We start from the raw sequence: 123,318 nt of genomic DNA, 5'->3' as shown, positions 1-123,318 counted from the left end.
TTTTAATGTCGCTCCTTTCTTTCAGTTAAAAAAACTTGTTTTTTTTTATTTAATTTCTGAACGTTTTTGAATCAATGCATGTTTTGATTTTGGCTCTCCGCAGAGGAATAATTAAAACGAAATTTGCATTTTTTTTTTTTTTTATCTCATAATTTTGATCGAATGATTTTGAGAAAAAAAGAGCGGGGGAGGAAGCCTAGTTGCCCTCCGATTTTTTGGTTAATTAAAAAGGCAACTAGAACTTTTAATTTTTTACGAATATTTTTATTAGTAAGAGATTTACGTAACTTATAAATTAGCTTACGTAAAGAACTTTTGTATTCTCATATTTTTATTACATATATAAGTTCGCCCCCTTGTCAGATCCTCGCTCTTTATACTAAAGCTTAAATTTTGTCCCAATTCATTAAGAATGACCCCAGAATCACAAAAGCCGTAGAATAAATAGTTGAAATTACTAAAAATACTTTAACGTAAAGAGCGAGGTATTAGGAGGAGGTGAGCCCCTCAAATGGGTAATAATTTCTGTTTGTTTTAAGTTTTAATGCTGTTCCTGACTTCCAGCTGAAAGTACTTTTTCATATTTATTTTTTCATTGTGTTTTTAAATAATGCTAGTAAATCCTGCGCTCCCTTCATGGAGATTTTCATCCCCCATGACAAATTATCGATGGAAAGTTCCCCCAGCATATCCCCCTCTTCTCAACCCCTCCCCCAACCAAAAAAATCCTCCTGAAAACGCCTGTACACTTCCCAATAACCATTACTATATGTAAGCATTGGTCAAAGTTTGTAACTTGTTGCCCCTCCCATGGGGACTGTGGGGGAGTAAGTCGTCCCTAAAGACATAGTTATAAGGTTTTTCGACTACGCTGAATAAAATGGCTATCTCAGAATTTTGATCCGTTGACTTTGGTAAAATAATTAGCGTGGGAGGGGGCCTAGGTGCCGTCCAATTTTTTTGGTCACTTAAAAAGGGCACTAGAACTTTTCATTTCCGTTAGAATGAGCCCTCTTGCAACATTCTAGGACAGCTGGGTCAATACGATCACCCCTGGGAAAAAGAAAAAAAAAACAAAAAAACAAATAAACACGCATCCGTGATCTGCCTTCTGGCAAAAAATACAAAATTCCACATTTTTGTAGCATGGGAGAGGAGTGTACGCTTCCCTTTTGGCCTCAGGCAGCTTGGCATTGCATTGAGTTGCTAGTAACAGCATGAATATGTTGGAGGGACAAAATTAATATTCAATATAAGGGGAGGGGGGTTGAAACACCCTCTCACCATTTTCAATTGATGCTACTTCTCCCAAGAAATCTTGTGCTCACTCAACAAAAGATAAGAAATTATGCACCTCGATTGTGGGAACACGAAAGGCGTTATGTGACGCATCAGTCAAAAATGAGTTATATGTCCATTCTAACAAAATCATACACCCCGATCGATTGGTTTAGCCAGACCGTACATATCCCCTTTTGTTCTCGAGATATTCTTAATTTTATATTCTCTCAAAACAAATTATAACCAAATTTCGACAGTTTTGCAGAGCAAAAAGCTTTAAGTGAACGACTCTCCCACAGCAAGAAAGCTTGTCACGAAATGTTGACCATGACATGGTCAGAAAGCCATGATTGGAGTCTGAGAAAGATATGGAGGCATATTTCCAAGAGTTTTTTTCTTTCTCCTGAACATTTTTAAAATTTCACTTAACGCCTTTCGCATTTCCACAGCCGACCTGCTGTGCTTCCACCATCTAGTATGTTCATTTTATAAGAAAAAAACGTTATTTATTAATTTTATGAAAAGAAATCGAAGTTTGTTCATTGATTAGTTTATTATTACTAAAAAAAACCGGTGACTTCCATCACCTATAAGGTAGAAAAATCAATTTTTTTTCGTTCTTTTCGTCAATTGTGCTGGAATAAAGCCCTGTTGGATGCAAAACAACATTAACAAAATAAATTGAAGCTTGGTGTGCTTCCATTAGACCAGGAAATAAATAGCGGTTATTGCACTCATGTCCCTTTTTTTGAACACGAGATACGTTTTTAAATGCCCTTCCCTGACATCATCCCGGAGGGTGTATACAGTTTCGGACAGAACTTGTGTTGTTTGTCTCCATTGTTTGTTCTTCGGTATTCAAGGGTTCTTACATTCTCTGTTTCGATGACAAATTTTAGCTTAGACTAATCGCTAACATAATCACTAGAAAATCAAAAAAGAAGAATCAAAGCAAATATCCTCTGATCAATGCACAAGATATTAGCATCGTATAGATACGGTCATAATATTTTCTGGAAACAAGTACCAATGCATATGACACAATGATCTTTCAATATTCTTTCTTCTCTTTATTTCATGAGTAAGCGTCTCTTAAAACTCCCTCAGTGCTTTTCTGTGGCATCAATAAGAAATTCAGGGACAGTTCATGTTAAGCATCAAGGTATATCTTCCTAGCTTCTACTAATGCAAATCAGTCTTGAAATTCTATAGAAAATGTAAATCGTGGGTACAAAACATAAAAAATTGGTAAGCTCAAATCAAACGAATACACATTTACTTTTGAAGTAATACTTCTGCTAAAAAGTTTACAAAAACATTATTGATTCTTGTTGGCCAGACTTTAACGTCGTTCACCAGATTCTATGGCTGCAATTCCCTTGGATTTCGATCAAACCTTGGGAAAGCTCGAATTTTGTTATTTATGCTAAGAAGTTTAGGAGTATCATTTGAAAACAACCAGACCAGGTGTTTGGAAGTTATCTGGATTACATAACAGCAATGCAACATTTTGGTGTTCCTGGGACGCTCCTGACTACATGTCATGTCACACTGTCATGGCATTTGTTTTGCCAAGCTGAGTTTACATCCCACCCTCTTAGACTTGAACCCCTTGACTGAATGGTTCATTACCTTGTTTCTGTCTAATTTAATTCACAAGATATATTGGTTTTCGATTATCAAATCTTTTTGTGAGTTGCAGGAACAATTGAAAATTGTTTTTTTAAATATCAAAGTTTGTTTTCCTGCAGGTAGATTAACAGTCGTAGGAACTAAGATGCTTTAATTTGCTAAACTCATTTTAAATCAGCGTCAATAATATAGCACCTTTAAAGTCACCACAGGAAATAAGCAGAAGGGCTGGAGGTGCTTTCTCTTCCTTCCTTTTTGTGGCTTCTATGCGGCAACAACCTTCTCAATAAATTAGTTCTCCATTATCTCTTACAGCAGTGCGACGATATTGCTTTTGGAATTTATTACGATCTTGAATACAAGTTCACTACCCTGCTCTGCCAGTCTTATCAGCGCATCTTATCAACTGCATCTGATTTTCCACTTATACGACCCGAGAAGATAAGCTCAGAATACCTTCTGAATTTTCTCCATTCTGATTTGAGATTAGGGCTTGACCAATTGATTGATGAGGCTGGTGTGCTATCGATGCTGATTTTCTGCTTTCGACACCATACAATAAACTCTTCGTTTGGCTAGTGATAAGTCAGTTATTAGGTAAACATATTAGACCCAAGCACATGGAACATAAAAATAAACATAAACAAAACTTCTTGAATAAAAATAATAATCATTCCATTTCAGGTTGACTGCTGCTCTTAATGAAAAAAAAAAAAAAACACAAACTGCTATAACACCTTGACTAATGTGCAAATTAGAATTCAGCTGACAAATCCACTGGGTAATAATGAGTTCCAGTTCCTATTTAATCCCACAGAGCAGAGCCATCTCAAAATCTTACTCCAGATACAGCGAATATTTGCTTCCTTTTTACAGCGAAAAAAGTGGTTAAGATCTTACGATAGAAACGGGCAAGGTTTAATTTTAGTCAACGGAAATTCGTTAGCAGAGAATAGCACAAGGACCATTTGCCTAAAAAGAGTGGCGTTGGTACCTCATTAATAAGTTTTATGTCTTATTCTTCTGAATGTGCCAAAAACCTTTAAAATTATTTCTCATCTTTTCTTCAATATTCTTCAATTGTTTCTCGGATATCCAATGCTTTGGACTTATTTCGATTCATTTGTTCCTAAGTTGACTTAAATAATAACAGTCACCATCTTCTTTGGAAATGGGGGTAAAGAAAATAATTTCTGGTGGCATATCAAAATTACATTGCATTTAACATTCGAACTCATTCAGCTAGTAGAAAACCTTAGGTGAATGTCCTATCGAAGCATGGTATACCAGATAAGGTCGTAAAACAATAAGTACTACGTGTCAGAATAGTATTGTTGCGGTTGAGATAGGATGCGCGGTAAGTAGTTGGCTTGACGTGGAACAAGGAGTCAATTAGGGTAAGTTTTCGGTTTATATGGATCGTGTGGAGGAATTTTGTCCTCAGCAATGTGCCCTATTTAAAAATAATATACTAGCAAAAATGAATATTATGCTAGAAGCCACGCAGAATAATAGTTAAAAAATATGGCTCTGAATCCTGGGCACCGAATAGTTGAGGAAATTATTCTAAAACTTTTCCAGAGAAAACGTCTAAGGCTATTTTTAAGGTACTCGCTTCATAAATATTGTTTATAAAACAATGACAGTAACAATAATAAATAGATCCTCCTCGGCCATTTATGGCGCATAGGACATCAATAGATTCTCCGTGAGAATTTATTTAGCCAGAGGGTATCTTTCCCGTCGACCCTGCAGCAACTGGGATAAACCCCAGGTCCCGCATTGTCAAGCAGAGCTAAATCCAATGCTCTACCACAGGTCATCCAACAAAGAGCTGAAAGGAAAATGTGAGCCATTCCCAGTATTTAGGGCAAATATAACAGACAGTTAAAGGAGGTTACATCACGTTCTAAGGGTGACAGGTTACCAAATATTCTACTTATGCCAATCCAATTTCGGTGAACAAAAATCGGAATATCCTAGAACATGCAGCTGTTTGCCTTAGGTAGCTAGACGCTTTGGTGAGTTGTCAGTAGTAGCAGCTGAGTTGAATTTCACTTACATTTTTCAGGGAATAAATGAATTCTTAGTTCCATTTAAATTCGCCAAAAAACCTATAAGGAACAATGATAAACAAGTTCTTGGTGAGACTGAATTATCTAAAAAACAGATATAAAGGCAAGAAAACGACATAATTTATATTAGGATTCCTTCACCAAATCTTGCTGAAAAAAAAAGAAAGAAGAGGCGACTTGTTCAATTTATCAGAGAACGCACACGCCTATGACAAAAGTTTTTTGCCGATTGCTTGAATTAGTTTAGAGGTTTGCCTTCTGCATTCACTTTATGCTTCTATATAAAAAAAAAGGCTTTTTAGGAGCAAAGCAAGGAAAAATGAATTGTATTTCTTTAAACTTTATCAACACATTCAATCACTTCAAAGACTTACGCCACACGAATTCGTAAGAACAACATTGCGTTATTACCTATACAATTAAATAAAATAACATAAGAATTTAAGAAAGCTAGGCCGTCCAAAACCCCCCTAAAATATTCGCATTTCTCGGAATTTCGAGTTATAGGATCACGAATTACACTCTATTGATTGGTGACTGGTCTATTGATTGGATTGACCAAAGAAACCACTAGGCCTCTAGATGCACAAATCACTAGAAGTCAGACATTTGAATTATTTTAATAATCAAATAACTATAATAACTGTTATAATAATTACTTTTTGGTTCAAAAAAAAAAAAAAATAAAAAAATTCAACAGCGTCTGGTTTTTATTTAAAAGCAAGTTTATCGCCTATAGTGATGTATTTCCCCTCAAATTACTTCTAATCATCTTTCCAACATTTTTTTTTGTTCCTTATTCCAACTATTACCGAATTCCGAGTGTTGGCCAGAGCTTTTTAGGTTCCAAAGTCGAACAGTTTCCATTCAACGACAATAATCACTAATAATTACTTAAATGTGCTTTTAATAGTTTTGACGGTTGAAATGAAGTTGCCAATACTAATATGGTGCAGTAGTAGCATTTTCAGAACTTCGTAATTTCCAAATATAAGTAATTAACTCAACGACTGTCTTTTTCTGACACAAAATGGTTTACACAAAACAGATGCAGCAAAAACACAGAGCCGTTCGTATAAAACCAGTCAGTTATTTTCACTAAACATAAAAAAAAAAAAAGTTAAAACGCCAAAAAATGAACAATAACTTGAAATTTGCTACCCAAGTCAGGTGTGACTTATGCGTTAAAAACAAAATACCTTTCATAAATGTTTTTTTTTTTATCATAGTCCTAAGATTTTTTTTTAAACTTTAACTTTTCAACTTTTTTAAATTTTAACTTTTTTCACATCTTGAATTAGTACTTTAAACAACAGCCAGTGTAACTAAAGTACAATTCGTGAATTTCCAAGGAAAAATTTGTTAATATGACATAAAGCACAAAAATGCACAAATGTATGCAGAAACACAGCTAAGTAAAGCCAGACATTAAATGAAAACCTGTTCATCCTTCTTGCTTGATTTCATCTACAGTTAAAGACGCCCCCGCCAAGCTTTTTCTGTGCTAACATTGCACAGGAGGGTGAGCCTTTTTGTTGTTTTTTTTCTAAAGTTGTTTTTATATGCGGCCCACTTTGGTTTTCCTGTTCAGAATAGAACACAAACCGGAATTATTGTTCTAGCCCTCCCCCTAAAAACAACTTTAAAACCTACTGAAAACTTCAATTCAGTACTAAGTGTATTATGATTCTGGACAACCAAGCTAGCTATAAAGAATTGAACAACGGTTTTTATCGACAAAACGAAGTACAAAATCACGTTGAAATAGAGAATAATGACGTTTATATACCAATCTAAAATCGAACTTTGAAAATTCTTAAGTACTACCAAGAACAAGTATAAAAAAGCAAAAGAAAAAGACACTATTTAAAATAAAAAAGAAATTAAGCCTATTCATAACGCTTCTTCGCCAAATACACTCGATATAGTGAACTGGGGCCAGAAAACCCCTGAAAGTTAGGTAAGGACTAGAATTTATCTCTAAATATACACTAAATTCATCACTGACCACATAGATTTTATTCACAGTGGTAGTCAGAGAAAAACCGACTATTCAAGACAGTAGTAGCCACAATTTTACAGCAATAGTAAAGGCTTGATCACTGTAGTTTATTAATACTGCAGGATAATGTGGCAACACTGAACACAAATCACTAATATGGCAACGTCAGAGATCTGCCACTATCAATGCCCTCTGTAAGAGTTTAACATCCTTGTTACCGTCTATCTTGATAAAGAAGGTAGGAAATAAGAGCCTGAGGTAGGTCCAGCTCCTGAATACGATCTAATCGTTGCTTCCCTACATTTTGGCGAATGACACGACGACACAAGTCCATCAGTGGTAATGGTTCAGCTACAAATATAAAACATAAGTAATTAGTATACTGGTTGGTAGCTTCTGAATTTTTTAATTTCCATGTAAAAAAAAGTAAGTTTATAGGCACCCCTCCAAAAAAAACCAGTCATCTAGAACTTTTGCTTATTCTCAAACTCGTCAAAGCACTAAAAATCCCCCCGACTCCCCCAAAGATATTGGATCTGGTCCGGTTATGTCACGTTGGTTATCACGTTTCTCGAACTTGCGCTTATTCTTCCCATCAAGTTTCATCCTGATCTCTCCACTCTAAGCGTTTTCCGAGAATTCCGTTTCCCCATCCACCCCCCAATGTCCTATCCGAATTGAAAATGGAGCATCTGAGACATGAAATCTTTCTATATATCAAGTTTCATTAAGATCAGATCACCCATTCGTGAGATGAACATAGCTCAATTTTCACGATTTCCGCTCCCTCCAGCCCCCCCCCAATATGGTCGAATCGGGGGAACGACTGTTATAAAGTCAATTTGTGCAGGTCCCTGACACGCCAACCAATTTTCATCGTCTTACCACGTCCAGAAGAACAGAACTCGCCAAAGCACCGGAAATCCCCCCTCCCCGAAAGGGATCGGATCCAGTCCGGTTATGTCAATCACGTATCTAGGACTTGTGCTTATTCTTCCCACTAAGTTTCATCCCGATCTCTCCGCTCTAAGGGTTTTCCAAGATTTTCGGGTTTCCCCCTCCAACTCTCCCCAATGTCACCGGATCCAGTTGGGATTTAAAATGAGAGCTCTGAGACTCAAGGTCCTTCAAAATATCTCAAATTTCATTAAGACCCGATCACCCATGCGCAAGTTAAAAATATCTAATTTTTTCTAATTTTTCCGGTTCAACCGTCCTTCTACTCTAGTTTCAGATCTTCTTCATGTAAAAACTGTGGTACTCCGGGATTTGAACCCAAGACCTCTTGCAACCTAAGCGAGAATCATACCACTAGACCAGCAAGCCACACTTAAAAACAACAATCATCTAGCTTATCGGCAAACAAAGTTCTTCTCAACTATCTCGTTCGCTTGCTCTCCCCCTGCCGATGATCGAATCGGAGAAGCGCCTATTTCTAATTTAATCTGGTCTTGTCCCTGATACACCTGCCAACTCTCATTGTCTGGAAGTGCCCGAACCAGCAAAACCGGGACCGGCAGACCGACGGACAGAAATTGCGAACGCTATATGTTACTTGGTAAATACTAAGTGCCATAAAATAAAATCAAATAGATGAGAAAACGAGGATTTTAGTCAGCCAGTGGCAAAATATGAAGACGAAGAACAAGCAAATATTTCAGCAAGGATCTCAGCCAAGTCGTCCTCAGTGCTCAAAAGGAAAAACAACAACAAGAGGAGAATATATTTGAGTATCTATTCTGCTCTTGTTAGGTTCACTTCGAAAGGTTAGATTTTTTTATTTATTTATTTTTACGAGTACTGAGGACGACTTGGCAGAGGTCCTTGTCGAAACATTTGCTTGTTCTTCGTCTTCACATTTTGCCACTGGCTGAAAAAATCCTCATTTTCTAATCTATTCGATTTTATTTTTCATTTATTATATCCTTTCCTTTCTTGGTTTCATACGTCATGTATAGCCAGTGTGGTCCTAGAACGTATTAAGTACAAGGTATGGTACGACCTTCCGTTCTGAGGCGGATATAAAAATTATAATAATCATTATTAACAATTACATGCAAACAATTTTAGTCTGACCTGGCTCACAAAGAAAATATTACCAAAATGTCAAAATGGTTTCATGGACTATACTGGGCGAAGGACAACTGATTTTTTTCTTTGTTAAAGTCATGTCTCAGTTGTCCCAACGATTTTTTCTCTCAATTTTTGCACGGAAAAGGATGGGTACTTTTTTGCCTGTGTGGATAAGCTATTTAATTGCCGATTGGATTGCAAAATTAAAATTTGGATTTCATTGATAATCTAATCACAAAAATTTTATATTTATTGATAATCAGGGTAATTCAGATTATCAAATCGACGAGCATGATTCAACTCGTAAGAACTCCATTCGTGGAAGAGGAGAAAATAAAATATTAAATATCAGATGAAAAAAAAGAGAAGCAAAATTAAACAAGAAAATAAGATCGAAACTTTTTCGACATTAGAACAGCCTTCTATCGTACACAAGTTAGCTTCATATACCAACTTTTACCGGCCTATTAGCATAAAAGTCTTGTTTAAGCGCCTTCACAACAATACTATGGACCTGTACCAAGATTCATTGCATTTTAATCTCGGAAATATCAATTTACGAGAAACTGGATAACTGGGAAAAAAAAATATAAGAAGAACAATTGAACAAACTTACGATCGAGGCCTCCGATATATCGCATTGTGATTTCACAGTGTCCCCAAACAGCGGAGACGACTGGATACAACTTCTTCCCTTTGAGACCACGGAAAGCCACCCCTAAATATTGACCATCCACAACAAAAGACATGGTACCTTCATCCATATCAAGTACAACTGAAAATAAAAGCTTCACATTGTATATAGCGCCAAAAATATTCTTTAGTCCGATTTAAAAACGTAACATAAATATATAAGCAATGTAGAGAAAAGCAACATACTAACACGGAGAAAAATACAGCGCAACCGACAGGATTTCCAGGTCCATATACACCTAGGGATCCTAGCCTCCCTACACAAGTGTTTTCAAACAGTTCGTGGTAACGAACTGTAGTAAGGAGCGACCCGGCTCAATAGTAACAGAAACCCTAAAAAATGGAAACTTGATACCAATAGTTAAATCAAAAGAATCGCATTTTAATGCTGATTTTAAATATATAAGCTTCATCAAATTTAGTTTTACCCATCAAAAGTTAAGAGCCTGAGAAAATTTGCCTCATTTTAGAAAATAGGGAGAAACACCCTTTAAAAGTAATAGAATCTTAACGAAAATCACACCATCAGATTCAACGTGTCAGAGAACACAACACTAGAAGTTTCAATGTCCTATCTACAAAATGTGGAATTTTGTAAAAAAAATTTTTGGCCACAAGACAGATCACGGAAGCGTGTTTATTTGTTTTTTCCCCCAAGAGTGATCGTATCGACCCAGTGGTCCTAAAATGTCGAGAGAGGGACGTATCAGAGAACACAACACTAGAAGTTTCAATCTCCTATCTACAAAAACGTGGAATTTTGTAATTTTTTTTTGCCACAAGACATCACGAAAGCGTGTTTATTTGTTTTTTTCCCCCAAGAGTGACCGTATCGACCCAGTGGTCCTATAATGTCGAGAGAGGGCTCATTCTGATGGAAATTAAAAGTTCTAGTGCCCCTTTTAAGCGACCAAAAGAATTGGAGGGCACCTAGGCCCCCTCCCACAATAATTTTTTCCCAAAGTCACCGAATCAAAATTCTGAGATAGCCATTTTATTAAGCATAGTCAAAAAACCTAATAACTATGTCTTTGGGGACGACTTAATCCCCCACAGTTCCTATGGGAGGGGCTGCAAGTTACAAACTTTGACCTGTGTTTACATATAGTAATGGTTATTGAGAACTGCATAGACGTTTTCAGGGAGGATTTTTTCGTTGATGGGGAGGGGGGTTGAAGGGAGGAGGTTCTGTGGGGGAAAATTTCAATGGAGGAATTTGTCATGGGGGCGAAGAGAATTCCCATGCAGAGGGCGCAGGATTTTCTAGCATTTTTAAAATAATGAAAAATAAACACAAATTATTATGCACATGTGGGATTCATCTCCTCCAAATACCTTGCTCTTTACACTAAAGTATTTTTAGTAACTTCAAATATTCATTCTACGGCCTTTGTGATTCAAGGGTCATTCTTAAGGAATTGGGACAAAATCTAAGCTTTAGGGTAAAGAGCGAGGTATTGACGAGGGGGTGAACCATCTCATATACGTAGTAAAAACATACGAATATAGAAGTTCGTTACGCAAGTTAATTCGTGAGTTACTTTACAAGTAAAAACGTTAGTAAAAAATTAAAGTCGTAGTTGCCTTTTTAAGTAACGAAAAAAATTGGAGGATAACTAGGCCTCCACCCCGCTCTTTTGTTCTCAAAATCTTCCGACTAAAACTATGAGGAATCCATTTAACCAAAATCAAAACAGGCATTAATTCAAAAACTTTCCGAAATTAAATAAAAAAAAAAACAAGTTTTTTTTAACTGAAAGTAAGGAGCGACATTAAAACTTAAAACAAACAGAAATTATTACGCATGTGAGGGTTTCACCTCCTCCTAATACCTTGCTCTTTACGCTAAATTGTTTTTAGTAATTTCAACTATTTATTTTACGGCCTTTGTGCTTCAGGGGCCATTCCTAAGGAATTGGGACAAAATTTAAGCTTTAGTGAAAAATACGAGGTTGACGAGGGGGCGAACCCCATATACGTAGTAAAAACATACGAATATAGAAGTTCGTTACGTAAGTTAATTTGTAAGTTACGTATATTTTTACCAATAAAAACGTTCGTTAATATTAAAAGTTCTAGTTGCCTTTTTAAGTAACCAAAAAATTGGAGGGTAATAAGGCCTCATCCCACGCTCCCTTTTTCGTAAAATTGTTCGATCAAAACTATGAGAAAGCCGTTTAGCCAAAAAAATAAATCGATTTACAAATTTTGTTTGAATTATTGATGTGCGGAGAACCAAAATCAAAACATACATTAGTTCAAAAACTTAAATACTGAATCAGAAATTAAATACTGTTTTAAAAAGTAGAGTTGAGAAAGAGTCAAACTTTAGTGTAAAGAGCGGGGCGTTGAGGAGGGAACAGCCCCTTTCACATACGCAGTAATTTCTGTCACTCCCTTTATATATACCTGTACAGATATAGGGACCTTTGGGAAGATGAAAAGAGGGAGGCTTTTGCATAGATTGGGATGAAGGAAAAGCGTGCAGATGTTTGTTGACCTAAGATGGCTAGGTGCATTTTGGCGCCTTGGAAACTTCTAAAAAGTCTAATTCCCTCGCTGATATGTGCTAAGAAACTGAAAGGAAAATACTTTCCCACTAAAAGTATCAGGGTAATACTAACTTCTAGAAAATCCTGGTGAAAAGAACAAATACGTATAAAATTGAGGATTTTTTTTTGTCCTAAAAAGGTGCTCTTTGAATGTATCATTCCTGGTTGGTATCTAATAAGAAAATGACAGAAAAATATGTTCCAAATATGTTCCCTACGAAGTATATTACCTTATAGCATCTTTAAAATACCTTCATAAAAACACCACGCCAAACAAATAACGGGAATATCCTTAATACTGCTGAACTCAAATTTGGTCCCATCTGATAGCAAACGCCGAAAGTAGAGGTCAAACCATCTTTTTTCAGTTAATGAGTCAAAGTATAATTAAAATAAATCACGTCTTACGAAATTCAGCAATTAAAGAACACGTTTTCACAATGCTAGCAAACAAAGCTTTTTTTTGTATCAGACCCAAAAAAAAACCAGAAGAGTCAAGGCTTTCAACCCAACCGCAATGTCAAGTGCAAAGTAATGCATGAAACCAGTCCGTTAATTCAAGTCAGGCGTGTAACTCATCTCTTCATGATAATGACCAAGCAATAGCTTTGGCTATACCATTTTACTACCATATCTATTTTTATCACTAGATATCTGTAACTGACTTGCTTGAGGCATTGCTTATGAGGAATATGACTGACAAAACGAGCAAATACATTTCTTTCCTGAATTTGGGAAAAATAAAGAATAGGTTGTTTTGGTTCCAGGTTAAACGACATTTAGTTGTTCAGACAATACAAAAACATTAGTTTGAAAATGAATGAACTCATAAAGCTACTTTTTTAGTTTGCAGCGAACATATAAAGTGATATTTCCGTTTAACCTACAATGCTATATTTTATTTTTACAATGCTGTATTATTTATATATATATATATATATATATATATATATATATATATATATATATATATATATATATATATATATATATATATATATAGAAGGCTGTATCCAGGGGGATACAGCCTTCGCAACCCGAACCCCCCCCCCCCCCCCCCAAAAAAAAAAAACGCTTCTACTTCTTATTACAATAAAAGAAATCTTGCCTCCTAATACTGCTATATCGCCTCATCCATGCAATACCGGGGTAGATTCGAAAATTAAGGTTTTATGGAGAAGAAGAAGAAAAAAAAAAACCAAAAAAAACAAAACAACACACAAACAAGCAAAACAGCTTTGACATTATTTTTCGCGAGGTCATACTACTTATGGTTATCGTCACAATTCTCTGCTAATCTAACTTGTGTGTCGAAAAGCCAGGCAGGGTGTGACTAGTTTTGATAATGATAGACCGGGTTGCCAAGCTACAATATTGCGAACAATATAAGAAAAATTTTGAGGTTAGGCTTTGGGCCCTTATCTTGAAACGCTGCTGTTTCAGTTTAGGTTTGAACAAAGCAGTAGTATGGATTTTCGGTTATTTCTTGTCAGTAGAATACTACTGGCCTTTTTCTCCGCTGGTTTTTAGCACTTTATTGACTAGTTAAAAGTTAGAAAGGGTTAACCACCTTCTTATGGTTAATTCAGACCAACTCAAAAAAAAGTCCAAAGGTTTTTTAAACCTTAATGATTTTAAAATCATTACCTTTTTTTCGTTTCAAGAAGTCCTAACTTCTTCAAGAAGAAAAGTCAACAGAACTTTTAAACATTTGGAGTTTGCCTGAAGTTCCTAAATTAATGATTTCGGCGGTTTTAATTTTATTAGATATAAAAAAAAATCTGGTGAATATTTAGATCTAATAAAATCTCAAAGCCGAAAATTATTTTTTTATAATTGAAAAATAATTATAAAACCTGTTTCGGGTTTGCATTCTAGATTGCTACACTTGACACTGTTGTTGCGGGGTATCAAAAAATAGAGCAAAAAATATTCTCTTCAACAATCAGAAACTTGTTTCAATAATATCTACTTGTTGGCTGCAGTCCCTTCAAATACTTTACAAATTTGTGTTCCGAAGTCAAAAATTCCCCTCAAAAAACTAGATGCAGCTGTAATCAGAGCGGGTGAGAATGCATAAATTAGACCAAGGAACTAACCATTCGCATTGTTCTTGAGCGATTCAGTGAAGTATTAGTTAGTTGTGACCGGTTTAAACAGAGTCCGGATAATAAGTATCGTGTAGACACCAAACTGCCGGTTAATAAATACATATATAAAAATTCTACTGTATAAATAATTACAAGAAGAATTGCTAAGGATAACCTGTTCCTAATCTTAATTTTGAGTGAGAAACCCCTTAAGTTCAACCTTCTCATATTTATCTAGTTGAAGTGACGAAGAAAACTGACAACTTTGTTTTTAACCAAGTTGCCGCCCCTGAAAAAGATTTGACTAGGGAGTAAAATACTTGGACTTCGGCTAGGCCTTAATACTAATAATTGACTCTGCCTATGGGTCGCAATCACCAGAAGCGTCGAAAGTGGTCTCCTATGAACTGCGCTTCCCTAGGAAAGGTCTTTTATTAATTAGTTAATGAAGTCCAATCAAATGTATACAAAAGTATAAAAATGAAATTTAGAAGAAATATATACGCATTAAATAAACAAATAATAAGATAATTAGGCTTTCCCGACAAAACAGACAATTAGGTTCGAAGTTACTGCGAGAGGGGTTGTGAAGTGACTGACGTTCTTACCAAGCTTACTTTTTAGGGGAGGGGTGTCATGACCGTGAAAACCATGGCATAAACAATTATTCTATGGTTTATCATTATGTTCTATTATAGCAGCCATTTTGATTCCAAGCGTTTATCATTGCAGTGTGAAGATGGCACTGTTTAACAAGTAAGGAGAACAGTTTGAACCCCAAACTTTTCGTCCGACATGTAAAAAATACAAAAATAGATACAAAAATTGGCTGTTGAGTTTTTAAAGATTTTTATTTTTTTGCCTCCCCCCCCCCCCGAACAAAAACATGAATATGGCATTGTCCAAAACCCATGATCTTGGTTTTTCTTTACAGAAACCCATATATGCTTCTTCTAATAGCGGCAACTGATCTCATCGGGCAGTGAAGTACGCTAAATGAATAAAATATTTAGGATGCGTTTCAAGCGAACTTTAATGATGATTATCATTCAAAGCCAGTGTTAAATAATTTTTGTAAAATTGCCAATGATCTAATTAAGTTTAATTGGAGTGACATTGATTTAAAAAATATTGATCGTAAATAGAATAGGCCTAGATAAATAAATGAATAGACAAAACTGGAATTCTGAAAAGAATCGGACTTATTTTCATCTTGTTGTTAAAATATTAATTTCCGTATACTTGACGTAATACCTTAAATTAGGTATTTTTTTCAAGACCACATAGCCTTTCTATGACGGACAAATAAAAGTTAAAATGGAGATAAGTCCATTTATTAGACAGTGAAAACAGATACTAAAGTCTACATGGTTCGATCATATTTGTTTGTACTTAATTTACGCAGCAAGTAGGTCTTTATCTTTTCCCTAATTGCCTTGCTTTGGTAGCTCATCCCTTATACAATTTAATTTTTTCTACTGACGAACATAGGAATTGCAAATTTTGAATTATTTGCCTAATTATTATTTGATGTTCTCTACCTTTTTTTCTGTTCTTTTAGAGCTTTTTACTTTTTTCTTGAATGGCAAGAAGCAAAAGTCAAAGCATATTAACACATTTTGACTGCAATGTCACTATAATTTACCCCTCCCCCCATAATGTGCAAATATATAGCCAAAATTCCACCCGTGCACCCGAAAACTGAATTAACTGTGACGAACCAAGAAACAGAAAAACACATATATAACATGGACTATATATTTGCACATTACGGGGATTGGGGGTAAATTATAGAGGAATCACCGTCAAAATATGCGAGCTACAACTATCCTGCATATTATGAAGTAACAATTGTTTTCTTAACATGTTTCCATCTCAACAGCCCCAATTCTAGGCTTACACCACAGTCAATTTGAATTAACGAGAGAATGAGGTTAAAAGAGTTAAAAATAATTCTTTTTTCTGAAATTCGTAATAGTATAGGTCAAACGAGCCTGACAAAGCACATTAATTGGAAAAAAAGCTACGCTCAGCTTGCTCCTTCTTGAACTTAGCTAACTGAAGAAACTTTAATTAATAAAAGGAAACGATTCAGCGTTAAAATCTGACTTAGAGAATGTATATAAATCAAAATCAGATAGAAGAAATAGGGAAGAGATAGAGGAAAGAAAAATTGAGAATTAGACAGGGCCGCATCCAGAATTTTTGTTCAGAGGGGGGGATTTCAGGTTTTTTATATTTTATTTTTTGAACGCATATAAAATTTATTTACGTGCATTTTTGTTACGTTTTAACAGTTGGAAATACGTTTCGAGGGGGAGGGGGTCTAAACCATCCCCCCTGGATACGGCCTTGGCGGTAAATATCGTCTTACCTAGGAATTTGTCTGGCACGACAAATGTTTCGTCATTTTTCAACGATGCTGGATATGTAACACCGCCATTATTGTTTCTATTATCATGAAATAGTTTATTTCGTCCGAGATCCCAGCCCCATGAATGTTCGTTGCTACCAATCAAGCTCTGAAAAATATAATCAAATATTATTACAGTACCGATTTCAAATAACGATCATATACGTAAAGGCTAACAATTAAATAAATCCGAATAGCCAAAAAATTGTGCATAAGATCTAAATCTAAAATTGTTTCAGTTACTGAAAAGAAGAAGAAAAACTAGGGTCCATCCTTCAATATTTGTCTTGCAACTTTTCAATTTGGAAGATCTTCAGCAAAAGAATAGGGTTGAAATTCCACCCACTTTTAGAAGATGAAAACTAAGGAAGGCCACTTTTATTAGCCACAAGATTCCCTTGCTTTCTCCCATTTACCTAAGTCAGGGATAACTACGCCTAGAACCAGAAAAATTCCAAAACCGAAAGCATAAAATACATTCATATGCATTGAACTAGAAAGACGACTACCTTTTTACACTCTTGGGAGCATTCCACAATACCAGCAAGAGGCAAGTACCCACGAATTAGTTTTGGGAGGAGAATGGATGACATATATTCGAAATAACTCAATAAATAGATTAATTGTATGGAAACTATTATGAATTGTAGGGTAAATTGTACAAATGATGACATTTTGAAGGTGGTACAAGCGCGAAGGTCTATCCAGCTTACTTTCTGGAACAACGAAGTGTAAGGCCCTGTGAAATCAACCCTGTATAACCAAATATACAACTTTTATGTCAGATTGGCTGAATTGCAAAACTGCTTCAGCCTCAGCCATTCATAGAATGAATTGCCATCTGTTGTATTCAATCCCAGAAATGCATCTGCGCAGAACAAGGGAAAAAAAATCAATTGCACATTCTCAATGACTATATCTTATCACGAACTTAAGTTCGTGGGCAAATCACTAAAAATGAAAGTTCCCCCACTTTTAGTTGGAAATACGGACCTGTTAAGAAAAAAACCTTCTAACCAATTTTCCTTTATAGCCCAGGAATTTTCCTAGTTAATTCTCCCACCTCTCTCAGGATAGAACACCCTTGGCAAGAAAGGGATTTCTTGAATGTCAATATATTGATCCGAGCATTTGCCCTGCACTAGTGGTTTAGAAATATTCCCTAACAGGAAAGTTTCCATGGAGGAACGAAAATCGATTCTTCCCAATTCCCTTTCTCCCCTTCTATTTTCTTTGACCTTTTTTCTTTATAAATCAGATGCAATCGCCAGCGAATATAGCACACAAAACTAGAAACGTGAAAGGTTTGAAGTTAAACTAGGGTGACTATCTACCAAAAAGTAATTTATATGTAAAAAACATATTTCCATATTGTTTAATGAAATGGAAAAGAGAAGGTAGCGATCACACAAAAATTAACCAGTCAAAGTATATATATATATATATATATATATATAAACGCCACATTGCTTGCTTTAACACATCAAATAAGGTTAACGATTTTTCTCCATATTGTCTGGGATAGCATTATGCTATAACACTTCAAATAAGGTTAATAATTTTTTCCATATTGTCTGGGAAGCCTCGTTATGCTTTAACACTTACCAACAAGGTTAACGATTTTTTCCATTTTGTTTGGGAAGCCGCGTTATGCTTTAACAACGCAAATAAGGTTAAAGATTTTTTTCCATATTCTTCTTGAAGCCACGTTATACTTTAACACTGCAAATAAGGTTAAATGTTTTTTCCATATTCTTCGGGAAGCCGGGCTATGCTTCAACACTTCAAATAAGGTTAACAATTTTTTCCATATTGCTTGGGAAGCCGCGTTATGCTTCAACACTTCAAATAAGGTTAACAAATTTTTCCATTTTGTTTGGGAAGCCGCGTTATGCTTTAACACTTCATATAAGGTTAACGATTTTGTTCATGTTTTTTGAGAAGCCACGCCATGTTTTAACACTTCAAATTCCGTTGATTTTTAGGGGGGAGGGAATATAACTATTTGTTGGTGGAATGTAGCAAAATTGTCGTTTTATATTACTCAAGGAACATATTACGCTGCGGTTTTCTTTTTAAACTGGTCTTTCGACAGGCTCTAGTACTAGTAATTAATAATTACACAAGTCATAAAATGTCAAAATTTATATTTAGCATGCGTGTAGATAAGAAAGAGCAACGTGAAAGACCAATAGTCTTAATTAATAACAATTTGGAGGGTGGGGCAAAATTTTGGGGAGGGAACTTGTCGCTTTCCGATTTTTTTTTCATGAAAATATACGACATTTTCAACGAAAATTGCCCCCTCTCTCAATAATTTTTTATAGTCTAAAGGGAGGAAGCCAAAAAATATCGAGGGCACGCCCCCCCCCCCCCCCGAATTAAAATCAACAAATCTGTGAAAGAGACGATAATTTAATTCGTCTTGATTGAGTTAAATGATAGAACTTCAAAAACTTTTATTTTGGAAATACGGTTTTCTTTTTAAACAGGTCTTTCAATAGGCTCTACTACTAGTAATTAATAATTACACAAGTAATAAAATGTCACAATTTATATTTACCTGAAGATATTTGCTAAGAAAGATATTCTGAAAGATCAATGGCCTCAACTACATACAATTTGGAGGGTGTGGCAGAATATTGGGGGGGGGGGGGGAGGTTGTCGCTTTCCGACTTTTTTCCAAGAAGATATTTTTCAAGATTTTTTTCTGAAGATAATTGCTATGGAAAGATATTCAGAAATAGCAATGACCTCAATCACTGAGAACTTGGAGGGGGGGGATGTGGGGGGAACTTGTCGCTTTCCGATTTTTTTCATGAAAATATAAGAAAAAATTTATCGAAAATTACCCCCTCCCCCATAATTTCTTAAAATCTAAAGGGAGAAAGCAAAAAAATCTCGGGGGTATCCCCCCAATTAAATCGACGTAACTATGAAAGAAACGATTTTTTAGTTCGTCTCGACTGATTTTTTTTGAAACTTTTAGTATCTTTCTTTTCTAAACATAACAATGATGTTGGGCTTAAAAAATCATAAAAACTTTGGACTTGCACTCATGATGACATTCTCAAAGCTTTTGACTGATAAACTTAGGATCAAGTAAATTGCAGGTAAGTGATCACTTCATGGTGATGATGTAAAAGTAAGTAATATGCCGCAGAAAACAGCAGATTTATACTGATTACAAACTATGGATTTACATAAGAAATATATATAAGAGCCAGAATTCGGCCATGAGAGTTGTTCGAGATGCAAGAATCATGCATCCAGGGCATGACTGCAAAAATCTTCTGGACAAAGTAATATGCAATAGCTTCTGTGTGTTCCAAAAACAATGGTTGTATATTTCATTCGTTCCAAGGATACGCCTTGATAAAGTAAGCAAATCATGCTTTGCTTTATAGACACCCAAAACATGTTTATCAACTTCTCATACCTTAGTTGTTTTTCAGACCGGCCGTTGCATAATAAGTCATGTTCAGTTTTTTAAGTCTAAATAATAAGCTCTTCCATTAGTCGTAACCAAGGTTGCCACTACAAGGGGTAAATTACTAGAACACGAGTTTTTATTCCAAAAGGAAAAATTTAGGTAAATATTGGCTTGGAAGTCAAATGCATTTTATGTATATTAGAACCAATTTTATTACAAAACGAAACATTTTTTTGCAATTTATCAACATTTTTGAGAGAGAGAATCTAATATTTTGGGAAAAAAAGAAAAAAAATGCTAAATATCCTGAGAAACAAATAAAATAAAAGCAAACGGATAATTAAATCTACGGAACTTGCGTTAGACTTATAAATCCTTAATCAATAAATTTAAGTTTACAAAGAAATGTCACAAATCAATTTTTGAAAAACCCTAGCAAAGATATATTAAGTAATTGAGAACCAGATCTGCTAAGGATAAAAATAAAATCACCCCGTTATTGACAGACTTTTCATCAATGAAATAAAACGCAAGCAATCTATGTTTTTGCGCGAAACGGTTATTTCTAACAGTATTTATTTAAGTTTTTTGCATAGATTGCGAAAGGCATAATATGGGATCAGATGACGATTTTTGTTCTAAATGGTTCTTTATTTTAAATCTTCTTGTTCTACACAACTCCTGACTGAAAAAACGTACTTGATATCCAACTGAATGAAGGGGTGCTTCTGAGGTGGCAACACCGACCACAGCATGAGTTCCTCGTTGTCGTGTTGACCAATGAATTTCCCAGACATGAAGGCCTCTTGTGTAGCCATAGCGACCACGAATGCAGTCCGTACTTTGAGCAACTGGATGTCGGTGGAAAGTTAATTTGTCGTCTTCCTGAAAAGTAAATTCCCATATTAATTACATGGGAAATGTATCTATAGCAACTATATAACAAGTTAAATAGACCGGTGGTTCCATTTTGGAATTTTGGATTATTTTTCGTTATAATATCTAAAAAAAAAAATCAAATGATATGGTTGTAGACATATTAGTAAATACGGGTCAGTCCTTATGAGGAATCACAGAATTATCCAGCAGAGGGGGATCTAAAATACAAAACAGTGGACCGCAAGCAAAATTTTTGAGGTTTCCCTTGGGGAGGGGATGCATCTTCTTCCTGTATTTAGCTACAGTAAAAATAGAATAATCCACGTTAGAAAGGGGGAGATGATATATTATTGTGTAGGTAATATCAAGTGAAATAGTTGTAACAGTTGTAGATAGATCTAAACATTATCAGGTATTAAGAGGATTTTTGAGGAGAGAGGATCTAAAATATGAAAAAAAATTATTTCAAGTCCGTTATTTTTGATTTTTTCTTTGAGAGGGGGCGATCTCCTCCCTTCATTTATTTAAATAAGAAAAAACAACCCACTCTCGGAAGTCTCTCTGCAGAATTATGAGAAAAAAGTCAAATACACAAAAAATTGCATTTTTTTTTACCTCAATCATAAGCACTAGTTGTATCATATGAATTGTCCAGTTATGAATTGCACTGTAAATACAACTACCATTACTAAATCGTCAAATCTTTTACCGAAATACTGGAAAAAACCCTCCTTCATTTCACCCTTGGAAGCTTCTCCTTAGTACCACCTCCCAGGAAATCCCAGGAAGTAATTTATTATCCCACCTTCACCTGAACTACACAGCCTTTCTCTCATACTCTTATGGACAACATAGAAGAATTGTTATAGGGTTATCGTCTTGGTCCATCCAAGAGATACCCAAGTAACTCAACCTGCTCTTTCATGACACAAGTACTGAGGCTGCTGATAATACGCTAATAACGATAACAATATATTGCGAATGGAATTCAATTATTTACTCAATATTCTCACTTGAATTTTATAGACTGGTGTGCATTATACTATTACCAATAAGTCATGTCTTTATTTCTGCCATCTATTTTTTTTTTACCTGTAGTATACCCAAACCGAAAAGAAGAACCTAATAACAGGTAGACTTAATTTATTTCAAAAAAGTGATGCACACTGAAATCAGCCCGCAAGTTCAGAACAAAGAAAATAAAACCCAGAAAAAATCAGCATATGAAAGTCAACTCAGGAAAATTCATGGAGACAACTTTCCAGGAGAGATTGTTGGGCCCTTATAGGGGAATTTTTTTTGATGCTTGGTTGAGAATAAAGACACTCCGAACGATGTCAAAGACGCTGAACATAATGACGACGGAAACAGTGGTGACCATGATGATTACAAAATCAAAATGATCACCAGAATGAGGAAATCATGGACGACGGCCATCCCAACGATGACAGACGGCGGTTATATTTACGGACAACGACGGGCATCATGCCTGTTTTCGATGTCATCATCATCGCAGTAACTAGCGTCGTAGTTCATGTCTTAAACATTACTGAGGCCACCATCAGCATTATTTGCCATCATTTACCGTTGCACTTACACTTTTAATGCATACCCCCTTACGCTATCTCCATCCTTCTGATCTTTCTTTCATTGACCTATCATGATGAGTTGTCACCATAGTAACGTGTTTACGCCATGCAATCCCCATGACCAATTGTAGCCATAATTACCCACAAAAGAAAAATATTGTTACTGCAAAGCTATATAAGAATCAAACTAGCGTATTTAACTTTATTTCCGGGTTTTACTTGAGGTTATTTCGATAAAAAGAAGACATTGGAAAAATCCAGCTTGAGAAAAACCATAGAAAAGATCTGCATAGTTGCCCAATTTAATTTAATATAGAAAAAAAATTCAAAAATGATCCTTGAAATTCAAAAGGTCCAAAAATGGAATAAGGAGCATAACAAATATTAAAATTTTATAAGGATGTTCAGATAGCTTATGGATAGGAGTTCTACCTTAAACTGAATTTACCAGCTAAATATCCCACTTAGTGGATGCAGCTCAGGCTAATTGCTACCCAATTAGCGCACGATTTGAAAGGTTCTCAAAAGAAACAAGTCGCAAAGAAGACAAGTATACTTGCCCGCTTTGCAAAGATGAGGAGGATGATTTGGTGCATTGCTTGAGCCGGTGACAGGGGCTCTCTACCATAAGGAAAGATACATCCGGAAAAATTGAGTTGATACTTCCACATGTCCATAGTATATAGCCACATTCTATCTGTAGAATAGCGAGGTACCCGGAAACTATGTTCATTAATAGAAAAATCCTAGTTTATTAAGTAAATGTAGAATTTTCTTGGTGTTTTTGTTTTGATAGGAATTTGGAAGAGTAGAGACCGTTGATGTACGTTTATCTTATTTGCGCTTTTTTGTGTACATGACCGTATTTTTGGTTGAAAATACACTTAATTTTTACTTATAAACAGTCTAACCCACCACTGCGCAAGTGTTTGCTCTATCAAGGCTGTCTTCCTTAGGTGGGGGATTCAAAAAAGGAACACAAAAGAATACTGAAATATGTGCCAAAGCCCTTATTTTTTAATAATTCGCTTTGTCAGTAAGGTAAATCTTTATTTATACAACTAGTTACAGCAACTTCAACTTTTATTTCTTAACAATCACAAACAATAAAATAAATAAACGATACTCTCGCATAACTTTTTGCAGAGTAAAAGGCCAAAAATTGGATGGGAGAAGCAATCTCAGCAAAATATATGAGGATTTCCCTAGCAAATTTCATAGTATATTCCTACCAAACACACCAATGTCATGCAGTTTCAGGGGGTGGGAATAGAGTCAACCCCAGAATACTGACAAGCGAAGAGAGAAACAGAAAAACCTTAAAAAATAATACAAATTTGCAACCAGAAAATAATCCGTCAAAGAAATCCTTGTCACTAATTAAAAAAACAAAAAAAAAGTTTTTTTTAACTGAAAGTAAGGAGCGACATTAAAACTTAATTAAAACAAACAGAAATTACTCCGTATATGAAAGGGGCTTTTCCTCCTCAACGCCCCGCTCTTTACTCTAAAGTTTGACTCTTTCTCTGAACTCTACTATTTAAAACAGTAAAAACCTTCAGCGTAAAAAAAACTTCTGGCAAAAAATGCGAAATTCCACATTTTTGTAGATAGGAGCCTTGAAACTTTTACACAGGGTTCTCTGATACGCTAAATCTAATGGTGTGATTTTCATTAAAATTGTATTACTTTTAGGGGGTGTTTCCCCCTATTTTCTAAAATAAGGCAATTTTTTCAGGCTCGTAACTTTTGATGGGTAAGATCGTCCCACTTAGCCCCCCCCCCCCCTCTCAACGTAAAAAAGTCCCCCTGAAAACGTCTGTACACTACCTAATAACCATTACTATATTTAAAGAATAGTCAAAGTGTGTGACTTGAAGCCCCTCCCCCAGGCTCGTGACTTTTGATAGGTAAGACTAAACTTGATGAAACTTATATATTTAAAATCAGCATTAAAATGCAATTCTTTTGATGTAACTATTGATATAAAAATCTGAAAAGTTTCAGACTGTGAATTCTTTAAAAGAACCTGCAGCTTTCACAAGCCTTTTTTTTAGTACATTTATGTTTACTCAAATGTGTACTGATTATGTATTAGTCAATTATGTATACTCAAAATAGAGTCCCAGCCTCCTCTAGAAGAATGACAACTTAGTGCCTATGATCTGTAGCCTTAGCTCTGTGCCATAATAGGCACTAAGGATATCAGTTTCAGAAAATTTCCTGGCTTTGTCCAATATACATAAAATAGAAGAACGGATGGAAACATTAGTTACCTCATGACAGCTCCCCCGTCAAGGATTGTTATTTTAAGACGTGTGCATGTGTAGAAATTGGAGACCAGAAGACCTGCTATTTTTCATATCTTACAGAAAACCTTCAGATCAAGCTGATAAAACACTAAGAACGTTTTTCTTTACTGGAATAGAAATAAGCAGAAAAAGGCACTTAAAGCCAGAGCTTATCAAAACAAATATCACGACATCTCCCCTGCGAAAAGTCTATTTTCTACAAAGTTCCGGCATGCAAATGGATTGTATAACTGTTCCTTATGGATATTTCCAGACAACCAAAGATTGCGAGAAACACGCGTGCGAACAAAATTCCCAGACGCTTCCGCTAGTTATGCTCAAGGTGTGTATGTGTGTTTATTTTGTTGCAGGAAACGGCACATATGTTAATAAATGTGCTCTATTCGAATTTGGAAACTATTTTCTAACTTCTTTTCTAGCTTTATTTGGAGAACAATCACAAAAAGAGGAGTCACATGACCCATGGGTAGGTTATAGGAGATACATGAAAAAAACCTCAGGGTTAAATAAAAATCAAACTTTCCGTGTTTTAAAATCAATAAACGTAAAATTGTCTCCGTCATGAGGTTGAACATTTCTATCTGTAATTGGGATATTAAAAACATCCATATAAACGAAAATAATGGACATGGGGACTTCACTATCTTCATAGAATGTACATGGAATAACCGTCATGGCAACAACTTGTCTCCCTCAGTGGTGCAGCGTAGGAATCATTGGTGCATGGGGGGGGGGTTGAACCTCCTCCCGGATTTCGAAAAATACTCTATGTTCATTAAAAAAATCATGTACCCCCAATATTTTGTGAATTTACACCACTCCCAAAGACCTATCAATATTCAGACTAACCAGGCAAGCGGTTCTTAAATAAAACTTCACCTCCTTTACTGCAGATTTATTACCAGGTTAGGCTACTCAACACCCACTCATGTATTCAAAAATTATATCTATGTCTTACCAATTTAGACCTATCACAAACTTTTCACATAAGTAGGAATTTTTTCTACTAGTAACTATGAAACACTGATGTCAAAGTCGGTTCAACATGTAGTAGAAGGAGCATGTCACCAGCAACACGAATTACGACTGAAAAAAGGCAGACTAACCTCGAGAATGAATTTTGAGAGGAACTAGATGAAACTCCAATTATACTTGACAAAACGAAAACATAAAATATGCTTATTTTATGAAAGTATAGTATGTTCTGTGGTGTAAACTAATTAGTATATCCTACAACTATAAATATAAATGTGTATTACAAAACCAGTGCATTTGGTCACAATCTTTTAGTAAGCTGCAATTTAGATTTATTCAAAATTTATCAATGGGAATGCTAAAAAAAATTTCACTACATGCACTCCTGGTTATAGTATTGGTCCCGTTTTCTGGGCTGCACAAGCAATTATTTTTTATTTTAATGCTGAAGGCTTTTAACAACCTCTTACGTGTCCATGGCGGTATATAAACGGTAAAATGTTACTACGTTACATGTATGAAAGTGTAAAACCAGCGGGCACTTATGAAGGATCTTTTTTTTGGGGGGGGGGGGTCAATGAACAAATTTTCTAAATTATTTTATAACTTATTTTTAGAGAATTTAGGTATTTATGTTTAACAATTTCCTATATTTGTGATTTGTTTTCAAACTAATCTTTATTAGTGTTGTATGATAAAGCTTTTGGTGATAATGTTTTACCTTGACAAATATATTTAATGATCTATCATCTGGATTCCAACTATGTTTAATTTGTACTTCTTTTGAAACAGGGGGCATATCCAAAAGCATATCTAATCGTGAAGGTCTCACAAGGTCTTGACCTAGTTCACGAGGCAGAGTTGATTTGAGGTTGGAGCCACCTTCGCGACTAATTGAACGAACACCGCCTGAAAAATAAAAACAGCAATGAACGGTAAAGAATTAACATAAAACAATGATGAAATAAAATCATAGTTATGAAAATACACATACGATAAGAAATTTGGGCTAATATAAATTGTGGTTATTCATTTTCCTAAAAAGTTCAATAAGAACAGAAATTTAAAGCCCAAAAAATAAGTTTTCGAAACAAATGCAACAAAAACTAAATGAAAACCAATAAGGACAGACGAAAAGGGTTTTATGCTTCTTAAGAGAGCGCTTTGCATAGAATTAGTCAAAATTATATAAAGTTCAAATTCACGGGATATGTTTAGAAGACAAGCAGAGCCGTTCAAAAGGGAGGTAACCAGAGCCACTGCCCCATGCACCACGGCTGGGGCGTGGCACGCCTGTAGTGTTGCCCACTTTGATTTGGCTTTTTCCTTATATTTGAGTCGGGAGGGGGCTCTGTAATTAATTTATATCCAATCAACACAAATGTTAGGATGGCTCTGAAGACAAAACGAGAGAATCAATGGATTAAAGGTACTTGTTAAGTACAGCAACCACAACCAAGAAGTGAAGTTAGGTTAATCCTAATGAAATATACCAAATATGATGAAAATATAACAGTTTAGTAACAAAATTATGGAAAATACAACAGAGAATTTGGAAAGCAGGCCGCCCAGGACGCATTATATTAAATACCAAACCTAACTAATCTATATATTAAATATTCAATTAAAATATACCTAAATAGTAGTTTATTTCGCACAGGCTAAGCAGATTATCTCCGAGTACACACAAAGAAACCAATAGAGAAACCGCTTTTAAACAGATCAAACTTCTTGAGTGTGGTGGCTGTACTTAACAAGTACCGGATTAGATTATCCCTATGAAACTTCTGATAAGGTTGGAAAACTACATGATCACATCATATATTTCATTTTTATGTTCCAGATTTATATTGCATATGGTGTATCGTAAAGAATTTTCCCTTAATCACAAGTTTTTTCGCAACCGATTTTCATCATACCTTTAAACAATGTGGTGTCGATTGTCTACTTGACGGGATTATACACAAGCAAAACATATCGTACAGACTAGTATCACATTTAAATACTAAATAATTCTAATTACATGAATTATGATAAAGCAGTCAGGCGACAAGATCAAGCATGTCTACACCAGCCTAATATCTATTTTCCGTTTACAACAGCTGGAAACAAGTCATTCAAACAAGAACCATGGCCAAAATTTCGAGCCTGCCAAATTTTATTTTGGAACCTTTAAGACGTACACTGAAAATTAGATCAAAGTGTTCCAGATAACTTTCGCTTGGAGGGTAATTCCATGTGCCTCCTAAGTGGATGGTGTTTTCCTTCTCCTCCCGATTAATCTTTAGCATCAAAGTCATGAATTACTTTAATCATGTATTATCGACACTGTGCACCATTCATTTCCATCTTATGCAGTATAAAGTTATTTATTTTTTGTTTAAATCACATGACTAGAATAACAGATGCAAAAAAAGCGAGGCAAAAGGGTGAAAAAAGTACCGTTGAAATGACTTACACAAAAGGAGAAATATGGCAAAGGTAAACTGACAATTACTGAAAATGTATTTGAAAGACAGATCATTGACCCAAAATCAACAGATACAGGATAAAAATACATACAGAAACATTCAAGGTTTCAGTATTTAATATCAGCTTGCAGAATTTGGAAGCTGTAGGCTGCACAAAGTCCAGGATCCTTTGGCCGAACTTCGAGTGAATAATTACCCAGTTTTCAAAAATGACCCTATATATTTTCTTAATCCGTATGATCAGGGTTACCACCCCTGGCAATTTATCACTATTAACACTGATCTTTTATATTGCATAAAGTAAAATATCGCTAATCAGCACAAAATCACTAGATTATTGAAGAAAATCACTAAATCAACCACAAAATCACTAAAAGCTTGTGATTTGTTTTTTCACTGGCTAGCAACCCTGAGTTTGATGACTCCACTCACACATTTGCATTCATATACATATCATATTTGCACTTTATTAATAAGCATGATGGATTCTCCCCTGGAAATTCTACTTGAGATTGGGGACGAGATCGAAGTAAGTATAAAAACAGGCAAATTAAACGAAAAAAAAACAAAGGAAATTGTGAGATTGAAGAGGGTTATGGGCATTCAGATCCTACTTTTCTCATTATTATTCAATCAATAAGTTCAGTTTCGATAAGGAAAATAAGGGAATTACCAATAAGGAAATATATTTCTAGCTGATTTTTTCCCCTTAAAAGATTCGGTTTCGACTTGTTATCGGTGTGTATATTTCTAGCTGATTTTTTCCCCTTAAAAGATTCGGTTTCGACTTGTTATCGGTGTGTACAGGCTTACATCAAACACAAAAATAAAGTTAAAAAAAAAATAATTCGTCAGTTAGGCATAGAAACCAAATACCTCTATTCGTCATAAATGCAAGCAAAAAGCAACTGTCTTTTCTACCCTAGAAAAACTCGTAAGTAGCATCCAACAATAATAAATTTAGCAAAAACTGGTCATACAACTTGTCTAACCTAATCATCAGACGTCTATATTTATTCTGAACAATCTACGGGTATCAGATTAGCTTGGGATCTGAAACCATCTTTTAAACTTGTTTGAATTATGGCTCGAACTTATCATGGGTCATCGCAGGCCTTTGTCCTATTAAAGGGGTCACTGATTTCTGGCACATGGTGCAAACGACTTAGCACCTCCAAGGAATTCAGTTTTAACATTACTCTTACAAGGAAACATATTTTCGGTTCTTACAGGCCTTCTAGTTCACCTGAAGCAATACTGAGCGTATGGAGTATGGATAGCTTATAAGAGTGGAAACTGGCGGTAGTGTCGACAAAAAGTATCAATGTCAACTGGAAAAAATTGCTAAGCGTCGCCGAATGCTAAATAGCGTTGATGTTTTTTTTTCTGTCGATACTAGCGCCCTAGCGAAGACAATTTATATGGAATAAAACATCCATCGTAGAATAAAAACGATGGAGAAGAAAAATAAGTGATCCCATATACTTAAAAAGGAAATGAAACTGATACATAATTCAAAGGCTGATTGTTTGACTTAGAGAAAAAAAAATACTTGGAGCCAAGATCACAGAGAATTGGTTAACTCCGAGAGCGATTTAATACCAACTCGGCAGACATTTGATATCGGAATATAAATCAGCGTTAATTAGAACTAAAGGTGCATTATCACGGGCAGAAATTCTTTTAACATATCTGAATGAAAGGCATATTTAAAACGAACGGGCTATTCAACCTTGCTATGCTTTGCATCTCAAGGGTGTCTACCTTAAATGCAAGTTTGGGTCCGATCAGCAGATGTTTTCGTTCAATACCTTTGACTGAGTGTCAAGAACATTAAAATCTTTCGCTTACAGTAAAATTCTTTTGTTTTGCTTGCATATTTTTGTATCTCAACAAAGCATCGTTAAATGTTGTAACATTTTTTTTGTACTAGGACTATCCGTGACAAAGGATGATTAGCAAGCAGTACAACTCAATTCTTGGAGCTATCCTTTCTCTTTCATTTAAAAAATGAAAAATAAATCAAACTCTGAATGAAACAACAACAGTATCGCAACTCACAGGGACAAGGGTCTCTGTGTCCTTGTGCTTTCCAGAAAGAAAAAAAAAAAATCCTAAAAACAGGAAGTTTCCAGACAAAAGACGGCATCAAGCAAGGCCGTATCCAGGAGGGGGAGGAGTTAGGGAATCCGACCCCCCAAAAAAAGTTTGTTCAATTCGTAAAAACGTAACAACATGTATAAAAAACAAATTTTTTATACATGTTTTTTGGTAAACTCCCCCGAAAAACCCTCCTCCCCTCCCCCAAAAAAACCTGAATAGGAGCATGACTGTAGACAAAGTACATACAGTAGGCTACTACAGTATATGAAATGAAAGTTCCACTTCATAACCAATATGGAATAAAGGTATCAAAAGTAAGGTAGAGGTCAACCAGTGTTGCCAGAGTTACAAAAAGGGTGTTTGAACCATTTTCGCCAGTATGACTACACTGTCTTATATAATGCACAGAGGAAGTAGGATTGAAGGATGGATTCTAGGCGTTTACAGTTGCGCTAGTTAAATCTCGGTATTAATAAACTGTCATTGTGAATGGGCCTTTACACCATTACTCCAGATATGACCAAAAGGTGAGTTGTTCCAACATTTTAGAAAGATGGTTCCACTACATTTTACTTAGAGGGAGACCTTTATGTACTTTGAAGTCTGAAAATATATTCGAATATAATGAAAGCGTCCCATTCATAAAATTTGGAATCTACAAAAAACCACACAAAAAACAGCATTAAAGCATTCGCCTTCGTGTAGCCTAGAAGGAAGAAAAAGACAAAACCATGGCCAATTTAAGGAGAAAATAAAAAGATTTTGGAATCCCATGGATGTGGATAGGGTCTTTGGTGTCACAATAATGTTTCTTCCATGATTTCTCTTTATATACTAATTCTCTGTGACAAAATGTTAATCATTTATGATGTTTATAATCATGATAAATAGGTACTTATGTATTATACCGCAAACACTCAAGTGCTTCATTTAAGCAGAACCTAAGTAGAACTGGTTTTTATGACCATGTATGAAATTCATTTAGTTTGTGACCTGTATTGATAGAGAAGTGTGCAATATGGATGTTAAAATGAAAATTTGGGATTTGCCAAAGATTGAAAAAGAGGCAATTAGATTTTTCCAGGACAAGAGAGCGAAGCCCAAAACAAAAAGGGCGTCAATGGACACAACATGACTCATACTCTTTCGGGTATAAAGAAACTCTTTCGAGTTTTACTTTACAGTTTTGTTAATAAAGTATTATGTTTTCATCATATATTGCGATATTTTATTAGGATATTCAACTGTTAGGATATTTGATATTTCTAATTAAATGAAACACTTAAGCGTTGGTGGTATAATACACAAGTACCGAAAACTGACATGTAATAGGATATTTTTCACCGTCTGGGTTTGGATTTGGCACGACACTTCTAAAATGTTAACATAAAAAAACAACAACAAGTGATTAATTTTTTATCTCATAATTACTGATAAACCGTTTGAATAGATATAATTCCTAATCTTACACAAAGTAAGAGAAATAATGTCGAATGCTCATTTTGGACTTGGCACACTTGAAATATAAAGATTTGATAAAATAACAGTCGACACTCAATTTCTATCTTATTTAGTTTTATCATAGTTCAAATGTCGTGCCTCAGATTTATATCATATCATGTAATAATTTTAACAGCATTATAACATTATTGAAAATCGTATTTGCGAATGTTTACCAATTCTCAGACGGGGAGGGGGCTTGCTGATTGAAAATAGCTCAAAAGCTCCTGTGCAAAAATATGGGATGGCTTTGGATGTATTTCCTCGGGTGAGTTTTTCTTTACTTTTTATTTCAATTATGAATGCGCCTATAGTCGAGACTAGTAAAGAGTTGTCTCAGCCTTTTTACACTTACCTCCAAGTTTTCACATCTTTTGTTTTAATTTGTCTACATTGACACCCCTTGATTAGGTCTTTTCTTTCGGCTTCTTAGAAAATATACATTTCAGACAATGCACCCATAAGCAGGGGCGAATCTCCAGCATCTTTATTGGGGGGAGGGGCAAGAGGGGTCCATATTCAGATAATCAAGGGGTATGGGATACATCATATTTTTTCTCCACGTTATAGGGGAGCAGCCCCCCCCAACGATGTCCCTGGCTATAAATTACACAAATTTTCATTGAGTCATTCTCAAGCTGTCAATACACAGCTCCTTTCACCTTTAGCAGATTCCCAACCAATCCCTAGGGCCCTCATCTCGAAAGGGGTGTAAAACTGTACTCTGTTTGAGGCGTTCAACTTCACAAGACTTTGTCCATCATATCCCATTCAGAACTAAACGACTCTCCCAGCTCGTTTCTCCAACCCCTAACAAAGCCCCCCTCCACAGGATAGTTAATGATATCAATACAGGCTGTTACTAAATACCAAAATACTTGAATTTCAAGTAAATCTGTGACTTATACAATGATATAATTCCAGAGCATTTCACCTCAGAGTAACTACTCCTTTTCTCCTATGTTCATTAGCCAACAACTCCAAACTAGTTCCTCAAACCCTAGTTGCCAAGTTAAACCCCCTATGACCAAACATCAATTAGACTCTGCATCGGCACCCACCAAACTATGGATGGCTCTGAATATAATTATATACGCTGATGGTATATTATCCTGACATTTTACAAATTCCAGCTAAACCAAGGGAACAGGGTCGGGGACATAAAATTACCCTTATATGTCATTTTGAGCTACTTCAAAATCATCTGCCATCACTTCCAGGTAGTTGGTGTTTCTAATTTAGCTTATGCCCTTCGAGGCAAGAATAAAACGCTTTATCACCTTCTGCTAAACTGGCAATGCGAAATGTCTTCAACAAGCAAGTTGCACTTTTAAATCAGACTTTTTTTTTATTACTGCAATGCAAGCACTTTCCAGTTCAACAGTAATATGGGAAATGTTTAATCTTGAACACAGACTATATATATCACTCAATGACAATATTTGGTTACAACGTTGTTATGCCCAAAACAAGTCCTTCCACATTTCTGCAGCTTTACAAGAGAATAAAAATGATTTTTTTTTCCAGTTTTTCGTAAAAACAAAATTTCTTCTGGGACTTACACACACACAAAACAAGAAGCCTCCTAGAGACACGCAGTTTTTTGTCTAAATCAAGGTACATCTCCCTTACCTCATACGGATATAACCCTCTGCAAATAATACTATTGAGCAAAGACCCATCAAAAACATATTTCTACTTTCTGAAAAAGATACAATACACATTTTTTCTTATTGGATGAGATGATGTCAATACGACAAAACATTAGCAATGATATGGTTATAGTTAATGAAAAAAAAAGAACACTTACTAGATACTTTTTGGCCCATTGTCATGCCTCTATAACGCCTCCTCTTCTCTCTTAATTCGACGCCACTCCTTTGTCGGCATTGAGAGCGAACCGTGTTTTCACTTGCAGGAGCTACACTAGATGGCAACGTTTTTGCCAGTCTTGGATATGAAGTCCTATTAGGCGGGCTAGAAGTTTCTCCCTGAGGTTCGTCTCTATACGACCGAGACCTTGTCCCCCGTTCAGAACTTGTTTTATCACTATAACAACTCAGTTCACTCCCATAATTTGTTTCGCTTTGACGAGTATTCCGTACTGGTGGCAACCAATGCAATGCACTGTTTCGTGTCTTGTACCTGTAAAATATTCTGAAGGTTAAAACTGGTTTTTCTTTCTTTATCCCAACGTGGTGACAAAATGCTGTTCTTTCGCAATTCACCAATATTTTTTTAGAATCTTCTGGCAGAATCAACCCTAAGATTGACCCTTAACATGATAGCATTACGTGTCCTTCTTGCATTATTCCTCTGGCGATGCTTACAGTTCAGTGATGGCCTTCTTTTTTTATTGCTTGCAAAATTACAATGCAAACCTTCAAAAGCTAGATTCTCATAATCACTGTACTGAGTCCAAACTCTGTAGCAAAATCTCAGACATGACTTACTGCCACTATTTAAATAGCAGTTATTAACTATAATACCTTTGTGAAGAAAATAAAAACATAACATGTGTGTCAATCGTTATGCAATAAAACAGACAACCGCACCAGTTTGGTATTTATGTATTTTATTTTGGGTCCACAAATTGACATATTTCTAGAGGAAACAAGTCGCATGTGTTCAATGGTATCTGTTTATCCAGGGATATACCAGCCCTTAGTAAACTAGGTATAGTCGAATAAAATCAAAATTTTCACCAGAGAACAATTCATTTAAAACTCTAGCTACACATATGGTCAGTAAATACACAATACACTAATAAAACTAATAAGTTAAAAAGATAGGGAGAAAAAAGTCATAGGTTTAACCTTCCAAGCATGTAAACTCAAAACAGACAATCCTGTCACTAGATCTACAAGACATTTGAACATTTGAAGGATAGGTAAATTACGTCACAAGATATTCTGTAATAATTGCGATTAACTCGTCTAATAAAATTGTTGATTCTCGCCCTAATTAAATGCCAACCTGATATTCCAAGCAATGAGTTTTCCACTATCTGTCAAAAGCATAGACAACTGTACTCCATTGATCCTTCATCGTAATGCAATGGGCACTCTTTCATAGTTTTTCCATATTGAATTACCCCCCCCCCAACTCTTTGTCTTGATGTACCAAGTAGTCGTGGGACTTTCAGTGTCAGAGCATGGATCAGTAAATGGAGAAAAATAGCTTTAATTCGAAATAACAAAACATAGCCACTTTGTACTAGGTTATTCTTAAGGTTTGTTAGAAAATATGACTGAAAAAAAAGGTAGGTAAAGGACACGGCACTAGACCCTTCAAGTCTTAACCGGCGGTTTTGACCCCTGTTTCAAGACCTTTCGACCAGGAGTTGCAATGAGGGAGAGGGAGCAACCATCCTGTGGCAATTCTTCCCTAGATTTCTCCATGTAGCCATTTAGAGCTGAATTGACTCTGGCTGAGCTTTAATTCCCCCCACTGACCCCGTCCCAAATCAAATAACCGGCCACACAAGGAATCGAACCCCCGCCCTTCGGACAGAGAATTCCAAATCCAGCGCGCCAGCTACTCGGTTAGGACGAAAAATGTAACTTGTAAAATGAAAGAAACATTTTCTTTTTTCCACATTTCCAAAAATCTACTCTCAGATTGATGCTCAAATGCAGCCACAAGATGTCCCTAATGATACTATACACTGTTCAGATGATCGAACTTGACAATTTGTTTTTTTTTTACCAGTTGGAAATCATACCTAGCAATAATGATAGGTTCAACGAACGTGTCACGGAACAGTAACAGGACTAAATCCTTGAAATTGTTCCAAATACAATTGCACTTAATTTCCAGTAAAAGAATCTAGAACACAGTTTACGGCTGGAATTGGAATAGGAAATGTAGTATTCCGAGCAGACTACGTATACCCACGTATACGCATACAATTAGGATAAGAGGTAAAACGCAATAATTCAAAGGAAGTAAAAATTTAATGGGAAGGAGTGGAGTGAAACCAAGAAGAGTGAAGCCTGTGTTGCCTAAAAGAGAAACCTTTACAAAAGGATGTACAGTTCAAATGAGCCACAAGGAAAATGTTTTGAGCCTCATACCTTAACTCAATCCGGATTTATAAGATTTGAAAGATTTGGACATCTTTTTCTCAAATTTAGGGAAAACAAAACTTTGATATGGCTTAAAATCTTCTGAGTATTGGGGACTGTATTTTCAGAAACTAAAGCCAATGCACAAGAAACTAAAAAACCAAAATTAAGGTTAAAGATTGTTTGTCAAAATTTAGAGAAATTTCATCTAGGCCTTGCATTTTTTAAGCCCTAGAAATAAGTCAAGGGTAGACATAGTAGCTTGACAACACCTTCCCATGTATATTTTAGGCCCCGGGTGCATTTCTGGAAGTTTACTTCACCTAATTCAGCTATTTTTAAAGATAACGGGAAACCCCCAACTCAACTAGAACTTCACCAAGTATTTTGAATTTCATAACTTTGCTAAATCCTGATTAATAAAGTTTTACAAAGCTTGGAAAACTGTCTTGAATTCAAAAACCCTAAATGGTTTAAATTTTGCTCAAATAATTGTAAATATATTTTTAAAACCTAGAATCAAAGAAAAGGTAAATGTTTACTTTCGTTCTGTTCTAAGTGCTCTAAAATGCGTATTCTGCATATAGCAAGATTCTGATGATCGCATATTGTTTCTTTGTCATTATTAGAGAAGCGCACTCATTTTCTAAGCTTCTAAAATCCCCCTCCAACGATACTGAAAATGCGTAAAGTGGGCTTGCTTAAAGATAATAATTACCTATTGAGCGAAGCGTATTAGTCCATGAGCCCCATGGGCAGCCGGGCAAGGTCTGTATTCTATATTTATTCAACAAACAGTGATATAAAAAAAAACGACATTTATTAAATAAATATAGAATACAGACCTCGCCCGGCTGCCCGTCAGGCTCATGGACTAATACACTTCACTCTATAGGTAATGTTACCTGTAAGCAAGCCCACTTCACGAATTTTTAGTTTGCCCCATGGAGGAGGAGGGTCAACCTGAAATGGATGCGCTTCTCTAATAATGATAAAGAAACAATACGCGATCATCAGAATCTTCCTATATGCAGTAATGCGCACTAGAAAACTTGGAACAAAAGTAAACATTTACCAAAGAAAATATTCTTCAACAAAAATTAACGGAAAACATATTTTTCCCAAAGTTAAGACTCCTGCCTCCCATGCAATAGGAGAGGAGCAGAGATAGAAGCTTGAAAACACCTTTTTGGGGCGCAATATAAGGTCTGGGTCAATTTCTGAAAAATATCATTCATTAAAGATCTAGAATTGGGTTTCTTCAGGAGGAGACATGCTAGAATTAAAAGATGCACATTTTTTAGATTGTTAATGTTATGCTTATTTTGACGGTTTGCTTTGTATTTTAGGTAATTCATCCCCATTCCCCCTCTAAAGTCTCACATAGCCCTAAAAGCCAAAAAAAAAAAATCAAAAAAAGAAAAAAAATCAAAAAAATCTTGCTTTATAATATACAAGCATCAATAAACCATATTTCCTTGGGTGTAAATGCATGAGTAGTCCAATACATAAGGAAAAATATTAAGAAAACAATTCTTACTTCATAATATGCAATATAGTCCTAGTTAACATATTTTCCAGAGGAAGAACAATTATCTTCACTTCTTTTTCCTTCATACATTTACATCTTTCTTATTTTCCCCATTTGTATCTGTTTTTGAATAAGTTTTCATTAATTATTAAATTATTTTTTTCTACACAGTCTAAGGCTATATGAGGCTGTTAGAGATGGGCTGAGATGAATTCTCAAAAACTGAACCAAACCATTAAAATAAACCTTAAATAAGCAAACTAAAAATGTGTCTCTTTCTGTTCAAGCACGTCTTTTTCTGAAGAGGTCCAATTCAAGACTTTTACCTATCGTTCTCCTAACCTAACTCAACAACTTTCCACTAGGTGTATAGCCAAATTCTGTGCCCTCATCATGAACTAGAAATTTTGCCTCAAACAGTAATTTTTGCGGTAAAATTCTAGTTAATTGACTTCTTGCGATCTTGGAAAGGGGTTACGTTAGGAAGATGAAACTTTCAGGGTACAGGCTAAAGTATGTCCCGGGAAGGTATTTTAAAGTACCCACCTCCACTCATTCTCCCTCTAGAGAGCCCTGAAATTTGATGACCTTTAGAAATATGTGGGTTATAAAAGTGAAACCTTGCAAAATAGATCTTCTGCTTAAATGAAGTACAACAAAATTATTTTCAGCTTCAGAACTTTGCTCAATTCCAATTCATAAGGTTTTAAAGATATGCAAATACATTTCCTAAATTTTGAAATAAAACATTGATATGGCTAAAAATTCTACTCAAATAACAGGAATTGCATTTTCAGAACTAAAGACAGAGAAAAAGCAACTAGTAACTGAAAATTAAGGTAAAATGTTGTTTTGTCAAAATTTCAATAGGTATAGACCTGTCATGTAGGCAAATTCCAGGGACCTCTAGAGGGAGGAGTGGAGGTGGGTACTTTAAAATACCTTCCCGGCATATATTTTAGCCTGTAGACCTATCTCCAAAAGCTTTATTTTCCTAACCTAACCCCTTTCCGAGATAGCAAGAAGTCACTTAACTAGAATTTTACTGGGGCCCCATATTCCTTTATTTAGCTTCCTTTTTTTCAAATCATCAAATTGATCTTCAGCTTTTCCAAAAGTCTTGCCGCGAAAATTTGGATTTTTCATAGATCTTTCATTTTAAAACGATTTCAATTACGACTTACTTGTCTTAAAATTAAATTTGAATAAATTAAACTGCTAAAACTATCGAAAATGACAAGATCCAACAACCCTCTTAAGGACCCCCTGGCCAATTTACCAACACAATATACCTGATTCACTCACTTTAATATTAAGGCCATCAGTTGCCTAAAGGCTGGAGCATTTTACTTTATATATTAAAAGAGGTAAGAAACACAAACCTATTAGATTCAGCTAGCTCTTTACACATTTTCACAACCGAGTCACTTTTTTTCTTCCTATTCCTACACTTCTTCACAATATTTTTATTTCCAGCTTTGGTTCTCATTTTCAACTCACACCCTTCCTTCATACGACTGGCTTTTGTTCAATACAAAAACAGGCCTCTTCTCTTCAGCCGTGTAAGGTTCGTCTAGTCTCCCCGCTTAACTTCCACCCCTCCAGGCGTACGTCAGAAACAGCTGGGCACATAAGCACCCATAATCATTAATGAAAAATACGGTTCACTACATAAATACTCGAATAGAGCTCGCAAAGCTACTGATTACTACAGGCAGTATTCAAATATCCTGCAGTACTTTTGTAGCTAGGCAACTACAAAAATGGAGTAAAAAGGTGGACTCACCGGTGATGATTCAAATGCCTGCAGTTACAATGAAGATTTAGTAAACTCAAAAACGTTTCATTAAATTGCTAGGTGAAACATACCATTCAATTCGCCAATAACATATAATAACCAATGCTACCCAAAGCCATTCCTAGGGTTGGTGGCACCCGGGGAAAATTAATTACAGCACCCTCTCTCACGACTCAAATAAAGCAAAAAAGCCGAATCAAAATGGGCAACCCCACAGTCATGATCCCCAGGGCAGTTGCTCCGCCCCCTTTTGAATGGCTTTTATGTCATCGCAACTGCATACCCCCCCCCATCTAATGCATTGATACAGTTTTAGACTATATGCAAAACCTTACCGATTTCGCTGGTTAACATTATTTTTTCTAGATGGTCGAGAAAATTATCTCAAGTTATTTTCTCCATCGACAGTTGGCTCGTAATACCAAAAAGTGCCGATTTGAAAAAAAAAACCCTATTAAAACGTGAGCCCTGGGCTATATCAAGACACTGGGAAGAGGGCCAGGACGTAATTACAACAGTTGCGATTGGTGTACGGGGACAGAACGTTGAATGGCGAATCAAACGGTACATAAATCTTTCAGCAAGCAAATCGATCAAACAATTCGACGAACTTACCAATAGATTTCTGATGTTATTTATCACATATTTGAACATTCAAGACTGTACTTTTTCGAATTTAGGAGAATATCGGCTAAACTTTCCTTATTCAAACAACTCTTAGTGAAAAGTAACATAGGAAACTCCAAGAGTCAATCATAATATATTAAGCATACTTAATATATTAAGCGTACAGAGTTAAAAATAAGAGGGAAAAAGATAGAGGGATTATAGTAGTCCTATCCGACGAAACTTATTCCGAGGGGGCATTAGTTAAAAAAAAACCCCACACAAATAGCAAAAATATTTGTATGGATACTTAGTATGAAAAAATTACTGAAAACCACATCAAAGCTTCGGGGAAAGCAGAGGCTCGACCCCCCTCCCTATATACATACCTAGCACAGCTATTCCTCAGATTTTTGGTTTGTGAGACTAGGCCAGTTTGCAGGACTTTATTTCAGGGAGGGTTATGAACGACAAAATTCATGTAAATTACTGCATATGAAAATTATCAGATATTCTGGAATGAATCGTGAACATTGTGACAATTTGAAGAGAATTTGCAACATAGGCTTCGTGGTCGGTAAAATCCAACGTGATAAATCTAGTATTTGAAATTAGCTGGTTTAGCATCGACAGCAGCGTCTTATTGGCAATTAGTGTCTTTGACCCTCCCCTTTCTACTAAATAGTGAACTCTTACCAACTTTTTGGGGGCCACTAGATGAAATGAAATTGAATAATAACAAAAGCGCCATTTTTTTTTCTGTAGGTAGATAGGCACACAAACGAGATTTTACTGGTGGAAAATACAAGGGGGGCCTTATCACAGCTAAAGGACTTATTACTAAGATTACTAAAGGGCCAAGTCAGGAGGCAATACGCAGACACGGACAAATTGTGGGAAATGTATAGGAAATGTTTTGGTTAATCATAAAAACTACGAGATTTTTGAGGGTACAGAGGCCTCTATTTCTGCTTTCGTGTTCCTAAGATAACAGAAGTCCAGAATTTAGTCTTTATAAATGCAAAAAAAGAGAGAAACAAAAAAAAGTAGGATAAAGGAATACAGGAAGATCATTATCAACATGAACCAGTTCTTACTAATCCGGTCAATTTATCATTTAGCACTTCAGCATATAACACTAAAATACTAGGTTATGCATACAATTGAAAACGTTATCTATGACTTAATGAGATATGGGAGATACAACAATTGCATGAGACACCAAAAAGAAAAATTTGCAGTTACTTGATAAGAGCGTGATTATGGGACTGTGTACAACTACTTTTATCACAGACAGCAAAATGTTTTCATTCCATACAGGAACAAATTCTCTGGGGTTATTAAATTAGCCAAAATAAAGATGTTAGAAGCAGAAAATTAGTAACACTCAGAAGAAAGAAGAGGAGAGGTTTTGGTTCGAGCCGACCAAGGTAAAAAGGTACATGAAAAATACGCTTCCCGGCTCTGCAATGGTTATAACACCTTAAAATACCATTTCCATAGATGACCCGGGGGCGGGGAGGTAATTCACACAAAAATAGATAGCATTATAGAAAATGATGGCAACAAACTCCAAAATTGTACGACTACATTAAGAATAGGCCCAGAGATTCCCCTACGGATTTGTCTATGCAAATGGATTCGTGTTTTCTCTATGGAGTTCAACTCTTTAATGGGGACATTAGGAAGTTTTTGTAAAGGCTTAAACTTGAATAGCCCGAATTTCATTTGTTATAACATTAAACTGTAAACATTTTTTTAATAGATTAATAATAAAAAAAAACTTTTCCACAAAACAATTTTTTCAAAGAAAAGTAAAGAGCTCCATTAAGCCAAGAATGAACAAAAATAAAGTCAAATAATCTACCAACCGTAAAACTACCAAAAATACCTATCAATAAATAAATGAAACTCAAAACGAACAGAAATTACAAATAAATAGCCAAGTCAAACTCAAAATGAGCAAAAATTAACTTGAGTAGAGCTGATAACCCCCATACCTTCTCAAGACCAGAACATAATTTGCGTTTTACTGAAAAACAAAACAACAACAACAAAAGCAAATGACCGTGGATTGTCAGTTTAATAGATATATACTGACATTTATTCCTTAAAAGTATTTTTTTATTTATGAAAGTAAGAAAAGTGAAAACGTTTCAAACATATTTTGTTTTCAGTATTAACAGTAGTAACAGCAGCAGTATTAATAGCAGTTAAGTTTTGCCTTTTTGTCAAATAAACATCCAACTCATGATTCCCAGACGTTTAATCTTGATACGATAAGAGTTTCCAAAAATAATGGTAATATCCTATATGTAAGCAATGAACGAATAGCCGAACTTACAGGCCTTAACCTGAAGACTCTTGAAATTTCTCTTAAAATTTTGACTGGATGTGTTTTGGGGAATGATACGATTGTGGGGAGGCTGGTTGTCCTCCTTTCACTTTTGACCCTTAAAAAGGGGACTAGATCCTCTGACTTCCAGTCGAATGAGCCCATTCCGACCCGAAATTTATACGACCATCCGTTCCATAAGAATCTTATATCCAAGGGGCATAACTTACAACCCTTGCACCTGGGCTCTGGAAGGTTGTTTAACTTGAAGACATTATTATATATACTCTTTGGACTATTGTGAACAAAATGACTATTTCCAAATTTTGATCGGATGCGCTTGGGGATAGCAGGTTGTCAGAGAGGGGGGTGGGTTGGTAACCCTATACAAATTCTGACTCTTAAAAAGGAACTAGGACTATATATTTCCAATGAAATGAACTTCCTCTAAAATCCAAAAAACAACACCTTCTGTAAAAAGCTTATAAGCCCCCTGGGCATAATTTCAACACTGACCCTCAGACTCTGGGGGGTTGTGTCGACCCATAAGCCTTGCTAAGTGATCTTTGGACTGCTTTTGAACAAATGAATGTCTAAAAATTTCAGTAATATAGTACATCAAAAAAAAAATATATATATTTCTTAATATAATAGCTTAATAGCTATAATAGCTGCAATATATAATTACCAGTTATTAATCTTATTTTAGAAGAAATTTATTTTGTCGTGTGTTTTTTAACAAAAATATCTGTTTTGCGTTCACTTTCCTATTGAAGAATCAAATGCCATTCTAATCCTTTCATCCTACGACATTAAACGACAAAATACGTTTAAAATGTTTGACCTTTTTAAACTTTAATGAATCAAAAGTGTTAAAACTTTAAGGAATATATATCAGTATATGTGTATTAAACTGGCATTCCAAAGCCATTTTTTTTCAGTAAAGTGCGAATTATGTTCTGCTCTTGAGAAGGCATGGGAGTTGTCAAAAACATATTTTCCAGACCTTTCAACTATGCTCAACAAGATTGCTATCTCACAATTCTGATTAGATGTGTTTTGGGAATTGATGAGGGTGGGGGAGGAAGGGGCGCTTGTTGCCCTCCGGTCACTTTTGACTGTTAAAAAGGGCACTGACTCTCAATTTTCAATCAAATGAGCCTTTTTCGAAGTTTCTACGACAACAAATGGCCATCTATCAGATACATTTCGGGAAAATACGAGGTGTGTAGGGTGGGGAGGGGTATCCACCCTTCGATCACTAGAACTTCTGATTACCAATCCAATGAGCCCCCTCCGAAGTTTATAGGATCACCCTTTCTTTTTAAACCTTATAGGTCCCAAGGGCATAAGTTAAAACCTTTGCCCTCAGCGCTGGGAGGGGGTTATTATCCTCAAAGACATGATTTCCGAACCTTTCAATTACATTGAACAAAATGGCTATCTCAAAATTTTGACTGGATGTGTTTAGGGGAATGGTGGGCGTGGGAGTAGGGGTTGGATGCGCTCCAACCACTTTCGGCTATTAAAAAGGGCACTAGCCCTTTCGATTTCTGATCGAATGAGCTCTTTTCGAAGTTTCTAAAACAACAACTGGTCACTTCAAAATTTCTATCAGATGCATTTCGGGAAAATAGGAGATGTGGGGGGTATCTACCCTCCAATCACCCTGAATCTTAAAAAGGGCACTAGAAATTCTGATTATCAATCCGATGAGGCACCTCCGAAATTTATATGATCACCCTTTCTATATATACCTTATATACCCCCAGGGTATAACTTACAACCCTTGCCCTGAGGACTCTGGGGGGTTGTCATCCTTAAAGACATAATTTCCAGACCTTTCATTTACGTTGAACAAAATACATATCTGAAAATTTTGATTGGATGTATTTGTGAAAATGGTGGGCGTGGGAGGGGGGTTAGTTGCCCTCCAATCACATTCGCCTATTAAAAAAGGGCCTAGCCTTAAAAATTGCAATCGAATGAGCCTTTTTTTGAAGTTTCTACGACAACAACTGGTCATCTCAAATTTCTATCAGATGCACTTCGGGAAAATAAGAGGAGGGGGGGGGGTATCCACCCTCCCGTCGCCCTGAATTTCAAAAAAAAGGAACTAAAACCTCTGATTAGCAATCCAATGAGCCCGCTCAGAAGTTTAGACAATCACCCTTTCTATATAAGCCTTATATGCTCCCATGGTATAACTTACAACCCTTGCCCTGAGGGTTGTAGGGGGTTTGTCATCCTCAAATACATAATTCCCGGATCTTTCAACTACGTTGAATAAAATGGCTATCTCAAAATTTTGATTGGATGTGTTTGGGGAAGCGGCGGGCGTGTGAAGGGGTGAGTTGCCCTAATCACTTTCAACTATTAAAAAAGGCATTAACCCTTTCCATTTCTATTCAAATGAGTCCTTTTCAAAGTTTCTACGACAACCCCTTCGATACGAAGGGCCCTGGTTTAAGAAAAAAAAAAGAACTTTGTGCCTACATCATTGTTTACTTGCAACACTATTGCGCTGCCTATGATACCTCGGTCGCTAGAGGAAATTCCTCATAAAGTGAACAGGTCAGTTTTTTCTAAATTTTCAACATTTCACCTATATAACTGCCTATGTCGGTAAGCGACGGCTGATCATTAGTCAACAATCTTGCGATGTTATACACCAGATATCTGAAGTCCGAATCCAAGCAAGTGTTTTTCATTATACCATCGGTAGACTTTTTATCAAAATAAAATGAATTTCATAATGCGTGTTTTGGCAGCACCGGATCGAATAGGTGCGGGGTCCAATAGGATTTTTTTTTTGCGTGGCCCTCTATTTATTATATTTCAATAAAATTCAAATTAATTTGATAATACATTTCAATACACTTGAGACGAGGTTCTACGGGTATCAGTTTCCTATGTTATAAAGTATATATTATATAATAATAAACATACTAAGAAATCTCATCCAGCAATGCGAACTTAAAATAAATATTTTTATTTATTTGAATAATTCATAGTTTATTAATTATCGTCAAAAGGAATTTGCTATGAATTTCATTTTTTGTTCATTTTCATGGTATCGCGGGGCCCTTTCAAATGCGGGACCCTACAAGGCCTCATCGCTCGACTCGCCCTTTATTCGGCCTTGTGTTTTGTTAAGTTCAATCTATTTTATCATGGCTGAGGGATAGAGTTTAAAGTTACAGCAACCTTTTTTGAAGGGGGAGGGTGGGGGAGTAAAGGGACCTCCAATTCTACGGCGAGGCAGAGTCAAACTATTATTCCTCCTCACAAAAAAATTATACACCACGCTTTCTTCCTTTTATTCCTCTCATCTGACGGGCTCCGCTGCTGAGTTTACTCATGATTCATCAGTAAAAAGAGTCAGCATAAAGAAGGGGAGAAAGCATAATCTAGCACGTGCGCTGGGGACAATATCGATCAAATCCCGAAGTTCGTCTATCCACCCCTGAAAAAGAAACCTATCAAGGAATCGGCACCTATCACAGCTTCAACATGGGGGAGATTCAAGAGTGTTGATTCTATCTAAATACTATACGGTACCAGATGAACAGTAAGGGGTCTGCGAATCAGCGTTAAGGTCACTTGAAACATTCTGACCTTGAAGATGCTTTTCTGAACAACTAGATGAATAGTTGCCGTATTTTCCGTAATTTACGGTTGTTGGCTAAATATAATACAATTGTTCATGCAAAATCAATATTAGTTTCATCCACCATTATTCTTTATCGTTTTGGAGGGAATTTCTCAGTCGTGGGAGGTTTTATCCACCAAAGCAGGTATGGGACCTACACCTTCCCTGAATTTAGATAATATATATCACGTTTACTTTTTATTAAGCATAATGGTTATTGAAAAGAAATCTCTTTCGTTGAGCCCTCTCCCGCCCAGAAATGAGTTGGAACCTTCCATGAAGTGGAATCCTAGCACACAGAGACAACATAATCCTCAGATGTATCACCTATTCAAAGTTTTCGGCTGTGCAACTGGTGCACGCTGAAATTTATCACAAAGAAAGAATTTAGGATGGTGTCGTCTGGATATTCCAAACAAAAATTCAATAAAAAAAAAGACAAACAGTATAATTTCAAGGGTCTTGAATACTGTTTCATGGAAGTTTTTGTTAAGGCAGAGTTGATAAGTATCCAACCATTCTACGAAAACAAACTTTGAACGAGACTCCCTCAATACATGAGTATTGAGAACTTTTTCAATTTTAATTTGCTCTAGACTTTTTCTTTATTTGTTTTATCGCTATATATAAAAAAAGAAAAAAAATGCTCATCAACCACAACTTTTTATTTTAACATTCATAAATAATTAAATAAATAAACATAACTTTCGCACATAAGAAAATTTCTGGGTTTGCGATCGTGCAAAAGTTCAGTTAACTACAGACTTATTAGATTATCAAATTATAAAGACATTGCTCATGGAAAAAAATTAACTGACTGGCTCTAAGAGAAGTTTTAGTGTTTTATATGAGTATTCCAAACAAAATAAAAACTAGGGATACATAATAATCCACAGGACTGTATCTATAATTTTTATTGTGAAAATAACAAAAAAAAATGTCAAGGATGGGAATAAAGATACTGACCCCACTCCCAGTATACGGCCCTGTCTACCACACTCGTTTACGTAAGGTGCATAAGTATTTAAACTTGTTACTCTTTGGTATATTATTTTTAACTGACCACTGACAATTTTACATGATTCAGCTCCGTAAAATGAAGTTTTTATGTGGTAATATGAAGCCTCATTGGTAGAATGCTTTTGAGTGTCTTCACACCCAGGGACACAAATACGGACATTAACGCAAAACGGCAGAAAAACAGACTTGGCTCACTAGCCAGGTCACTAGCCAAATTTTTACATTAAGGGGAAAAAATGGTTATATTTCCAAAATAACAAACTTTAGTCGAAAACTATGAACAGCGATTTTTACACTAAATTTTCGTTGGCAAAATCAATTAAGGATATTCAACACACAAAAAGTGTCAAAGGCATAAGGTAAATTTTTTTTCAGAAGACCACCCCCCCCCCCTCCTACGACAATAAACGCATTTCGTGCAGATTTAATCAAATTTAAGTTTCAGAAATCCAAATTCGATGATAGAAGATTTTCTGAAAAAAGGAGAATTCAGGCATGCAGGCAGTACTTAAGATTTTTTCAGTGGGGGGCAAATCTGAAAAAAAAAATCACAAATTACAGAAAAATACTTGTAGGAATTTAGGAAGGTATGAAGGCAACTATTCCAAAATTTTGTAGGAAAATCAACGAATTTTTCAAAAGTTACAGTGTCACCTGAGATAAGATATAAATAATATATAATTGGTTTTCGAACTTTCTTCTTCTTTCAGTCTACGCTAAATGAAAACGATAGAATTTTCTTGCAAGTAAATATTTAGCAAGGGGTCACCCACTTTTCTCCTGGTCTACATCTCGGAGCGACACGTGTACTGCACAGTTTCGCAACGCATTGCAAAGCCCCCGTAAAAATTTATAAATTTGTACCAAGCTTGAAACACTGTCACCAGTCCGCACCTGGTGAACATGAATTCTGAAAGTGGGCGACCCCTCCATACTTAGAATTAACAGCCGTAAAATCAGCTTTGATAGGTTATATTTCTCTCGGTTTCTCTTCATGAATTATATCTCATATTGGTTAAAACGATACAATTCTAGCAATAACGGCACCAAAAACGCTTTGGATACCTCAAGGGTGGAACCTGATATAAATAATACAGGGTCGTTCATAAGCTTCGACATATTTCAAAAACCTAAACATAAACGTAGAGAATTTAAATTTGTTTAATTTCTTCTCTCTGTGATATTTCTTTCGTTCCGTCTTACGTTCGTAGTCACAAACTGTTTGATTTACGTAAGGTCTTACGAATGGTTACTAAGCCTCGCGGAATCCAGCGTGAAGGGGAGAATACTACGTCAAAATGCAATGTAAAGGGTTCTTAATGGATCTGCCAAACGACACCGTTAAACCTTTCACACTAGCATAACCTAACTATTTGCGTTAAGTAACGTAATCTCAAGGAAAGAATTTTGTGTGTAAGATAGGCACTTCTATTTTGACTAGCTCTACGTAGAATTTTACGTTACGCAAGTCCACGTTATATTATGGAAAAGTCAACGTAGTGGCGACAAATGGAATTAATAATTTAGAAAATATATATACTTTTCCTAGAAAGCCTTTCACGCTTGGTCAGAGCTTCTATCGTAGTTCCGCCTAGTGTGAAAGCTTACACGTCACGCAACGTTTTTTTTTTTTTTTTTTTTTTTTTTTTTTTTTTTTTTTTTTTTTTTTTTTTTTTTTTTTTTTTTTTTTTTTTTTTTTTTTGGCGTGATTCGGCTCTTTTGAATACGAGGAGACTCCAACGATTTAGCCGAAATTCATGAATCTAAAAAATAATCGAACGTTGGGTATCATTCAGTGAGAAACTCCATTAAGGTCCAAGCTTAGATTCTCTAATTTAATCCAAAAGTTAATCAAAGCCAAGAAATCCTTGTCATTCACTATATTCATCTCTTTTGTTTCTCAAAAATTCTGCAGTAGCCATTCGTGAAAGATTTAACAACTCATTAGCATATTTATGTCCCGAAAACAGCTGTCGAACCAATATCAATACTAATATCCAAAACAACATCCGAACGGAAGATAGCATGTCTGCTATTAAGAAACCTTATTTAGGATTTTACCTTTTCTAAACGTTAATCTGACGACATATCATCAGGCAATATGCATCCTTAAAACCTGAAGACTTACGACATACCCTCAATCAGGAAAGAGAGAAAACATAAAAGATACAATTTATGTCACTACTTTCACTGCTGTCGTATTTTAGAATCAAAATTTTAAACAGAACATGTTAAAATCGAGTAATTATAGGAGTATTATACCAATAACCAAGATTTTCGCTGGAGAGGGGATCAAGTCAATTCACGGGGAAAGGCTAAATTATGGAAAACGTTAGTTTTGGGTCTATTTTGACAAATAACCAAAAAGTGTGTTAATTAATACAAGCGAAGATCAAAATCAGAAAACCTCTTGGGGTTCGACCAAAGCCGTATCCAGAGGGAAAGGGTGTCGGTTTTCACCCCCCCCCCAAAAAAAAAATATGTATGCCTCGTAAAGAAGTAGCGAAAACAGCCTATATATAAGTAAATTTTTGATACGTTTTGTAATTTTTCTTCTATGTAACCATTCCCCCCTAAAAAAAAAACTGGGTATACCCTTGGTGTGACCTATAATGGCTCATAACCAAAATACAATAGTTTTCTAAGTAAGATGTACTTCATAAACAGACACACACGTATAAGTTTATTTCAGGGGAGTGGGGGAACATTTTGGACTTTTCAGTTATAGAGCGTAGGGTTTAATACAAACAAATGCAAAAACTGGCAAATATGATACATAGTGTAAAATATCAGGACACTCAAAAAAATAATGATATTTTGGGGAGGGGACTGAATGTCTGTTCCACGAACTGCAAGAGAGGAAACTATGACTTTAAACTTGGCGTAATTAGCATTACAATGGAGAAAACTACTAGCGCCATAACCAGCACAGTGTTATCCAGCAAAACTTGAAAACTTTAGAAAAGCTTATTCTTATTATCAAAGCTTGGATTTCAATTAAAGGCCTTAATTTATTTCATTTTAACCTGAAAATTCACTAAATAGGGTAGATTATTTTGCTTTTAAAAATTCTTACTGGTTATACATGCTTAAGACTAAGTTAGTGCTCAGAACTTAGGCTAGCGCTTAACACATGAAAACAAATATATCAATAAAACTCTTTTGGCCAAATCAGCCCTTTTATTTTTAGCCGAAAATAAAGAAAAGTGAAAAAGGTGATCTTCGGTAACTCCCACCCCTTTCTCCTAGAAACGGACTCGGGGTTCAACTTCGAAAACATTCAATTTGTTTACTAATTGGATTTTTAATTTTGATTTTCCCAACTTATCTCAAGCTCATACAATGACTGAAGAAAATCATGGGCAGAAGCAGATACAAATTGATCATAACTGGTTGTAAAAAAGAAAGAAAATAAATAAAGATAAAATGTTTCTAAATAAAGAAGTGGTTTAGAAGCTTAACCAAGAGAACATATGCAAGTCCATTCTGAGTGCAATGACAACCAGTCATTGACAACCATATACCACAACCATATTTTAGCAATCTGATAAAAAAAAATATCGCCTCAAGTCTACTATTTTATTGCCAAGTAATTCACACACTGCAGAAAGCCAATGCCATGGTCAGTATTTTGATTACCATTTAGAGTATCTGGTAAAAAAAATCGAACGTCAGCAGGGCGATCGAATAAAGAGACAGATTTTTATGTTGATTTAGGATTGAAGGTCCATTAGGCCATTCAGAAGCCAAATTAACTAAGTCCATGTTTTATATTTTCATTAATTCTTTATTTTTAAACATTCATAAGATATTCTCTAAATAACAACAAATCATTTAAAAAAGACATCTTGACCATCGAATACTAAATAATTTTTACAGGAATTAATTATACTAGATTCATATGAACGTCTTGGGTTAGGGTATCAGGGTTTTTTCAAGAAAGTTTTTCAGGAGATTTTCATGTCAAAAAATACATTTTGAGGCACTGATTTCTCATTTTTCTGAGAGAGGTCTTCCAGAACAATTGGGAACATCCCCGCTTGTGCACAAAAAAACAAACAATACCTGAGTAAAATCAAAATATACGGACACACGAGCAAACACAAAGAAATACGGGATATTTTTCTACATTATAATGCATATCAAATTTTTGTCGACAACTTTCAATCTCATTTTCTTGAAAAAAGTTTTAACGATTTGTTGTCCAGCCTTCAAATAAAAGCCAATTAATCAAAAGCTAATTCCCCAATTAATTAAGTTCCTAGCAATCAAATAAAAGGTAATTGCATACTAATTAATTGGGAGAAGAGAATAAATTCGGTAGGTAGAAGATCAACCCTTTTGAAAAGAGACCACAACTCTAAACAACAGTCAAAATAGTAATTCCAATGAGAAACATTGAAATATACAAAGACTTATTCTGGAAGCAAACTTCCTGATATTATTAAAGAAAACAAATAGAATAGAAAAATCAAGTTCTTTTCAAATGACAGTAAGGAGCAAGGCAAAAACTTAAGCCGAACAGAGACCCTCCTATATGTGATTTTTGACTTCTTATCTAAACACTACGAGAAGGAATGCTCTAACACGGCAGCAATTTTGTAAATTTCAGGGCTCATTGCTGTAAAGGGAAAAATAAAAGGTCTTCCTGTTTTTCATTTGTTTTAACCAGTAATATTTTTAGATTGAATAATTTGAAAGGTAATCGCAAAAAAACGATCGCAAAAATAAATCAGGAAAGCAAAGGGCTATGGGGGCGGTAGTCCCTTCTTATATATGGTATAATTTATGGTCTTTTCAAGTTTTAACGTCACTTTTTACTCTTATATTCCACTAAAAACAAAGAGATAAGGAAGTTTTGAATGCCCTGGAAACAATGCCTGATCAAAAGCTTTTAAAATAAAGCTCAAACAGATCGAAAGAGTGAATTTGTTAGCCAACATGTAAATCAAATCTTCAAAATTTGACACTACGCTCTATCATAGTATTAATCCCATTAGTTTTGTAGCAGCAGAGCGACTCATTTGAACCACTCATATGCTCATTTTCAGATTTTACACATTGAAAAAAAAAAAAAAAATCATTTATTGATGATCTGGATAAAACTATTAAAGTAGACAATGAACGTTTCTTTCTGTGTCAAAGTGTACACCTGCCGAAGCTCATCACAACAAAAAACACAAATAGAAATTTTTTGATCAATATTCTAGTGAGAATAGCCAAAAGTTAATCAAAGCCAAGAAATCCTTGTCATTCACTATATTGATCTCTTTTGTTTCTCAAAAATTCTGCAGTAGCCATTCGTGAAAGATTTAACAACTCATTAGCATATTTATGTCCCGAAAACAGCTGTCGAACCAATATCAATACTAATATCCAAAACAACATCCGAACGGAAGATAGCATGTCTGCTATTAAGAAACCTTATTTAAGATTTTACCTTTTCTAAACGTTAATCTGACGACATATCATCAGGCAATATGCATCCTTAAAACCTGAAGACTTACGACATACCCTCAATCAGGAAAGAGAGAAAACATAAAAGATACAATTTATGTCACTACTTTCACTGCTGTCGTATTTTAGAATCAAAATTTTAAACAGAACATGTTAAAATCGAGTAATTATAGGAGTATTATACCAATAACCAAGATTTTCGCTGGAGAGGGGATCAAGTCAATTCACGGGGAAAGGCTAAATTATGGAAAACGTTAGTTTTGGGTCTATTTTGACAAATAACCAAAAAGTGTGTTAATTAATACAAGCGAAGATCAAAATCAGAAAACCTCTTGGGGTTCGACCAAAGCCGTATCCAGAGGGAAAGGGTGTCGGTTTTCACCCCCCCCCCAAAAAAAAAAAATGTATGCCCCGTAAAGAAGTAGCGAAAATAGCCTATATATAAGTAAATTTTTGATACGTTTTGTAATTTTTCTTCTATGTAACCATTCCTCCCTTAAAAAAAAAAACTGGGTATACCCTTGGTGTGACCTATAATGGCTCATAACCAAAATACAATAGTTTTCTAAGTAAGATGTACTTCATAAACAGACACACACGTATAAGTTTATTTCAGGGGAGTGGGGGAACATTTTGGACTTTTCAGTTATAGAGCGTAGGGTTTAATACAAACAAATGCAAAAACTGGCAAATATGATACATAGTGTAAAATATCAGGACACTCAAAAAAATAATGATATTTTGGGGAGGGGACTGAATGTCTGTTCCACGAACTGCAAGAGAGGAAACTATGACTTTAAACTTGGCGTAATTAGCATTACAATGGAGAAAACTACTAGCGCCATAACCAGCACAGTGTTATCCAGCAAAACTTGAAAACTTTAGAAAAGCTTATCCTTATTATCAAAGCTTGGATTTCAATTAAAGGCCTTAATTTATTTCATTTTAACCTGAAAATTCACTAAATAGGGTAGATTATTTTGCTTTAAAAAATTCTTACTGGTTATACATGCTTAAGACTAAGTTAGTGCTCAGAACTTAGGCTAGCGCTTAACACATGAAAACAAATATATCAATAAAACTCTTTTGGCCAAATCAGCCCTTTTATTTTTAGCCGAAAATAAAGAAAAGTGAAAAAGGTGATCTTCGGTAACTCCCACCCCTTTCTCCTAGAAACGGACTCGGGGTTCAACTTCGAAAACATTCAATTTGTTTACTAATTGGATTTTTAATTTTGATTTTCCCAACTTATCTCAAGCTCATACAATGACTGAAGAAAATCATGGACAGAAGCAGATACAAATTGATCATAACTGGTTGTAAAAAAGAAAGAAAATAAATAAAGATAAAATGTTTCTAAATAAAGAAGTGGTTTAGAAGCTTAACCAAGAGAACATATGCAAGTCCATTCTGAGTGCAATGACAACCAGTCATTGACAACCATATACCACAACCATATTTTAGCAATCTGATAAAAAAAAATATCGCCTCAAGTCTACTATTTTATTGCCAAGTAATTCACACACTGCAGAAAGCCAATGCCATGGTCAGTATTTTGATTACCATTTAGAGTATCTGGTAAAAAAAATCGAACGTCAGCAGGGCGATCGAATAAAGAGACAGATTTTTATGTTGATTTAGGATTGAAGGTCCATTAGGCCATTCAGAAGCCAAATTAACTAAGTCCATGTTTTATATTTTCATTAATTCTTTATTTTTAAACATTCATAAGATATTCTCTAAATAACAACAAATCATTTAAAAAAGACATCTTGACCATCGAATACTAAATAATTTTTACAGGAATTAATTATACTAGATTCATATGAACGTCTTGGGTTAGGGTATCAGGGTTTTTTCAAGAAAGTTTTTCAGGAGATTTTCATGTCAAAAAATACATTTTGAGGCACTGATTTCTCATTTTTCTGAGAGAGGTCTTCCAGAACAATTGGGAACATCCCCGCTTGTGCACAAAAAAACAAACAATACCTGAGTAAAATCAAAATATACGGACACACGAGCAAACACAAAGAAATACGGGATATTTTTCTACATTATAATGCATATCAAATTTTTGTCGACAACTTTCAATCTCATTTTCTTGAAAAAAGTTTTAACGATTTGTTGTCCAGCCTTCAAATAAAAGCCAATTAATCAAAAGCTAATTCCCCAATTAATTAAGTTCCTAGCAATCAAATAAAAGGTAATTGCATACTAATTAATTGGGAGAAGAGAATAAATTCGGTAGGTAGAAGATCAACCCTTTTGAAAAGAGACCACAACTCTAAACAACAGTCAAAATAGTAATTCCAATGAGAAACATTGAAATATACAAAGACTTATTCTGGAAGCAAACTTCCTGATATTATTAAAGAAAACAAATAGAATAGAAAAATCAAGTTCTTTTCAAATGACAGTAAGGAGCAAGGCAAAAACTTAAGCCGAACAGAGACCCTCCTATATGTGATTTTTGACTTCTTATCTAAACACTACGAGAAGGAATGCTCTAACACGGCAGCAATTTTGTAAATTTCAGGGCTCATTGCTGTAAAGGGAAAAATAAAAGGTCTTCCTGTTTTTCATTTGTTTTAACCAGTAATATTTTTAGATTGAATAATTTGAAAGGTAATCGCAAAAAAACGATCGCAAAAATAAATCAGGAAAGCAAAGGGCTATGGGGGCGGTAGTCCCTTCTTATATATGGTATAATTTATGGTCTTTTCAAGTTTTAACGTCACTTTTTACTCTTATATTCCACTAAAAACAAAGAGATAAGGAAGTTTTGAATGCCCTGGAAACAATGCCTGATCAAAAGCTTTTAAAATAAAGCTCAAACAGATCGAAAGAGTGAATTTGTTAGCCAACATGTAAATCAAATCTTCAAAATTTGACACTACGCTCTATCATAGTATTAATCCCATTAGTTTTGTAGCAGCAGAGCGACTCATTTGAACCACTCATATGCTCATTTTCAGATTTTACACATTGAAAAAAAAAAAAAAAATCATTTATTGATGATCTGGATAAAACTATTAAAGTAGACAATGAACGTTTCTTTCTGTGTCAAAGTGTACACCTGCCGAAGCTCATCACAACAAAAAACACAAATAGAAATTTTTTGATCAATATTCTAGTGAGAATAGGATAAAATAAAATATGAAATTCCCAGTCGATGATACGGTTCAAATTAATTGTCCTGGCAATATCTTTGAAAACGGGAGCTACTTGTAATCTACTGACTTCTCTGAGGTGTGGCAAATCTTAGGGATAGGTCTGTGACCTGTGGTCTACGTGATAGCAAAAACGAGATAAATTTTGGAAGGATCTTATAACTATGGACTTACATCATGACTAGGGTTTACAGGTTATTGACAACTTACTAAAAATATGAGGTCCGATACCACGTTAGCAGATACCACAGTACGTTCATTCATCAATGGCCTTTTAGTAGCCAGTATTGATTTTTTACTTCTTATGTCAGTGAATCCTTTGCCTTCTTCATTCATCTGCTTTATAGAACAATCATTTTCTACTTCATCAGTTCCAGGAATAACTGAAAACTTGCAAGATTTGCAAGTGCTGTCACACTCGTCGGTAGTTCCGTAGATTTAGCGCGAAATTTATCCCAAACTTTTGAAACGCTTTCATTGACACATGCATCTGTATCCTCCTTCATTGGGCCTTCTATTATTCCCTTGTCCTTCGTTGTCAGCCTTTGGATCCGTGGGTCGACATACATTCTTTCTTTTTCAAATGTATCCTATTTCTCCTCTTGCAATTCCTCAGATTCTGCTGACTCAACAATCTGCTGGCTCACTGCTCTTCAAATAATGATTTGAAGAATCGAGCCCATTATGAATGCACTTAGTTTTTAAATAGTCTCCATAATTATTCGAACGTTTGAATAAAACTTTTCTAGCAAATTGCGATTTTTCACTTATATTCGCAAGAAATCTTCATGATTGCCGCACTGCCCTCATATTCATCACTGAAAATGGTGCCATACTATCTCCACTACTAAAATGGTCATATATTGCATACGTCTCTAGCTCAAAATAGTTTGGGAGTCATTGATTAAGAAATAGAAAAACTCATTTTGGATTGCATCTATGTATCTTTTTCTACAATTTTCTTCATATAAACATTTCTTTTTATCTTAATATATAATGCCGTAAAACATAAAAATATAGGGTACATTAACAGTTATTACGTCGCAACGGCTGGAGGACTCAGCTGGAGAGCTTCATGCAGTGGAGTAAGGGTGTAGTTTTCTTTTTATTCATTGGTATCTTGGTTTTGCCTCCGTCTTCAGCTTTAGTTTCTTCTGCAGCCACCTCCTCCTCCTTCTTTATTTTAGCAGCTGCAGTATCTACAGCAGCTCCAACGACCTCCTTCACAGTAGAAGGTCCAACGATTTCCTTTGAGTGTTTCTCAAACTCCTGCTTACTAGCTATTTCTTCTTCATCTTTTTTCATCTTCTTTTTATCCTTGCTTTTATTTGCTTGATTCTGTTTTTTGTGACAAATAGTATTTTATTTTAACATTATATTTTTTTAATTACAAAAGGCACAACACTCCCTTTAAAATGAGCCCTTAAATAACCCTCTCTGATGTTCCTAGGTCCCGCCAGCAGTGGAGAAAAAAAGAAAAAAGAGGACGCATCAGTGCTATCCATGCAAAAAAAAAGAAGAAGATTTGGTTGTCCAAGTCAGGGGACTGCCAGTCTACTACATATGGTGGTTGGCCATTGCGATTTTAATGGTGCAGGCTACTTTTTGTTTCGATCCGAGGCTATTTTTGGGGGGCTTCAGGCTATTTTTTGAAATTTCTACGAATTTGTTACAGAAATAAATTTTATAATTAAGGCTAATTCAGATAATAGTTATCTTAAACTACAAGTGACAATTTTGTCTCACTAACCAGTTTTTTCCTTTTTAACGTGTTTCTTAATTTTTGATTACTAAGGCCCGTGGTTCGTTCTTTACTAGGTTGCAGCTACCACTGCCACCATGATTGAATAAACGTACTTTTTTTTTATATTCAATCTTAATATCAAAACCAAAATTGTATCTTCCACTTGAATTTTCTTCTTTGTTTCTTAAGTGAATTCCACCAATTTGGCTTCTGAACGGGATAGTTATTCCAACCAGCCAAAATAAATATTTTACACTTTGCATAAGATAAATCTGAGATATAGTCTACAAGTCAAACAACCTCCCACATCCTAATTTGTGCTTTTTATTCATTTCTGGAGGTTTCACAAACGTAGCTTAATAGCCTCGTGCGTAAGTAAATAGCATTTTTGATTTCTGCCAAGAATTCAAATTTAGAAGTAAAAAAAAAAAAAAGCCAACATAACTTGAAATAGTCTTGAATACTATTTGGTAGAAATACTATTTGGTGGAAAATTTAAGAGCAAGTTGAACAATAAGAAGCCGGATTTTTTCTTGAGAGCATTAGTTTTATATTAAATTCTGACAGAGATGAGAAGTAAAATCATTAAGAGATTTATACTTAAATTGTCTTAAAATGAGAAAATCAAAAACTTGAATATAATTTCTCGAGTGATTCAGCAATCCAGTCAGATGTCGCCTCCTGGACAGACAATAAGAATCGAGCCAAAGTTCACCCCAGCGAATAAAGACGTCGACAAAAGATCTCATAGAAACCCGAAATTCAATCCCCAATGGGTAGGTATGCCAGACACAATAAATAGAACAACACAGGGGGTCACCTCCCCCGCAACATGCACGCGCACGCAACGTCACACGTCTCCTAACAATACACCATGACTGATAATTGCACTAAGCTGGTTATCCACAATCTAAAGAAATTTTTTGCCGAAAACCAGTGAATCGTGAATGTACTCTTGACAGAGAGTTTTTCAATAAGTCAGACAAAGAAACTGGATCATTATCTCGTCAAAAGAAGAAGCAACGCTGATGACAGGAGGCGAAAGTTCCAATTTGAATACAATAGCTGTTATCGATTTAAACAGATGGGGGAGTCTTTTTTTATGATAGGGCAACCTTACCAGAAGACCTGTCCATATGATAAGGATTGAAATTTTGACTATTATAGAAGTAAGTCAATATTTATCTAAATCAGCCTTTCAATTGGATGAGTCTTTCAATTTCAATGAATTTAAATAAGATAGACATAGAAAAAAGACTTGAAAAGGTCCAAATTATAGCTAAGAATTCGGTGATTTGAAAAGATCGCTAAAAATATGTTCGGCTCGAGTTTGAAGTATCTCCAATACACCCGTACAATCCAGAACACACTCGAGAAGTGAAGCTAGGTCAATCATAATGAAATATACCAAAACATACTGAAAATATAATACGTTAGTTTATATAATAATATAATTTGGCAATGTATTTGCACATTTGGGTGTGCGTGTGTGGGGGGGGGGGGGGTAAAGTAACCTAACATAATGTAACCTTACCCCCCCCCTCCTAATGTGCAAATATATAGCCCAAATTATACAAGTCCAACGCATTCTGTCACCCGTCATTTGTCTTTGTCGCTATGGTACGGGAGTATTGTGTCTACTATAACATTGCAAAATAAACTACGATATTTCTTGCGATGGGTGGATAACTAAGCCATCTACTTTGTACACCTATCATCCCAAAGTTGATGTTATGAATTACAAAAAGACAAAACGTGGACCAAAATTTCGACAGTGGCATCTGTAAAGAATTCTAATGAGAGCTAAAGTTATTAGCAACACCACACTCAAGTTCTTATTGCCAACAATACTGTTAGCGTAGGGTATATGGAAAATACAGAAAAAAATGGGCGAGGTTGCATATTTAAGATCTTAGTGGGGGGCCAGACCAGGGGCGTAATTTTCTGCGGGGCATGGGGCAACTCCTCCCCTCAGAGCCTATTTCCCCCAGCTTAAATTTAGCGTCTTCAAAAATCTTGTCAAAACTAAGGTAGGCCTACATAATTCAAGCCTCCATAGAGACAGATGAGTTTTCTTAGTATACCTTTGCCTTTATGGTACTATAAGGCTCATTTTTCATTGTCGTCTTCTCTTGACACGAACAAATCTTGCCGAACTTCGCCCCCTCCCCCTAGGACTTGGATAAAATTACGCGACTGGACCAGACTTAAAGATCCCGATGTACGTATCTAGTTCTTTAGGCCCAAACATGGTCCACAAAAAATTTAACTTGGCTGTCAAATCAAATCCTATCAGGCTACAAACAGACAGGGCAAAATGAAGCCAAACCAGGTCAACTGTCAGGGGAAGTTTAGATTTTCTAAGCGTAAGAAGTATATAATCTAATCTTTTAAACAGTTTTAAGCAACATTCTGTAACAAAAATAGCCTGGGAATCATGGATGTAATGTTTCAATCCTGGGCATGGGAGGTTATAGAAAGGATCCCCCAACAGTGATCAGAGGAATTCCTATAGGGATACTGAAATATCTGGTTAAAATGTCCTTTTGGCTTTTGGTACTCGTGTCTTATAACCACCACGCTCAAGTTCTACCGAGAAGTGAAGTTTGGTTAATGCTAACGAAATAAAACAAAATATGATGAAAATAATACTTTATCAACAAAATTGAGAAAACTGCAACAAAGAATTACGGAAGGGGGTCGCCTAGACCGCATTGTATTAAATACGTAACCTAAACTAACCTGACATAACCTAACCGAAATGCCAACGAAATATTTTATTAAAATTTAGCTAGAATTAGTGTTGGGTGATACGGAATATCGATATCGATATATCACACGATATCGAAACGTAAACATCGACATCGAAAACGACAATATTTCGGCTTTTTTGGTAGTTACGGGTGAACATTAACCAGAAAAGTTCCAACAGAGAAAATTGTTTCGTAAGTAGTCGAGAAGAATAATAATGTATTCAATCCATTGACTCATCAATGGGATAATCAGCATGTACAGCTGTATCAAGAAGTTGACATAGCCTGTTAGCAAACTATGTTTGCTGAGGACTCCCAAATGTTGCTGAGAACCTCCGAAAAGCTTGGCTAGATTAAATACCTTCTAGGCATTGTTCAGATCACACTCGTCATGATCGCCACATACTTCAATTCGCGTTTCAAGAAATTATATATTACCCCTGACGATCTCATCCGAGTTGTGAATAAAACAGCAAGAGACATGGATTTGGCCTTACTGAAATTTGTATCAACAGATGCAAGTCCCAGGACAGACCCTGCGATTCAGCCGCTACAGAATCAAGCCAGTTTCTGGGGATTACATGACGAAGTTTCATTAGTCAATGCAAGGCAAGCTTCGTCAACAGCAGCATCTGTCACGGTTTTCCAGATTTTCAGTAGGGAGTGTTTAGTTCCAAGAAAAACTGATCCATTCAAGTCATGGAAGTCTTATAATATGGGTCTCAGAAATATCTAGATAAATTTGTCATAAAATTAATGTCTTAATGTCCATGTCAGCCACCAATGCCCTTTCAGAGAGCAGATTCCAAGCCTGATCAGTTAATCACATAGTTCATGGCAACAAAGTGTAAGTAAGGAGCAGCTCGGCCGAATATCAGCCGAAACTCTAAAGCACGGAATTTTAATAACGATAGGTACATCAAGTGAATTGGCTTTTACGCCGACTCCAGATATTTAATATTCATCAAGTCTCATGTACCCATCATAAGCCGTGGAAGTCTGAGTGAATTTGTATAGCTTTTGAGAAATGGCGAAAACGCCCCTAAAAAGTTTAAGAATCTTAGTAAAAATCGCACCGCCAGATTCTGCATATCAGAGAGCCTAACTGTAAGGGTTTCTAGCTTCCATCTGAAAAAAATTAAAAATTTCGTAATTTTTGCCAGAAGAAAGATCACGTACGCGTGCCTTATTTATTATTATTTTTTGTCAGGGTGATAAGATCGAAGCAATGGTCATATAAGATCGGGAGATGGCTTTCTCGAACAAAAAATACAGTTTTAGTTCTCCATTTTGGGACTAAAACGGTTGGGGGGGGGGGCAGATAGATCCCCCCTATGCCCTCATTTCCCAAATTCATCCGATCAAAATTTTGAGACAACCAAATTGATAAGCATAGTTGAAAAGTCAAGTAATCATGCTTTCGGGGATGACACGGCCCTGAAAGTCCCAGGGGAAAAGGTTAGAAGTTATGATATATATCTAGAGTCTACATTTAGTATTTGTTTTTGGGAAGTAATCAGACAATTTTTGGTAAGGTGAATTTTCTGCAGTGGGGATTTTTCCAAGAGGAGATGTTTCCAAGGGTAGGAAAGTTTCCGGGATGAACTTTCAAAGAAAAATCCTACACGGGGGAATTTGCCAATACTAAATTCTTTTTTTGACTTACTTCTCTTTTCCAATTTAATTTTTGCATGTTGAGATATATCGGGAAAATTTTCAGGAGTTGAAACTGTCTGGGGGATTTTTCACGGGAAAGATTCTCTATGGAGGGAATTTTACGTTGGAAAAACATTCCACTGAGACATTGGGAGGGGGAGGGAATGTCCAGGAAACATTTTCCACGGAGGGAGGTTTTCCGGCATGATTTGAAAAACAACTAGAGATCAAAAGAAAAACAAGTCTTTTTTTCAAACGAAAGTTGACTCAAAAGAATTTTCCAGGCGGAATTGTCCGGAAGAAGTTTTCTGGGAGGAATTTTCAGCAGGGATGGAATTGTCTGGAGGAAGGGGGATCTTGCTCGGGAAGAGCTTACCAAGGAGGAATTTCCTTGGGGGGATTTTCTATTGAGAGAAACGGCGGGTTTTCCGGCGTTATTTGAAAAACAATTAACTAAAAAAAAATAAGTTTTTCAACTAAAAGCAAAGAGCAACATCCAAATTTAAAACGACACGAAATTGTCTCGTGTATTATGCGTGGGTCCCTCTCCTCAATGCCTTGTTTTTAACACTAATTGCACCTTTTTTCACAATTATTTAAGAACAACTCCTGAAACAAAAGAGCCGTTTAATTAGGAGTGAGATTTTTAAAATACTGATTTTGCTGATTTTTGGCTGATTTTGTGTAGCCAAAAATAGCAAATATGTTATTTCTTTATCCTGAGCTCGAGTAATTCCAAATCAGGGTTATTGTAATATCTACTTATATAATGATTTTTTTTATATTTAATCACAGTTTGGAAAACATTGCGCAAAATACTCTTTAACTACAATTTTTGCTGTTGAATTTTGGCAAAACCTAAAGTTAATCTGAATAAAAGAAAACTGATCAGAAATATCGAAATCGATATATCGGTTATCGAATACCGAAAGTAAGAAATATCAATCGTTTAATCAAACTATCGCACAACACTAGCTACAATGTAGTTTCCCACCGAGCTGAAGTTATCATTGTCTGGTATAAAGACCACGAAAACCGGTTATTGTCTCATGTTCGCGATACTAGATCTTGAGTGTGGGCTATAAGACAAAAGTACCGTCCTGTCTTTGGTTTTCTCCCATCCTTCATCATTAAAATAAATTTGGATATTCACCGCCCTAAAAATTTGACTCTTGCGACATACTAGAGCCAATTCATAGAAAACCTGACTAATCTTACTTCAACTAGAAAGAAAAACAATAGTATCAATTCCACTGGTTCTATTATGTCGCTACAGGCAATCAACCTCCTTTATTTTCCTTTACCCAGAGAGCTGCAGAAGACCTAGGTAACTAGGAGTTACTCTTATCGATTTCCATTAACTTCTGGAAGCGTTCCATTTATTATTTTGTTCTATGAAAAGTCAGCGTGAAATACGAAGTCAAAAGGAATATTTGTACCAGAAAAAAAGAACAAAAGAATTAGACAGGAAATCAAATAAAAGAGGAATCACGCAGCATGCACTAAAAGCCGGAATATAATATTAGCTTTTTCGGATAAGTTTCTATACAAAAATCTACATTTTTTACTCAATTAAGTATTATTTTTATGTTTTATACCAGAATAAACATTTCTTGTTTGTTGAATACGAGTAAAGAGCGAGGTTAAAACTTTATACCCTTACCCCAACGAAAGCGGGACAGTAGCCCCCCCTCCGGAAGCCACAAACTGTAACGTTTAGCAGCCTGCTGACCCTTCTAAGTACAAGATTGACGTTTTATACTAAAATAAACATCTTACAGTCAAAATACAAGAAATGAGAAACGTTAAAACTTTTTACAATTACTCTGAACGAATGTTCGTACAGTTACTCTGACTTTTATTTACATAATAAACCAAAATATAAGTATCACTACGCCTTAGATAACTTCGAAGACCACACTGCCTTTCCATGACTGTTTGAACAGTCACACTGCCTATTTTGAACTGTTTTACTTTCATCACTACACCAAGGAAAAATTTATATATTGCTATCACATAGCGATTATAGCCTATACATAAACATTCCTAAAGACATCCTAAACTGATAATAATAATAATAATAAATAAGAAAAATAGAAAAAAAAATCCTACATAAATATTCTTAGAAGCATCCAAGATTAATTAAAATAACAATAAAAAAGAAAAAAAGACAATCACCTTCTCTCAAACACCCCTAGGGTAACAACCACCACTCTAATCGTAATGTTCAAGGGGACGTTGGCACTTAACTGAAAACAATCCTTTTCGACGTTTCTAAACGATAAAGTATTCATATTTTCCAATTCAGTATTTGTTGTACTGTAGTAAGTTTTCAGTAAAGCCCAAGTAAACCCACTGACCGTTACGGCTTGAGGGTTTTAACGTCGTCTTCTGGTAGATATTTTTATCAACTCTATATATTTTTTGTCAATTTTTACCAATCACTAGGAATAGCGATAAATCAATAGGGCTGCCTTTTCTGAGTGTTGCTCCAAAGACAATGTAAAAAAAAATATATTAAAGACAATCAGCCGAATTCATAAATAATAAATTAGGCCTAAACAAAGCATGAATTCAGCTTAAACACCAAAATCATCATCGACCAAGGGTATAGACTACCCCTATGCGACAAATACGGGTACTAGATTATTCAGCTTCCTGTAAACAGATATCCTAGCCTAAAACGACGGAAATGAAAGCGGAACAGAGAAGCAGCTTGGTGACAGTTATGTGAGATGAATTACAAATACCACAAAACAAGGAATTATTTTTTAGGGGTGGCTAACTCAGCTATGAATGTTACACTATCAGTACCCCTAGATGAAATCGTCCAAATTATTCCCATGATGACAATGAACTAAAGTGCGAGTTATCTACTGGCATTTCATTTTTAAATTTACAAATAGAACCATATCAGAGAAGCCACTACGACTGATCTTGACTTTACTAACTGTTAATGATATAAAACTAAACCGCAATAATAGACATACAGTCTATTTATTTTATCTTCAGTGAAATAATAAGCAGAGAGGAAGAATCTTTACTGTTTTCCTGAAATAGAAAATAAAAACGTACAAACTAAAGCTAAAAGTTGAGAAATTATTTATCCAAACGTTTAAAGAAGAAAATAATTGAACTTTATTCTTTAATAACGCAAGGTCAGTCCAGGATTTAAAATAAACTTATTTGGTTCTGGTCAATCTAATGCAATCTGGCTTTTTGAAAAAAAGAAAGAAATTGGTTTCATGTAAAACACCATAGAAATGCTACATTCGTGGCAGAAGGGAGCCTTTGCACCCGGAGTCCCTGAAGATCTTAGGATTTTACACTTTTCCCATAGTTTCCTATATTTTTCACAGGATTCGCATCGACACATACATGCGAGTAGGAGGGCTTCGATTCCTTGTTTTCAAATTCAATTAGAGAAATAATTACTTAGACCCATTAACAATGAGATTTAACAAATGTCAAGATTTATCAAAAGCCAATTTGAACCAATCAGATTTCTCTAGAAATTTCCAGGTTGAATCAAAATTTTATCAAGAATTCGTATTGGCTTAAGTTAGCACTAGTTAAATCTCAGTATAACCAAAGTTTCATTGCGAATAGGGCATTGGTAGGACGCCATTATGCAAGTTATCATAAAAATCAGGATATTTTCTAAAAATACTTCGCAAGAATTCGCAAGCTCTCAAAGCCAGTCAAAATCCAAATTTAGCCATAGAATTTTTTTATTTTTATTTTCAAGTACAACCGACGCTTTTCCCACGCTTTCTTAACTTTAAGTTTGATCATCATGAATATTACGCATTCGATCATCGTATGTACAGAACATTATTAGTCAACAATTGTAGTTGCTTCAGCTTTGAAAAATCATAAAACATAACCAAGGCTAAATAGAGTTAAGGCCAGGGTCGACTGAGAGTGAGAGTGCCAGACAAAAAAGCGAAAAAGACGAATTTATACTCGAATAAGCAATGCACCCTAAGGCTTCCTATTTTTATGCCTATTATTGTTAGTGTTGCTAATTATTCAATGTTTTAGTGTTAATTTCGGTAAATTTTGAAAAACATGCCTTTGACAATAAACTGTTAATTGATTAGGACGTCAAGAGAGGAAAAATAGCACCTTTGTTAGCAGAATGAAAGAGCCAAAGTCGACCCAACACATGAATGCAAATTTAAAATAAAACTGGAAATAGAGTTGCATGTAACTAAAATGAAGAAATAAACACGGAAAATGGCAATTTCGTCCGTATAATCAATGCAAAAAGAAAAAAAGGTACAGACAAGGTGAAAAGGAAAAAAGCATAAAATGGATAAATAGTCAAATAAAGTAAAAGCCACTTGTGAAATACAAATATAAAATCCCGCACATTATGCACAAAGGCAGTTTATTTATTAAAATTTTATATATGTCCTGTAGTGATCTAACGGGTCTTTACCTTCTAATCGCATGTGCCGAGGCATATTCATATGCATCATAGAGGGTATGAGAGGCTGTTGGCAATGTATGTCAACAGTTAGCAAAAGTGCTGCCCTCTCGCCACTTTGACTCTTAAAAAGAGAATCAGAGCTTTCAATTTCGAGTCAAACGAGCCTCCTCCAAACCTTTCAAACCTCCGTACCTTCCATAAATTCTTGTATTTCCTCGAGGCGTAACTTACAGCACTTGACCCCTAGCTCTGGGAGGTGTTATACCTGAAAGCAATGTTACATGATTTTTGGACTATTTTGAACATAATGGCTATCGCAAAATTCGTTTGAATCCATTTGGGGAAAAGAAGGCGTGGGGGGTCTAGTTGCCTTCCGATCAGTTTGACTATTAAAAAAAACGAACTAGAAATTTCAATTTAGAATTAAATAAGCATCCTTCAAAGTTTATGCGACCACTCCTTTCATGAAAACCTTGTATGCTCCGAGACCTAACTTACAATACTTGCCCTCAGGCTCTGGGAATTTTGCCGACTCAGGAGATTTTCTTATCTGATCTTCGGACTAATTTGAACAAAAAAAAGGTACTCACATATTATACCAAACACACTCGAGAAGTTAAGTCAGGTTAATCACAATGAAATATACCAAAAAATGACAATACTTTAGAAACAAAATCATGGAAACTAATACCTAATATACCCTAACAAAATACTTTTAATATGAAATATTTAATTAAAATATACATACATCGTAGCTTTTCCAATGACCCTAAGCCTAACCTAACCAAAATACCAACTGTATATATTAAATATTTACTTAAAATATTACATCTTAGTTTTCCATGAGCCTAAGCTAATTGTCTCTAAATACAGACAGATAAAATCGGTTTTTATCACATCTAAGAAAGCAAACTTCTCGAGTGTGTTTGGTAAATTACGTGAGTAGTAAAGTTCCCAAAATAACTATCTCAAAATTTTGATCGAATACATTTGAAGAAAAGAGGGCGTGCGGGAGAGGGGGTGGGGTTAGTTGACCTCCGATCACTTTTGTATCTTAAAAAGAGTACTAGAACTTCGGATTTCCAGTCGAAAGGGTCATTCTCTGAAGTTTATACGACGACACCGTCCATATGGAGTGCCCCCGGAAAAAATAATGACAATAAATAATCAAATATTGAAGCCGTATGGCTTTTACTGTAGGCAACTCTATAGCGTTGTCTCTGATCTCTATAACACATATTCAAATAATCACAAATATCACATATTCAGCGTTTTTCTCACAGTTACTTCGTTATGCAAGGATTTGTAGTAATTATATTGATTTTAAAAATAGATGTAAAATCTTAAGCCAAAAATTGATATCAAGAGGTTTTTCTGCAAATAAATTAACTTGGCAATTTAAAAAATTTAGTTTTCATTATAACGAACTTTTAAATAAATATCAAAAGAATTATCTAGAAATACTTAAAGAAATTTTCAACTAATTTCGGAGGTTCGAGAAATATTGTCGCAGCGCCATTTATTTTGAATTGTGTTTCTAATTGAGCGGATTTTCTTAAAAATTAGCCACATGGCAAAGATGAATTCTATAATTGTTTAGTTCATTCAGGTTTTTTGCAATGTGTTAATATTTGTGATTTGGTAAAATTTATAATATTTAGTTTACCTATTGTTGCTAAAGGGAGGGATATATTAACAGGATAAGCTTGTTTTGGTTTTACTTGGTTGTTTTACATTTCCTGTTTTTTTTTCTTTCATAGGCATATATTTTGGGGGTGATACCTGACGCGGGGATGCCATGGATATTCTGTGGTAGCCACAACACTGCGCTGGGTAGAGAATTTAGAGTGGCGAAACCCTATATAGGCCAGTGTATTCTCCTGATGAGCCCTTATGTTGGGTGTTGCCTCTGAATTATTTGTCTATATTATTTTTTCTATTGTTTGGTAAATGACGACTTATACTTATTGACGACATGACTGCCTGTCCATGGATTATTCTTTATGGTTGATTGTGTGTGGCTATGCTGTTTGACCTATGTGATTGTATGGATGAGTAGGGTTAAGGCCTCATTCAAGTGCTGGTCTATATTAGTCACTAATTTAGGAAAACAGTCTTCCTTTTCTCCTTCTGTCTCTTTTTTTTTTTTTGTGTGTTTGTGCTGTTGCATTGGTGATTTGTCTTTTCATGATATACAAAACTTCGAACTGTTAATTGTTTAGGGTTTCAAAGAAGATACTTCTAATTAATTCTTTTCAACCTGAACCAAGACAAATCTTTCTAAAGGGCATTGTTTGCTATACCTCTGATAATAAGGTTTACTGGTTTCATGGGACAAACAAAACCAAGAAGACGGTCATAAAGGGTTCTCTTAAATGGTTTTAATGTACATGTGATAACAATGGCTGCTCTTTTGCACGTAGGTAAGTGAAATGACGACACATTACTTGGAATATACTGTCTCTATCAATAGGCTAGGACAGGCTAAATTATCCAAAGGATACAAAGGTACAGAAGTATGTATAAGTGTAAAAATGAGCCAAGTCCAGTAGAACCTCCTGTCAAGACAAGGGACAAGTACATTCGCATGCAGATTTTACGGGGCTGGAATCACAAATTTGAGAAAACAGCAAAAAAAGGCGTGGCTTTTAACAATTAAAAAAAACAACAACACAAATCCGACTTTTAGGGCCGGGATCACCCTCTCAAAATACGGGTCTTGTGAAGCACGCCTAATCCAAATGCATTTCTTTCATCTACAAAATTGAAATGCATCTTCTTTTTTCCAGGGATGTAACTAGTTCGTGATTCCAAGATTGACCTTGGCTATAGAAAAAAAATGCATAATGTACAAACATCAACTCAAGGCAATTAAACTGAAATATATCAATGCATATCCCAAATCCGATATCCAGTGAACTGGGTACGATTTGTATGCCAAATTTTGAACATACACATTTTAAAATTGAGTTTTAATACGAAATTTAGAGACTAAATCAAGACGCACCTAAATAGGAGCACTAAAGCACAAGATCCTTCTAAATATCAAATTTCATTAAGATCTGATTACCCGTTCGTAAGTTACAAATACCTCATTTTTTATAATTTTTTCGAATTACCCCCTCCCCAAGTCCCCCAAAGAGAGCGGATCCGTTCCGGGTATGTCAATCACGTATCCGGGACTTGTGCTTATCCTTCCCACCAAGTTTCATCCTGATCCCTCTACTCTAAGTATATCCCAAGATTTTAGGTTTTCTTGAAAAGGTGACCTGAATAAAGCAGACCAAGATAATATGACGTTTTTTGTGTGATTTGAGAATGTTCGAAGAGCAAAATTTTTGTTGTACTCCATTTTGTTTTTAATTTGACGAGTTCATTACTTTCTTCAAACTCAGATTGTATATTTTGTTATCAAAAAAGCATAATCCCTTCGCAGTTTATTTGCTTCAAGCCGTCCTAGCCGGGTCGGTTAGCATGGTAGACTTGAAATCCTTTGTCAGAGCGGACAAGGGTTCGAGTCCTGGTGTCACAAGTTATTTAGTTTGGAACGAGGGTCGGTGACGTGAGTATTTAAACTCAGCCAGAGTCGATCCAGCTCTAAATGGGTACTTTAAGAAATCCGTGGAAGGTAAACAGGAAGAGTTTTCGAAAATAGAGGATGGCTGGCCCAAATCCCGCATTGTAATTCATGGCTGAAAGGCCATGAAGCGGATATCAGCATCTCCGGTAGAGACTGTAAAGTCCAGTGCTTTCTTTTTTTTTTAGCCGTCAAAGTAGCAGCTCTTACCCCAATTTCCTTTATTAATAGGGTATTAACTTGCTTTTCATCATCTGTCTCCTAAAATCATTTTGTCGCAAAATTATACGTTGCAATAATATCCACAAATGTCCCAGTATCCATTATTTGAAAGAATAATATTAACATGTTTTTCATCTTTCTCCTAACTTTCCTAGAGATGGATTTTAGAAGATGCACTTTTATAAAGCAGAACCATCTTGTTTTCAGTACAAAAGTGGCAACAGTGTCAATGTCAAATTCGACAAAGAATTACGTACGCTTTTTGATTAATTCATTCTCGAAATTAAGATCCAATTCTGGAAACTTATTAATTTGAAAAAACAGTTTTTTTTAGAGAAGTAAAGAGCGAAGTTGAAACTTAAAACGAACAAAAATTATTGCTTCACAGTCTATCTAACATATATCAATAAAACTAGTACAAATAAACCATCTAATTATATTTCCCTATGTTTTCGGACTGGAAGATGCGACTGAAGACGTTAAAGTTGTTGTCCAGACAAAACAAGTTTAGAATGAGTCCAGTTGATGACTTTGAAGCCAAGGGAGGATCTTTTACAATTTTGCGAGAGCTGATTGAAGGTATACTTATTTTATAAGGTTTAATAATGTTTATATCACTTTAGTATTTTTATTCACAGGTATAAAATAACAAGTCATTTTTTTTTAGAGAAAAGGGATATACATTTTTCAAAAATGACAATAACAAATCATTTATCTATGAACTAAGGGAGACTAAGAAACTAATAATGACCACTTCCGTTAAAAGTGTACCTTACCATCCACACAATTGATTTCACATGGAGCATGACAATTATTTGCCTAAGTAAAATAAGTTTGCCGAAAATACACGATTTTCCCTTTTTGCCTTATTCTATTCTACCACTTTACATATTTTGAACAAAACCAAAGTAGAGAGATAGGGATTAGTCTCATTTAAAGGTGTTTTTATCTTTGATTAATCTGTCGTTGTTTTTATTCTTGTAACTTGTCATTTTGCGCTTATGTATATACCCCATTTTGTAGTTTGGTCTGTTTGCTTCCTTTTTTCCATTATATATAGTAGCAGTTGTAATTGGAAGTAGTTGCAATCGCCAGTAGCTGAAAGTAGAAGCGGCTGCAAGTTGCCACAGTTGCAAGTAGTCATAGTCGTAAGTGCTCAAAGTTGCAGTGGCAGCAGTAGTAGTGGCTCTAATAATTTCAAGTTAATACCCTTGCTGTCCCTAAGATATTGCAGATACAACCTTTCGATAACCTGAATGCAAAAAGTTTCTTTTGATTTTGTCCGACATCCTCTCATTGTTCCCTGAAGTTTAACCTTAATAGTCCTAAGTTTTTTAGAGACATACGCACAAGAGTAAATATTGGTCCTTCCTCAAAGATAAATCCTATTATGCAAACAACGGGCAAATTGCATAATTCTGAAATTAATAGCAAGTAGAAATAGTCGTTATCACAGTTAAAAATAGTTTTAGTCACAGTAGCAAGTAGTCTTAGTCGCATGTAGTCGTAGTCGAAGTCGTAGTCGAAGTCGTAAGTAGTAAAAACTGCAAATAGTCGCAGTCAGAAGTAGTTGTAGTCGGAAGTAGTCACAGTCACAAGTAGTTGCAGTCGCAGTGACGGGTAGTTGCCGGAGGCATAATATTTATACCTTTTGACTATTTTGGCCAAAATTTCTTTTAAAAATTTCGATCAGTTTTAAGGGGGGTTAACCAAAAATGGCAAGAGGAATGTTACCCCTTGATCACTTTTCAATATCTTCTTCAGCTTCCCTGAAAGTTTCATCTAAAGACCCTCAGAAGTTCTTTAGATATTTCTGATGCATCATTTTGACAATCAGCATGCAAATAGAGTTTGGTTTTGTTCAACACGTCTCTGAACATTTTTTAAAAGTTCCATCTTAAACCCCTAAGCCTTTTCGGAGACCCTGGGATGGATTATATGTGCATTCGATTCCCAACAACAAACCCTACAAGTGCACAGTGGCATCTTTCCTAATTTACATCCCGTGTCTCAGCGGCTCTGGGGGGTCGTGTCAACCGCGGACCAGTAGACTATTTTGACCAAAATGGTCATCTCGAAATCCTGATCAGATACCATTTGGAAGAGCAGCCAAAAAGGGCATGGGAGGGGGAATGATTGCCCTTCGATCATTTTTTATGGCACTTGTTATTTACCAAATGACATATAGCGATCGCAATTTCTGTCTCTCTGTCTATCGGTCCAGTTTTGCTAGTTCGGGTTCTTCCAGAGAAGCTAAGACGATAAAAGTTGGCAGGTGTATCAGGGACCAGACCAGATTAAATTAGAAATAGTCGCTTCCCTCATTCGACCATCTGGGGGGGGGGGAGTAGAAGGACGATTAATTCGGAAAAATCAGAAAAAATTAGATATTTTTAACTTACGAACAGTTGATCAAATCCTAATGAATTTTATATTTAGAAGGACCTCGTGTCTTAAAGCTCATTTAAAATCCCGACCGGACCCGGTAACATTGGTGGGTGTTGGAGGGGGAAACATCGTGAAAAATGAGGTATGTTTATCTCGCGAATGGGTGATCGGATCTTGAAGAAACTTGATATACAGAAAGATGTCATATCTCAGATGCTCCATTTTCAATTAGGATCGGATCCGGGGAAATTAGAGCGTGGAGGGGGGAAACAGAAATCTTAGAAACCGGAGTACCGAGTCTAATTTTAGGTTCTGATCTCGTCACAAGTGCCATATCAGCTCTTGTTACTATTGAAAGACACTAGACCTTTTAATTTTTGGTTAGAATAGATCTCCTTCAAAGTTTCTACGACCACTCCTTCCATATGAAGTGGCTTCAGGGGGAAAATATGCCTTATACATTGAAGCCTTATACCTCCTTATGGCTCTTTACTATAAACAACGTTCTAGTGTTGCCTTTGATTGGTCTTACTGTAGAAAAAGGGGGCATGTTTAATTTCTTGTCTGATTACCTTGAAGTATTCAGAGATATTTATCTGAACCAAAAGGATCCTATATTTTGTTTGAGGGGATTAGAGTGTTAGGAGGCAAGAAAATGGAACGCATACTTTTTGTCAGATCAGTACGAAACTTCGAGGCGTAAGTTCTTGAGTCAAGTGGAACCAAATCTACAAAAAGAATTGTTTGGGGTTACTGACCTGCCTTAAATAGGGGCACAAGAAAGGCCATTAAGTTTTTTCGGATCGACCTCAAAATTGTATATTAAGTCTTTAGGCTAAAAGAACCCCAATGTAGAAGGAAATTATAAAAAACTTGATTCCCCGAAAAATGGGGCCTGACAAAGGACCAGAAACTCTTATTCTAAATCGTATGAAGCTGTAACTATTAATTCCCGGGCTAAGGGGGCACTTATTTACGAAAATCATTTTAGTTCGGGAAAGTGGGCCACCAAATTACATTGTAGACGATGTTTTGATTTATTTGACACTATTCGACATTTTGAATTATTGAAGCTGAAAGCTGGAAGATGAAAGTAGGTTATTTACTACTATTATAAAAGAGTAATATATGGTAATATTTGTCATCAATGCTTAAATTATGGTTAATTACACAATTGTAAAAAAAAACAAAATCAAAAACAAATGACCGTAGATTGTCAGTTTAATTGACATATACTGATATTTATTCCTTAAAAGTTTTGATAATTTTTAATCTATGAAAATAAAAAAAGTGAAAACATTTCAAATGTATTTTGTTTTCAGTAAAGCGCAAATTGTGTTGTTGTCTTGAGAAGGCATGGGGGTTATCAGCCCTACTCATACTGATTTTTCGCTTGTTTTAAATTTGACTTAGCTATTTAAGGTAATTTCTGTTCGTTTTGAGTTTCATTTATTAATTGATAGTGATTTGTGGTAGTTTTACGCTTAGAACATTCATTGACTTTATTTTAGGTCATTCTTGCCTTAATGGAGCTCTTTACTTTTCTTCGTAAAATTTGTTTTATGGAAAAGTTTTTTAAATTAATTTTTGTTCGTTTTTTATTGACATAGTCATTTTCCTTTAAAAAATAATATTTTATATCTTTTCATTTTTTCTATAAGAATTCATAGTATGGGTTGCTATTTGTATGTTGGAGAAACTTTTTCAACAAATGTTAATCCTGACACAAACAGTTTTTTTAATCTAATTGTATATAGATTCTGAAGTCAACCTGAAAAATAAAACTTAATATAACTCCCAAAAGATTCTATCTATGCTCTTTGACAACTTGGATACACTTGCAATTTTTTAAAATTTATTAAATTGTAAGAGCAGAAGCAGTAATAGCAGTATCCCCAAAAGTTTCAACTTATTACCTTATAAATAACGCTTATAAATGACGTAGATACGTGATTGACGTAACCGGACTGGATCCGTTCTACTATGCTAAACAAAATGACTGTCTCAAAATTTTGACTGGATATGTTTGGAAAATGAAGGTACTTGAGAGAAAGGCTGCTTGCCCTCTAATATTTTGTTACTCTTGTTTACTCATAAAAATGGCACCAGAACTTTTAATTTTGAATTGAATTAGCTCCTTTAAAAGTTTCAATGACCTTTCTAGCCATTAAAGAGTGATGTTATGATCCTATGGTATTGCTTATATGCCGTTTTGAAAACCTGCATACCTACAGTTTTTTACTTTAATTTGAACTCCTAAATGTTCCCTAAAAGTTTCATCTTAATACCCTTAGCATCATTAGTTACATTAACTGTAGTGGTAGTATTAAAAGTATACACATAGTGCCTTCTGGCTAGTTCAAAATCCCTCACAACTTACCTTAAAGGTCTAAACTAATAATATAAGCTGTTCTTCAGATATTGCTTTGTCACCTTTTTGAACATCCGCCTGAATATTCCTTAAAAGCTTCACCTTAATACTCTTAGCTTGTGCAGTAGTGATAGTTGTAGCAGCATTAGTAGCAGTACAAGCATAGCACCTTGGTTTCTTCAACATTCCCTTCAACACACGCTGAAAGTTTCAGCTTAATACATACCATCGACCATTCCTGAAGCATTTCTGATGCGTCCGCTTGACAACCTGTGTGGGTTGTTTCGATTTAGTTCCATACAGCTTCTATATATCCCAAATTTATCGCCTTAATGTCTTTAGTTTTAATAGCAGTAGTAGTAGCTGTAGGATTAACTGTAGTACTCTAAGCTTTAGTGGCAGTAGCAGTAATAGAGGTAGTAATAATAGTAACAGTAATAATAGTGTGAGTAGAAGCAAAAGCATTAGGATGCAAATATTTTTATTTTGGTTAGTTCAACATCCCTCACAACAAGCCCTGTTAATTTCAACTTCACAGAGCTTCAAGCCCTGTTCCTAAGATACTGCTGTTACACCCTGTTGACTACCTGCATACAGAGGACCTGTTCTGATTCAGTTCATCTTCATCGAGTGCATGATTCAGTCTTTGACCTATATGGATCAAAACTAGTTTATATTGTTTGGCCAATTTCACAGAGGATTATTGTTTGGATATTTATTTCATTGCGCAACTATTGAAACTGTGTACAATGCTGTATAGCGCTGTGAACAATTTGCTTTGGATAATTGAATATTTTGGATAAATGAAATTATGTACGCAACTATTGAAATTCTGTACAATACTGTATAGAGCTGTGAACAATTTGCTTTGGATAATGGGATAATATCATCAAAAATTGGCGTGTTTTAATCCACTCAGATATTCTCGTGAGGCTCAGCCCTCACTTAAAGGTAAGTCTTCTGCTGTTTATTTTTATTCTGATATTTATTCCTTAAAGTCTGAATATTTCTTTGTTTATTAAAGTGAAAAATGTGAAAACATTTAAAATGTATTTTGTTTTCAGTAAAACAAATTATGTTCTGGTCTTGAGAAGGCATGGAAGTTGTCGGCCCTACTCAGGTTTATTTTTGCTCGTTTTGGGTTCGAATCGATTATTTATTGTAATTTCTGTTCGTTTTGAGCTTAATTTATTTATTGATGGTGATTTGTGGTAGTTTTACGCTTGGAAAATTATTTGAATTTATTTATGCTCATTTTTCGCTTAATGAGGCCCTTTACTATTCTTTGACAGACATATTTTATGGAAAAAGTTTTTTTTCATTTAATTTCTGTTCATTTTTTATGACACTTGGTATTAACCAAGTGACATATAGCGATCGCAAATTCTGTTTCTGTCGGTCTGTCCCGGTTTTGCTACTTTAGATACTTCCAGGTAAGCTAAGACGATGAAATTTGGCAGCCGTATCAGGGACCGAAAAAGATTAAATTAGAAATAGTCATTTTCCCGATTTGACCACCTGGGGAGGAGCAGGGGCCGGTTAATTCGGAAAAAAATAGAAAAAAACGAAGTATTTTTAACTTACGACCGGGTAATGGGATCTTAATGAAATTTGATATTTACAAGGAACTCATGTCTCAGATTTCTTATTTCAAATCACGACCAGAACTGTTGACATTGGGGGGAGTTGGAGGGGGAAACCTGAAATCTTGGAAAACGCTTATAAATGACGTAGATACGTGATTGACGTAACCGGACTGGATCCGCTCTCTTTGGTGGAGTTAGGTGGTGGGGTTCAGTGCTTTGGCGAGTTTGGTACTTCTGGACGTGCTAGGACGATGAAAATTGGTAGGCGTGCCAGGGAGCTGCACAAATTAACTACATAAAGTCGTTTTCCCTGATATGACCATCTGGGGGGCTGAAGAGAGACGGAAAATTAGAAAAATTAGAAAAATTGAGGTATTTTTAACTTAGAGTGGGTGATCGGATCTTAATGAATTTTGATATTTAGAAGTACCTCGTCACTCAGAGCTCTTATTTTAAATCTCGACGGGCATTAAGCCTCTGATTTTCATTTTAAAGCAATCTATTTATTCTTAGAATTTTACTAGAGCTCATACTATATGAGTTCTTGGCTCTTGGCTCTTCCGACCTCGTCACAAGTGCCATATGAGCTCTGAGCTCTTGTTATTGATATAGTTCCGTATGTTTTTCATTAGCAAATAATATCTGCAAGTAATTAAATAAAAAAAAGCAACAAGGTTTTGAACTGAAAGTAAGGAGCAACATTAAAACTTAAAACGAAAAGAAATTATTACGTATATGAGGAAGGTTGCCTCCTCCTCAATACCTCGCTCTTTACGCTGAAGTTTTCTTTTTTTCAGAATTTTAAAACAAAGCTTATTATCAAAGGCAACGCTATAGCGTTGCCTATAATAAAGGCCGAACGGCTTCAATGTTTTATAATTATTTTTTTCCAGAGGCACTTCATATGGAAGGGGTCGCCGTATAAACTTCAAAGGGGGCTCATTCGATTGGAAATTGAGACTTCTAGTGCCCTTTTTAAGAGTCAAAAGTGATAGCAGGGCAACTAGTTCCCCCACGCCCTTTTCTCCCAAATACATCCGATGAAAAATCTGAGGTATCTATTTTGTTAAAAATAGTTAAAAGATCATATAACAAAAACTCCGGAGTCGACCCCCCCCCAGGGCCCGGGGACAGGTGTTGTAAGTTATGCCCTGGGAGCAAATATGGTTTCTATGGAAGGGATGCTCGTATAAACTTCAGAAAGGGCTCATTTGATTGTAAATTGAAAGTTCTAATTCACTTTTCAGACGGAACGCTATAGCGTTGCCCATAATAAAGGCTATTCAGCTCCAATACTTTATTATTTATTCATTTTTTTTCCCAGAGGCACTTCATATGGAAGGAGTCGTCGCATAAACCTTGGAGGGGGTTCATTTGGTTGAAAATCCGAAGTTCTAGTGCCCTTTTTAAGAGTCAAAAGTGATCGGAGGGCAACTATCCCCTCACACCCTTTTCCCAAATGCATCCGATTTTATTAAAAAAATTTTCATAGCCATTGTGTTAAAAATAGTTCAAAGATCATATAACAAAAACTCCGGTGTCGACACATAAAATCAAACTAAATATTTAATATATAATGATATTAATTGCATATGGAAGGAGTCGTCGAATAAACCTCGGAGGGGGTTCATTCGATTAAAAATCGGAAGTTCTAATGCCCATTTTAAGAGGAAGTGATCGGAGGGCAACTATCCCCCCAGACCCTTTTTTCCAAATGCATCCGAATTTTTTTTTTGAGATAGCCATTGTGTTAAAAATAGTTCAAAGATCATATAACAAAAACTCCGGTGTCGACATATAAAATTGAACTAAATATTTGATGAATAATGAAATTAATTGCTGAAAGCTTATTAGTTCAAATTTGATTTTACTGTAATTTAATTTCTATGTTTACCTTCAATGTTGTAAAAAGTACAAAAGAAAATATTTGTAATATAATTCGTTTTCAGTAAAGCGCCAATGACGCAGTAGGTTTTAGACTTTTACAGTTAGAGAAGGAGGCAAAACCCAAGCTCTTCTTTGTAGAGATTTTTGTTCGTTTCAAGCTTGATTGGCATACTCAATTTAAGTTTCACTCGTTTTAAGATTTATTTACTCATTTATATTAGTAACTTTTGTTTGTTTGTTTGCTATGATTGTTTATTTAATTTCTGTTCGTTTGGGTTTCATGTATGCCTCAATAGCAAAATATTTTTGTTCGTTTTAAGCTTGATTTGCATATTCAACTTAAGCTTTAATCGTTTTCAGATTTATTTATTCATTTATACAAGTACCTGTTGTATGTTTTTTTTTGCGATGATTGTTTATTTAATTTATGTTTGTTTCGGGTTTCATTTATTCTTTAATAGTAATTTCTGGTTGTTTCGAGTTTGAGTTATTTTTGGTTTCTGTTTCTTCTGATCTTGTTTTATATGGCCTTTACTGTTCTTCAGACAACTTCTTTTTCGGAAAGTTTTTTTTTTAATTAATTCTAATTAAAAGGCCATTGTGTTTCTTAAAAATTAGGACAAAAGTTTAACGTAAAGAGCAAGGTTTTGTGGAAGGGACAACTCCTTTCATATACGTAATAATTTAAGTTCGTTTTAAGTTTTTATGTTGCTACTTACGTTCAGTTGAATTTTTTTTTATTTAATTTCTGGTCGTTTTTAAATAATAACGCGAAATCCAGCTCTCTCTCTCTTTGAAAAATTCCGGTGCTTGTGTATTATACGCCACTCACTCAAGTTTACACTGTGTAAAACTCGAGAACAAACCGGTTTCTTCGTTACTTTAGAAACAAATTTGGGCTATATATTTGCATATTAGGGGAGAAGAGTGGGGGAAAAGTATAGCGAGTCTGCATGCAAAATGTGTTCGTTGCAATTATTCTGCATATTAATAAGTAATAATGTTTTCTGACTTGAATCTGTCCAAATTCTTTACCCCCCCCCCCCTCATAGCTAAGACTTCCAAATGACTAATCCTATGGAGTTTTCTTGCTAGCCTTCATCTTCAGGTCCACATTTTCAGAAAATATTTACTTAATAAAATGTAGGGGAGATCTATAAGTATTTGGAGTAAAGTGCTTTAAAAGTTTCAGCCGATGATTACTTAACATAGTTTTATGTACTATATACATGAATGAAGACGGACCAGATATGTATTTACCGTATTCAGGTACGGGCCGTCATACTTAAAGGTTTAGAAAAGAAAGGAAGCAGGTTTAGAAAAGGACAATAAAACAAAATTTAATATATCATTATTAGAGCTTGATAGAATTAGGCTATGATCAACATTTAATAAAAAAATTTCTAAACAATGGGATACGAAATTGGAATCTAGAACTGAATTAGGTAGACGAGGAATGAAACAATACTGACTGAGGTAGTTTCAGAAAAGAAAATTAGAAAAGTTTCCAAAAACATTAACGAGTAAGCTTCAACTGTACTTTAAGCTTTATATTTCTTGTGAAATATGCAATTTTGCAACAAGCCCACGGCTAATTGCATCAAAAAGATAGTGTATTTTGTCATTGGATTCACTAGTTGCAAGTCTATCCTTTCATCAAACCTGAATTATGATATTGCTACTTTTTCATATAGAATGGTCTAGCCTTGCTGAAAAAAAAAACAAAGAAAATTTTAAACTAATGTAGGGTGAAGTTCAAAAATAAAACTTGGTAGAAGGATAAAACTGAATCTCAGCTATCGGTCAGCTTTCACTGGGACATTAACCGTAGAGCTGTTAAAAAAAGAAAAAAGAGAAAAAAGGAGCATAAACCCTGAGTACCTTCTTCAAAACAAGGAAGTGTAAAGTAGATGTGATAAATATAATTGTGAGGAATCTTGAAGATTCAGACGACATATAAGAAAGGTGTGCATTGGTATGTTAAGAAATTGAGGAGATGCAGTCACTTCTAGACTCGAACATGAGATAGAAATGGTGGGATGAATATTTTGAGAGAATATCCTACCATGGTAAGACAGTGGGAAATAGATATGGATACAAGAAAGAGAAAAAACATTGAAAACTACGAACACGATTTTTGGTAAAGGGGAAGTACCTCATCTTTGCAAAACTTTAATTAAAGCCCTATATAACAATGACAATAAGAGTAATCGTGGTTAGTAATTATAGAGGTATTAGCTTGATTTTGGTATTAAGAAGATTGGTGAGCGTTATGACACTTTTTAAACTAAGAGAACCTGTAGATGAAGAACAGTAAAGTTTCAGGAATGAGCCAGGAATTGATTCAGGAGACAGAACAATCTTAGTGAAGGTATTATTGTAATATATCTAAGCACATTAAAGTGATGTTTAAAAGTAAGCGCAATTAGTAGTTACTTCGGCTTTGAACAGGTACCCAGATTGACACCCCCCTTAAAATGTTTGTCTGGCTCGTACAAAAAGTAAAAAAAAAAACACATAACTAAAATTTTGTTACGCTTTTTGCACTCCCCCCCGAACAAAAATCAAAGATACGACAGTGATCATGGGTAAAATCGTTTGTAAGATGAAAAAATTTGGAGGTTCTGAGATTTCTGGGCACGGGAGTAGGTTTATAAATTGATGATATTATGACGAAGCAGCTTAATGTAGTAATAAATGCCAATACAAAGTGATTTTAGACACTGGGAAAATTGATCAAGTAGACAGCTCCACTTTACCCATGTAGCCTAATTGGTAAGATAGGAGTGGATATATAACGCAGTGAATATATGAAAAGCAGAATGCCCAAGGGGCAGGGTGTTTTTTGTAGTTGTAAAAGTTTGAAAAAAAAGAGAAGATATGTCTTTGAACAAAGATTATGATACATGAAGCCAAGAAAATATCATTGTTGTCAAGTATGGTCCTATAACATTGACACTTTAGAAAACTGAGCAAGGTATGCTAGATATTTTCCAGAGTAATTGTTTATAGATAAGTATAGGTACGGTATTCGTTTCAGTGACTGTATATTGAACAATAAATTGTACGAAAATGTGGTTCAATTCACAGCTAGGGCCTATAACAAAACAAAGGTTAATATAGCTAGGCCACGTACTATCTGATAGTTTGTTGAAATAGTGGTTTTAGGTAATCAAGCTAGGGCCAGATTGAAAGGTAGTACATCTTCAAATGTGATGGAAAGAGACAGTAAGACAAGATTTAAATGAAGCAAATTTCATAAGAGGGGAGGGGATGTACAGTGAAGCTTTGAATACAATTTCTATGATTTAATTTCAGTCGGCGCAAAGCTCCGAAACCCATATGTGCTAATGGTATTTTTCTGATGAGCCCCAATCAATAGTATTGGTTATTTACTCTGTTATTGTTTATTTTATAAAGGAGTATTTTTAAATAAAATATCTTCATGTAAGGACTGTTACACTACCCCCTTTTTTTTACATTTACATTTCGGAACTGGGTTCTGTTATTGGCATTGAGTAGTTTTCGGCTCTTCTTCCTTTATAGGCTTATTAGGCAGTCATGTAAGAGTATACCCTCATGAATTCATGAACATGTTTGTTGCGGTATCAGAAAACGTGGTAGTTCTTTTTTTTTTCAGTTATTTTTTCACCGTTAATATTGTCTATAACTCTAAATATTTCCCAATTTTGCCACCCACAAATAATTCCTTTTATTTTCGTCAAGTCAGGATACCTACATTTCTATGTGTCAATTATTCTACGTACATACAACTTTTAATCGCAACTTAAAACAGAATAAGGCCATAGAATCGGGGTACTTTTTTTTTTTTTTTATAAGCTCATGCTATTAACACGTTTTCCACTTATTTTACCCCAGCCAATTCCAGTATTGCATTTGGTGAGAATTTATTTCCTAGTAGTGTCCTTTATAAAAAAAACTGTACCGGTTTCATAGAAAAGTGGCAGAAAATACTTCCGTCGAATTTGGCAGTTGAAATCTGGCCAAGACAAAGTATATCTACCAAAGATCCAGATTAGTTTGACACTCAAATATCAACTTAGCCTAAATTTTAGATTAATTATAGCCTAAACTTGAAAACTTGTCATCTTGGCAACCGATAAAAGAAAAAGCCTAGCCAAGGAATCATAAGACTTAGCGCACTAAGACTGTGATGACAGTGAATTATTTTGATCAAGTTCAATTGTATTTCAATTCATTTATTTACACCGAATCAACTTGATGCAAAGAAAGAATAAAAGCTAGAAAAAGTTGAGTTACATGGGAGATATCGAGACAATAAAAAAAAAACAACTCAAGATTTCAGAAAGACACGAAACTAATCTCAGGCACAGACGCGGTGGCCCGCACTACCTTACGTACGTGCCTACAAGGCCTATTTATTCCTGCAGTTTCGTAGACAAGAAAAGTGATTTGGATTAATCCTCAAGAATATTCGGCTTCCTATTTCAGTAATGCTCAGACATATACTGTCGAGCGTGAAACAAATACAGCCTAAGCCCAATTGTTACAATTTTGCAATACAGCACCAAGCCTCCAGAGAAACAACCGGTGAATATAGTTGTGAACAACGAATCTGAAAGATGATTCAAGAACTTCTGATGACCTTAATATTTAAAAACTGCCCTAAAGTTACTTTCAATTAGAGTTCAGAGTTTCGCGGCTCATTTCACCGAGCGCAACTCATTTGAACAAAAAAGGAAAGCATCACCATCATATATCTTACCTACTTCCGGAGGCAACTAGATGATGGGCTGTCCCGCCCGGAACCAAAGAGCCTCGGAACAAATTCCGACAACCACCTTCATCTATCGGCTACAGCTTCACCTACGATTTTCAGCAAGCTTTTATCCCACCTCCAACCATGCCTCCGATCACCCCCTCATAGCTCTGGATCTCTTGAATATTCACCAGTGGTTCTCTTTTTGTCCTCCGGGCTTTTGTTTCCAGGAGGAAACTGGTTCACAAACAAAAAGATGTCTTCGCGTATCATGCCTGGAGTACAACGCAAATGGCCTTAAGATGGAGGCAATATACATGAATTCCAACATGGTCTCTATTGCCTCTATACTACGTTTAAGCTGGAAAGGAGCATGCACGTTTGGAGCCATTATAATAGTCTTGGAGCCACTGGTATTAGGTACAATGCGCTTAGAGACATCACCGATCACGCCTGATCATGGGCAGTTGATTCCAGTGAAGTAGCGCCGCCTTCGAAATCCAGATCTATCAAGGATTGCAGGAAGCCCGTTATATGTCCAATCACAATTCCACTATAGTTTCTGAAGGTATTATTCAAAATACAGCCTATCGCGCATATGAATGACACGGAGGGTAGGGGACATCCTTCCTTTTCTCCGAACCCTGCCCCGGGAAAATTAGAAGTGTCGTTACCGGCTACCCAGGCGCGCGCCTCAGTATCCACTTGAAATCTTGCGCTTTATGCATGCGCTATCATACCCCCCTCCCACAAGGCTCTTTTTCCGGGAACTCTTTTAACTTTCTCAATTTCGAGACTGAAGCTACGAATCTTTTTCTTCAATTGTTTACAAGGTCTATAAATGCCATGGGGGATCCATTTAACTCTACTTCGTTCCTCAATTTCTTGCAGTGATTGACTGAATTTCAAACTGCCACTCTATTTTAGACTTAAAAGGTCTCGTATTTCTTAGGCAAAAGTTCATCTCACTGCCCCAATCTAGACCGTAAGATCCAACGTAAGACCATGTCAAGAAGTCGGATGCATTAAAATACGACTTTGGGATTTTCCCTTAACGCTAATCTACCTAACCACTTTTAACATTCAAGATGGATGAATAACTAAGGGTTATTAATAATCTCCCTCCATCCAAGGAAATTGTTTCCACCATGCACATTGATAGAGCTGATGTAAGGGCCCTTGTAGTAAAAGAAAATATCCCTCAAATTTTTTTTTCAATAAATTTATATGAAAGACACATCAGACTTTTAAAGCTAGCAGCATACCACCAAGCAGTTGATGTCGTTGCAAATCTTGCTATAAAAACAGGAAGAGAGGCAACATCACGAGGTCAGGTAAAGTATATTTTTTTTAGTTTCCAGTTCTTGCTCGTTAGACAATATTTTAGTACCGAAGGAGAAATCATAGTTATTCCTAATTTTTGTGTTTATAGGCGTATTAAACATAGACGCCCATATAATAATTGATAGTTTTGATTCGGAATACTAAATTTTATTATAGCGATTTCCTGGTGAAAGCTATATTCAGTGCAAAAGAAAATAACAAAGGAAATAAAGATTTCAATCCTGACTGCAAAGAAATTAAATGCAATCAACACGAATTTATGCTCATCAAGGGCCTGAGATGAATCATACGGCACTGTACTCATAATTTTACTCTTCACACAAAAAAAGGAAAAATGTTTTTACTTTTTTTCCTGTTTCTTTTTATTCAAGCCGACTGATTATATATTTCAACACCACATCCCCTCCCCCCACCCTCCATGGTATTAGTTGGATCAAATACAGACCTCAAAAAGGTAGAGCCATGAGCATAGTTCTTAATTACTACAAAGTTTCGATGAATTTTTGACAAGAATTTAGAAAACACCTCTTTCTTAGAGGTCACAATGATCATGTATTGTAAAATGGCATAAATAGATCAAGAATTATTACCTCTAAGTGAGGTTTATTTCCAAAACCCATTTTTCCATACCCTGGTGCCCGGAACATAGGTATTACTAAAACCCACCCACCCCCCCCCTTAAAGAGGTCAGATCGGTCGAAACAGGCAATCCCGTTCAGGTAGGTCTTGTGATGAAAACATTTTTAGGATCCCCTCCCCGGCAAAATAACCTACAAAAAGCGCCAAAACATTCACTCTTACTTCTAACCAAGTTACATTAAGATCCGATAGTTCTAGCTAGGGCATTACCTATTACTTCTCACAAAATTTCGTCGAGAGGTAACATACTTCCCAGCCAGATTTCCCAAAGAGATACATTTAGGAACCATTGTAACCTCCCCCACAGCGTTCGAATTTAGTCAGGACACCTAAAAGAACCATATTGGCCTTGCTTCCCAAAGAATTTGATTTAGAATCGTTCCGAGAACAATAATGTAGGAGGAGAGTTGGCCTCCTCCAACTCTCCCACACAGATGTCAGACAAGATATGAATTCCCGAAAAGTACAACTGGGACACTTGCTGTTACTTTTCCATCGGGCTTGGTTGGATTACTAGACCCCACAGATTGTGTCATGACACCTAAAAAGCACAAATAGGACACAATCTGAGTGTCTCTTCTGGTAGATGTGAATGAAATGAATTGCTGCTGCTCAATCCTGATAATTATCTTCAAGATTTACGATTATCGTATCGTATTTTTACGTATCGTAAAATTATTGCGAATAAAAGCTGTTCATCGTTATTACGGTTTTTCGATATTTTTAAATTCATTGGCTATCTCAGAATGTTCACACAATGACAATACAGTCTTTATTAGACTAATTTTCTATTTCTGAATCAGTTTGAATAATGCTAATTAAGCGAATAAATTTTTTCGCCTTTTTCGTTTATTTAATACCTTTATGATATTTAGTTTAGTTTTAGTTGTGAACTGTTTCGTTTGTTTATTACCTTTTGATATTAACCATATTATAGAAATTCCAAGTTTAAGGCACATCCCATGTAGAGTTCACACCCTGAAAATTAGTGGAAGGGGTGGGAGAGGGCAACTATTTGATGTTGTTTGTCATCCAATGATATAAAGAATAAGACTCATCAGAACTTTTCTAATGCCTCGTGAACTCCCAACGGCATTTCAGCATTAAAAAAAAAAAAAAAAAAAAAAAAAAAAAAAAAAAAAAAAAAAAAAAAAAAAAAAAAAAAAAAAAAAAAAAACATAGGGAAAACTCTCGTCACCAGGTGTAATAGATACATTATAGATTCAATTCGTTGAGGGGGACACATTTTCCAAAACTCTTTTTACGGTATTAACAAATTGAAAATCCCAACTTTCGAGAGGGAGGACACCGAGCTGAAGCCTCACCCTCTCACTGTGCGTACCCCTCAGCCTCATGATTTCTGTTTATGAAGATTTCAACAACCAGGTATATAGGTGCACATAGGATAAGCTTCACCAAGGTATCAGGGGATATTTCCTAAAAAGCGGATCTAAGACACCAAAGTTTTTTTTTTTTTTTTTTTTTTAGGGGAAGTAAGTTTTCATCGTGGGTCCTTCAGGTCAATACTAGAAGGACCCTTTTCCTATTCTCCCTACACGAAGTTATGAACCAAACAAATAATTAAGTATTTCCATTTTAGCCACTGGCGTAATTTCTGTAAAATCTTGGGGAGGGGAGAGTTAGAGCCAATTTTCCCAAATCATATGAAAATGCAAGTGAAAACTGAAAATGAGCCATATAGTAATGAAAAAGGTGAAGATGTACTAAAGAAAACTGACCCGTTTCTGTGAAAGCTTGAATTACGCAGACTTATTTTAGTTTGGACAAGATTCTTAAAGAAACTAAATTTCAGCTGGAGGGCAAACCGAGGTTTGGGAGGGGCAATTGCCCCCAGCCCCATAGAAAAATACCCCCCTGATTTTAGCATGCAATCTAGCATGCAATCATGCATACAAAAATATTACGAAAAATTCAAGCTTCCCAACACTTTTCTTAAATTAAACCTACCTCACTGAATCTGGTCCATATAATAAATGAACATGACGGCGTATCATGACCAATACACCTCATATAAAATTTGACAGTGTTTTGGGGCAAACTTCCTACGCTCATCGCAGTACATAAATGGTTATTCTTTTGATGACATTTCTAAAGAAGTTGGAAAACTCTAGGAATGACAAGGCTGATCAAAGATTTCCATATTGTTAAAAACAAAAATTATGGAATAGAACCAGAAACTGTGGTTACTATAACTACTCATATTTTTAAGCTTCGATTGTGTTTCAGGGGGTTAGCAGCCGCTTGTAAAATATAAATAAAGATACAGGTGCATACACTGAATTTGCCGTACATGTAACTTAGTCCTCGTTTAACTAAATCCTCGTGCAACTCAACTCCTGTTTAACTAAACCCTCATTCAACCCAGCCCCCATCCGATTCAACTCCATGTAGCTCAACTACTATTTGACTCGGCACCATTCAATCTAAGGTGTTGCAGGGATTCAATTGAATTAGGGTTGACTTGCATAGGGGTTGAGTTAAACAGGGGTTGTGGTGAGTGAGGGTTGAGTGAAAGGTAGTTGAGTTACATGGGAACAATTAAATTTTACTGACATTTTTTTGGAAAGACGTATACATAGATGCCCGTCACTAATTGGTAAGTCACCGCTGATGAACTAGCTTGCATTCACTTTTACATCAATGGTTTCAAAATAGGACAAAATTTGTCGGATATGATGGCAATCAAGCAAACAAATGCAACGCGTAAAATATAAACCAAACCGGTGCAGAAGCAGACAAAACAGCAGATGTTTTCATGCCCGGATCGTCATAATCCATCAGGTAAATTGAAAGAAAAAAAAAGATTCAAAGTGTGCCATAAATCAAAATACTACTTCCTCTATTTGTAACAAAAGCGGTACCATCCTTTGTCGATCTAAAAGGTTACAACAGAGATATTTTATACAAAATCATATAAAAGAATGAACCCTTCCTTTAATAAATTCTTTTCTTTTCGATCGAACAAGAAGAGGCCACGGTGGCCAATTGCATGGGGGCTGGCAGTAATTTCCCTCCTATAAATAAAAATGCGTTTTCTAAATTGTCGCTAAAAATTACCCCCCCCCCAAGATTTCGAAAATACTTGTTTTTATATCTTCATTTGAAACCCCCCTTATATTTTCCACGAACTGGCCGCCCTTGAAGAAGCTTTTAATACGTATTGTAACGGTGATGTTGTTTTTGTACAGAATTGTTAAGGTCCTAGCAACTAAGTCTATATTTATTTTTAAAATACCGTTTCAAGTACGGAGAAAAAAAACTAGCAAAAAAATCGATAGCCATGTAGCAAGCATTAACACTGCAAAAGTGATTTTTTTTTTCGTTAGGTGGAGGGAAGAGCTGTCAAACTAAAAAAATACGCATTACACCACATTACACCATACACCACATTAACCATACACCATAGAAGCAAAAATTACAAAAACTCGAAAGTCTCAGGATTTAGAAGGATTTAGAAGGATTGGCCAGTGTTTTGACTTCTACAGTTTGTTCTGTAGGCGTTGCGATGCGTTAAACTTGAATCCCTTTTTTTGTCAATTTACTACCAGGAACGGTAATCTTTGCATGATAGAAATTTACTTAAACAGAGAATTGAACCGCTATCTGAAGAGCCATTGAGATAGGGCTAATCTCAAAAAGGTCATGAACACGGTTTTCGGGGTGTTTACGCAGGTGGTGGATTTTATCAACGCAAAGCCATGGAGAGAGAGACCGTGACGAGATGAATAAACATTGCAGCTGGTTACAAACTTGATGGCAGATGGGAACGCTGCGTGGGATGAATATTATATATCTCATCAGCACCCCATTCCTTTCGATTTACCTGAATAAAGCTCAGGGTCATTAAAACAGCAACTACAGACAATAAAATTCTGAATGCCACTGTTTTCATTTAAATATGGTTAGGTATTTTGTCGTTACCACGCGTATTACCGCATGTCTAGTACTTTTTAGCATATAAAATAGAGCTAAATGTTTCACATCTAATGGTAAAACCAGTCACGCAAGAAAAACTCTATGGGGAGGCAAATATCTTCTACATGACAAATTACCGATAAGTTAAACAACTCAAAAAGGGAAAAAATTATATAGGTAATGGGAAATATTATAGGGACAATCTTTAACATTCCATTACTTAGGGAGTCGGAGAGGCATAGTTCAAAGCCCCTCCTTTACGTGTCTGAGCGGCACCACAAGAATATCAGGCATTAACTAAAGAAATAATATAGGACTACCATGGATCACGTGCACCATAAAAACAGATCGACAAGCACACTATTTTATCTTCCTTATTAAGGATACGCTTGGTAGCTACAGCCACCTGACATGCTATGCATAGTGAGTCAAGTACCTTTCTCCAGAACAAGGTCCCCCCAGATTTTTCTGGGGCCCTCATTCACTTTTTACATCTTTTTTCTACATAAACGTGTCAATTTGGTTAGTTATTGGCGCCCTTGTCACATTCCCCCCCCAAGATCTTGCTTTAGATCTGGGTTTGCTCCAGAAGTAATTAACGAATCCATTTTTATTTCTTGCTATTTTACGAAATAAAAGTTTACTAAGTAGTATGTTGAATTTACTAAATATATATTTTACTAATATAGTAAGTTTTGACAAAGATAGAATTAATAATGTATATCCTTCTTTTTAGAGAGAAGAAACATCAAAATAGCACCTATTAAAAGGCTGTTGAAATATGAATTATTTTCTGAATTTGATTTTGATGGTTAATTTGATTGGTTTTAAAATTGGTAGAATAGCAAACAATTTACATTATTATTTTTATATCTATTACTATTACTTAGTGCATTTAAGGAAAGGAGTAACTGCTGAGTATTTTGATAATGGTACCTGAATATATCCTGTAATTATTATGTTTTTTTACACCTTCTTAGATGAACAATTTTTTCTTTGTTATTTTCGATAAACTCGCCCCTTCTTCTCCTATATTATGCCCTGGCATTTTGAGGGGTTTTGCTGTGATAAGCTTTATTTATTTAATGCATGATGCTAAAATTTTAAAAATGAGGTGAAATTGCGGTCAATTTTTTAAAATTTAATTTGATATATGATCATTGCATCCAAGGGGTCCATAGAAACAAGACTCATTTAACTTCTAAAGACCATAGTAATAACAAAGAACCAATATCATTCATAAATAGGTACGTCCGTATTAGCCAGTACACATTCGAAAAGTTTGCTAAATGTAAGATCTAAGAAAACCGGTTTCATAACCACAAGAACAAATGATAGGTGAATGCATTGGACTTGTATAATTTGGGCTATATATTTGCATATTAGGGGTGGGTAAGGTTACTTTATCCCATTCCCCACCGTAATGTGTAAATATATAGCCTAAATTATATTATTGTATAAGCTAAAGTAATATATTTTCATTATATTTTGGCAACCATCTGGAGTTCATGTGTTGTGTCTGAAATGATATTACATCATCTGCATTTTGTCTCGCCTCCCCCTCCCCCAATAACTATACCCTTCACCTTAATCAACAACAATATAGAAAACGTACCGCCTACTACGAATTCACCTAAATTTTATTTGTTCATATCTTCTAACACACCATACTACAGACAGTATGGTGTATCACCTGCGACCGGGGGAACCAAAGGGTAATCTACTCAAAACAACTGCTTGACATAACCCACCTGGTTTCCATATTATGTCGAGAGATGGCAGTACGCCTTCTATACTTGGTCTGGGTATGCTTCGCCACGGTGATCAAATTATATCCCGTCAGCGAGTAGGAAAGCGTCTTCAAAAAATTCCAATAGGGTGATTCGTTACAATTCCAATAATTTACTCGGTAGGGTCTTTGATCACTCACTATTATTTCTAATTGTCTATGCGGGTAGAACAGAAACAACATGCTATAGCATAGCCCCGGCTATAACATGTATCCTATGAAACCCAAACAAAAATGGCCTTCATATGAACTTTCTCTATGATTGGTGTTAAATGATACGAAGCAACTGAGTTACAGAGGCCGACTGCCACCAGAGCTTGGAACACTCACAGAATTGATCGACTTTTGGCATGGAGATAACATCGCTAACAACTAACACGGCGCATGTCAAAACCAAAATTAGTCTCAAAAGTATTATAACCAGCTATGAAAAAAAAAGAGGAATGTTTACGTGCTACAATGATTCTACGAAGACAATTTGAAATATTACAAGTTACCCAAAGAGTTATAGTTTTCTCTCTCTCATTTTAAAGTCCCGACAATAAGATACTGCTTATGTGACAAAATGTCGAATAACGTAACGTGTCGAATAATGTAAAAATATCGATTTGAGAAATCAAATCGATAATCAATCGATTTGAAAAGACTACCAAAAATACAAAACACTCAATTAAAACGCATCTTATAATTTCCATTATTTTTCAATTGCTACTTCTAAATCACCCTTTTTCAATGGCTTTTGCCCCACCCTCCACCCCTACGTAAAGGGATTTATACGTATTGCCTTACCTGGGTGCAATCCAATAATAAAACATATTTTTTTTTATATATTATTATTTATTTTTATTTTTATATTATTATTAATATTATTTTTTATTATTATTACTTTGATTTTTGATTCATCGATGTAGAACAAGTTGATGTTACAACAAGCTAACATGATTTAACAAAAAATATATTTTGTTACGTTTTTACTTTTTGTACTCTATTCAAAGCAAATTAAAGTTAAAATAAAGGGGCAAGTTTTGCCAAAGGAAAATAAAAGGGGGGCTGAAGCTAAAAGCAAAAACAAGACGTGTCGGAAAACTCGTCAAAGATGGACCCCTTTTTCATCTCCACAAACAGATTATTCTGATATGATCACCCAAATCGTTAAAGTCCATAATAAATTATGTTCAGGCTTTCTGCAGGAGGCACCATTCGGGGAAAGGCCAGTATAGCCCTGCCTTAAGATTCACGAGCCAAAAATTTTACTGAAAAGTAGGGGGCTTCAGATACGGACCTAAAATATCTCAAGGTTCTCAGGAATATGCCGATGAATCGCCTGTTTTAAGGCTCCTATGAAACTCACAATAATTCAAGTAAATGCTTGTTTCTTTAGTTTGTTTATTTAGCTTTATGTTTATTTATACACAGAAACGATGGGCAAATTATTTTTGCCAATTCTTTTTAACTATATAGTGACTCTTTGTTATTCTAAAGCTATATAGCACTCAATTTCCTTTTTTTTTGTGCTAGTTTCTTTTATAATTGAATATGACCTAATGTCATGTCCACATCCAAGGAGTATCCGGATTGACCTCCCTCCATAATCTTGTGTGTACCTCCCCCCAAACAAAACGATACGACCCTGCCTAATGTAAAAACTATTTATGACAAACCGTCTACCATAGCAATTCTCCCATTCTACAAAATCGTGAAATGTTAGACATTCCTTCAATTTGTTTAGGACAAAAATTACTCCAGCATTGTTGGGCGCTGGAACCGAGAATACCAATAACTGAATTCACTATTATTGTCAAACTATTTTCTTGAGTCACCAATGAAGAAGACTCAATTGAGAACTGTCCCCCCAAACGTTACCATGGGGACGGTAAGATCAATACTAGACTTGAGGGATATAGTCCTAAAGTCTCGTAAAAATCAAAAGGAAAAACTAGCTCCTAAGAACGGACGTGACCATAGACAAAGAATGTATTGCAGATTACCATTTCCAATTCAGACAAATTTATAAGTTGCTTGAACAAAATTATGAATGAGGGCTTTAAGCAACATTAACATTGACAGGCACATAAACTGAAATTCATTTCTTCCGGTGAGAAGCGGCAAATAAAATAATAAAAAAAAAGGTCATGTTTGATATTTTATTAGACTGCTAACCTGTTAGTGCTGAAAAGGGTTCAATTCTAACTCAGTTCAATGTAGTGCCCCTGAGCGTCACAAAAGGCGTTCTTTTAGCAGTGCTTGGCCAGGGCACTTCAGCCACAGTAATTCAAAAGCCAATAATGTGGTATATTTTATGAAATTAGGATTTCAGAAATTGAAAATAGCCTACTATATTTTTTTTCCTATGACAAAACAAGAGCTAAGAGCTCGTATGTCACTTCTGACGAGGTCGGAAGAGCCAAGAGTTCATATGATATGAGCTCTAGCAAAATTCTAGGAATCAATAGATTGCTTTAAAAAGAAAATCAGAGGCTTAATGCCGGTCGGGATTTAAAATGAGAGGTCTGAGTCACGAGGTCCTTCAAAATATCAAAATTCATTAAGATTCGATCACCCACTCGTAAGTTAAAAATACCTCAATTTTCTAATTTAGTCCTCTCCCTTCAGCCCCCCCCCCCAGAGGGTCGAATCGGGGAAAACGACTTTATCAAGTCAATTTGTGCAGTTCCCTGACAAGCCTACCAATTTTTATCGTCCTAGTACGTCCAGAAGCACCAAACTCGCCAAAACACTGAACCCCACCCCCTAAATCCCCCAAAGAGGGCAGATCCAGTCCGGTTACGTCAATCACGAATGTACGACATTTATAAGCGTTTTCCAAGATTTCTGGTTTCCCCCTCCAACTCTCCCCAATGTCAACAGATGTGGCCGAGATTTTGAAATAAGAGCTCTGAGACATGAATTCCTTCTAAATATCAAACTTCATTAAGATCCGGTCATCCGTTCTTAAGTTAAAAATACCTAAATTTTTGTGATTTTTCCAAATTAACAACCCCCACCTCCCCCAAAGAGAGCGGATCCGTTCCAATTATGTCAATCACGTATCTATAACTTGTGCTTATTCTTCCCATCAAGTTTCATACCGATCTCTCCACTCTAAGCGTTTTCCAAGATTTCCCGTTTCCAAGAATTCCGGTTTCCCTCTTCAACTCCCCCCCCCCCAATGTTACTGAATCTGGTTGGGATTTAAAATGAGAGTTCTAAAGCATAAGACCCTTCTAAATATCAAATTTTATTAAGATCTGATCACCCGTTCGTAAGTTGCAAATACCTCATTTTTTCTATTTTTTTTTTCGAATTAATCCCCTCTCCCCAACTCCACCAAAGAGAGCGGATTCAGTCTGGTTATGTCAGTCACTTATCTTGGACTTGTGCTTATTCTTCCCACCAAGTTTCATCCTGATCTCTCCGCTTTAAGCGTTTTTCAAGATTCCCCCCCCCCCCCAATGACACTGGATCCAGCCGGGATTTAAAATAAGAGATCTGAGTTACGAGATCCTTCTAAATATGAAATTTCATTAAGATCCGATCACTCCTTCGTAAGTTAAAAATACCTCCTTTTTTCTAATTTTTCCGAAATAACCGTCCCCCCACTGCCCTGTCGAATCGGGGAAACGACAATTTCTAATTCAATCTGGTCTCGTTCCTGGTACGCCTGCCAAATTTTATCGTCCTCGCTTACCTGGAAGTGCCTAAAGTAGCAAAACCGGGACAGACAGACCGACCTACAGAATTTGCGATTGCTATATGTCACTTGGTAGATATCAAGTGCCATAAAAACTGGTCGCTAATACCTTTGCCACCAAGGGTAGTCAATTGAAGGGAGAGGTGATTTCTCTTCATATATTTTTTTTGGTACTTTCATTCAAAAACAACTTTTTTGGGTATTTTCATTGAAAAAAAAAACAAGCGGAAAAACTACCCCATAGATTTTGGAAAATACGTCCCCCCCTAGATTCTTGTCAACACTACAGTTGTTTTTTAATCTCACATCAAAATTTACTTTGCCTGAAATAACGCTCTCAACTCCCCAGAACCGATTTGGTGCAACTTCACTACCCCGCTGGTCGGACTAAAGTTGTATCGAAGCCGCTCATTTACCCCAACGCTCTGATGAGATATTGCACATACTACAATGACATAATATAAAAATTTGATCACTTTAGACCCAAGTAATGTGTTATAAATGTAGATTTTTTAAAAGATTTGACCGAATCCATAAACAAATAGAGATAGTAAGAAAAGCTAAGATCTTGTAGCTAGAACACTATCAAAATACCCCCAAAATTAGCTTTAGACTCTATGAATACAATGCGGGCTAATTATTTACCTGCTTACAGAGCCTTTCTTACCAAAGGTTTTTCTGGTTGAAAAATCCTTACATGTATAAAAAAGAAAAGCTTTGCACCTAAAAGTTTTCCAGTAGCCCCCCCCCCCAAAAAAAACCCATAACCTTTCACGAGGACATTACTTCTGGGGAAACTGGAACAGCAGTGGGTAACTAGCTTGACTTCTTTCTTAAATTAAATCCATTGAAAGTAAGGAGCAACACTAAAAATTAAACAGAACAGTAATTATCAGGTAAAAGAGGGGGGTTGCTCCTCCTTAGCATCTCGCTCTCGACACTAGTTTTAAGCACTTCAAAAAGTGCCTTATTGTTCTAATCAAACGACCATAGTGTTTCAGAGGTCGTTCTTAAAGAATTGGGACTAAATTCGAACTTTAGTGTAAAAAACGAGGTGTTGAGGAGGAGCAACCCACGTCATATATGTGATAATTTCTGTTCGTTTTAAGTTTTAATATTGCTCCTTACTTTCAGCTGAAAAAACTTGTTTTCTTTTATTTAATTTCTGATCTTTTTTTTTTAGATAATGCCAGGAAGTCTGGCTACATATCCACGAGAAAATCCTTACTCCCACGGATCTATTCTCTAAACAAATCAATCCTGGTAGAAATTTACCCTGGACAATTACTTTTAACATCTCCACACGTAAAAATGAGTCGCCAAAGAGAAAGCAAAACTTGAGAAGAGATTCGTATAAGAATTCTGGCAGATTCTCCCAGTGTAGAATTTCCTTGAAAAATTCACCTCCTGGAAACTTGCCTCCCCATGGGAAATTATTCTTGAGGAAAATCTTGTCAGCAGTAAATTCGTCCCCCACCCCAAAGCGTATGCTTACTTCCCAATAACAAATACTATACGTAAACAACAGGATTTTTTTTTAACTTAAAGACTTTTCCCCAGGGGCTGGGGGAAAGGTCTTGATATCTCCAAAGGCATAGATATTCAGCCTTTCAACTATGCTGAACAAAATGGCTATCTCAAACTTATGATCGGACGATTTTGACAAAAAGGCGTGGGAGGGGCCTAGTTGCTCTTCAATTTTTTTGGTCACAGAAAAAGGGCACTAGAACTTTTAATTTCAGTTTGAATGAGCCCTATACCGATATTCTAGGAATACTGGGTCGATACGATCACCCATGAAAAATAAATAAAATAAAGACACATCCATGATCTTTCTTCTGGTAAAAAAAAATTACAAAATTCTTGATTTTTGAAGATAAGAGCTTGAAACCTCTAAATTAGGGTTCTCTGATGCGGTTTTCATTAAGATTCTATGGCTTTTAGCGGGTGTTTTCCCCCTTTTTTCAGAAATCAGAGTAATTTTCTCAGGCTCGTAACTTTTGATGGACACGACTGAACTTATTGAAACTTATATATTTAAAATGAGCATAAAAAATCGATTCTTTTGATATATCTATTGATATCAAATTTCTGTTTTTTAGAATTATGGTTGCTGCTGAGCCGGATCGCTCCTTACTTACAGTTCGTTACCATGAACTGTTTGAAAGAACAAAGCACAATTTGCTTCATTATTAATAGAGGTGCACAAAGATCTGGGCCGAGGGTCAAATAAAAGTGCACTTCCACTATATTCAATTATTCAGGCCCTTTGCACAAACCAAGGGGTGTGGGGAGAGGGAGGGGGGTCCACCCTCTTTCACATGTGCAAGAATGATTAATATTATCTTCAATAATAGGCAATTATTGTACATTTTAGTCATACTTAGAATCGAAACCAATTCGCTACTTTGACTTGATTAATATCAGCAAGTTGGTTGAGATTTTATTATTCAACAGAATCAAACGCGGTTTAATACAACCTTGGAAAATTTTATTTTCCTTATTTATTATTGAAAGGGGGTACACCTAAAGGGCCTTTAAATTTTATGGCACTTGCTATCTACCAAGTGACATAGAGCGATCACAATTTCTGTCGGTCCCGCTTTTCCTAGTTTGGGCACTTCCAGATAAGCTAGGAGGACGAAAGTTGGCACACGTATCAGGGACCAGACCAGATTAAATTAGAAATAGTCGCTTCCCTGATTCGACCGTCTGGGGGGAGTGGAGGGCGGTCAATTCGAAAAATGAGGTATTTTACCTTACGAATGGGGGATCGTATCTTACTGAAATTTGATATTTAGAAGGACATTGTACTTCAGAGCTCTCATTTTCAATCCCGATCGGATCTGATGACATTGGGGGAGTTGGAGGGGGGAACCGAAAATCTTGGAAAACACTTAAGAGTGGAGAGATCGGGATGAAACTTTATGGGAAAAATAAGCACAAGTCCTAGATAGGTGATTGGTATAACCGGAACGAATCGGCTCTTTTTGGGGGAGTTGGGGGGGGGGTCCAGTACTTTGCCGAGTTCGCTGCTTCTGGTCGTGCTAAGACGATGGAAATTGGTAGGCATGTCAGGGACCTGCACAAATTGACTTGATAACAGTCGTTTTCCCCTATTCATCCATCTGGGGGGCTGAAGGAAGAGGAAAAATTAGAAAAAATGAGGTAATTTCAACTTACAAATGGGTGATCAGATCTTAATTAATTTTGATATTTAGAAGGACCTCGTGTCTCAGAGCTCTTATTTTAAATCCCGACCGGCATTAAGCCTCTGATCTTCCTTTTAAATTCAGTTATCGGCAATTTTGTTGTTCTAAGGGGTTGTCAGTAGGGGACTCACTGGAGCATGTATTTTGGGTAATTAGAAATTAGATGACAATGATATTAACATATAAATTTAATTTTGAAATCGTCAATGCATGCATTGAACAACAACATGTTTTTCTTTTTTTTATTTTATTTTTATTTTTAGTAACTTCATGTTCGACTACCTTAATTTAAAGACAAAACCATCAATATCTTAATTTAAAGACAAATATTAATAGCAAAATCTAGGGATAACAACATAAACAATATCTAACATAAGAGTAAGAGTATCCCTAAAATATCCTTTATTCATATCCCTAAGACCATATATGATAGTTTCAAACTTTCGAAATAATCGTCAAAAAGCGTTTTCGTAGCTGCATTTAACGGTAGGATAGGCACACGAAAGTAATGTTCAATTACTCGTCGGTCTTCCTGATCTAAATTACCATTTTGACCCATCCTTTGAGAACAGATTAGCAAGAAAGTTTTCCAAAGGTCCTTCCGAGGAATGAAACTATCAGATACAACCTTTAAGCGTAAGGACGACGCATCTGACGAGTACGTTGAAACAGAAAGCGTCAAGCAATTTTGAAAACGTTTGGCCAAACGTTTTCCACAGGAACGTTGTTCCTGTAAGCGGCCAAAGATTGGCAAATTGTTGATTTGAGCAGAAACTAAAGCGGCTGGCAAATTTAAGGATAAGCCAAATACCTTGATAAAACCTAAAAATCTGACCTTTTAATATAATTTTTCAGACTTCCATGTTTAACCAGGTTAATATCAGGATTTACCCGGTTATCCTACAATTTATAAATCTTCAGACTGTTATAATGACACTAACATTAAATTGAGAAACTAGAAAAAACTTACAGTGCAGTAAAAGCGCAGTTTCTGACCGCTGAAACAGCTTTCTCGTGTTAACCAACAGCTTACCTAAAAAAATACTTAAAACATTAGTGAAAAGGTATCAAACCAAAGCAAATTCTTTATCTCTTCAAAAATATTTGCTTTTCCGGATTTGCCTTGTCTTCCCTGCGACTCTACGTTGGCAGTTTCTGGAAGACACCCTCCATTATCAAATGTCTATTTGCTAATAAAGGTTGTATTGAATATCTGCTAAGAAAGAAGCTGCTCGATATTATGCATGATTTAAAACACCAAAGAATTTATGCACGATTTACCCAATCACAATAGAAGGAAAAGCTAGGATTACCCCTGAACGACGCCATTTCAATTATTGCGTGTAAGACAACTCCACAACGCGATCTACAATCTATTATACTAAACGCCATCTTTGAAATTTTGTTAATAGATGGTATGGTACTTGTATGATAAGCCCACTACCGCTCAAGCTTTTCACTCATTAACGTATTATAAACCCGTTTTTTTCGTAGTTTCTTTCAGCTTAGCGCGAGACAAAACAAAGAGAGTAACAGAATAGATGCAAAATATATAACCTGGGCTATATATTTGCACATTGGGTGGGGTGGAGGGTAAAGTATTTGGACAGTGTGAAATTAGAAACCCCTCGCACTCTAAGCGAAAATCATACCGTTAGACCAGCAAGCCACACTTAAGAACAGCAATCATTTGTTTTATCGGTAAATAAAATTCTTCTAAACTATCTTGTTCGCTCGCTCCCCCTTAGATGGCCAAATCAGGGAAGCGACTATTTCTAACTTAATCTAATCTGATCCCTGATACGCCTGCCAACTTTCATTGTCCAAGCTTATCTGGAAGTGCTCGAACTAGCAAAACCGGGACCGACAGAAATTGCGATCGCTATATGTCACTTGGTAAATACTAAATACCCTTTTTAACTAAATACCCTTTCTCCATGAATATATGAATTTAACCTTCATTTTTAACTACAACAATCATGTCCTACTCCATGCAACAGACTGCACCTGTAGTTTTCTATTATAGTGATTTTAATTGAAACTAAGTGTCATTTCTTCATTATTTTTTTTTCCAAAAATGGGTTCAATATCACAAACAAGTCTACTAATGAATCCTTTTTAAGTACTTTTATACATAGGTCCAGCCATAAAAGTGAATTTTTCTAGGGGGGGTGTACATGACAGAAGTAATTCCCTAGATCTAATTTCATATATATATATATATATATATATATATATATATATATATATATATATAAGCTGTAGATGAACATGAAATCCCTGTACGAGCTTTGCTTTTATTACAATTAGATCTAGAGATAGAAAAGGTATATGATCCTTGTATAGTCCACTTTTGGACATTCAAGACTAAGGAGCTATATATCACTCCACAGGGGGATTTTATCTTCAAGCGTGAATCTATCAAGAGAATTGAAAAAAAAACTTCGTCTTATAAGGATACATCTCTCCTATGGTCTCTTTTAAGGTGAACATCTTGATTGGGTCTGAACCTCATATACAAGAAATCCGAGAGTGGTCATATTACCTTAAATCACCCTATATTCCATGTTGCAGGTCTAGAAGGATGGTTCTGTTCTAAGAGCCTCTTACTGCTCTGCTCGATCATCCCTCTGTACAAGTTTCCATTAAACCTATAGCCAATCAGAAAACGTGTGTTTATAGCCAAAGGTTACAAACAGGCAATTGGGGAGGGGGACTGGGACACAATAAAACTAAAACTATCCCTGAAAATCTAAAGCAGATTTTTTGAATGTTATTTACCTTACTTTACAGCAATTTGAAAATTTCCATCTTAGTTATGCTCTATGATGAATTATGCAGCCTGCAATTTTCTGTTTGGTTAATAGCTAGTTAGGCCCTGATTAAAAATGCAGGTCCCTCACCATTGTGCAGGAGCTGTTGATGCACCCATTCTTTGTCAATGTTGTGCTTGAATATATTCCCAGATTCAACAGGTACTGTTTTTAAAGTTGGTTCCTTAGACTTGCTATTCTCTAGCTGAAGAAGTGGCTTCTCTTTCTGATGCCACAATATTCTTTTACAATTTTCTCATATAGTATAATTGATGGGAGAAAGGAAGAGGATGATTATTCTTAGATACCTTTTGGTGGGTTAAAATGCATACCTCAAATCGCACTTGCTAGCGATATGGACAAGTCCAGTCAGTGATGATAGGACTGTGGGATATCTCCCTATATTCTTCTATATGAAAGTGTGGGAAGTTCGAGATAACACATGTGTTCTTCACAGGACATGTTTCAATTTTCTCTGTCATTTTCTTCATTCGGGAAAATTGGCTCCAACTCCCCCCCCCCTGGATTTTGAAGATATTACACCAATGACTGGGGTTAGGCTTTAGTGATGTGCTAAGAACTTAATTATAAGCCCTGAACTGGGTGACCCTTATCCCCTTTTGAATTAAAATTCTTGACAAGTTTAAAAAATAAGCACATCACATTCGCAAAAATAGTGAATTATCTGAAAAATTATACAGAAGGGACAAAATCGTCGTTGAAAAAAAAAAATACACAAACAGGAATCAAACACTTGACACTCTGATTTGAGGTGCAACACTATACCAACAGAGCCACAGCTCTAATAATTTTATTTAATCTATTGGTTTTTGTACAACCACAATTGTGTAGCTAATAAAGAGGGCTTAGAGGAGGAACATACGGGAAATGTTCTTGCAAACCTCCAGTTAAGGGTTTTGGACCATAATTATTAAAATGATACTGTAATATACTTCCAGGTTTTTCCACTTGAGACATGGCACCCGAAAGTGCGGTTTTAGTGCCATTTGGAGCTATAAAAAAACACGTAGATATGATAAATAGCTTTTGAACAAGCCATTAATCATCTTTCTTATGATTTTCTGTTGACCTGCTAGCCCTGAGAAAAAAAGACAGATCAGTGCTACCCATGTGTCCAAGGGGGGATTGTAATTTCCCTGTACAAGGTTTTCGACATGCTGGTTCCAATGGTACACTTTTCATTTTGACATGACGCCATTTTTGAAGGGTTTCAGGCTTTTTAGGAAATCACCATAAATTTCTTTTTGCAATAAAATTTTACTTTTAAGACAAAGCGAAATAATAGTTACCATTCCTGAATCAGTGTCAGATGACAATTCTTTTCACTATGCAGTTTTTTTTAAAGTTTTTTTTTTAACTTTTGGTTACTATGGGGTGTGCTTTGCTCTTTACTAGGTTGCAGCCATGACAGAGGAAGTTTGGGCAGAGAATTGCTTACAGCTAGTTTGACTAGTTTGACCTACCATATGCAAAACAATAAGCTGCACAAAAAATGCAGCTCTATTGTATTTTTTTAGTGCTATAATAAAAATGGTTGAGATGGCTATAACAACTTTCACAGATGATGTATGACATATTGCCAAAGAGTGTTCTTTAAAGCCACCTAGATGGGGCCAAACAAAAAGGAAATCATTCCCAAATGGGATAGGAAGAGGTTTTAAGGAAAGATTTAAAGGAAATTAGAACTTCTTCGGAAGGGGCTAAAGAGTGAGGCTACGAATAGATTGGTATGAGGGAGGAGCTTCCAGAGAAGTGTTTGCCTCACTTGGTGCCATAATGAGTTGTTGGTAGTAGAAGTAGAAGATTAACTTATAATGCTTTTCCTGGATATGCAAAACACAATACTTGCATATTCATCCCAGCACCCCCCCCCCTAATGAGAACAAATATAGCTCAACAGTATATACAGAAGTGTGCAGATTTCGTAAAAATAAATTGAAAAAAAATCCAGATTTTTGTATATAGTGTACAGCTACACCAAGTAACATTAGGGGTGCTGGGATGTATGTTGTTCTTAGGCCACCCTTCTAATGGGACCAAACACAGACCTAGGCTATATGCAATGTTTGGTTATTTTTTAAATTGGTTTTATGAGACAGCTAGATGAGAAATAAGGGCAAAATTATAGATGGACAGGACTACAGAAGGAAACATCACATAAAATAAAAGCAATACCATTAGGTTCCTTATTTTATTCAAATAATTTATTTCATTATTGACACTGCACCTCAACCCTGTTGACAATACAAGGCATAAATCTAGGAAAATACAAAACCAAAAAAAAACGCTAAAACAACAAAATTCTTGCTTTATAAAATTCAGTCTGCTGCTGTCAATCACATTTATCATATTTCCTTCTTTTGTTTTTTCACATTTTTAGATGACATTTTATCCAACAATTCAACTGAAATCTCTCAGCAGGGCAATTTTTATTTGTCAAGAATTGAAAAAAAAAACTATTTTCATTAGCAGCACAATAGCACTGCTTAAGTAGAGAGCAATGTGGGCATTTTTTTTCTTTTTTTTTAGACCGTGGCACTTCATATAGAAGTAGTTGTAATAAAAAACTCAAACAGGGTTCATTTGACTTGAATTTTTTTTATAGCCAGAAGTGAATAGAGGGCAACCTGCACCCTTCCCTCATAACAATCATTTCCTCAAGCCCATCTAATCAAAATTTCAAAATAGCCATTTTGTTCAATGTAGTAGAAAGGTCCAAAGATTATATCTTTTAGGATGAAAACCGCTCACAGTCCTCAAGGCAAGGGCTGTAAGTCTTACTCGGGGGTATATAAGGTTTTAATAGAAAAGGCGGTCATATAAACCTTGGCCCATTGAATTGGAAATCAGAAGCTCTAGTACCTTCTTTAAGAGTCAGAGTGACTGGAGGGCAGCTACCCCCCCTTGCATCACATTTTCCCAAAATGCATCTGATAGGAATCTTGAGATAGCCCTTTGCTCAAAAAATAGTCCAAAGATCAATGGCAGCACAATTGCACTGTCTAAGTAAAATGCAAAGGGGGCACAATGTGCTAATTTTTTATTGTTGTTAGACCAGGGCACTTTGCATAGAAGGAGTTGTTGTAGAACCTTTGAAAGGAGATCATACAAATGCAAATTTACTAGTTCCATTGCCTTTTCTAATAGTCAAAAGTTATTGGAGGGAAACCAGCCCCCCACCACCCATCGTTTCCCCAAGTATATCTAGTCAAAATTTTGAGATAATTATTGTGTTCACCATAGTTGAAAGGTGCAGTAATTATGCCTTTGAAGATTATCCCCCCCCCAAAGACCTCAGGGCAAGCGTTAAGTTATTCCCAGGGGGAGGCATATAAGGTTTTTATGAAAAGGGTGGTCATATAAGCTTTGAAGGGGCTCATTGGATTGGAAGATGAAAGTTCTAGTACTCTTTTTAATAGTCTAAAGTGATTGGATGGCAACCAGTTCTCCCCCCTTCACTCATCATTTGCCCATACACATCCAATCAAAATTTTAAAATATCCATTTTATTAGGCATATTTGAAAGGTCCAACAATTATGTGTTTCGGGATGACACCCTCCTAACCTCCAAAAGCCCTTGGGGCAAGGACTCTAAGCTATATAAGTTCCTCATTGTTATCATTTAAGGTTTTTATGGAAAGAGGGTTGTATAAACTTCAGACATGGCTCATTCAATTGAAAATCAGAAGTCATAGTGTCCTGTTTAAGAGTCAACAATGATAGGAGAATACTAGTCACATCACACATCTTCTTTTTCCCAAATACATCAAATAGAAATTTTGAGTTAATTCAAATAGAAAATTTCAAATAGAAATTCAAAATAATCTAAAGTTCATACAAAAAGACCTTCAGATTAAAATAAGCCACTCAGAACCTGGGGTCAAGGCTTGTAAGTTATGCCCCAAAGGCATGTAAGATTTTTATGGAATGGGTGATCACATAAACTTTGGATAGGGCTCATTTGACTGGAAATCGGAAGTTATAGTGTTCTTTTTAAGAGTTAAAAATGAATTAAGGGCAACCAGTCCCTCTTCCATAACAATCATTTTGTAAAACAAATAGATAGATAGATAGATGGTTTATTTTAGCCCACCATCAGAACAACAACATGGCGGAGTATAAAGAAAAAGAAATAAAAAGGAAAAAGAAAAAGGTGAAAAACAATACTTAAAAATTAAACGATTAGATTACATTCACTATACACATTCATAGCTGATATATGACGTGCAACGGCAGGAAATTATAAAGGTGCTCAAGGGCACCTTTTCTAGTATTAGTTTCCTGTTCTGCCACAGCTTCACGGTGATCTGGAATTTGATACTTATTCAAAAGAAATGAGTTTCTATCGAATAGCGGTATGCGTATCAAAAACTTCCAATATCTACAAAACGCGGACCTAACTTTTAGTCTCTCAGTTTCTGTGAACCATTCCCAAAGCGGGGAAAGGTAAAGGACATGTGGTAATGCCACTGCTCTGTACATCCTCGCCAAAATTTGCCGATTGTAAGAATACTTCAGCGGGGCTAGTTTAGCATAGCTCACTCGCAGGTTAGACACAAGGATATCAAGACAAAGAGTTCTTGTAGTTTCCTTATCTCGGCCGTACCGAGGACCTAAATACTTGAGCGAAGAAGACGGTGCGATAATAGCACCATCTACGGATACAGTTGGTGCTGGTGCATCTTGTTTCGCAGAGCTGAAAACCAGAAATTCAGTTTTCTGGCCATTAACTTGTAGACCAATAGCGCTATGACCAGATACAAGCTCATCTAAATTATCCTGCAGTACACTCAATGAAAAACTCAACATAAGTAAATCATCAGCATAGCTTATTAAACTCAAATCACAAGTATCAATTCTTAGTCCGTCAGAAATTTGTTTTGTAACCTTAGAAGTCAGCGTGTTAAATAATATCGGACTTGAGACGGAACCTTGTCGAAGTCCTCTCTTTAGTTTAACTGGCTCACTGAGTTTTTCAAGCCCAAGTTTCACTCTTATATAGCTATTAGAGTACCAAAATGATAACATAGCTACTATATGGGCGTTCACACCGGCATCTAGCAAGGTGCGGAACACAGCAGACTGGATTACTGAATCAAATGCAGTGGAAATGTCAACACTACATATATGTACGGATAACTCAAGTGAATCAGCTTTGGCAAGAATGCGCTTTAGAAGTCTATGGGCGAAAAGCACAGCTGAGATGCTTTCGAAACCCAAAGTGCCTGTAGTCTATCACACACTTCGATATAACTTCGCGAAGGACCAATTTTTCCAGCACCTTGCTCAATGAACTTGAGACAGTAATCGGCCTGTAGCCTCCACACTCATTTGCGTTTTTTCCTTTCTTCAGGATGTTTGTAACGACTCCGGTACAAAACGATTTGGGGACAGTGGCACTATCTATACACATCTGAAAAAGTAGTGGCATATGCTGGATCAAAAGCGGTGAACCATTGCGCAGATGATTACTACTGACACCATCAAAACCTGGAGCCTTTTTAACCTTTAACTGGCGAACAGCCCTCAAAACATCATTCACGGATACAAAAAAAAAAGTTTCTCTTTTTCAGCAGTAAATCAAGACGCGATTCATCATATTCCTTTTCCAAGGGAGTATCTTTAGATCCGAAGACCTTCGAATAATGTCTTATCCACTGTTCCTCAGGTATCATGGCACATGGCTTGGACTGCACTTTACTACTTTTGAATTTTTTCCACATATTTTGTGGATCACGGATAGCCTCTTCCGAAGCAGTTTCTGCTTCCTTCACTTTCAGCTCATCCACACATGCTTTGTATTCTCTTTTTGTTTTACAAAAGAGATTGAAGACAGTGCCGGTCCACGGCTTGCCAGAGTCGCGCCACACAGAATACCACATCTTAGACCTCCGTTTGGCATGCTTTACTTAAGGATGGTCACTCCATCCTCTTTTTCTTGTACCTTTCCTAATAACTGCACTAGGTATGGCTGCAGACTCAGGAAGTTTTAGCGCGTGAGTAATTTCAGTGCAGTATGTATTGAGTGCAATCTTGTCATCGCACCCATGGACAAGAAGCTGGAAAGGGACTTTTATTTTGTCCAAAATTTCGTCACACGTCGACTGGTAAAGACTGAGGTTAATCTTTTTCCACTCGCGTCTTTCTGTATAATCTGGCCTTTTTGATTACATCGTGACTAAAAGGAACATTAAACTTAAGACCAAGATGATCACTTGCGGTGTGCTCTGAATCCACATGTACAGGCGAGGGGTTAGAAAAGTTAGAAAAGACGTGATCAATATTACTTGCGCTTCCATAATTGTGAATGAACGTAAAGTTTTGATCTTTAATATCCAATCAAATTTTTAAATGTCTACCTTCTTCAACATTGTTGAATGATCCTGTAATTATGCCTTGGCAATGTCAACCCATTCAGAGCCATCAGAACAAGGGCTGTAAGTTAGGCAATCTGTTCACTGTTTACATAGTATATGTTATTGGGAAAGGTATGCATGTCTGAATACTACTAAAACTACCTCCATTACTAATACTTCTATTACTACTACTTAAATCATAGTACAACATTTAAAACACTGACGGTGAATTTCTATTAAATCAAAAGACTTTATGTGCATGTACTTTGTCAAAAGAGTGTATCTCAAGAATGATAAACATCAATGAGAAGAAGAACAAAAGGGAATTCTTCTTGCAAGACAGTAGAATTCTATATATATAATTGGATATTTGAGCCCTATGTCCAAGTGCCATCATCAGCAAAACAAATATACAAAAGAAAAGAGACTTACAATAATGTACAACCATTAAAACTAAAATTATAATTTTAAAACAGTCCCAGCATCCTTACTTCAGTGAAGTTCAACCACGACTAATAAACAAAGTGAGGTGAAACAAGGCAATTCATTGAAGTGAAAAAAAAATAATCAAAAACACACTTTCACTGCTAATATTGCCTTTTTGCAGCTAATCTTGAAGGTCTTTTTGTAACTGGATCTGTGTTAGTGTCTACTGGTTTTATAAAATATTTTGTAAAATTGTTTTTAGTTAAATCTGTTTTATGCCTAGGTCATTGCTAATAAGGGCAGATTCTCCAAAAAATATTTTGTGGCTTGGGGTTTCGAAAACATGGCTGATTAAAGCAGAATCAAAAGAAGCATTAACACCATTAAAATTTAAAGCTTTGGTGATATCATCTTTATACTGTTGTAGATGTTTCTCTAAATTCTGGTGGGTTCTACCTACATAGTATTTGCCACAGTTACATGGTATTTCATAAACCCCTCTTTGGGGAGTAACTGGGGTTTTATCTTTACCAGAGTTTAGGAAATTCATGATTTTGAAATTATCAATAAATACTACATACAGATTATTTTATGTGCAAACTTTTTTTTTTATTTGTAGTGATTTTTGGAATGTATGGGAGGTAGATTATATTTGAGGACTTATTGGGATTCTCACATGGAAAAATAAAAATGATATTACCAAAGCTTTAAATTCTAATAGTGCTAATGCTTCTTTTGATTCTGCTTTAAGCAGCCATGTTTTTGAAAACCCAAGCTACACGATACTTTTTGAAGTATCTTCCCTTATTAGCAATGGCCTATTTCAAGAGACAATTGAAATCAGACTTAAATAAATAATAATATTTCCTTAAAAAGGGATTTGAGATGATACTCACTAATTACTCAATACATAAATTTATTAAAAAAAACAATTTTACAAAATATATTGTAAAACCAGTAGACACTAACACAGAACCAGTTATGCAGGGTTAGCAATGAAAGTGTTTTTTTATTATTTTTCTTCACTTAAATGAAGTGCCTTGTTTCATTGTGAGTCTCTTTTCTTTTGTATATTTATGTTTTGCTGATGACAACCCTTGGATATATGGTTGAAATATGGAATTAAATATAGAATTCTACTGTCTTTCAAAAAGAATCCCCTTTTGTTTTTCTTGTTGTTGATGTTTATTATGGAAAGGCAGTGTGGTCGTTGTTGCTATTTATCTCAAGAATGGATTTGAGCATTAAGTTGGAACTTTTTGAAAGTGCTTAAAGGGGGAGATCAATTGACCAAAAGCCAATATATGCATGCTACTACAAAAGCTGCTACATTTACTACTGTTACTGCTGCTGCTACTTCAGCCGCTACCTAAGTTACAACTACTTGTAAGGCCAAGAACGTTAAAATGAGGTCCTTCTAAATATCAAAGTTCATTAAGATCTGATCACCAACTTGCAAGTTAAAAATACCTCATTTTTTCTAATTTTTCCTCTCCCTTCAGCCCCCCAGATGGTCGAATCGAGGGAAAACGATTTTATCAGGGTCATGTGCAGGTCCCTGACACACCTACCAATTTTCATTGTCCTAGCACATCCAGAAGCACCAAACTTGCCAAAGCACTGGACCCCCCTAACTCCCCCAAAGAGAGCGGATCCAGTCCGGTTACGTCAATCACGTATCTATGACATTTGTTTATTCTACACAACCAAGATTCATCCCAATCTCTCCACTCTAAGTGTTTTCCAAGATTTCTGGTTCCCCCTCCAACTCCCCCCAATGTTACCAGATCTGGTCGGGATTTAAAGTAAAATCTCTGAGACATTGTTTCCTTCTAAATACCCAATGTCACTAAGATCCGGTCACCCATTTTTAAGTTAAAAATACCTAAATTTTTCTAATTTTTCTGAATTAACACCCCCTCCAACTCCCCCAAAGAGAGCGGATTCAGTCCGGTTATGTCAATCACGAATCTAGGACTTGTGCTTATTCTTCCCACCAAGTTTCATCTTGATCTCTCCACTCTAAGCGTTTCCCAAGATTTTAGGTTTCCCCCTCCAACTCCCCCCAATGTCACGGGAAACGGTCAGGATTTAAAATAAGAGCTTTGAGGCAACGATATCCTTCTAAATATCAAATTTCATTAAAATCCGATCATCCGTTTGTAAGTCAAAAACACCTAATTTTTTCTAATTTTTCTGAGTTAACCATCCCCCCACCCCCAGATGGTCAAATTGGGAAAACGACTATTTCTAATTTAATCTGGTCTGGCCCCTGATACGCCCGCCAAATTTCATCATCCTAGCTTATCTGGAAGTGCCTAAACTAGCAAAACCAGTACCAACAGACATAATGACAGAATTTACAACTGCTATATGTCACTTGGTAAATACCAAGTACCATAAAAACCATATGCATGCTGGTTTTCAAAAGGGTATATAAGCAATATCATAGGCAGCACTGCTCTACAATAGCTAGAAATATCACAGAAACCTTGAAAGGAGCTAATTCAATTCAAGATTAAAAGTTCTAGTGACCTTTTTCAGAGTAAAAAGAGTTCCAAAAGCAAGCAGCCCTCCTCCCAAGCCCATTCATTTTCCAAACACATTCAAAAGCAAAATTTTGAGACAACCATTTTGTTGTCTCAGCAGCTATGTCTTTAAGGATATTGGGTATGTCAACCCCCCCCCCCCACAATCATGCAACTGGCTAATTATGCTTTAAAACTAAATCAAAAGGCACTGTGTGTATGGTTGCCAACAAAAAAGTAAAACAGTTCAAAATAAGGATGATACCTTTTTATTGACAGTGAATAGATATAAAATTATTTAACTGGATATTTCGAACACATATACAGTGTTCATCATCAGCAGTAAAACTAAAAGACATGAATAAAAATAAACAAAATTTATACCTAATAAACTAATTACGTATAGTTTATTGCTCTTATTTTTTTCAATGCAACAGCGGAGGCACATCTCTTTTATCTTTTCGGTTCTGGTTCATTAGAATTATCTGACATATTACGTGGACAGAGGTCATAGCTCTTGGGTGAGGTGATATTTACTTTATTTGACCTCAGTAAATTATCATAAATTGAGTTCAATCCAAATTCACCTGTATCTCTGTTTATGGAATTATTCTTGAATAGAATTTTTTTAATTTCGATTGTTTCCCTGAAAATTTGCTTTAAACCTTGGTCCCTAGAAATCAAAGAAACATTTTCAAACAAAATAAAATGATTTGGAAAATTAAAGATATGTTCCGAGAGGGCTGACGTGAAATCTTCAGGTTTGATATTTTTCATTAAAGACGATGAAATAGAATTATGATGTTGTAGCAATCTCGCTTTTAAATTCTGGTTAGTACGTCCCACATAAGAGCTTCCACAAGTACATGGGATTTTATAAACCACACTTTGTTGCTCTACGGAAGTCTGATCCTTTCCAGAATTTAAAAAACTAGCCAAAGTATTACTACCTCTTAAAGCTACCTTTAAGCAATTATTTTGTAAAATTCTTTTAAGTTTTTCACTCAAACCTAGAACATATGGTAGAGAACAAAAAATATCTTTCTTTTCTGTTGTTTCCAGAATATCATCAGAACATTCTAGAAATTTTTTCCTTCTTTTCGAAAAAGTCTGGTCAATTAACTAACCCGGATAATGATTACTTATTAAAATCTCTTTTAACAACAATAATTCCTCCTCAATGAATTGTGGAGAACAAATTCTAAAAATGTGGTCAGTTAAGGATATGATTAAACCAATTTTTACTTGGCGAGCATGACCGGAGAAAAACGACAAAAATCTGTTATTGTTAGTAGGTTTTCTGTAAATCTTAAAATCCAGACTATTTTCATTTTTTAAAAGAAGGACATCCAGAAAAGGAAGTTTATTTTCCTCTTCTAATTCTATTGGAAATTTTCAATACAAGCAGCAAGAAATCATTTCAATCATGACTTTCACCTTTCCAGAGAAAGATTACTTAAAAAGTTTTCAAAATTGTCTGAAAATAAAGCCGTAATACCTTCGTCAACTCTTGGACCAGGTATAATTTATTTTTCATCAAGGACCTTAACGTTACAAGAAAAGTCCGTATTAGAAAAAGGTCCAAAATTTCGTTTTAAAACTAATAAAGTCCCAGTAGAAGAAATTATCTCTTCAATAGAAACATCTTTACATAGAAACCCCATCCTAATCAAAGATGTTAGCCTAGTAAGAGCTTCTAAAAACCCTGTCAGAGTTTGCTTTAAAACCAGAAATCCCTAACAATTCTATCAAAGACATAAAGATTCTTAATAATTTAAGAAGGGATGAATCTATTATTATTACAAAAGCAGAAAAGGGTAACACTTTAGTGGTAATGGACACCAAGGACTTTAGTGGAATTCAAAATTAAACGCTTTACTGAAAGATGAAAAAACGTACAAAAAACTTTTTTTGACCCAACGGACTCATACACAAAGAAGTTTAAGAACGAGTTAAAGAGTTTGAAGGAAGAAGGGAAGATTACACCTCAACTTTTCTACAAATTCTTACCAAGAGGTTCTTTGTGCCCTAAATTATATGGACTTACAAAGATGCATAAGCCAAATCTGCCATTACGACCAATTGTTGCAAGTAACAAGCCTCCAACAAGTGCTCTGAGTAAGTGGCTAGTGTCATTGTGTAAACCACTCATGTCTACACAAATTTCTTACATTAAGAATTCGTCAGAACTTGTAAAAAAAAACTAAAAGAAGTTGAGATTTCTTCAAATTCTATAATTTCAAGTTTCGACATAGTGTCAATGTATACGAGTATTGATGTAAAAGCCACGGAAATTCTTCTTGAGAGACAGATACTAAGAAATTTGGACTTAATTAGTGGTGAAACAGTTTTGGAAGTCGGTGTAATTATGAATTTAGTTAGGTTGTGGAACATGTTCTCTTATTTTTTTCAATTCAGAGGGTTTTTTCGAACAAGTAAATGGTTTACCCATGGGGGCCCCTTTAAGTCCTTTATTAGCAAATTGTTTTGTAGAAAATATTGAAACAATAGCGTTAGATTCATACTTTTTAAAACATAAATTTTGGGGGAGATATATGGATGACATAATTTCAGTATGGAATTATGGGGTGGAGGAATTAAAAAGCTTTTTAGAACATTTTAATTTTTGGGGAGGGGATTTAAAATTTACAATAGAATTAGAAGAGGATAATAAACTTCCTTTTCTGGATGTCCTTCTTTTAAAAAATGAAAATAGTCTGGATTTTAAGATTTACAGAAAACCTACTAACAATAACAAATTGTTGTCGTTTTTCTCTGGTCATGCTCGCCAAGTAAAAATTGGTTTAATCATATCCTTAACTAACTGCATTTTTAGAATTTGTTCTCCACAATTCATTGAGGAGGAATTATTGTTGTTAAGAGAGATTTTAATCAGTAACCATTACCCGGGTTGGTTAATTGACCAGACTTTTTTGAAAAGAAGGAAAAATTTCTAGAATATTCTGACAATATTCTGGAAACAACAGAAAAGAAAGATTTTTTTTGGTTCTCTACCATATGTTCCAGGTTTGAGTAAAAAACTTAAAAGAATTTTACAAAATAATGGCTTAAAGGTAGCTTTAAGAGGTAGTAATACTTTGGCTAGTTTTTTAAATTCTGGAAAAGATTGGACTTCCATAGAGCAACAAAGTGGGGTTTATAAAATCACATGTACTTGTGGAAGCTCTTATGTGGGACGTACTAACCAGAATTTAAAAACGAGATTGCTACAACATCATAATTCTATTTCATTGTCTTTAAAGAAAAATACCAAACCTGAAGATTTCACGTCAGCCCTCTCGGAACATATCTTTAATTTTCCAAATCATTTTATTTTGTTTGAAAATGTTTCTTTGATTTCTAGGGACCAAGGTTTAAAGCAAATTTTCAGGGAAACAATCGAAATTAAAAAAAAATTCTATTCAAGAATAATTCCACAAACAGAGATACAGGTGAATTTGGATTGAACTCAATTTATGATAATTTACTGAGGTCAAATAAAGTAAATATCATCTCACCTAAGAGCTATGACCTCTGTCCACGTAATATGTCAGATAATTCTAATGAACTGGAACCAAAAAGGTCAAAGAGATTTGCCTCCACTGTTGCATTGAAAAAAATAAGAGCAATAAACTATATGTAATTAGTTTATTAGGTATAAATTTTGTTTATTTTTATTCATGTCTTTTAGTTTTACTGCTGATGATGAACACTGTATAGGTATCATCCCTATTTTGAACTGTTTAGTTTTCGTCATGGAAAGGCAGTGTGGTCTTCGAAGTTATCTATGTTGCCAACAAGAAACCTCAGTAACATATTGAGAACAACTGGGAGTTTTAATTTGATATCTTGGGGCTACTACCAGTAATACTTCTGCTCTTGCAATTTAAATAAATCAAAAAAGTATAAGTATACTCAGGTTATCAAATGGCATAGATTGTATTTTTCAGGAGTGATATTATGTTTTATGTTTCAAGTCAACTTGAGGAGGTGTTCCACAAAACCAGTTTTTCAAGAAAAAAGTATAGAGCTCCACAAGTCAAAATGAGCAGAAAATAAGTCAAATAATCTTCCAAGCAGAAAACTATCACAAATAACCATCAATAAACAAATGAACTCAAAACAAACAGAACTATGATAAATAACTGATTCAAACTCAAAAGAATCCAAAATTAACATGAAAAGGGCTGATAATCCCCATGCCTTCTCAAGACTTGATCATGATTTCCACTTTACTGAAAACAAATTGCATTTAAAATGTTTTCACTGTTTTTACTTTAATAGATAAAAAATCACTAAAACTTTAAGGAATAGGTATCATTATATATATATATATGGTCATTTGTTTTTGTTTTTTTTCATCATTTGTTTGTGTTATCAGGGCTGTCAGCCCTAGTCATGTTGATTTTTGCTTGTTTTGAGTTTCATTGGGTTATTTATGGTAATTTATATTTGTTTTAAGTTTCATTTATTTATTGATGGTGATTTGTGGTAGTTTTATACTTCGAAGGTTATTTGATATTATTTCTGCTCATCCTTGACTTAGTGGAATTCTTTACTTTTCTTTGAAAAACTTGATTGGTGGAAGAAGTTCTTTAATTTAATAACAATAAAGAAATGATGCATCTTAGAAAGTGGGTTAGAGGTTATCTTGGAAAGGGGTTAAAGGATAATGAAACTTTCAGGGGTGGGTCTACAGGCCCAGTATGTCCCAGGAAGATATTTTGAAGTATCTACCTCTACTCCTTCCCTCTTTCTCTAGAGGTTCCTGAAATTTGCCTATATAGTTTACCCACAGTTATCAGTTTCAATTTCTCTGGCTGTAGTTTTAAAATGCAATTCCTCTTATTAGAGTAGAATTTCAAGCCATATCAATATTTTTTTTTTTTTTTTTTTTTTTTATTTAGGGAATTTATTTGTGGATCTTTGAAACCTTGCATATAGGGATTGAGTAAAGTTGTGATGTTGAAAACAATTTTGTTGCAGGCTACATCATTTAAGCAGAGGATCTATTTTGTAAGGTTTCACTTTCATAACACACATATTTTTAAAGGTCATCAAAGGTCAGGACCCTCTAAAGGGAGTAGGAGTGGAGGTAGGTGCTTCAAAATACCTTCCTGGACATACTTTAGCCTGTGGACCCATCCCTGGAAGTTTCATTTTCCTAACCTAACCTCTACTTTAACCTAACATTCTGCTTTAGCTACTTTTAGTTATCTTGGAAATGGGTTATGTTAGAAAAATGAAACTTTCAGGGGTGGGTCTACAGGCTAAAGTATGTCTCAGGAAGGTATTTTGAAGTATCTACCTCTACTCCTTCTCTCTCTAAAGGGTCCTGAAACTTGCCTGAAATGTGTTTGTGGAACTTTGGAACCTTATATATTGGGATTGAGCAAAGTTGTGAAGTTGAAAAGTTTTGTTGCAGGCTATATCATTTAAGCAGAGGATCTATTTTGCAAAGTTTCACTTTTGTAACACACATATTTTTAGGGTCATTGAAGGTCAGGACCCTCTGAAGGGAGTAAGAATGGAGGTAAGTACTTCAAAATACCTTCTTAGGACATACTTTAGCCTGTGGACCCATCTCTAGAAGATTCATTTTCCTAACCTAACCTCTTTCCAAGATAACCAAAAGTAGCTAAAGTAGATTTTTAACATAAAAAATACAATACAGGATCTGATTATATTAATTTTATTTCATTAAATCAGAAAATTTGTCTATAGGTAAAATTCTAGACTGGCCAACTTTTATTGATCCTGGAAAGCAGGCTAGGCTCCACTATACAAAAGAAACTTCCAAGAATTGACCTAGAGTCTCAATGATTCCTTGGGAAGGTAATTTGAAATACCTACCACTGTTCCTCTCCAAAAGACACCAAACTTTAATGATTCTTTGTCATCTTTGTGTTACACACAGCTTTTTCCAAGGCTAAATTTATGACAGTTTATATAATTGACTTACCAATAAAGTGAGCATACCACTTGATACTTTTTTATGTTCTTTACAAATATAATAATTGCTTCTACTGCAAATTCAAATTTAAGTGGTAAAATTTGTGCAAACAGTATGCTGTTTACAAATATAATAATTACATTTACCAGAAATTCAGATTTCAGCACTTTTGACCTCTTAAAAATGACCTATATATGGGGTCATTACAAATCTGTAATAGTTTAGAAACAAATTTGGGCTATATATTTGCACATCAGGGGAATGGGGGTAAAGCATAGCATATATTAAATACGTAAATTAACCATTGCTGTATTTTTATTTTATTGTATTTATTTTTTTTTATGTGTTTGTTCACATTGAATTTTAATGAGAAGAGAAATTACCAGTGCAACAGCACAAACAAATAAAAAATACAGCAATGGTTAGTTTACATATTTAATATATGCTATGCTTCCCCCCCCTGATGTACAAATATATAGCCCAAATTTGTTTCTTAACTATTACAGATTTGTAATGACCCTATATATAGGTCATTTTTAAGAAGTCAAAAAGTGCTTAAATCTGAATTTGCAGTAGAAGCAATTTTTATATTTGTAAACAGCATTAAAAAAGGCATCGAGTGGTATATTCACTTTATATGAAAGCCAGTAATACTGTTTGCACCAATTTTACCATTTAAGCACCTTAACCTTATTATATTATAAACCTTATTATTATATAACCTATATTTTATTATTATTATATTATTTATTATACTATTATATAACTTATTATATAACCTTATTATTATAAATAATTTTAGCATTGAGAATATGTAGCATTATTTTGTTGAAAAAGAGCAATAATTAATACTTTAATTGAAAATTTGCCATTTTTAAGAGCTCAAAAAGTGCTTAAATTTGAATTTGCAGTAGAAGTGATTATTAAAAGGCATCAAGTGGTATGTTTACCTTATTGGTAAGTCAGTTATAAGAGCTTCATAATTTTATTGGCTAACTGATTTCTGTCTTAGGCCTACACTATATTTTGGTGAATCTTTAGGGTAAATTTCTAGTTTGGTGACTTCTTGCTATCTTGGAAAGGGGTTAGGTTAGGAAAATGAAACTTTTGGGGATGAATCTACAGACTAAAGTATGTCCTGGGAAGGTATTTTGAAGCAACTACCTCTACTCCTTCTACCTCTACAGGGCCCTGACCTTTGATGACCTTTAAAAATATGTGTGTTATAAAAGTGAAAACTTGCAAAATAGATCTTCTGCTTAATTGAAGTACAACAAAATTGTTTTCAGCTTCATAACTTTGCTCAATTCTATTTTATAGGGTTTTAAAGATATGCAAATACATTTCCTAAATTTTGAAGAAAAAAAACATTGATATGGCTCAGAATTCTACTCAAATAACAGGAATTGCATTTCAGAACTAAAGGCAGAGAAAAAGCAACTAGTAGGCTAACTGAAAATTAAGGTAAAATGTTGTTTTGTCAAAATTTCAATAGGTATAGACCTGTCATGTAGGCAAATTTCAGGGCCCTCTAGAGGAAGAAGGAGTAGAGGTGGGTACTTTAAAATACCTTCCCAGGATATACTTTAGCCTGTAGACCCATCCCTGAAAGTTTCATTTTCCTAACCTAAAGCCTTTCTGAGATAGCAAGAAGTCAATTAACTAGAATTTTACTGCAACCATTATATTTTGGATGTGTTGAATGCAGAGCTGAATGGTGCAAACCTACTATTTTGCCATTAGCCTACAGTGTTTCCTTTAGACTAAGATTGTTGAACTAAATTACCCTAAACATGTCCTGTAAGCGAGATTAACCTTACTTTTCTAATATAAAATTATTTTACCATAAAACAATTGCTAACCACAGCCTAGTTTACTATTTCCACATGGCAACTAGCCTAATTATAAAATTTTACAGCAAAAGTACCTATGCTAGTGCACACCAGTCGGACAGCTTATTTAGTTTTATCTTCGCACAGAATAAAATGAGCCTTACCGAATTACAGGTAATTTGATTTTCGCGATATAATTAATAATCAAGAATTAGTAAAAACAATTCTAAAGAGTTTGTATACATTCACTAATGAAAATGGTGATTAAACAGAGTCATCTACTAGAACAACCAAAATTGGAATAAAATTTCAATTTGTATAGTTGCGAAATGCATACGTAATTAGACAAAGTTGAAGGACCTTTTGCTAATCCAAGCATTGAAGATGTTCGTTAAGCATATTCAATATCCTCAGAAATTCAAACAAAAAGACACTGAAAGGAGCAACTATACAGTTGATGCTAAATTGATCGCGATCATATCAAATTACTGAAAGAGATTTGAAATTATTGGATTAAAAGAAAAAAATGTGTATCAATGTCATTTTTTTAGCGATTCATTTTTCCTATTAGTTTTCTGTTAAACTTAAAGCTACAGGTCGATATGTTTACGGCAAAACCACATTGAGCGAAAATTCAACTTCATTAGCTCAAAAACTGAAACCTCCATTGCCCATGGATGGATGCAATGGTTGCCTGAACAATTGTCACGTTTTGACGACTGGCAGGTATAAACATATTTTTAAGGTTAGAAGGAATGTTGATACCAAATCTCAGATTCAATTCCACTAAAGCCAGCTGCTCTTAAGATAGAACTGGTGGGAAATTCAAGTCCCGACCAAAATGTACGACAACACAGCCGTGACTTAGTAGTCCTGCTTAAAGGGGGGATTTCTTTGTAACGCAAAAGGATAAGGATTGTTGAGAAAAATTAAAATTTAAATAAAGCCCTTATTGATGATACCCAAAAGTTCTTGTAGTTTTAACGCACAGTGAGATTGAGGAGGGCCGGGACTCGACCTCTACTACGAAGCATATTTCATACCTTGACCGCTGGGAAGTGAATTTCGACCAAATTATCTCCCAAACCACAAAGTTGGAGTTCAGTAAAGATGGATGTCACATAGTCTCGATGTCTTTTTGTCAATTCTGCTAACTGAAAAGTTCCAGCAGTCTTTCTTTTCCGGATTTCAATTGAAACTAAGCCTTTCGCTAACCTTTGTTTGAAGTAGAACAGTATCAGCTGAGTGGCAAGAGGCACCAAGAACTTGTGTATTGCCCCTGACAATAAAAAACAAAGTAGTCGATGCTACCGTTTTAAAGACTTTTGATCCTGTCAGTGTACCATTGGCTTTGAGTTGGAAAGGTCTCAACTACCCATATGATTGCTGAATTCTTCGATCTCTATTGACATTTTTACCTTGGAAATGGTCAAAGAAATTGTCGAATGTCACTTAAATTGTTATGGTTACAATGCAGTTGATTTAAATTGATCAAATTATGCAACAATGGCAACAATCAAAATTGCAACAAGGCAACAATCAAAGTTGTTTCTGTTTATTTCTCCTCTGGAACTCCACTTCTTCAACTCCAAGGAATCCTTTATCCTCTTCTTTAATTTTCCGAGACTTTGCGTGTTTTTTAGTATTTATTTTTGAATGAATGCCAATTCCTCCGAGGCAGTCCCTGATTTAAGGCTCTTAGGAACTGACTTAATCTGTGCATTATTTCACTTACTACTTTTTTTACATTACTTTCCATTTAACATTTTGCCCAAAAATCTTACTGTCAAAAACTGACTAATTGTAATTGGCCTTGTAATAAAAAAGCAGCAACAAACAATTTATAGAATTAAACTTTTTTTGATAAAAACTTTCTGGGTTGCATGAAAAAAAAGCAAAAGAAAAAATAATGCTATAAACTGAATTGAATTGAACAAACAATTGTGAATATTAAGACTTCGAGGAGTATTCCCTATCTTTCGTACATCCCTGGTTAAAAGATGTTGGATAGTAAGATATTCAATACCAATAAATAACGCAGTAATAAATATTTTTGGGTTTAAATATTTGGCTTTGGAGCCAAAATGTAAAATTGGAAATGACACTCGATATATGAGAGCTTGGGTTTAATTAAATCTTAAGAAACAATTTTGCTTGGGCTGTCGGGGCTCCAATAGTTGTCTAGAAGTCATTGTAGTCGCATTTTTTTAGAAACGAGGATCAGGCCTATCAATAAGATCTATACATTCTGTCTAGAGAGAAAAACGAGGGCCAAGCGAGACACTGCTGCCGCAAGAGAGTCCGCTTTAGAAAGGCAAAAGTGGCAAAACAAACTGAATCCCAGAAAATGACGAACTGAGCTAAATTGAATCCCAGACAAAAACCAATTAGATTTGAAGGAAACCATGGAAACCATGAGATCACATAATTCTGTTTGCTCCATTTCAAGCAATCAAAATAACATTCTTTTAGCAGAAACATAATCTTCCTTTTTTGCAAATTGATTGAGCTAAAAGTAGAAAACTTTAAACTGGAATGCATGCAAGATCCACAATACACGCGGCACAATTTAATAAGGATTTTGGACTCAATGGGAACCCAGGACAAGTATGAAGATGACCACTAAATCCAAAAACTAAAAGAAGAATAATAGACACACAAACTCCGCGAATAGTCAAAATGACTTTATTACTTTTCTTTATCGCTTCAGATTGATTCTTACATTTCATCAGTTATATTATTATATAATCTTTGTTTTGTCATTAAGTAATGTCGTGTAGGTTACGCAACATGGTAGCTCACAAGCTTAGCGCCAAATTTCGCAAGAACTGGACTAATTCGTATATTTCAACAAGAAAGAAAGAGAAGGCAGCATCGAAGCGCGTGTTACGCCATTGACTGCAGTCCAAAGACTCTTTCTTTGCTTGCTGATTATCAACCGCCAGACTTAAGTGCACTATATACGCTTTCAACTTGACTTCCATGCACTTTATCTAAATTAATCAATCAGGTGAATAATCTCCTGAGATCTGGGGATTCAAATAGTAAAAAATTAAGTATTTGATTTTATTTTCCACGTAACATAGAACTGCTTCTGCCCGTAACTGGTTTTGTACTTGGTGTGTTTTGAAATTGAACAAATGATATCTTTTGTCTTTTCAGTAGCTTTCGAGGCCTGTGTCAAAACTTCTTGTCATTGCGTTCACATGTCATTGCCCGTAACTGTTTTCGTACTTGGTGTGTTTTGATATTGAACAACTGATATTTTCTGTCTTTTCAGTAGCTTTTGAAGGCCTGTGTTAAAAGTTTGTGTCATGGCGTACCGTGGTGATTGACACTTATACCGCGGCTTCAGAATGTTGCATGTTATGCAAATAGGGCTTATGGCCAAAGACATTATATTACTGGACTTTAAATTTGGGCAAAATTACATTGAGAAGCTTTAAATGATTTAGATTTCTCGTGGGCAGAATGTTTTGATCGGCTCTAGAATTATTCTGTTATGGCCCCTTCTTCCTTTTTTTTTCTAAATTTTGTCTGCAAAGAAAAGATGTGTGGAAGTTGTTTGTAATATCGCTATTTGGAGTTTATAGGATTATAATATTTATTTGCAGTCTATATTATTATAATATTTATTTGGGGTCTACAGTATTATAAAATTTTGTTTATAACTGACAGAAATTGTTCTACTGAGAGTCATAAATATGTTAAATTCTTCATTAAATTCTGAAATTCAGTTTGGGTGTATGCATAACCGATGCGAGGTCGGCGATATTTCTCTGTGTGGTGACCCAGTAAAGGTAGAATAAATAATGGTAAGGGCAGATCGTGAATGCCATGTTTCTTTTATACTTTACAGCTTTTCAACTAAAACGGCCCAGAAGAATACAACTAGTAAGGCAGAAGTATAGAACTATCACTACTAGCAAATTACAGCAGCATCAAGCTATCTGAGGCCAAAATAGCTGCACAGGCCCCTCCTAAGGAGTAACGTCCCCGCTGCAAATATCTTGAAGCTTCGCTTTTTAATCCCTCCAATGAAGTTCCGATTTCCTTTATATCCTTCCTTGTGACATTTCTCAGTCTATTTGGAGACAACTTCCTTTTCTTTTGGCAAGATGGATGGCCAAAAAAGCAGAATCTTTGGCAATCTGTTGTCCTTTCTTCATAAAAACTGTCCTATCCATCAGAGCCCAAAGAAAGTGGGATGGAAAGATCCATCAGAGCCTAAAGAAAGTTTGGGGACAGCTAAAAACGCTCTTTTCAAGACTAGAGCTATAAAACGGAGAGTTGATATTCACAGCTTAAGACGATGTTTCCACTGGCCAAATTCCCTTCTTAGGTCAGTAGAACATATTTTTTTAAATGCGGGTCAAAAATAAAGTCTACTAATCTTCACCGCGTTTTACTTCCGAAATTTAAGATTCTGAAAGAAGAAGATGAACACAGACACATTTCATTTTCTTAGCATTATTGACAATCTTGCTTCAAGTGGCATATGAACTTACCTTCAGTATGTTCCATGCCACTCAGGTAACTGGCAACCATCAGGCGGATTAGATTGAAAAGACGCTTTAAATATTGACAAGCCAAGTAGGAAACCAATCCCCGTTAGAGACATATACCTCTGGAGATTATCAGAGGTATTGTGAAATAACAATAATCCAATTTTTTCGTCTTCCCCAATAAGCACCTTTCTAAAATTTATCATAGAATTCAGTCTCGTTCAAATGGGCTAAATTTTTAGGCGTTTTCATATCAGTTCTCTAATTCAAGTGGCTCAGTTCCGTCTTCCCCTTTTTAGTTAGTGTAATTTAAAAAATTGAATAATTGACCATTGCCTATTTGAATGTAATACGCTGACGTCTGCACAGTATATTCAGCAATGTAAACTGTTAAAGTGCTTCGAACACTACAAAATCTCACTATCAGCTAAGAGTCTATCTGACTATACCAGTACACAGATCTCAGAACTCAATGTTTATCTTCTTATATTTCAACTCCTAAAATCAAACATTTACTAAAAGAAATCTGAGCAAATTAAAGATAAATAAGAAGCAACCAATTCAGTAGCTCTGTTCACCTCATAGAGTGAATCAAAAGGAAAAGGACTGAATAGTCTCAACTGAAAAGCCCTCGTTTGCTGAAACATAAGAAGAAGAAGAATATATCCTACTTAAATTAATTATCCTACTGAAGGTGTAAGCATGTATGATACAAATAGTTATGATTACTAGAATAGATGATTGTTCTTTGAAACTTAATTAAGAGTTCTTTTACACTACGGCGTTGAACATTTCACGCAAGTGTAGCTTACGGTTTTACATTACAGTATGTAATCCTACGGAGAGAATTTCGCTTTTATCATAAGCAGTGCTAAGTAGAGTCTACCTCTACTTAGAATGTTACGTTATGTCAGTTTATGTTACGTTATGTAAAAGTCAACAGCATCAAAATAGAATTTCCGGACGGGTTATTAATAAATTTAACATAAATTAGTAACTTTTCCATAGAAAACCTTTCACGCTTGGTCCAAGCTTGAATTCCCATCTACGTTTCTAATTTTTGAATAGTTTGCTGATGTTAATTGTTATAATTTTAGAAGATGGTTATGATGATTTCATAAATTTTTAAGTTAACCTGGTAAGAAAGACTTGTTGACGTGTAACAGGTCAGAACGAAGCGTAATTTAACCACATTGCATAGAAA

The 123,318-nt window shown here is 35.4% G+C and overlaps 1 protein-coding gene across 3 annotated transcripts; it reads right to left on the bottom strand.

Annotated features, from left to right (window-relative positions):
- Positions 1-5,298: 5,298 nt before the first annotated feature.
- Positions 5,299-117,882, bottom strand: LOC136030078 (protein gustavus-like). 3 transcript variants are annotated; one of them, XM_065708728.1, is made up of 8 exons: positions 117,774-117,882; positions 98,651-98,713; positions 33,884-34,218; positions 26,721-26,908; positions 20,944-21,129; positions 16,773-16,920; positions 9,680-9,838; positions 5,299-7,341 (listed from the first exon to the last, which is right to left on the bottom strand). In XM_065708728.1, the coding sequence occupies exons 3-8, from the start codon at positions 33,906-33,908 to the stop codon at positions 7,205-7,207; spliced, it is 843 nt and encodes a 280-aa protein (XP_065564800.1). In that variant the 5' UTR covers positions 33,909-34,218; positions 98,651-98,713; positions 117,774-117,882; the 3' UTR covers positions 5,299-7,204. The 3 variants fall into 3 exon arrangements, with proteins under 3 accessions (XP_065564800.1, XP_065564798.1, XP_065564799.1); XM_065708726.1 differs by lacking the exons at positions 98,651-98,713; positions 117,774-117,882 and adding an exon at positions 90,740-91,099; XM_065708727.1 differs by lacking the exons at positions 98,651-98,713; positions 117,774-117,882 and adding an exon at positions 39,054-39,280.
- Between the last annotated feature and the right edge of the window lie 5,436 nt (positions 117,883-123,318).

Source organism: Artemia franciscana, chromosome 8 (genome assembly GCF_032884065.1).
Source record: "Artemia franciscana chromosome 8, ASM3288406v1, whole genome shotgun sequence".
In the NCBI taxonomy this organism is placed as follows: domain Eukaryota; kingdom Metazoa; phylum Arthropoda; class Branchiopoda; order Anostraca; family Artemiidae; genus Artemia; species Artemia franciscana.
Note: the sequence above shows the minus strand (reverse complement) of the source record. Positions and strands in the feature narration are given on the sequence as shown.

Excerpts from the sequence above, each read along its gene's own strand:
- LOC136030078 (XM_065708726.1), bottom strand. The coding sequence starts at position 90,960 with ATGTTGTTTCTGTTCTACCCGCATAGACAATTAGAAATAATAGTGAGT. Across the intron at positions 9,839-16,772 it reads CGTGCCAGACAAATTCCTAG|TTGTACTTGATATGGATGAA; the intron begins GTAAGACGATAT and ends TTTTATTTTCAG. Across the intron at positions 7,342-9,679 it reads ATATATCGGAGGCCTCGATC|CTGAACCATTACCACTGATG; the intron begins GTAAGTTTGTTC and ends TTATATTTGTAG.